The sequence below is a fragment of the Atractosteus spatula genome, chromosome 22 (assembly GCF_055471065.1).
Source record: "Atractosteus spatula isolate fAtrSpa1 chromosome 22, fAtrSpa1.hap1, whole genome shotgun sequence".
Taxonomy (NCBI): Eukaryota; Metazoa; Chordata; class Actinopteri; order Semionotiformes; family Lepisosteidae; genus Atractosteus; species Atractosteus spatula.
The window spans coordinates 3,168,184-3,279,207 of record NC_142727.1 but is presented as its reverse complement, the minus strand read 5'-3'; the positions used below and the strand labels follow the sequence as shown (position 1 = coordinate 3,279,207).

The window sequence follows — 111,024 nt, the reverse complement described above, 5'->3', positions numbered from 1 at the left end:
CAATAACATTGCTGGAAAATGTAACATTTAAATGTTTAGGGAATTATTTTTAAATAAAGATTAAATCAGAATCTGTATTCTCTCTTTATCTATTCTAGTGCTGAGAAAAATCAATATTATAATGTAATAACTAAATCAACAAACACAAATCAACAGGTAATCTCTATCTGTCTTCTAGATCTCTCATGGACACAGTATAGAGCTACAGAGGAGAGAGACTGGAGCTAAACCAGCAGGTTACTGGTTAAACTGGACCAAACAAACACCTTTTCCCAGCTCTTCAGCAGCTGCTGATCAAAAACACCTGGATCATCTGCAGCCACACTGACCCCTCCAGGACCAGGACTGGACAGCCCTGCTGCAGACACACACTGACCCCTCCAGGACTGGACACCTCTTACTTACTTTATTGTCCCAGAGGAGAAAGTGTTTTTGCAGACAGGTAAAAGACACAACACAATACACAGCAAGAGCCCATTCATAAAATGTACAATGAGAACAAATAAATAAAGTCAAATCTACCCTCAGTTCTCACAGCTTCTGTTAAAAACGAGCTCTTGTCCTGCCTACCTCCTTCCTCAGGGCTGTGGAGTGGACAGTGGACTGTCCAGCTGGTCCTCATGATCCTCACAGCTCAGGGACTCAGCCTTTGGAAAGGTCTGAGCTTCAGTCTTGTTTCTCCAGTAACAGAAGACGCGCTCTGACACACGAGGGTCTCACCATCATCGTCTTCTTCATCATCATCTTCATCTGCACGAAGGTTTACGATCACTGAGGCTCAACGTGTCTGAAGCAGAAATAAAGTTTCCACAGCAACTCGTGTGACGTAGCGCCGTGATTTCATGTGCTCAGACGAACAAAATACGAGACCATCCGCAACAGTTTACAGCTACAGCACAAAAAGCCGCATCGGATGTTTCACAAAGAAAAGCGACACCGATTAAATGTTACTTCTGGCTAAATATTAAATCCTTACGGTTTCTTAAACGCAGAGGAACAACAACACATTTAAAATTCCCTCCCCTCTCCTGAATCTCGGAGTTTATTGGGCAACTGGTCCGATACTCGTCTATAATTGGGAAAACTTACTGTCAATCAGCAATAACTCCCACTGACCAATCGCGACATCGCTGTGCTCATTCCAGTGATCTGATTGGCTGTGGATCTTCTTATTCATTAACAGAGTACAGACCCCAGTCACATGATCCGCTTGTTTAATACACACCAGACCCTCACTACTGCACTGTAAACCAGCCCTCCGTAGACTCGTGTATCACCACCGCCGCCGTGCGGACAGTTATCGGAATCGACACCCCCTGCTGTAGCCCGATCAATAGGCTTCATTTTATTTCGAATTCACTGACACTGCGGGCTTTCTTACGTTTTCACTTTAACATCCAAAGACATCTCCGAAGTCGACATATTCAAACGTAAATTGTATTTTTGAAGGACGAGTCACAATAATGACAGTTTTGACTCTTAAACACGTTAATAACATGCTTTTCAATATAATTTAGTATTATACTCGTCAAACTTTTTTTTTCTACAGGACTCCGAAACATAACTTATATCTAGTAGCCGTGAAAAAAAATGATCTAGGATACACACTTTAATGTTAAAGGATTAAGTGAACAATCAGTTCAATATACAACAAGGAAAACACAACGTTCAGCTCACACCTGAAGAAGGCTTGACAGCCGAAACGTTGTGTTTTCTTTCTTCTCTTTTCAGCAGGGAATAAGCCTATTACTTGTTCCTTTGCAACCTACACATGCTGACGCGGCTACCCAACTGAACTACTCCAATCAGTTCAAATGTCGACATTTAAAGTTGCAGTAACACTGTGAAAAGCAATGTCAGAAGGTGACATTTCACAGTGTGGCCGCCAGGCGGAGACAATGCTACACGTGTCTATGGAGGCTGTTTTAATGAAGTACTTTTCAGTTTCCAGCTGTGCTCCACTGACCGCGATGTCATCTGTATCCAGTCCAGCTCCTGGCCCTGATACTCAGTGAGACAACAGACACCAGCTCCAGTCTTTTACACTTGAACACTGTGATACTATCTGTCTGCTGCACTGTAACACTGTGAAAGTGTCAGCAACACTGTGTTACTGTCTGGATGGTGCACTGTACACTATGATACTGTCTACTGCACTGTAACACTGTGATACTGTCTGTCTCTTGCACTGGAACACTCTGATTCTGTGTCTGCTACACTGGAGAATTGTGATACTGTCTTTTACACTTGAACACTGTGATACTATCTGTCTGCTGCACTGTAACACTGTGATACTGTCTCTTGCACTGGAACACTGTGATACTGTCTGCTGCACCGTAAAACAGTGATACTGTCTGATTTACTGTAACACTAATAATGTCTGTCTTCTATACTGGGGCACTGTGATAATGTCTTCTGCATAGGAACACTGTGATACTGTCTGCTGCACTGGAACGCTGTGATGCTGTATATCTGCTGCATTGGAACACTGTGATTCTGTCTGCTGCATTGCAACAATGTGACACTATCTGTGGCACTGTACACTGTGATACTATCTGTCTGCTGCACTGTAAAACTGTGATACTGTCTGTCTCCTGCACTATAACACTGTGATACTGTCTATCTGCTCCACTGGAGCACTGTGACACTGTCTGGCTGCTGCACTGGAACTGTGATACTGACTGTCTGCTGCACTGGAACACTGTGATACTGTCTGTCTCCTGCACTATAACACTGTGATACTGTCTATCTGCTCCACTGGAGCACTGTGACACTGTCTGGCTGCTGCACTGGAACTGTGATACTGACTGTCTGCTGCACTGGAACACTGTGATACTGTCAGTCTGCTGCACGGGAACTCCGTGATACTGTCTGCTACACTGGAAAACTGTGATACTGTCTGCTGCACTGGAACACTGTTATGCTGTATATCTGCTGCACTGGAACACTGTGGCACATTCTGTCTGCTGCACTGGAACACTGTGACACTGTCTGTTGCACTATACACTGTGATACTATCTGTCTGCTGCACTCTAACACTGTGATACTGTCTGCTGCATTGTAACACTGTGACACTGTCTGTTGCACTATACACTGTGATACTATCTGTCTGCTGCACTCTAACACTGTGATACTGTCTGTCTGCTGCACTGGAACATTGTGATACTGTCTGCTGCTCTGTTCACTGTCATACTGTCTGCTGCACTGGAGCACTGTGATACCGTATGTTGCACTGTAACACTGTGATACTGTATATCTGCTGCACTGGAACACTGTGATACTGCCTGTGTCCTGAACTTGAACAATATGATACTGTCTGCTGCACTGTAACACTGTGATACTGTATATCTGATGCACTGGAAAACTGTGATACTGACTGTCTGCTGCACTGGAACACTGTGATGCTGTGTGTATGCTACACTAGAGCACTGTGATACTGTCTGTTGCACTGTAACACTGTGATTCTGTCTGTTGCACTGGAACACTGTGATACTGCCTGTCTGCTGCACTTTAGCATTGTGATACTGTCTGGCTACTTCACTGTAACACGTTGATACTTTCTGGCTGCTTCACTGGAACACTGTGACACTGTCAGTCTTCTACACTGGAACACTGTGATAATGTATATCTGCTACACTGGAACACTGTGATACTTTATATCTGCTGCATTGTAACACTGTAATGCTGTCTGTCTGCTTCACTGGAACACTGTGATACTGTCTTCTGTAATATAACACCGTGTAACTGTCTGTCTGCTGCACTGGAGCACTGTGACACTGTCTATCTGCTGCACTGTAACACTTTGATACTGTCTGTCTGCTGCACTGTAACACTGTGATACTGTCTGCTGTACTGTAACACTGTGATACTGTCTGTCTGCTGCACTGTAACACTCAAATACTTTATATCTGCTGCACTGTAACACTGTAATGCTGTCTGTCTGTTTCACCGGAACACTGTGATACTGTCTTCCGTAATATAACACTGTGTAACTGTCTGTCTGCTGCACTGGAGCACTGTGACACTGTCTATCTGCTGCACTGTAACACTGTGATACTGTCTGTCTGCTGCACTGTAACACTGTGATTCTATCTGCTGCACTGGAGCTCTGTGACACTGTCTATCTGCTGCACTGTAATACTGTGATACTGTCTGTCTGCTGCACTGTAACACTATGATTCTATCTGCTGCACTGGAGCTCTGTGACACTGTCTATCTGCTGCACTGTAACACTGTGATACTGTCTGTCTGTTGCACTGTAACACTGTGATACTTTATATCTGCTGCACTGTAACACTGTAATGCCGTCTGTCTGTTTCACCGGAACACTGTGATACTGTCTTCCGTAATATAACACTGTGTAACTGTCTGTCTGCTGCACTGGAGCACTGTGACACTGTCTATCTGCTGCACTGTAACACTGTGATACTGTCTGTCTGCTGCACTGTAACACTGTGATTCTATCTGCTGCACTGGAGCTCTGTGACACTGTCTATCTGCTGCACTGTAATACTGTGATACTGTCTGTCTGCTGCACTGTAACACTGTGATACTGTCTGCTGTACTGTAACACTGTGATACTGTCTGGCTGCTTCACTGTAACACTGAAATACTGTCTGTCTGCTGCACTGTAACACTGTGATACTGTCTGCTGTACTGTAACACTGTGATACTGTCTGGTTGCTTCACTGTAACACTGAAATACTGTCTGGCTGCTTCACTGGAACACTGTGATACTGAACATCTGCTGCAATGGAGCACTGTGATACTGTATATATGCTGCATTGGAATAGTGTGATTCTTTATTTCTGCTGCACTGGAACACTGTGATACTGTATATCTGCTACACTGGTACACTGTGATACTGTTTATCTGCTGCACTGGAGCAATGTGATAGTGGCTGCTCTACTGTAACAATGTAATACTGTCTGTCTGTTGCACTGTTAGACTGTGATACTGGCTGCCGTACTGTAACATTGTGATACTGTCTGTCTGCTGCACTGGAACTCTGTGATACTGCATATCTGCTGCACTGGAGCACTGTGATACTGTCTGTCTGCTACACTGGAGCACACCTCACACAGCTCACACTGTAAGAAGGCTCCTCGGCCGAAACATTGTGTTTTCTCTCTTTTCTTTTCAGCAGGGAATAAGCCTATTACTTGTTCCTTTGCAGTTTACGCATGCTACCCACCTGACACGGCTACCCACCTGAACTACTCCAATCAGTTCAAATGTCGATATTTAAATGTCGACGTTTAAAGTTGCAGTAACACTGTGAAAAGCGATGTCAGAAGGTGACATTTCACAGTGTGGCGGCCAGGAGGAGACATTACTACACGTGTCTATGAAGGGCTGTTTTAATGAAGCCATTTTCAGTTTCCAGCTGTGCTCCACTGACAAGTGATGTCATCTGTATCCAGTCCAGCTCCTGGCCCTGAGCCTCAGAGACACAACAGACACCAGCTCCAGGCCAAGAGTCTCAGACTGACACTCTCACCAGCTCTGAATGAGCCTCAGTGGGATGCGTTGTGCTGAAGGTGCCTGAATACTTGTTTCCCTCTCTCTGATCTTCCTGAACACGTTTTCATCAAGCTAACAGGTTCAGTGTAGTGTGCTGACTGAAATCATGTTCTCATCACAAATTTTTTACTCTAGTGTCAGTTTTTGTGTTCTTCTCTTTGTCTTCAGATCAGTTTTATTTCTTCCTCCATCACCTGCTGGTTCTGACACACTGGCTCTGTGGCTGGAAATGAACTTGTTTTCCACAGCAGTTTGCCTGCAGATTTTTCAGCCACTATTCTGTTAACTGTGCTTCTCTGCCACAGTCCAGAACAGTTTGTCTGACTTATTTCACACCGTCCTGGAGAAATCTGTCCCTGCCTGTCACACGTGTGTCTATTGATCTGTCTGGATCAGTGATCTGTCACTTTCCAGCTATGATTTTAAATCCCTTATGTTTTACAGATCGGGGTAAAAGATGGAGGTCTGTGGCCTCTCTTACACTCACTTTCATTGTACAGTTTGCTGAAAGCTGTATTGATCCTTTTGTATTTGATCCTGTATTGATTATTATGTCTAAACCCCTCTGTATATCTGTCAACACCCTATGTCTCATTTCAGCTGTAATAGGATACAGCTCCTGTCGGAAAACACACAGTAAAATCATTGTGTAACGAATCCCTTGTCTGTCTTTGCCTCCTTGAGTCCCTGCAGATCTCCCTCTGTGAGAATATGACAATATTCCTCCCGCAGTCCCTCTCTGTCAGGCTGCCCTGAGACAGGACTGACCACAGTGTGGCGCCACTGCAGGCTTGCAGAACAGGACTCAGACCCTCCACTGTCAAGAGCTGCACCTGCAGACGCTGATTGTCTGAAGGGCTGATTGGACTAGTAGGATTTTCACATGGGATTGAGGTGTATAAAAGCTGTGTCAGAGGCTCAGGAATGATTAGTAGTGAGATTTGGGTAGACTGGTCATGGTTAGAAGGAACAGTTGTTGGTCTTATGCTCTTTAGTTAAAGCCTTTTGGTGTTATTTGTGTTTCTCTTGTTTAAGCTTGTAAATGTCTCTTTTATTGTCCTTTTGGTTTTACAGGTTTGTCTTTTTTCTGGAGCCATAATCTTCTGTTTGTGATGGTGGCAGTGGGACAGTGCCTCTAGTGTTCATGTGAAGTGCTGCAGCCTGGAGTCCTGTGGCTGGACAGCTGACCCACAGGGGCTCAGGAGAGGGAGTCGAGCCAGCAGTGTGCTGGAGCACAGCCTGTCTAAGAGGGAGGTTACAGGAGCCCTGCAGGTGAGTGTGGGGCTGTGGCCCAGTCTACCAGCTGATTGGGGGGGGGGTCTTTCTAAACCAGGAGCCCAGCTGGTGTGGCAGCTGCTGGTGCTCTGGACAGGACTGGCTCCACCCTGCAGGACCCTGAGCTCAACACTGCCCAGAGCAGGAGGGGCTGGACTGTCCCAGGTCAGGATCAGCAGGGGGAGAGGAAGGAGTCTGCTGTGAGCCCAGGATCTCCAGTGCAGTGGGGATCTCGGAGCCCACTGTCTAGAAGTGGTGTGGGAGTATCTCTGTGTTCCAGAGAGGAGGGGAAGGATTGTTTGCAATGGCTAGAGCTGCCAGCCCAGCAGAGGGTGTCCCAGAGGCTTCTCCTGGCCAAGCAGAGGGGGCTCAGCCTCCCCAGGGAAGAGCTGCTGCCAGGGATTCTAGCTGGGGGAGGAACTGTTGACCTTCCTGCTGCTTCTCCACTCGTCCCCAGGGCAGTTGTCCTGGCTGGAGCTGTTTCCTGACCAAAACCTGCTACTTCACTGCAGACAGAACTCCTACAGTTGGCAGGTTGAGTACAGAATCAGCAATTGGAATGTACTGTTGATCAATATGATGAATGAATGTAGTTCAGCACTGTATGACAGTGGCTGCTTACAGCCCTCACGTCCCTTTTCTTAAAGCCCTCAGGTCTGGCAGTAGGAGTGTCTGAGCTCTGGATCAGAGAGAGCTTTGACCCCCCCCCCATCCCTCTGCCAGTGGGGAGAGGAGCTGATCGTCCCTTCTCCCAGCCTGAACCCCTGGAGAGCTGAGCCTCCTTGAGGACAGGAGCAGAAAAGTCCAGAGTCTCTCCTGGAGCTTCCTAAGAGGAGACTGGAGTCCCAGATGCAGGAGCTGGAGGACTGGGGCTGTGTCTATCTCAACCTGCAGGAAATACCCCAGCAGCGCAGTCTCCCCTCTGCTTCCTGCAGAGCTGCGATCCACAGGAGAACTGAGTCTCTTCTCCTTCTTGGAACTTGGAAAAGCAAAACCAGTGTTGAGTAAATAAAGAGCTAAAAATGAAACCCCAGTTCACTTATTCCCACACTTCCGGCCTTGTGTGCGATGTCAGCTGGTGCTCTGTTGGCACTGTGACTCTTCCTTCACCCAGATAAACCAATAAAACTGCCACAACGCGCAGGGGCAGCAGTTCAGCTGAGAGGGTGGGTCAGCAGGCCCTGTGAGAGGAGAGGGCATCACACAGGGAGGTAAGGCTGGACCACAGAGAGAGGAGCTGGGGACTTTAATTCCAGCAGCGGGAGCCCACCCTCCTGGGGAAAGTGGTCTGAGAGGAGGGAAGGGCTTCATCAGGACCCTCTCCGGGGGGGGGGGGCTGCAGGTGTTGGGGTAGTGAGGACAGGCGGCGCTCTGATTCTCAGACAGTGGTCAGCACAGTAACACGCGATCAGCCGGAGGGGCGTTGGGTCAGGGAGAAGAGGGTCAGGCGACCTGCAAGTGCAGCCAGAATGAACTATCCAGGCAACAGGCTCCCCCAGTGAGAGGAGGGGCGACAGCTGACTGCTCCCCCAGGCCTGAGCTCAGGGCCTGACCCCCTGAAGACAGACCCCAGAACAGGACCCTGCTCTCTTCCAGCTCTGAGCCTCCTCCCTCAGGCGCACAGGGAGCTGGAGAGAGCCCCGGGCTATTGACCTCTGACCCCTGGCATACTCGGGCCTCACTGCAGCAGAACACAGCCTGTGTGGCGACTGGGGGTCCCAGCTGCACCCCTAGACAGCCTCTGTGCTCTGACTGTGAGCTGGGAAATCGGTGGAGTCACAGGCGAGATATTTAAAGAGCGACTTGCAGAATTCAATTCAATGCAATTTATTATTAAATAGCGCCTTTCGCAACAAGGTTGCCCCAAGGTGCTTAAAAAAGCAATTGACCATACAGGTTGTGAATACAGAACAGGAAAAACCAGAAGACAATGGAGGAGAGGAACCAAAAACTCCTCAGTAAGGAGAAAAGAAACCTCTAGGGGTCCAAGGTCAACTGGCTGCCCAACCCTTTGGGAATGCTAACATTATATAATTAAAAAAAGGAATAAAGGGTATTAGTCCATCCATCATGTCTTCTGTATGTCAGTACTCCATGCAGATCTCTGTAGACCAGCAAAATCCTCCTAAGTGATAGCTACATTCACGATGTCCCTCTTGGATCCATGGCAGTGATGCAGCATCCAACTCAGATAGTGCCCAGTTCGGGCAGCATCAGGACATGTGGGGAGGAGAATAGGATAGTCTGGTCAGAACAGATGTAGCTACCTGGTGGGCCAAGATAGAGACACACATGGCATGTACAGCAGCACCAGCAGCCATGGTTGCAGCAGGCTATAATGTAAGGTGTGAGCAGGCTAGGCTGAAGTAATAGGTCTTTAGTCTGGATTTGAATACTGAGATCGACTCAGCATCCTGAATATGGGGTGGGAGACAGTTTCGTAAGCTAGGGGCCCTGTAACTAAAGGTTTTACCGCCAACTGTCTTTTTATTAATGCGTGGAATATGAAGAAAACCTGCATTCTGTAATCTAAGCAGGTGACGTGGATGGTATACATTAATAAGTTCCATTAGATAGACGGGTGCCTGACCTCTGGGAGCCTTTTAAGTAGAAGGATTCTGAAGTCCGCCCTGTACCTGACAGGAAGCCAATGAAGAGAGCTAAGTATGGGGGCTATATGGTCGTATTTTCTGCTCCTAGTAAAAATTCTAGCTGCTGCATTCTGTAAGTATTCAAACTCTTTGCAGTGACAAATCTAAAATACTTTAGGCACTGATCTGCAAAAATTGTTTTACCATTTTCTTTAAACATATTCTGCTGAATCTTCTCATCACACAATCAACATTATGCTCCAGTGTTGATATTAAGCCTCTTGATGAGCAGCTATAAAGCTGTCAAGCAGTGTCTTACCTGGGCCTGTAAGTGGCTGTTTCATGAGATCTTCAGATGAGAGGGGTCGCTGCTCTCTGTCAGCACACCTGTCACACAGCACTGGGTCACGACGCTGCACAGAGCCAGAGACAGGGCTTCACCTGGGAGGAACTTGAAGTCTTACCGAAGGCAGTCAGAGCTGTGACTTCAAAAGTCAGGGTGAAGAAAAAGAAAGGATTATGAGCTGATAGTGAGGGCAGCATGCTGGTAGAGTGGCTAGCACTGCAACCTCACAGCACTGGGGCTCTGTGTTCAATTAATCCACCTGGCAACATCGGTGCTCTGTGCAGTAATGTATACCCCAGCGGACTGGTACCTGCTGGCGCTCTGTGCAGTATTGTATACCCAGGGGGGACGACACTACAGAGGGACACATTGTGCTCTCAGTGCCTGTACCGTACACAAATGGACACACCTCCTCGCACGCTTCCCCAAACTGTTGTAAGACAAACAACAGCAAAAAAACAATCACAACTGGACTCTCAATCCCTCAGCCCATCCAAACACATCGTAGACAAACGACAGCTCAGGAATCACAGTTCTCACCCCCAACTCACCCTACCCAAACAGAAATCACAGCTGGACCCTCACCTCTCTCAACCTCTCCATACTCTAGTGTGAAAATCTACAGCACAGAAATCATAACTGGACTCAAATATCTTACCCTCTGCAAACTCTTCTAAGCCAAACGACAGCACAGAAATCACTGGGGGACACATACCCCCATCTCACCCACCGCAAACCACTCAGAGACAAACTACAGTAAAGAAATCACAGCCGGACTCTCACTCCTCCCCAAGCTCTTCTGAGACAAACTACAGCAGTGGACTCACCTCTCTCACTCCTCACCAATCTCACGGGTAGATTTGCGTATGAGGGTGTTTGACAGGGGAAAAAAGCCGAGTTGGCTGAGTGTTTGGGTTATTTTAGATTGAGCTGTCTCTTACAAAAGTGAGAAGAAACACATGGATAATACATGAAAACAAAATCTCATGTGCAAAGTCCACAGGGCACACCACCCCAGACAGGGATCTTCAACACTGCGCTGGGGCAAAGCCCTCAGAACTCTAGCAGAGAAGAGTGCAGATGAATGGGTTTGACGCAGTGATTTAAGATCTGGGGCAGAGCCCTCTGACCTCTAATACCCACAAGGAACAGTGAGCTGGAATACCCTGGATAATCACTGTTCTCACTGTAATACCCTGGAACTGTGCTGCAGGACAAGAGCTAATCATCCTCATGAGGAACATATTTACCAGTGAAAACAGCCTGGGGAATACATTTTATATGACTGGAGAAAGGTTCCGAATGTTTTGGATATTATTAAATCTGTGCTTTTTAGAAACTTTGTAGCGTTCTGACAGGGAATTGTTTGTTTTAAGTCAAAATTGAATAGTTTCGGACTAAAATCTCACCTTTCTGGGTTTTACGAGCCCCCAGGACGTAAGAGCAAGGAAAGTCTTCACATGCAAGTCTGTGAGCAAACCCTTGAAACATCTTTCTTTTTAAAACGTTTACAGTCGATATAAAGACGCCGCTCCTTTCTCGAATATCTGAACTGCATTTCGAGTTCGTCTCTTCCTCCGTCCTCTGCACCATTTCATACAGATTTTAAAATCAGCAAGGCGCACAGTAAATTAAATGACCAAATTAAATTCACTCCTTTAACCTGCGTTCCGTTTACTACTTATTAATGACCCGACACTAAAACCGCTATCAAACAGCAAGAAGAAATAATTTAACTCACCAGAGATCCACAGCTGAAATCGTTCATTTTTGTGGACTGCGGTTCTCATTTTAAAGACATTTGCTTCGTTTTCCAGACTTTTTTTCCCCTTAGCGCGTCCCGATCCACTCTCTCGTGCTCCCTCTGCTGGACAGTCGTGGTCTCTGCACCCAGGAGCTCCGCCCTGGTTCAGCTGTAACCTTACAAACAGGGAGATACTTTTCTATCGGTCCTGTAACAGTTTCCCAGTCAAAGCGACTGCTTTTTCTCTCAAAAAGAATTTGGGTATTTAATTCTTTCGAAATAATATTTAAATGTTTTGCAGAGCCTTCACAGAATAGGGTCAGTTTGACATTTTTACTGTTATTCATCTGTTTTCTATAGTAAAGACTGGTATAATAGTAATCCCTAAAATCCACAATTTCAATATCCTGTATTTTCAAAATATACTCCATCTCAAGATAAACAGAAACTTAAATGGAGGATATTTTTGTGCAAGATCGGCCTAAAAACATGCAGACATATCATAACACGGTTTAGACGGAGCTGTAAACTTCTAATCGTTAAAACAAAAACTAAAAATTAAAAGAAGAAAACATGCAAGCGGACCTGGTTGAGACACGGGGGATTCGGCCAGAACCCTCTGATTCGTGCAGTAGCATTAACCCCTTGCCTGCCTGCGAGCTCAAAAGCACAAACGGCATTACTGCTCACGTTATTTGACGTGAGCTCCCTATTACTTAGCCATAAATTATACCTCCTAAAAATGCATTTTCATATTATGAAAACAATACGTCTTCACATAGCCTGAAATTAAATATTTCACCTAAACGGACCGAGCCGGGATAAAAATACACACAACACGAAATCTGTCGAAAGCAGATTTCCGTTTAATAAGCGCAACTCAAAAGCGTTACAGTACTACGGGAAAAACAATGACAATAACATACGCGCACACACACACAAAATAAATGAGTGCTCCTTCTCGAGTCTGTGGGTGGCTCTTAAAAGAGCCTTTGGGTTCGTTGATCGGAGACGGGCGGGCCGGGTTTACTTGGAGCTGGTGTACTTGGTGACGGCCTTGGTGCCCTCGGACACGGCGTGCTTGGCCAGCTCTCCGGGAAGCAGCAGGCGCACGGCGGTCTGGATCTCCCGGGAGGTGATGGTGGAGCGCTTGTTGTAGTGCGCCAGGCGGGAGGCCTCGCCGGCGATGCGCTCGAAGATGTCGCTGACGAACGAGTTCATGATGCCCATGGCCTTCGACGAGATGCCGGTGTCCGGGTGCACCTGCTTCAGCACCTTGTACACGTAGATGGCGTAACTCTCCTTCCTGGTCTTTCTGCGCTTCTTGCCGCCTTTCCCGGCATTCTTAGTCACGGCTTTCTTGGAGCCCTTCTTGGGAGCGGATTTCGCTGGTTCAGGCATCTTCTGATAGCGCACTAACAGTAATGATGCTCACGCCTCCTGCAGCCCCCTATTTATAGCGATCGCATGCAAATCAGCTCGCTCAGCACAGAAGCCGGCTCATTGGTCAGCGAGAGAGCTGCTCTCCTATTGGCTGCGCTCTCCGCCAATGAAATTCAAACGGCTGAGCGCCCGAGCCGCTCGCTCTGACTCCAGGCGCCTCTCTCTCCCCTCCAACCGCGCACACAGGAACAAAGGGCCGTGTGATCCGTTTAGCACTACGTGCAGATTTTCTGAAATCCGACTCTCATTCCGTTTATATCTCCTACTCTAGAAAACAGTGTGCTCGCTGTAAACTGCGATTTGTGCAAACTTGGAGTCAAAAGAACTCTAGGCAATTTTAAAATCAATTCTGAACCAACAGCATTTTACCACCACACTTTTGAGCTTCAGCACCGGTTTCAAATTAGTCTGAGCACAAGAAAACATCACACTAAACCTTTCTACAAAGTGAACGTAAGCAGAACGGCTCTTTGCAAATGGATTTCAAGCGCTTCGAGCGTCTTTGTCTCAACCTCCCGCCGAGTCTGAGCGAACAAAGAGCCGAGCAGCTTCCTGGCGGGGCGGGAGGGTTAGAAACGGCCCGATATCACAAAAGCGCTTTCTTGAAAGACAAACCAAGGATGAAGAAGAAAAAAACACATTTAGAAGCTGAAGCCCATTCTGCCCCATGATCTAATAGCAATTTTCTACCATCTCGAACGCATTTTTTAAGGAAGGCTCATCAGAAGAAATAGTTTAAATGCAAAAACGCAAAGCACGCTGTACGAGTGAGGGGAATGAGAACTACCACACCAACACTTCTGGGCAGCATAACGTGTTTCACCAAGAAACGTTACCCCATTAGCAGCCACATCCATATACAGGTCGCTCTGTATTGTACAGAGCACTAGTGTGTAATAAAGCGACTCTGTGATTACTTTATTTCTTGCTATCAAACATGATTTTCAAAATAAAACCTCAATCCCTAAACAGATTAGAGCTCTCTTATGAGAAAGTGGGTGGCTCTTAAAAGAGCCGTTGGGTTGATACGTCGGGGTCCAGTCCGGCAGTGAAGCTCCGCTCCTGTTCAGCCTCCGAAGCCGTACAGGGTGCGGCCCTGGCGCTTCAGCGCGTACACCACGTCCATGGCGGTGACGGTCTTCCTCTTGGCGTGCTCGGTGTAGGTGACGGCGTCGCGGATGACGTTCTCTAGGAACACCTTCAGCACCCCGCGGGTCTCCTCGTAGATCAGCCCAGAAATCCGCTTCACTCCCCCACGTCGAGCCAAGCGGCGGATAGCGGGCTTAGTGATTCCCTGGATGTTGTCGCGGAGAACCTTGCGGTGACGCTTAGCGCCTCCTTTCCCGAGTCCCTTTCCGCCTTTGCCTCTTCCAGACATCTTCTATCTATCAGCTGTGAACACAACACACACTGCTGGGCTGCAGCCGCGGCGCTTCTCTTTTCAAGCCTGAGAGCGGACCTGCTTGAGACCGGAGGCGCACTGACACACGAGCCTGCCTCCTCTCCGACTGCAGCAGCAGCCCAGACTGCACATGAACCCCTTCCCTGCCGTGAGCTCTCCCACAGCAGCGCTGCAGAGGACAGACCTCGAGTATTCAATGTTTATGTTTATACGAGCCGAGGTGCTGTAATATTCTCGTGTAGATTTAGACCTAATTCGGCGCACAACACAAAAACACAGAATTCGGAATGGAAAATGTAGTGTACTACTGTGTATGAGGGTCATGAATAACTGACATTAAGCATTCATCGTTGAAGAAGTACATATTTCGTTCTCCACCCCTTTTGTAGCATTGAATAAACAATCCAGCTGTTAAAAAGTCCAAAAATGTTTTATATAAAGACGTCTTTTAAAACGTTTAAAAAGGAATGTTCCACCTAAAGTAACTATATAAACGTTCTTAAATCATGTCTCCATCACATGGACTGTCTTGAGGTTGATGGCTAGTTAGCAGACAGTGGTCCTCACAGATCTGGGGTGAGTTTCCCGAAAGCATCGTAACGCTAAGAACATCGTAAACTCGATCTTAAGATCGATCGTTAATTTACGAGTGTTTCCCAAAACCCTTCGTAATCTACGTGCTCCCCGACCCACTCGTTAATCACTAAGTGCTTCTTAAACTGGCTACCTCTTGCGCCAACCTTAGCGACAGAGATCGCCAGACAGAGCACATTAAATTCAAGTCATGGGAATTCTCTGGAAATATAAAATACTAAGATTTTATATTAAGGATTTTGATATTTTGTTGTACTATGTAAGAGGAAATTTGAAAAAAGAACTTGTATTTATACAGTAATGAATTTATTACGCTTAAAAGGAAATGCTCCACCCAAACTGTCTGTATAAACGTTCTTAAACCATTTCATTGAAATCTCGATCACATGGGTTGTCTGAGGTTCATGGCTAGTTAGCACAGTGGCCCTCACAGATCTGTACTGTAGTATAAATGCTTCTTTTGGATTGAAATGAAGAGCGGTGGAGGGACCAGTAAACTGTTGCTTAATTGTGAACAGACACCGAATTCGGAAACGTATAGTAGTGTAAGGGGTTTTAATGCCAGTCGTTCTTGTATCATTAAAATAATCTCATGCATTTAAACACTTTCAAATTTAGATATGAAGGCTGAAAAATAGATGAAGAGCAAAAAGGGGACGTGTGTCGGTGGGTAACTGCAGCAGTGTAGTCGTGCGCGAATGGGCTTTTACACGAGGGGGTAGAAAACCGCTTCTCAGTACGGATTTTACTTCTCAGCTAACCAAACGAGAATTGTGGCTCGTACAGGCTATAGTGGAATATATGAACCCTCTCGAGTGTTGTGGTGGCTCTGAAAAGAGCCTTTGTGTTCAAGGAGAAAGATCCTGCAGCGGGCGGTCCGTGTCTAAGCGCGCTCCCCGCGGATGCGGCGGGCCAGCTGGATGTCTTTGGGCATGATGGTCACCCTCTTGGCGTGGATGGCGCACAGGTTGGTGTCCTCGAAGAGCCCCACCAGGTAAGCCTCGCTGGCCTCCTGCAGAGCCATGACGGCGGAGCTCTGGAAGCGCAGGTCGGTCTTGAAGTCCTGGGCGATCTCTCTCACCAGGCGCTGGAAAGGCAGCTTGCGGATCAGCAGCTCGGTGGACTTCTGGTAGCGGCGGATCTCCCGCAGAGCCACGGTGCCGGGCCTGTAGCGGTGGGGCTTCTTCACGCCGCCGGTGGCGGGGGCGCTCTTGCGGGCAGCCTTGGTGGCCAGCTGCTTCCTGGGCGCCTTGCCGCCGGTGGACTTGCGAGCGGTCTGCTTGGTTCTCGCCATCTTCCTCGCTACTATTCGCAATCAGCACTGTAGTAAGAGCTGTAGCCCGCACTCGGGTTTATATGCGCAGGCAGCCCCGTCCTGATTGGTTGAAAGGTACAGGGGAAGGAGGGTGTAACTCGCTGATTGGACGGTTTAAATCCGAGCGCGCAGCTCTTACACTCCTCGCGTCAAGTCTCCAGTTCTCTTGGTTTAATAAGAGACAAAGAAAGATCCACTTCAGGCGTTTCCACCCATATATATATCAATAAGGGGCAGAATGTTTGAAGAATGCAAAATGTAATATTGTACGACAATAGTATAATTCCAAGACATCATTAAATAGTATAACAGTACAAGTATAATGTTGACTTTTAGTGTAAAAGAGCAGTCCTGTGACTGAGAGGTGAGGGTTGTGCAGAGGGACCCAGATCTGTTTTAGTCTACAGTTCGAGATGAAAACCTTATAAACCAAAGGACGGATATCGCTGTTTTGGTTTCCAATCAAAAGATGAATATCTAGTTGAACGAACTGAATAAACAGCATTATGGTATAAACTATATTACGAGCGCAACAGAAATCGCTCTTCCACACAGCTGCTGTACGATTCTGAGCAACAGTACATCATTACTAAATATCGGTAAGAAACGGGCTCTGATATATTTATAAATTATACTAATAAAACAACAGAATCGCTCTTTTTCAAGTGGTTGTGGGTGGCTCTTAAAAGAGCCTTTGTGCTCGGGATCAGTCGGGGGATAGTTTGAGAAGGAGCGCGCAGTTCATACACCCTCTCCAATCTTCTTTGTTTGACCAAGTCAAAGTATAAAGGCGTTTTTATACCTAGAAATCAATAACCTGCAAGAACCTTGATTTCTTTTAACTATAATAAAGTAGGACAAGAATATACTTCCATTAAATCATGAAATAGTATAATTCTACCATAATGAAGTTAAATCAAACATATGTTACAGTGTAAAAGCGCATCCTGTGACTCAGGGGAGGAGTGCTGTGCTGATGGACCCCGATTTCTGTTTAACTTTACAGCTCGGGGTTAAAAAATCGTTATATAATATAATATAATGATTATAATATAATAATGTGAATGAAGAGAACAATATCCTAAACCCCATTACAAGTACAATAAGGAACCCAGTTTGCTCTTCTATCTATAAATAACACGTGCTCCGACTTTTTTATAAATATCGAAATTATGTGAACAAAAACAGAAATCGCTCTTTTCAAGAGGCTGTGGGTGGCTCTTAAAAGAGCCTTTGTGTTCGGGGTCAGTCGGGGTCTCTGCCGGGCTGTTTACTTGCTCTTGACCGGCTTCTCGGTCTTCTTGGGCAGCAGCACCGCCTGGATGTTGGGCAGCACGCCGCCCTGCGCGATGGTCACGCCGCCCAGCAGCTTGTTCAGCTCCTCGTCGTTGCGGACGGCGAGCTGCAGGTGCCGGGGGATGATACGGGTCTTCTTGTTGTCCCGGGCGGCGTTGCCAGCCAGCTCCAGGATCTCGGCGGTCAGGTACTCCAGCACCGCGGCCAGATACACCGGGGCTCCGGCGCCAACCCGCTCGGCATAGTTTCCCTTGCGCAGCAGCCGGTGGACACGGCCCACAGGAAACTGCAGTCCGGCCCTGGAAGAGCGAGTCTTGGCCTTGGCTCTGGCCTTACCGCCGGTCTTTCCTCTGCCGCTCATCTTGTTCTGTCAAAGTTCTATGAAAAAATTTTCTAACAATGATCACAAATTGTCTGCCGCCCGGCTTTTGAATAGTCGCGGCTGAATTTGATTGGTTGGACCCGAACAAGCTCTACACCCAATCAGAGATCAGTGTTGCCACCCAGCGCTCTCGGTCTCGACCAATCAAAAGGCAGGAGGGAAATTCGGACTCTGAACACAGTTCGCGGCTCTGCTGCCGAGCGTAGATAAATATTTGTTTTTCTATTTCAAGCTTATTATCATTATTCTCGTACACAGGTATATGGAATAGCGAAATGCTATTTAGCTAGCTCTCAAACGGTAAGCCGTAAAAAACAACAACACAATTGCATAAGAAAAGAAAGAAAGAGACAACAGGCCATGTGCAGAACAACAGGCGATTAGGAAAACTACAGCAGATAATGTGCAAAACACTTTGCTTAATCCGTCATTTTCATGCTTTAGAAAATGTATATTTTAGTGAATTTCACCACCGTCTGACTCTCAGTAACCATGTCTTAACACGCTACCTTGAGTGGAATTAAGCTCAAGTCCCATAAGAATCTGGATCACCCGCCTGCGAGGGCTCAGTATTGAAGTCACCATTGTCGCTATGATAGTGATCAAGTTGGCACGTTGCGCCTTTTCACAGGTCCGCTATAGCTGCGAGACTAGCAGTCACGAATTGCAAGTCACACACTAACGAAAACCTACGGGCAAGGTAACAGTGTAACATTTCGCCTCAACTAAAATCATTGTTGGTGATGAGATACAAGGAGTCGCTGCGCTGTTCAGTGACGATTAAAAAGTTTCATTCTTAACGAAAAGGCCCCCTTATAATTCTACAAAACCTTCCCTATGCACCCATCATTTGCAATAGTATTTACTTTTGTACAATATTTTATCGCAATATCGCATTTCAGTTTCAATTTCAAGAAAGAAGATACTTTAATCGCAAAAACTCAATACCCCTCATTGTGTAAATTAACTATTTCCCCCCCTATCGAGCGAACCGGCGCTTTCAGGCGGTGAAAAGGGAAAGTCTGCGCTCTCTCTCGGAAGGGCTGGTGGCTCTTAGAAGAGCCTTTGGGTTTGGAGGAAATTAACTCGGGGGTCGATCGCTCACTTCTTCTTGGGAGCCGCTTTCTTAGCTTTGGCCGTCTTGGGTTTGGCCACCTTGGGCTTCGCTGCCTTGGCTTTCTTCGGGCTCTTTGCCTTCTTAGGCGCCGCGGGCTTCTTGGCCTTCTTGGCCGCTGCGGGCTTCGCGGCTTTCTTGGGCGACTTCTTGGCGGCCGCCGGCTTCTTGGGCGCCGCCTTCTTGGGCTTCTTGGCGGCCGCTGGCTTCTTAGCCGCTGCGGGTTTCTTGGCCGCCGGCTTCTTGGCTTTGGCGGCGGCGGCGGCTTTCTTCACGGGCTTGGTCTTGGTCTCCGCCTGCTTCTTGTTGAGCTTGAAGGAGCCCGAGGCGCCGGTGCCCTTGGTCTGCACCAGGGTGCCCTTGGTCACCAGGCTCTTGATGGCCAGCTTGACGCGGGAGTTGTTCTTCTCCACGTCGTAGCCGCCGGCCGCCAGGGACTTCTTCAGGGCGGCCAGGGACACGCCGCTGCGCTCCTTGGAGGCGGACACGGCCTTCAGGATGAGCTCTCCCACGCTGGGGCCCGCTTTCTTGGGCTTGGCGGCGCTCTTCTTCTTGGGCGCCTTGGCCGGCGCGGCGGCGGGGGCCGGAGCGACTTCTTCTGCCATCGCTGCGTCTCTGTCTGCTGTCGGACTGTCTGCGGCTCCGAGCGCAGGCGGGACTTCAAGGCCGCATGAGAACCGTGGAGACTCAACCGCTGCTGCTGCAGCTCCGCTCCGCACAGCCCGCTCGCACTTGTGTTTTCTCCCCGCACAAAACTGCCCCGTAATCCTCACAGATACACAGAAACCCGAACAAAAGACGTCAAGTACAGAGAAAACCCTCCGATCTTCCAAACGCGCTTGAACTTCAGCAGAGTCTGTGCGGTAGTTTCGACAGAAATGCCCCAAATCCGACAACAGAGCACTCGAAAGGTGGTGCTCATCCGGGACTTTGTCGTGTATTCCAAACATATATAAATTTAAAACACCGCTAAAAATAAGAATCGTGCGCAAGAAATACTGTCAAGACTGATGGTGAGCTTTCCCGATAAAAAGGACGTCTGCGATATTAAAATAAATAGGATTTATTCTGCTATTTGGGCAGCGTCAGTAACACACTCCAGGAAGCGATGCTTCTAACAAAGGACTAGAACAGTTTCGTAAAACTACCACTTTTTATTTCTTGTCAAATGTCCAAATCGCCTAATAGAATATAGTGGAATTGCTGGAATGCATTTATTAAAGGTTTTATAAGCCTGTTGAGATTTTTAACCGAGGCAAAATGGAAAATCAGCACACACCGGCGAACCCGTTTGAATGAAATTGTCCTGACATGAAAAAACAGCCCAGGCAGAGAAGTGGAGCCTGAAATGGTACTCAGACTTTTTTTTGTCATTCGGACAATGAAAACGACCGGTGAATTATACTACAAAGGCTGTAACCAAGGCGTGGTACAGCTTAATAATCTGCCAGGCGCTTGATCAGAACAAAGGACGTTGTAATGACATTTTTTAGAATGTATTGTAACGCAACGGGGGCTCAGGCGGGCGCCCTTGCCGCATCAGGTCGGCCCAAAGTATAGGTGGCTCGAACCCGGGACTTCCGCGTCTCTCTGCAGCGACCTAGCCCCGTGAGCTAAAGAGAGATCTCTCCACAGCCCAGTAGCTGTAGTCCTGCTATCACAGGGAAGGGCGGTGACGTCACCTGCTCTGGTACGCCGGCTCTTACACAGTACCTGTCGGCCGTAAGCGTTACACTCTCCCCCGCTTAAATCGCCGTCCCCGGCGAAGGGCTATCCCACCCCGCTTCTGACACCAATGTAACGCAACGGGGGCTCAGGCGGGCGCCCTTGCCGCATCAGGTCGGCCCAAAGTATAGGTGGCTCGAACCCGGGACTTCCGCGTCTCTCTGCAGCGACCTAGCCCCGTGAGCTAAAGAGAGATCTCTCCACAGCCCAGTAGCTGTAGTCCTGCTATCACAGGGAAGGGCGGTGACGTCACCTGCTCTGGTACGCCGGCTCTTACACAGTACCTGTCGGCCGTAAGCGTTACAGTATGAAAAGCAATATCTGATAATAAAAGCTGAAGGTTGTTCTAAAGACTCCTTTAGAAAGAGAGTGAGAAGGAGCTGTGTGTGACTTAACTCAAGGAGCATTTGCATCAAGCAAAGGAAACATTTCCTTACCCAAAGAGTTGCGGGAGAATGGAGCAACTTGCACAGCCTTGCTCCTACCCTGGCTTCTTTCCAGGAACAGTATAGTAAACACTCGGCAACAGCCACAGGCTCTGTTCTGGGAATGGGTCCGATTCCTAAATACAAGTTCTATCCATGATCATGTGTGAAACAAATAAAGCTCATGTAAATCTAGTTTCATTGTTTTGAGACTGAAATGCCTTGTAAGAAATGTTGTGTAACCGATTCCTTACAGTCGCCGATTAGAAGCATCAAAGGCAGAGACCTCACTGTGGAACAGAAGTCATAAATGTCTAAAGTCACACTAGATTGCGTATATAGTCCCCCACTTGTCCTTAAATAACCGTCTGTACTTACAAAATGCTACGCGTAGCGCTCAGTGACAAGTAGACGTTTGTACAACTTACACATACACGTCTACACAGAAAAGTCCAATTCAAGCAAGGTTTGAGTGTTACTGCATACTTGGGGCCATAAAAGCGTCGCAAACCGGGGTTTGAATAAATAAGGAAAAAATCATGATTGCTCTTTTACGGACTCTGTGGGTGGCTCTTAAAAGAGCCTTTGGGTTCGTAGATCCGGGACGGGCGGGCCGGGTTTACTTGGAGCTGGTGTACTTGGTGACGGCCTTGGTGCCCTCGGACACGGCATGCTTGGCCAGCTCTCCGGGCAGCAGTAGGCGCACAGCGGTCTGGATCTCCCGGGAGGTGATGGTGGAGCGCTTGTTGTAGTGCGCCAGGCGGGAGGCCTCGCCGGCGATGCGCTCGAAGATGTCGCTGACGAACGAGTTCATGATGCCCATGGCCTTCGACGAGATGCCGGTGTCCGGGTGCACCTGCTTCAGCACCTTGTACACGTAGATGGCGTAGCTCTCCTTCCTGGACCTCTTGCGCTTCTTGGTGCCCTTGCCGGCCGTCTTGGTCACGGCTTTCTTGGAGCCCTTCTTGGGAGCGGATTTCGCTGGTTCAGGCATCTTCACAAACTGCACTCTGTGAAAACAAGCATGAGATCGCTGGACTCCTACAGCCCCCTATTTATAGCGGCCGCACACGAACCAGCTCGCTCAGCTGAGAAGGCGGCTCATTGGTCAGCGAGAGAGCTGCTCTCCTATTGGCTGCGCTCTCCGCCAATGAAATTCAAACGGCTGAGCGCCCGGTCCGCTCGCTCTGACTTCAGGCGCCTCTCTCTCCCCTCCGCCCGCGCACACAGGAACAAAGGGCCGTGTGATCCGTTTAACACAACGTGCAGATTTATTGAAATCCCGCTCTCATTACGCTGATGTCCCCTACCCTAGAAAAAATGTGATCGGCGTAAAACATGCGATTTGAGCAAACTTGGAGTCAAAGGGACTCTTGGTGATATTCTAGGCAACCTTAAAATCGCACTTGATCAACCAACAGCTCTGTATAGCAGCGCCTTTGAGCTTTGGCACTGCTTTCAAATGAGTCCGAGCTCACGAACCCTTTCTACAGAATGAGTGTAACGAGAAGGGCTCTTGGCGAATGAAGTGGAACTCAAGCGCTCCGTGCGCCTTCCTCTCGTCCTCCCGCTGAGCAGCCCGCTTCCTTTCTTAAAACCCATAAAGCGTGCGTGAGAAACAAAACGTTTAGAAGCTGAACCCCATTCGGTTCCCATGACCTCATTGCAATTTTCTACCATTTTGTACACGTCAGCGCGCTGTAAATGTCTTATTGAAAGAAACGCAAAGCAGGTAGCACTGCGAGTGATGGGGATGAAAACTATGGGCAGAGAAACGCGTTTCATCACGTAACGTTATGAAGCAGATTCACATACAGCTCGCTCTGTACTGCGCATTAAGGTAGGATAATCACCCCGGTCTGTGATTGCGTTGGGTTCGTAACTTCAGGGCAGCATAATATGTTTCACCAAGAAACGTTACACCATTAGTAGCTACATTCACATACAAGTTGCTCTGTCATGTACAAAGCACCAGTGTGTAATAAAGCGACTCTGTGATTACTTTATTTCTTACTATCAAACATGATTTTCAAAATAAAACCTCAATCCCTAAGCAGATTAGAGCTCTCTTATGAGAAGGTGGGTGGCTCTTAAAAGAGCCTTTGGGTTGATACGTCGGGGTCCGGTCCGGCAGTGCAGCTCCGCTCCTGTTCAGCCTCCGAAGCCGTACAGGGTGCGGCCCTGGCGCTTCAGCGCGTACACCACGTCCATGGCGGTGACGGTCTTCCTCTTGGCGTGCTCGGTGTAGGTGACGGCGTCGCGGATGACGTTCTCCAGGAACACCTTCAGCACCCCGCGGGTCTCCTCGTAGATCAGCCCGGAGATCCGCTTCACTCCCCCACGGCGAGCCAAGCGGCGGATGGCGGGCTTGGTGATTCCCTGGATATTGTCGCGGAGAACCTTGCGGTGACGCTTAGCGCCTCCTTTACCAAGTCCCTTTCCGCCTTTGCCTCTTCCAGACATCTTCTATTTATCAGCTGTGAACACGACACACTGCTGGGCTGCAGCCGCGGCGCTTCTCTTTTCAAGCCTGAGAGCGGACCTGCTTGAGACCGGAGGCGCACTGACACACGAGCCCGCCTCCTCTCCGACTGCAGCAGCAGCCCAGACTGCACATGAACCCCTTCCCTGCCGTGAGCTCTCCCACAGCAGCGCTGCAGAGGACAGACCTCGAGTATTCAATGTTTATGTTGATGCGACCCGAGGTGCTGTAATATTCTCGTGTAGATTTAGACCTAATTCCGCGCACAACACAAAAACACAGAATTCGGAATGGAAAATGTAGTGTACTACTGTGTATGAGGGTCATGAATAGCTGACATAAAGCATTCATCGTTGAAGTAGTACATATCTCGTTCTCCACCCCTTATGTAGCATTGAATAAACAATCCAGCTGTTAAAAAGTCCAAAATGTAAGGACGTCTTTTAAAACGCTTAAAAGGAAATGCTTCACCCAAACTAACTGTCTTTATAAACGTTCTTAAACCATTTCATTGAAATCTCGATCAAATGGATTGTCTGAGGTTCATGGCTAGTTAGCACAGTGGTCCTCACAGATCTGTACTGCAGTATAAATGCTTCTTTTGGATTGAAATGAAGAGCGATGGAGGGACCAGTAAGCTGTTGCTTAATTGTGAACAGACACCGAATTCGGAAAATAAATAGCAGTGTAAGGGGTTTTAATGCCAGTCGTTCTTGTATCATTAAAATAATCTCATGCATTTAAACACTTTCAAATTTAGATATGAATGCTTTAAAATAGATGTAGAGGAAAAGGGGGACGTGTGTCGGTGGGTAACTGCAGCAGTGTAGTCGTGCGCGAATGGGCTTTTACACGAGGGGGTAGAAAACCGCTTCTCAGTACGGATTTTACTTCTCAGCTAACCAAACGAGAATTGTGCCTCGTACAGACTATAGTGGAATATATGAACCCTCTCGAGTGTTGTGGTGGCTCTGAAAAGAGCCTTTGTGTTCAAGGGGAAAGATCCTGCAGCGGGCGGTCCGTGTCTAAGCGCGCTCCCCGCGGATGCGGCGGGCCAGCTGGATGTCTTTGGGCATGATGGTCACCCTCTTGGCGTGGATGGCGCACAGGTTGGTGTCCTCGAAGAGCCCCACCAGGTAAGCCTCGCTGGCCTCCTGCAGAGCCATGACGGCGGAGCTCTGGAAGCGCAGGTCGGTCTTGAAGTCCTGGGCGATCTCTCTCACCAGGCGCTGGAAAGGCAGCTTGCGGATCAGCAGCTCGGTGGACTTCTGGTAGCGGCGGATCTCCCGCAGGGCCACGGTGCCGGGCCTGTAGCGGTGGGGCTTCTTCACGCCGCCGGTGGCGGGGGCGCTCTTGCGGGCAGCCTTGGTGGCCAGCTGCTTCCTGGGCGCCTTACCGCCGGTGGACTTGCGAGCGGTCTGTTTGGTTCTCGCCATCTTCCTCGCTACTCTTCACAATCAGCACTGTAGTAAGAGCTATAGCCCGCACTCGGGTTTATATGGGCAGGCAGCCCCGTCCTGATTGGTTGAAAGGTACAGTGGAAGGAGGGTGTAACTCGCTGATTGGACGGTTTAAATCCAAGCGCGCAGCTCTTGCACTCCTCGCGTCACGTCTCCAGTTCTCTTGGTTTAATAAGAGACAAAGAAAGATCCACTTCAGGCGTTTCCACACATATATATATCAATAAGGGGCAGAATGTTTGAAGAGTGCAAAATATAATAGTATACGACAATAATATAATTCCAAGACATCATTAAATAGTATAACAGTACTAGTATACTGTTGACTTTTAGTGTAAAAGAGCAGTCCTGTGACTGAGAGGTGAGGGTTGTGCAGAGGGACCCAGATCTGTTTTAGTCTACAGTTCAAGGAGAAAACCTTATAAACCAAAGGACGGATATCGCGGTTTTGGTTTCCAATTAAAAGATGAATATCTAGTTGAACGAACTGAATAAACAGCATTATGGTATAAACTATATTACGAGCGCAACAGAAATCGCTCTTCCACACAGCTGCTGTACGATTCTGAGCAACAGTACATCATTACTAAATATCGGTAAGAAACGGGCTCTGATATATTTATAAATTATACTAATAAAACAACAGAATCCCTCTTTTTCAAGTGGTTGTGGGTGGCTCTTAAAAGAGCCTTTGTGCTCGGGATCAGTCGGGGGATAGTTTGAGAAGGAGCGCGCAGTTCATACACCCTCTCCAATCTTCTTGGTTTGATCAAGTCAAAGTATAAAGACGTTTTTATACCTAGAAATCAATAACCTGCAAGAACCTTGATTTCTTTTAACTATGATGAAGTAGGGCAATAATATACTTCCATTAAATCATATAATTCTGCTATAATGAAGTTAAATCAAACATATATTATAGTGTAGAAGCGCATCATGTGACTCAGGGGAGGAGTGCTGTGCTGAGGGACCCCGATTTCTGTTCAACTTTACAGCTCGGGGTTAAAAGCTCGTTATACAATAATATAAATATAATTAATAATGTGAATGAAGAGAACAATATCCTAAACCCCATTACAAGTACAATAAGGAAACAAGTTTGCGCTGCTCGGTTTTTAATTAAAAGGCGAAAAACTACTTGAATGAACTGAACAAAGAAGATTGTATGAACTGTATTGCGAGCGCAACAGAAATCGCTCGTCCACACAGCGGCTGTGATTCGGAGCCACGGTACATCACTGCTAAAACTTCAGTGAAAAAAACACGTGCTCCGACCTATTTATAAATATTGCAATTATTCTACTAAAAAACAACAGAAATCGCTCTTTTCAAGAGGCTGTGGGTGGCTCTTAAAAGAGCCTTTGTGTTCGGGGTCAGTCGGGGTCTCTGCCGGGCTGTTTACTTGCTCTTGACCGGCTTCTCGGTCTTCTTGGGCAGCAGCACCGCCTGGATGTTGGGCAGCACGCCGCCCTGCGCGATGGTCACGCCGCCCAGCAGCTTGTTCAGCTCCTCGTCGTTGCGGACGGCGAGCTGCAGGTGCCGGGGGATGATGCGGGTCTTCTTGTTGTCCCGGGCGGCGTTGCCAGCCAGCTCCAGGATCTCGGCGGTCAGGTACTCCAGCACCGCGGCCAAATACACCGGGGCTCCGGCGCCAACCCGCTCGGCATAGTTTCCCTTGCGCAGCAGCCGGTGGACACGGCCCACAGGGAACTGCAGTCCGGCCCTGGAAGAGCGAGTCTTGGCCTTGGCTCTGGCTTTACCGCCGGTCTTTCCTCTGCCGCTCATCTTGCAGTATCAAGCTTGTTTGAAGAAATGTGACAACAATAATCACAAGTTGTCTGCCGCTCCGCTTTTGAATAGTCGCGGCTGAATTTGATTGGTTGGACCGGAACAAGCTCTACACCCAATCAGAGATCAGTGTTGCCACCCAGCGCTCTCGGTCTCGACCAATCAAAAGGCAGGAGGGAAATTCGGACTCTGAACACAGTTCGCGGCTCTGCTGCCGAGCGTAGATAAATATTTGTTTTTCTATTTCAAGCTTATTATCATTATTCTCGTACACAGGTATATGGAATAGCGAAATGCTATTTAGCTAGCTCTCAAACGGTAAGCCGTAAAAAACAACAACACAATTGCATAAGAAAAGAAAGAAAGAGACAACAGGCCATGTGCAGAACAACAGGCGATTAGGAAAACTACAGCAGATAATGTGCAAAACACTTTGCTTAATCCGTCATTTTCATGCTTTAGAAAATGTATATTTTAGTGAATTTCACCACCGTCTGACTCTCAGTAACCATGTCTTAACACGCTACCTTGAGTGGAATTAAGCTCAAGTCCCATAAGAATCTGGATCACCCGCCTGCGAGGGCTCAGTATTGAAGTCACCATTGTCGCTATGATAGTGATCAAGTTGGCACGTTGCGCCTTTTCACAGGTCCGCTATAGCTGCGAGACTAGCAGTCACGAAGTGCAAGTCACACACTAATGAAAACCTACGGGCAATGTAACAGTGTAACATTTCGCCTAAACTAAAATCATTATTGGTGATGAGATACAAGGAGTCGCTGCGCTGTTCAGTGACGATTAGAAAGTTTAATTCTTAACGAAAAGGCCCCTTATAATTCTACAAAACCTTCCCTATGCACCCATTATTTGCAATAGTATTTACTTTTGTACAATATTTTATCGCAATATCGCATTTGTTTCAATTTCAAGAAAAAAGATACTTTAATCGCTAAAACTCAATACCCCCCCATTGTGTAAATTAACTATTTCCCCCCCATCGAGCGAACCGGCGCTTTCAAGCAGTGAAAAGGGAAAGTCTGCGCTCTCTCGGAAGGGCTGGTGGCTCTTAGAAGAGCCTTTGGGTTTGGAGGAAATTAACTCGGGGGTCGATCGCTCACTTCTTCTTGGGAGCCGCTTTCTTAGCTTTGGCCGTCTTGGGTTTGGCCACCTTGGGCTTCGCTGCCTTGGCTTTCTTCGGGCTCTTTGCCTTCTTAGGCGCAGCGGGTTTCTTGGCCTTCTTGGGGCTCTTGGTCGCCTTCTTGGCCGCTGCGGGCTTCGCGGCTTTCTTGGGCGACTTCTTGGCGGCCGCCGGCTTCTTGGGCGCCGCCTTCTTGGGCTTCTTGGCGGCCGCTGGCTTCTTAGCCGCTGCGGGTTTCTTGGCCGCCGGCTTCTTGGCTTTGGCGGCGGCGGCGGCTTTCTTCACGGGCTTGGTCTTGGTCTCCGCCTGCTTCTTGTTGAGCTTGAAGGAGCCCGAGGCGCCGGTGCCCTTGGTCTGCACCAGGGTGCCCTTGGTCACCAGGCTCTTGATGGCCAGCTTGACGCGGGAGTTGTTCTTCTCCACGTCGTAGCCGCCGGCCGCCAGGGACTTCTTCAGGGCGGCCAGGGACACGCCGCTGCGCTCCTTGGAGGCGGACACGGCCTTCAGGATGAGCTCTCCCACGCTGGGGCCCGCTTTCTTGGGCTTGGCGGCGCTCTTCTTCTTGGGCGCCTTGGCCGGCGCGGCGGCGGGGGCCGGAGCGACTTCTTCTGCCATCGCTGCGTCTCTGTCTGCTGTCGGACTGTCTGCGGCTCCGCGCGCAGGCGGGACTTCAAGGCCGCATGAGAACCGTGGAGACTCAACCGCTGCTGCTGCAGCTCCGCTCCGCACAGCCCGCTCGCACTTGTGTTTTCTCCCCGCACAAAACTGCCCCGTAATCCTCACAACTACACCGAAACGAGTACAAAAGATGCAAAATGCAGAGGAGACCCCCTGGTCTTTAATATGCAGTTGAGTTACAGATTTTTCTGTACGGTAATTCTGACAGAATTGCCCAAACTCCAACAACAGCGCAAACGAAAGGCGGTGCTCGCCCGGCACTTTGTCGTCTATTTCTAAAATAAATGTACTTAAACCGTCAGTAAAGACAAAAACAAGGTGTAAATAATACAGTCGAGACCGACTGTCATGTAGCACAATACGAATGAATTCTGAATTATTTAAAACTGATGACTTATTTTGCTCTATGTTCAGTGTCATTAACACACACCCGGACTCGCTGTTTTTAAGAAAGAGAGGGACAAGTTTTGTCAAACAAGACAGTTGTATCCCCGTGAAATTGGGAGTATTTCGAGTTTTTCCACCGATACGCTTTTATAAAATGCTGAATAAGCGTATTCTGTTGCTTTGTTTATCTCATAAATTTCCAAATCCGTTATTTCAATGGCGGTTCTTCAATGGGGCTTTAGTAAAGACCGCGACTCTCTACCGTCAATACCAACATCCAGATAAGAGCTGCGAGGCAGCCGTTTTAGAAGCAACACTAGAATTGCTTTATTTCAAAACGATTATTTCTTGATAATATTAATTAAACAGAAGACCTTTACCAATACTGAATTATCCACACAGACTGTAGAAACATCCTGAGTTTATGTATTCAGCTGCTCTGAAGAAACCAGCTGTTCCGTCTCTTCTTTCAGTATGTTATGCGAGAGGCAAATGGGAACATCTGCACCCCAGGAACCCCCAAAATCCGTACAACAGGACAGATTACGGAAAAAAAGATTAAATTGCAGGACAGAAATGCTGAACTGGAGACGTCCAGAAGTGAATCAGATACCCCTTTTTAATGTTAGTGCACGTTACCTCCGATCAATATTTTAAGGCCAGAATAAAAGGACTCCAAAAGCTGGAACAGGGCACTTTCATATTTTCACATTAAGTGCAGCATGGAACACTCAAGCAATCAGAATCACCTGAGAGCCATTTGCCTCAAAACGTAATTCTCCCCCAAAACAGGAGGACTGATCACAGTTGATTACACTGCCTTAACACAGCTAAGCATGAAAGCAAAATAATACCCTGACCAAATCCAACATTTTCTACTGTCGTTTCGTTTTAAACTGTTCATCTAAAACGTAAATGTCATGTGCACGTAGACAAATGTCCCCTTTTGTACCAGTATATACCACTAACGTATATAGAAACATTTTGTAATTGAACTGATACATCAATCCAGATCAGCTCACTGGTTGCCTGGTCTTCACGCCTCAGTCTTGCCACAGTGTCATTTTGTTCCAGACTCTTGCTCATAACAAACTGAACTGCTTCAGCTGGCATCCATATTCCCGAAGAGTTTTCAACAGGAGCGGCACGCGCTAGCTCCCCGAACATCACTGGAGTGGTACGTTAGCTAAAGTCTTGAAAACTTGGCTTGTCAATGTGCCCAGTGTCCAGGTTTTATATTTTAGTGCACCTAATAAGCATTTCACAGAGAACAGGAGACACTTCTTTACCCAAAGAGGTGTGGGAGAATGGAGCAATTTGTCCAGCCATGCTGATCCCCTGGCTGCTCTCTAGAAACAACAGGGTGAGATCTGTGTCCACTACCTAACGATCATGTTTCTGTCCTCTTTGTAAAGACACTGATATGATATAAATCGATTGCAAAGACTACATTCCTTTAACCCCAGTGATCAACAGTCAAAAGCACAGATTATGCACTTAAGTAACTGACTTGGTGTTGTAAGGTAAACGTTTGTTTAAAAAAAAGTGTGTAAAAAATGTCAGATTGTCATGGTTTCTTAATTTTACTGGGAGATAATGATATTGCTTTCATGTACAGTTATACTACACTATACTATACTACTGACCTGCTTTCAGTTACGACATAAATCAATTGCAATAAATTCCTCGCTACAAAAAAAAAACACATTGTTAGCTCTATAAGTATCTTTATAAGTCAGGTTATAGAAACACAATACACTCGCATCGCCAACAAGCAGTAACAACTCGACTCACCGGAGATCCACGGCTTAATTACCTGTGGACGTTTATACTTAAAGAGAAGTGCGTTTTTTTGTTATTTTGTTTCCCTCGGCGCCGCTCTGGAGTGTCCCGTGAGGATCATCCACACATATTCATCATTTATGTGTTTTTAACCCATCACTGTTTAACATAACATCACTTTATTGGCCCTGAATTTGTCCAGCTTGCTCTCCATGAGACAATCTCAGTATGAAGTGAGTAACGTTTCCTTACAAGTCAAAAGTGCGTTAAAAGGGATCGTGTAAAGGGAGAAATCATGATTGCTCTTTTACGGACTCTGTGGGTGGCTCTTAAAAGAGCCTTTGGGTTCGTAAATCCATGGCGGGCGGGCCGGGTTTACTTGGAGCTGGTGTACTTGGTGACGGCCTTGGTGCCCTCGGACACGGCGTGCTTGGCCAGCTCTCCGGGCAGCAGCAGGCGCACGGCGGTCTGGATCTCCCGGGAGGTGATGGTGGAGCGCTTGTTGTAGTGCGCCAGGCGGGAGGCCTCGCCGGCGATGCGCTCGAAGATGTCGCTGACGAACGAGTTCATGATGCCCATGGCCTTCGACGAGATGCCGGTGTCCGGGTGCACCTGCTTCAGCACCTTGTACACGTAGATGGCGTAGCTCTCCTTCCTGGACCTCTTGCGCTTCTTGGTGCCCTTGCCGGCCGTCTTGGTCACGGCTTTCTTGGAGCCCTTCTTGGGAGCGGATTTCGCTGGTTCAGGCATCTTCACAAACTGCACTCTGTAAAAACAAGCATGAGATCTCCGGACTCCTACAGCCCCCTATTTATAGCGGCTGCACGCAAATCAGCTCGCTCAGCTGTGAAGGCGGCTCATTGGTCAGCGAGAGAGCTGCTCTCCTATTGGCTGCGCTCTGCGCCAATGAAATTCAAACGGCTGAGCGCCCGAGCCGCACACAGGAACAAAGGGCCGTGTGATCCGTTTAGCACTACGTGCAGATTTTCTGAAATCCGACTCTCATTCCGTTTATATCTCCTACTCTAGAAAACAGTGTGCTCGGTGTAAACTGCGATTTGTGCAAACTTGGAGTCAAAAGAACTCTAGGCAATTTTAAAATCAATTCTGAACCAACAGCATTTTACCACCACACTTTTGAGCTTCAGCACCGGTTTCAAATTAGTCTGAGCACAAGAAAACATCACACTAAACCTTCTACAAAGTGAACGTAAGCAGAATGGCTCTTTGCAAATGGATTTCAAGCGCTTCGAGCGTCTTTGTCTCGACCTCCCGCCGAGTCCGAGCGAACAAAGAGCCGAGCAGCTTCCTGGCGGGGCGGGAGGGTTAGAAACGGCCCGATATCACAAAAGCTCTTTCTTGAAAGACAAACCAAGCATGAAGAAAAAAAAACACATTTAGAAGCTGAACCCCATTCTGCCCCATGATCTACTAGCAATTTTCTACCATTTTGAACGCATTTTTTAAGGAAGGCTCATCAGAAGAAAATTGTTTAAATGCAAAAACGCAAAGCACGCTGTACGAGTGAGGGGAATGAGAACTACCACACCAACACTTCTGGGCAGCATAACGTGTTTCACCAAGAAACGTTACACTATTAGTAGCCACATCCATATACAGGTCGCTCTGTATTGTACAGAGCATTTGTGTGTAAATAAAGCGACTCTGTGATTACTTTATTTCTTACTATCAAACATGATTTTCAAAATAAAACATCAATCCCTAAACAGATCAGAACTCTCTTATGAGAAGGTGGGTGGCTCTTAAAAGAGCCTTTGGGTTTAAAGTCGGGGTCCAGTCCGGCAGTGAAGCTCCGCTCCTGTTCAGCCTCCGAAGCCGTACAGGGTGCGGCCCTGGCGCTTCAGCGCGTACACCACGTCCATGGCGGTGACGGTCTTCCTCTTGGCGTGCTCGGTGTAGGTGACGGCGTCGCGGATGACGTTCTCCAGGAACACCTTCAGCACCCCGCGGGTCTCCTCGTAGATCAGCCCGGAGATCCGCTTCACTCCCCCACGGCGAGCCAGGCGGCGGATAGCGGGCTTGGTGATTCCCTGGATGTTGTCACGGAGAACCTTGCGGTGACGCTTAGCGCCTCCTTTCCCGAGTCCCTTTCCGCCTTTGCCTCTTCCAGACATCTTCAAGTTATCAGCTATGAACACGACACACACTGCTGGGCTGCAGCCGCGGCGCTTCTCTTTTCAAGCCTGAGAGCGGACCTGCTTGAGACCGGAGGCGGACTGACACACGAGCCCGCCTCCTCTCCGACTGCAGCAGCAGCCCAGACTGCACATGAACCCCTTCCCTGCCGTGAGCTCTCTCCCACAGCAGCGCTGCAGAGGACAGACCTCGAGTATTCAATGTTTATGTTGATGCGACCCGAGGTGCTGTAATATTCTCGTGTAGATTTAGACCTAATTCCGCGCACAACACAAAAACACAGAATTCGGAATGGAAAATGTAGTGTACTACTGTGTATGAGGGTCATGAATAGCTGACAAAGCATTCATCGTTGAAGAAGTACATATTTCGTTCTCCACCCCTTTTGTAGCATTGAATAAACAATCCAGCTGTTAAAAAGTCCAAAAATGTTTTATATAAAGACGTCTTTTAAAACGTTTAAAAAGAAATGTTCCACCTAAAGTAACTATATAAACGTTCTTAAATCATGTCTCCATCACATGGACTGTCTTAAGGTTGATGGCTAGTTAGCAGACAGTGGTCCTCACAGATCTGGGGTGAGTTTCCCGAAAGCATCGTAACGCTAAGAACATCGTAAACTCGATCTTAAGATCGATCGTTAATTTACGAGTGTTTCCCAAAACCCTTCGTAATCTACGTGCTCCCCGACCCACTCGTTAATCACTAAGTGCTTCTTAAACTGGCTACCTCTTGCGCCAACCTTAGCGACAGAGATCGCCAGACAGAGCACATTAAATTCAAGTCATGGGAATTCTCTGGAAATATAATATACTAAGATTTTATATTAAGGATTTTGATATTTTGTTGTACTATGTAAGAGGAAATTTGAAAAAAGAACTTGTATTTATACAGTAATGAATTTATTACGCTTAAAAGGAAATGCTCCACCCAAACTGTCTGTATAAACGTTCTTAAACCATTTCATTGAAATCTCGATCACATGGGTTGTCTGAGGTTCATGGCTAGTTAGCACAGTGGTCCTCACAGATCTGTACTGTAGTATAAATGCTTCTTTTGGATTGAAATGAAGAGCGGTGGAGGGACCAGTAAACTGTTGCTTAATTGTGAACAGACACCGAATTCGGAAACGTATAGTAGTGTAAGGGGTTTTAATGCCAGTCGTTCTTGTATCATTAAAATAATCTCATGCATTTAAACACTTTCAAATTTAGATATGAAGGCTGAAAAATAGATGAAGAGCAAAAAGGGGGACGTGTGTCGGTGGTTAACTGCAGCAGTGTAGTCGTGCGCGAATGGGCTTTTACACGAGGGGGTAGAAAACCGCTTCTCAGTACGGATTTTACTTCTCAGCTAACCAAACGAGAATTGTGGCTCGTACAGGCTATAGTGGAATATATGAACCCTCTCGAGTGTTGTGGTGGCTCTTAAAAGAGCCTTTGTGTTCAAGGAGAAAGATCCTGCAGCGGGCGGTCCGTGTCTAAGCGCGCTCCCCGCGGATGCGGCGGGCCAGCTGGATGTCTTTGGGCATGATGGTCACCCTCTTGGCGTGGATGGCGCACAGGTTGGTGTCCTCGAAGAGCCCCACCAGGTAAGCCTCGCTGGCCTCCTGCAGAGCCATGACGGCGGAGCTCTGGAAGCGCAGGTCGGTCTTGAAGTCCTGGGCGATCTCTCTCACCAGGCGCTGGAAAGGCAGCTTGCGGATCAGCAGCTCGGTGGACTTCTGGTAGCGGCGGATCTCCCGCAGAGCCACGGTGCCGGGCCTGTAGCGGTGGGGCTTCTTCACGCCGCCGGTGGCGGGGGCGCTCTTGCGGGCAGCCTTGGTGGCCAGCTGCTTCCTGGGCGCCTTGCCGCCGGTGGACTTGCGAGCGGTCTGCTTGGTTCTCGCCATCTTCCTCGCTACTATTCGCAATCAGCACTGTAGTAAGAACTGTAGCCCGCACTCGGGTTTATATGCGCAGGCAGCCCCGTCCTGATTGGTTGAAAGGTACAGGGGGGAGGGGGCTGTAACTCTCTGATTGGACAGTTTGAAACCGAGCGCGCAGCTCTGACACTCCTCGTGGGTTTCAGGCCTCAAATTTTCTTTGTTTTATAAAGTAAAAGAGTTGAGGCGTTTTTACACCTAGATGTCAATAAGGCGGCAAGGTGTTTGATTAGTGTTTTAGCTATAATAATGCAGGACAAGAATATAATACCATAAAATGATTAGTAGAATACTACTATAATCAAGGACACTAATATAATTTAGTGTCTAAAGGCAGTCCTGTGACTCGGGAGGTTAATATTGTGCTGAGGGACCCAGATTCTACAGTTCGGGGTTAAAATCTAGTTGAAAGACTAATATGAATGAACAGAACAGTCTTATTTTGATTATAAATTTGGTCTATAATTAAAACGTGAAAATCTGCTTGAACGAACTGAATTCAGAGAATTGTTGTATGAAATATATTACGTCTCCAGTTCTCTTGGTTTAATAAAAGAATCTAAAGGCAGTCCTGTGACTCGGGAGGCGAGTGTTGTGCTGAGGGACTCAGATTTTACAGTTCGGGGTTAAAATCTAGTTGAAAGACTTAAATGAATTAACAGAAATCTTATAAGCCCCATTACAAGTACCATAAGGAGCCCCGATCGCAGTTTGGTTGAAAATTGACTTGAATGAACCGAGTTTAGAGAATTGTATGAAATGTATTGAGAGCGCAACAGAACTCGCCCGTCCATATTGCGGCTGTGCGTGATTCTAGGCCACAGTGCATCACTACTATAATGTCACTAAAAAAAAAAAACGTGTGAAGGCACAGTTGTACATGCTGCAATTAAATCAATAAACAACAGAAATCGCTCTTTTTCAAGAAGCTGTGGGTGGCTCTTAAAAGAGCCTTTGTGTTCGGGGTCAGTCGGGGTCTCTGCCGGGCTGTTTACTTGCTCTTGACCGGCTTCTCGGTCTTCTTGGGCAGCAGCACCGCCTGGATGTTGGGCAGCACGCCGCCCTGCGCGATGGTCACGCCGCCCAGCAGCTTGTTCAGCTCCTCGTCGTTGCGGACGGCGAGCTGCAGGTGCCGGGGGATGATGCGGGTCTTCTTGTTGTCCCGGGCGGCGTTGCCAGCCAGCTCCAGGATCTCGGCGGTCAGATACTCCAGTACGGCAGCCAGATACACCGGGGCTCCGGCGCCGACCCGCTCGGCATAGTTTCCCTTGCGCAGCAGCCGGTGGACACGGCCCACAGGAAACTGCAGTCCGGCCCTGGAAGAGCGAGTCTTGGCCTTGGCTCTGGCCTTACCGCCGGTCTTTCCTCTGCCGCTCATCTTGTGTTTTTCCGCTGCTTAACAAGAACCGCCAACAATAAAAACTAATGCGCTGCAGCCGCGCTTTTCAAGAGTCACGGCTCGATTTGATTGGTGCAGCCGGAACAAGTTTTCTAGCCAATCGCGAAGCAGTGTCTCAGCTTTCCTGCTTTCCAGTCTCACCAATCAGCAGGCAGCAGCGAAATTCGGAAATTTGTAGAGAGCGGAGCTGCAGCAGAGAGAACATTCGTGATTTTTTTTCTTTGTTTAATCAGTTTTGTTTATTCTTTAAGTGAATAAACTTTTCAGGGGATTTCAGCATCCCTACCTGGACTCGCCACGCTTTAATATAAATATTCATAAATGACCTGTAACTAGAGGGTATGAAGACACGAAATTGCATAGTCAAACCCCCCAATGTAAATGAAGAGCCAGGGGCAATGTGACTATGCACTTTCTGGGTCAGACAATCTGGGTCATCGAGACACAAGAGCAGATCTGTAGAAGCCTTTTCAAAAATTCACACAGGAACAGAGATTCCACCATTGCCTCTGCTTTGGTCTCCTATCCTTCAGGATGCACTTGGGTCAAAGCTAGAGCTGGGTTTTCAAGAGGAAGATACCGACTCGACGCCACTTCCCAATCAGGAAGTTCTGACTCCAGTTGGGCCAACTCCTTCAGCACCAGCCGTGCTCGTCCGGAGGAGACACCGACCCTAGTGGCTGTACAAGAGTGGTTCATGACCCAGAGAACCAGTTTCAATCCAGTTTACTTGTTTCTTCTATTTTCTCCTATATCAGGAAAAGAAAACACCTATCCATTTACATGCATTACCCTCTGATAATTAATTATAGAAATTATTACCAGTGTGTAATTCATGTAAATTACAATTCACCTCTAGGTGGGGAGCAAAATCTAACCCAGCAGGCACGGACTTAATACAGAATAAAACATACAAATAGTTTAAAAGCAGTTATAGCTCTCAAACCTGAATCCCAGAATAGAAAGGCTATGGAATGACTTTGAATAAAGGCTAATTCCACTTTCATAAGCTTCAAAGACATCAACAAACTCTCCACACGAGAGAATCGTCAGAAACGGAAAATGGAGATCTCCACAACGAAGCACGACGCAGAGGGCATTTAAAACAGAAAATAGTTGTCTTCTTTACACAAAGGGCTGCAGGAGTGTGGAACAGGCTGCATAGGAATGGCCTTGAGGTTTGTGTCTTGGCTCCTCCCACGATGGTTATTTCACTAATAACAACTGAAAGGGCTTGACCAGCCGAAGAGCCTCCTCTCAGTTGTAACGCCTTTTAAATTTTACATTCTTCTGGGCTGCAGAAGCGTCCATTTCTGCACAAGAGCGTGCAACAGGACGGTCAACAATACAACATCACTCCAAAGAAGAAAAAAAGAGAGAGATTTTTAGAATGAAACGAACTCTGAATTTATCGTTGACCCCAGAAGAAGGCTTAACGACCGAAACGTGTATTTCTTTGTACTTTTCAGCATGGCATTAACCTTTATCGGCATTATTTCATGAAGTCATTATTTAAATTAAATGACCACTAGATGGAGACGTTTAGTCATGTGCCTGAGGAGGTCTGATTTAACTTGAACCCGGGTTGTTGGGCCAGAGCATGCTGCTTTGGGGCATCAGCAGTGCCAGACTGAGGTGAAACAGACTCTGTGTGTTCTTGAAATGGTCAATTAAAAAAAATAATAATAAATGTCATATTGATTTGACAAGAATGTGCAGTGGAGCGGACCTGTGCTCGGTTGTGAAGCAATACTATAGAGAACTCAGTCCTATGTTGCCACTTCAATTGCTCTCATTAATCCTGACAATTGTTATACAGTACATCTTGCTGGGAACCAATGCCTACAGAGATCAATAATGTGAACATGATTGACAGAACATAGTAATTTGTGGAAAAATATTCTGTGTGCCCATAACGTATATGCTGTGGGACAGATCTCATGTGTAAAGTGGTCGCATATCAATTTCAGAAATTATTATTCTGTAGTGTTCAGTCAGTCAGTCAGGGTCACTGAGCTGTAGTGTCCAGTCAGTCAGTGTCACTGTGCTGTAGTGTCCAGTCAGACAGTGTCACTGTGCTGTAGTGTCCAGTCAGTCAGTGTTACTGTGCTGTAGTGTCCAGTCAGTCAGTCAGTGTCACTGTGCTGTAGTGTCCAGTCAGTCAGTGTCTCTGTGCTGTAGTGCCCAGTCAGTCAGTGATAATTTAATGCAACTGCCCCTCCTGATTCCTCTTTTTTTATCTCATCACACAGTGTGGAATGTGCTACTACATACCATCTTTCATTTTGTTTTCTAAAAATACAGCGACTGGACACACCTGCACCCCCTAGAAACACATACCTCACAAGACACAGCACATCCCTCGATCCACAGGGAGAAAGAGAGTGTGTGTGTGTGTGTAGGGTGGGATGGGCAAGGTTAAAGGGATCGAAAAGGACGAGGAAAAAAATCAAAATAATTCAGCAATTAAAAAAAACAACAAAAACGGGATTTCTGCTTTACCCTCTCTCTCTCTTTCCTGAATTCTCTGCCTCTCTTCTCCTTCCCTCTTTCATCTCCCTGTGTCTCCATCTCTCCCCGTTTCCTCCTCTCCTTCCCTCTCTCCCTGTTTTTCACTCTCTCTCCCTCTCACTCCTCCTCTTTTCCTCCTGTCTCAGTCTCCTCCTCTTCTTCCATCTCTCCCCCCCCCCCATCTGTCCATCTCTCCCGCCAAGCCCTCCTCCCTGCCCCTCTCTCCCTCTCTCCCTCCCTCCTGCTCTGTGCGTGGAGAGTCAGAGGGCTGTGCACAGTGCCCCGTGCACTGAGCGCAGTGATGAGACACTCGGCCAGGCTGTGGGTGTGCCGTCTCACCACTTTGCTTGTCAGCGGTGTCTTGGCCTCTGCGATAGCCAACACTGAGCACACAGGTAAGACCGGCTTCTCACCTTAGTCGTGCTGTTCTCTAACGGAAGAGTGCTTAAATAGTCATGTCTAATACAGTGCAATACAGCACAAGAACGTATGGTGTAGTACAAATACAGTACAGTGCAGCCTAACTGGACATTACAGTACATATATAAATCAGAACACTACACTGCAGAGTGCTCAATCATATTAAACGGTATAAGCACAATCTACCATGATGCTGTATATATAACAGTCTAAAATGTCTACTAATCTGTAACAAATGCTAATGATACGATTATCATTCCAATTAATAATAGTGGTAGTAGTAGAAATACCAGTACTATATTGTTGTATGGTGCTGCTGCTGCTACCAGAGCTCTAAGAAATAAAAGCATGGAGACTGCTGGACGGCTACAGATGGAAACAGCAGTACAGTATATGTACAAATTGTTCCGCAGTGACACCTAGTCGAGCTGACAGAGAGAGCGCGAGCACGCGCCGGAGAGTTTATTGCGGTTTAACTCGATCCAGATGCTCTCTGGCTGAGGGGATTAGGCTGTGTGGGTTATGTAACGAGCAGCCTGACAGATGTTTGGAGTGACAAAGCGGGGCTGAAGGATCACCTGCAGGCGAAAGATCTGCTCTGCCTGCCTGCCTGCCTGCCTGGATGGCTGGAATGTCTCCTGCAGCCGAGGACCCAGGGGGGGGTTGGTGAAGAATAAATTCCCCCGCGTCTCGGCCCCATGTCCACAGGGCTGCGCCGGGCGGGGTTAGAGAAACTGAGCCGGCGAGGCGAGGCAGAGAGGGAGTGTGGGGAGGAGAGAACGGTGAGCAGCTCGCTTTAGCTGAGGGCTTGGTGACATTAATCATGAGAGAAAGAAAACCTTTACAAACTCTTAACTCTGGGATTACCGGAGTCCACACCGATTTGACAGATACTTACAAGGACAGAGCCATAGACAGATAGAAAGAAAGACAGATAGACACCAACAGAAAGACAGAAACATCCTTAGACAGATATATAAACACAGATCAATCCATAGACAGCTACATTCATAGACAGGCAGACAAGGGTGCCGGTTCAAATCCCCCAGCCGGCAGAGTAGGAATCCTACACCGTTGGGCCCCTGAGCAAGGCCTTGAACCCCAGCTGCTCCAGGGGCGCTGTATAAATGGCCGACCCTGCGCTCTGACCCCAAGCTTCTCTCCCTGTCTGTGTGTCTCATGGAGAGCAAGCTGGGGTCTGCGAAAAGACACATTCCTAATGCAAGAGATTGTATAGGGCCGATAAAGTGATCTTATCTTAATCTTAGACAAGTCGATAGATCCATTCACAGATAGATACATAGGCAGAGGGATACATTGATAAAGACAGATACAAAAACAGACAGATGCGCAGATAGAAACGTTCACAGATAGATACATATTCATATAGTGTCTTTCGCTCTACTGAGGTAACTACCATAAAAACCAGAGTGTTTGGGGCAAACAGCGTGAGCTATAGCTCTTGGGGGCGTGTCCTGAGAGCCATACCTACCGGACTTTTCTCTTCCCATTTGAGGGAAAAGTAGCTGGTGATTCCCAGCTGGGCAGGGGTACAAAACTAAACTGACCCCCCCAAAGAAAACACCAGACCGATCGGAGCTCTAAAAGCACAGAATATTAAAGCAACGAGAAGGAATTTTCACTCCCACAGCTGTGTCTCGGGATCGAGCTGGTCCTCGCCAGCCCCACTCGCCAACGCTGTGAAAATAATCAGCTTGTTCAGTTCATGTACTCTAATGTCCAGTCTGTGCATCTGTATTCCCACTCTCCCTCAGAATCTTTCTCTCCCTCTCTCTCCTGTGAGAACTCCCCACTCCGGATCTCTCTCCTGGTCCTGCTGGACAGCTCAGGCAGCGTCACGCCCTGGGAGTATCGTTACTTCCTGCTCCTTCTGTCCCGGCTGTCCGGGCGACTGAACTGGGGCCTGACTCAGGCGGCGCTCGTCTCGGTTAGTGAGGATCCACAGCTGGTGTGGCCCTTTGGGCAGCACAGGGCTACCTGGGAAAGTTTACCAGGGCAGCTACAGCAGCGCTTTGGAGACAGCAATGCTGGGCAGGCTTTCCGGTGAGAGACAGAAAAGGACAGTGCAGTGACCCTGACTGACTGGACACTACAGCACAGTGACCCTGACTGACTGAACACTACAGCACAGCCACACTGACTGACTGGACACTACAGCACAGCGACAGTGACTGACTGGACACTACAGCACAGGGACACTGACTGACTGGACACTACAGCACAGCCACACTGACTGACTGACTGGACACTACAGCACAGGGACACTGACTGACTGACTGGACACTACAGCACAGTGACACTGGCTGACTGGACACTACAGCACAGTGACACTGACTGACTGACTGGACAATACAGCACAGGGACACTGACTGACTGGACACTACAGCACAGTGACCCTGACTGACTGGACACATTGCAGATTATATTACTTTGTTGATAGTGAGATCAGTATTATAATGGCTATGCCTCTCACTCTCAGGTGGGCCCAGACAGTATTCCGCCAGGCGGACAGACAGACCGACAGTCAGGTCCTTCTCTGGCTGACGGATGGCCACTCCACCGATGATGTCATCAGCCCCGCCCAAGCCCTGAAGAAGGAGCTGGGGGTCAGAGTCCTAATGGTGATCTCGGGGATGGGAGGTCGTGGGGTCTCAGAGGTCTCCAGCGAGGGGGGGTCCATCTTTGCAGATCCCCAGGACATCCCAGAGCTGGCCGGGCAACTGTGTCACATTATCACTGGTAAGGAAGTGATGGCTGCATTAATATATTAAACATCTTGCATTATTGTTGTTTATTGCAGTAAACAGCATCAATAATTAACGTATTGTAGAATTGTATATTAGTATAACCCTTTATACTGTACTAGAAAGTAGCCTACTGCAGCACATTGCTTCATATTGTAATGTACAATAAAGCAATGACTCACATTAGTGCTGAGCATGCATTTCAGAGAAAAGATTGATTGCAGTTAGATCCTGGGTTGAGGGGCTGTGGTCCCAGGAGCAATAATTCTTACATCTGTGACGATCTGTATGACGGTTTCAACTAAACTTTGGTAACGACATTACTGACATTTTCGACCACAGAATATCAATCCGTTAACTGGAACTCCATTTGGTATTGAAAGGAGTTTGTTTTTAAAGTAGTTGCGGGAGTATGACATACAATTCGGCAACGCAGTAAACAGTTTGTCAGATTGTGCTTTCAGAGAGAAACCTTTCTTTTCTCAATTTAACTAAGGACACTCTCTTCAGACTAAAGAGACTCTGTTCCTTCAGCCTGTCAATGTGGGACACTCCCTTCTGACTACAGAGACTTAGTTCCATCAGCCTGTCAGTGTGGGGCACTCCCTTCAGACTAAAGAGACTCAGTTCCCTCAGCCTGTCAGTGTGGGACACTCCCTTCAGACTAGAGACTCAGTTCCTTCAAATTCTGAACTTCTAAATAGATATCCTGACATTTTGTTTAATGGGCTCCCCTCATGGATATAAAGATCTACGTGACTAGTCAACAGAAACACCTGAGTCTTCTCTGAATTGGGTAACTTGCTCTTTAGGCTTCACATTTCTCCATCTAGGTGTTTTGTTAACAGTGTTCAGACACAAATGGGAATGAGTCCCACCCAAAGAGCAACTGTTCTGCAGAGTCATTTACATTCCACATGGATAAATAAAACCAGTCTCCTTTCTTTGTCAGGATCAGTGCCTTCCATCTCTCCCTCTCTCGCCATCTCCCACCCTCAGCCCACCTCCCTGTCTGTCTCCTGGCCCCCTGTTGTCCTCGCTCCCTTGAAGCACCCCTTCCTGATGGTGCAGGCGAACCACAAGTGGAGAGAGCGAGCTCTCTGGAGACAACAGCTGGGGAGAGAGACCCACAGCGCCACCTTGTGGAATTTGACCACCTCCCGCAGGCAAAAGTCACTGTTTGTTAACATCACCACCTCAGCCTACTCTCTGAAAGGTTAAATTAGCCTTTTAAAGATATATTTTTTAGATGTCTGTTTTTAGATGTTTGCTTAGGGTCCTATATTAGTATCTGTATTAATCTCTGTGTGTGTGAGGAGTGTCTCTGGGGTCTATATTAGGGTCTGTATTAATCTCTGTGTGTGAAAAGTGTCTCTAGGGTCAATATTGGAGTCTGTATTAATCTCTCTGTGTGTGAGGAGTGTCTCTGGGGTCTATATTAGTGTATTTATTAACCTCTCCTATAGATGACTCTCAAGTCTTATGTTGTGTCTCAAGAATTAAATTCTCTTTGTCTTAGGTGTGTTACTAGGGTCTGTATTAATTTCACTGTTAGGTGTACCTCTAGGGTCCATAATAATACAGTCAAGGCCATACTAATCTCTGTCTTCCTATTTTGTTTTTCTTTTTTATTTGCTTTATCACTGTTCAATTCCTTCTAAATACAATTCAGCTTCTGTTCCCTTTTCCCACTCTCTCTCTTAGTCAATTGTTCATTCTTTTGTAGCGTCCAGTTAGTCAGTCAGACCCCTTCCATCTCTGCCTCTCTGACGTCTCCACTGTTGTCTCCATCTGTCTCAGGGATCTCAGCAATCAAAAGAGGCTCGCGTTCGCTGTACCTCTCCCTCCCCCCTTCAACTCCCTCACTTTCCCACTATCACCTCATCTATGGAGCGCCTGGGTCAGGGCTCAAGCCAGGGTCTCTGAAGGTTTCGGGGTCTCGGAGAGGTGTGTGGCTGACCTCTCTGACCCCCGACACCGATTACCTCATCACTGTCACCGCCCACTACCATGAAGGAAGGACAGCTCCCATTTCCCTGAGAGCCAAGACACTGACCGGTAATAAAGAATGAAAAGATAATCTAGCAATTAGGAAAGAAATAGAATGTTAAATGACATAAATTGAGTAACAAATTGACTTGCTCATATCTCTATGCCTCTTTCATTCTTTATCTATTAACAGTAGCAAAAATATAAATGATGAACTGTAACCACAGAACCATTAATTCCCTCAACATTTTTTTCCTTCCCAATTAACCAAATAAGAGAGATTTTCTCCACCTACACACCTCATGCTGACCGACATCACCTCCTCCTCCATGACGGCTTCATGGGCGGAGCCTCCCGGCAGACAGGAAGTGACGCAGTACCGGGTGCGCCACCTGACGGGGAGCGGACAGGAAGTGACCTCGCTGAGGCTGCCCAGCCACACGCGGACAGTCTTCCTGCGCGGCCTGCGGGAGGGGGCGCGGCACAGAGTGTGCGTGTCCGCAGAGTACCGCCCGGGGCGCAGCCGGGAGACCTGTGCAGAAGAGACCACCCGGAGAGGTACAGCGAGAGAAGTCGAGAGGGAGAAAGAAAGAAACAGAGAGGAGGGCGAAGAGGGGGAGTGGAGATAAAGTGGTAGGAAGAGAGATGGGGACAGGGGAGGACAAGATGGAGAGATAACTAGAGAGGGGTGGGGGTATAAAGTAGAAAGGGACAGAAAAAGACAGAGAGAGACTGAGGGAGAGAGAAAGTCCGTAGCATCTCAGTAAAGTTACTGCATGTATCTTTAATAACCTTCCTCTTCACCTCTGTTCCAGCTCTGGTGATGCAGTGCTGCCCCTTGCCCTACTGGTGTCAAGTTCGATGCAGGAAGTAAAAACAGTCACAGTCATACTGAGCCTCAGGTCTGTGACATCAAGCGGCGCTTGACCCGGACAAGATACAACCGGGCTACAGCCCCAGGCACACAGTGGAGTAAGCACAAACACTGAAGGATTGTGTCTATTATAGACTGGGGCTTGTGATCATTATTCAGGGCCTGAAGCAGTAGGTGGATATTACTTACTCTGGGGTGCTAGAGTGATGTGCTTAGATTTGCCAGTTATCACTCTCTTAGGGTGGAAATGGGAGGTACTATTTGGACATGGAAAGCTCTGAAGTATTAGTCATAAACACGCCTTTCAGAGATTTAAAAAAAATAAACTTTGATACCCACAATCCCTTCAGCAGATGTTTCCCCACAGTGACAATCTGGGAATTGTAGATTACAATCTATTCTGCTGGTGGTGCGTAACAGCGTACAAACGGACAGATTTATATTTTTTAAACAGATAAATCAATAAACATACAAGCACATATGGTATGTCTACTGTGAGTAACTATAAACCACCAGGCTTTTAAAACCAGATCCGGAAGGATTACTAAAAGTATTATTTTTTGGGGGAAAAAATGGCAATTAAAGAGAGCTGGGAGATTTGTGTCCAGGCTATATAGGTAATTCACCTCTGCAGCACCTAGTGCTTGCTTTTCTCCAGGAAACACACTTCTTTAGACTTTTGTTACAAAGGCCCTCAAGAGCTCAAATCCCAGCGTTTGGGTTCATTGACCTTTTAAAAAGCATCATGTGGCTTTTTTCGATCCCTGTTAAGAGAAAGTGACTGAATTGTTGTTTTTTTTTGCAGTTGGCTTTGGGTTTGGGGGCAGATCCTGAGGATTACAGCTAGGACGAGTTACAAAGTAGGGGACGGGAAATGTTATACAAGTCTTGAGACCCGCAGGACAAAAAAATGAATATCGACAGAAATAAATGCTTTCCTCGTTTCTCCCCAGATAGGAAAAATGATCTTGAATGTCGTCTAATGTGTGAGGGGTTTTAGATCACCCATATTAAAACAATCTTTGATTTGCAAATTCAATAACACACAAAGCCTGTGACCGCGTGGTATATAGACTGTGGGTTCACTATATTAGTAATTATAGTAGTAATTAAATGGGGGATATACAGTATTTTTATGTGTTGTACATAAACTCTGGAATAAAAGGTGATACGAATAATTTTCTGATGGAAGTGTTTTCTTTGGCAGTGTCTTTCTTTCTCCCTCTAAAACTGTCAAGCTGCTGAGGCCCAAAAGCTAATGCGCAAACCTCTGGATTTCTGTGTGTGCCTGTCTCTCGATTTGTCCTCGTCTGTCTCTCTGCCTGTCTGCTCTCCTGCCTGTGTCTTGGCCTCTCACTCTGTTTCATTCGGGCTCTTTCTGCCTCCCAGGCTGTGGCCCTAACTCGCCCCAGGAATGTCTCGCTGTCTGCTTCTCAGTCTGTCCCTCATTCTGTCTCACAGTCTGCCAATGTCTCAGTCTCCCAACCCATCTCTGCTGCTTTCTGTCTGCCTGAGTCTTCAGTCTTTCAATCTCTTCGGTCACCTATGAAGTGCATACTTCACTCAGTCTGTTTTCATGTTGATTACCAAGTCCAGAAACAATAAAACCCACAATACTGAACAACCACAATAGACCAGGAGACATAGGGAGAGGAGATCACAGAGAATCCCTCAGAAATAAATATACAGAAGAGGACAGGAGACACAGTAAGGGGAGATCACAGAGAATCCCTCAGTAATAAACACACACAACCGGACAGGAGACACAGTGAGTGAAGGTAACAGAATCCCCAAGCAATAAACACGACAGAACAGTAAAAGCAATAAGTATAGTAATTTAAACTTGGTTTATCTAATTGGTTCATCTGTATTTTGTAAAACATACCTCAATCATAGAGAGATTAACACAAATTTTGAAAAAAAACTGTAGTTACTATATACAGTTAATTCTGGCATAATCCTATGGTTTTTCCTTTATGTTTTAACCATATAAAGATGTTTTAAGACGTAAGACACAGTAAGAGGAGAGGAGATCACAGAGAATCCCTCAGTAATAAATACACACAGTTACACACAGTAGGAGAGGAGAGGCAGAACAACACAAAGGGAGCAGAGAGTTTTTCTCCAGTCTTTAACAACAATGTTTTTGATTGAATCCAAATCTTTCCATTTCGGTCATTCTCTGAATATTTTGGCAGACAACTGAGTCGCTGGAGTGAATCACAGACATCATGTGTTTCCCCGACTGCCTCTCCCCACCCCTCTTCTCCTGACTGACAGAGGGGAGAGGGACAGAGCAACAGACAGCTTTAAATTGAAAACAGAGAGAGGCAGGTCAACAGGCTAGGCAGCTCAAATTAGATTACAATGTGCAAGACAGATACTTACAGACCCCGACGGACAGACAAATCGAAACGCAGCTCAATTAAGTAATTTACAGAACTGTTTATTTGAATATCTTTACACCCAAATCTGTACAAGCTGTACAAATGAAATTTCTTTTTGTTTATCTTCATCATTTGTTCTTTTCTTCCCATCATGGTCCTGCAATGCAGGAGCAAAACAACACACTTAACAAGGACGAACAGTTTCCAGGATGCCTGGAATATTATGTTGGAAACAATTAAGATACACATCAACAGAAATTCATAGCCCTGTTGCGAATGTGTGCTGAGCTATTCTGCACTGCGTGGGTATGCATCTCAGACACAGGGATAGAGACAAAGCCTGATAGCCCGTCAGACTGACAGGGGGACACAGAGACGGACACGTACTCAGACTGAGACAGAGGCAGACAAGAGTAACACTGACACAGAGACAGGTTATTGAACTGACAAGGGGAGACAGGCAACAGGTTCTCAGATTGCCACAGAAACGGACAGATCAGATGTCACACAGACAGAAACCAGTGGACAGACAGTCAGGGTGATCTCAGACAGAGCCAGATGGAGAGGTACCGTACACAGTCTGTCTATCTCAGCAGCACGAACAGTCCGAACAGGAACAGCACAAACGACAGGACTCCTCCAACCATGCTCCACAGCCGGGACTCCTCTGGAATGTAAAATACAAAAATCCCTGCGATTACAGTGGCTCTCCAGAGGCTTGGTCAGGAAATGAGCTTCTTTAGATTGCAGGCTGACCCTTATGGGCCAGAATTCACCAAATCAGGACTGGACTATGTCATTGATCAACTATTAACTGGGAAATTGGAGAAAGAAAAAAAACTTTCAGATTCTAATATATTTTTTAAAAATAAAAGCAGTCATATCTATAAAAATGTGCATCAACCCAAAAGATTAAATTATTTACATTTTATTATAGAATTAGCTTAGGCTGACAGATGAAGGCACAGAGACCGACACAGACAGGCACATATATAGCCAGAGAAATGATCAGAAAGACATACACGAAGATCAAGTTACACACTGAAACACAGTGACACAAAGGCAGACAGCCATGTAGACTGACCGGGGGCGGAAACGGTGATACTGGCTGTGATTGGCTCAGAGAGAGAGTGGTGTGACACGATGCAGGAAAATGTAGCTCCAGTCAAATCTTCAGAGGGGGACACGGAGATGTAGGCAGAGAGAGAGTAGGTCCCATCACTGTGCTGGCGGTGACTGGAGAAATAGACCCCATTTGAGATAGGGACAGGCTCAGAGGCAGATGGGGAGAGTGAGAACCACTCCACCTAAAAGAAAGAGAAGAAGATATATTAATGCAGTCTCTAATATACACCCTTGAGACACTCCTCACACACAGAGATAAATACAGACTCTAATATAGACCCTAGAGACACACCTCACCCACAGAGATTAATACAGACCCTAATGTAGATCCTAAAGACACTCCTCACACACAGAGACTAACGCAGACACTAATATAGACCCTAGAGACACACCTAACATAGAAAAATGTAGGTTCTTAAATACAGTAGATCTCAGAGACATACTTCAGGTGAATGGATATATGTCCTAAGATATACAGACTTAATCAATAAGACCTATAGAAGGGGAGAGTGTGAACTGGAACTACACAGAGAGAAAGAAGGAGCAAGTTCAACTGACCTGAACATCCAAAGGGTAATAGTGGTCACAGTGACAGATCACCCTCTGAGGCGTCTCATCCTGGAACACTAGCTGGTTTGGAGTGAGAGTGACTGAGGGGGTCTCTGGAAGATGGAGAGAGAAGGAAAGGACAAGGGCCCTTGTCACACATTAAAGGGGAACTGCAGTCCCAATTTCTCAGACTGGTAATTAAGTGTCTGCAAGAAAATAAATTCATTGGTGGCATCCCAAAATTCTACAAATTCCGAATTAAGCAGAAAATCAGGAACTTTGTGAAAGGACTGTATTGGCGCCATGCTGTCAAGAGTTTGAGAGAATTGCGACATGAAGCAGCCCTTCCTGCTCACTAGTCTCTGATGTAATGACATGTACGAGCGGATAAGTACAGGCTGTGCAGCTGGCGTTTCACCACGGAAATGTTCCAGCGCGATCTGCATGCAGCGTCAACAAGTATTTGTCGTATTTGTCATATTTGTCAGCAAAATCATCTCAAAAGCGAGCGCAACATTTCTACTGGACTTAAAAGAGACGGATTCACAAGCCTGCTTGTCTACAATCTAATAGGGCTGCTTTTACAGGGCTGTCTCAGACCCCTTGACTCCGGACACACTTGGGACTGAAAACACAGTTTCTAATTCCAGCAGCAATGCAGAGGGGATGTGCGTCCCATCCGCAGCAACGGAACATTTACTGTTTCATACCATTAATGCAGGCAATGGGCGGCAGAGAAATGATTCAATCAAGCAAATGCATTTGAGACAGAGCCTACCTTTCACACTAATGGGGAGCGCTCAAGGAGCGAGAGACTTACTGGGAAGACGTGACAGTCACACACCACATGGAGAGAGCGATGGGAGGAGACAGAATTAGGTGAGAATGCCAGTGTGAGAGGCAGCAGAGTGTGAAAGAGAAGGAATGGAAGAAGTGAGAATGGGTGAGGGGGCAGAGAGGGGCAGAATGATTCTAGCTTCCATCTGGTTAGCGAGCCGGCTTCCCACCCCCCGCCCCCGGAGGAGCATGCAGGGACTGCAATGTCGTGAAGACCACAAACACCACTGAGAGAGAGAGACGAAGGAAAAGAGAGCCTGGTGGCCTGGGTGGGACAAACAGGAAGTCCCACACACAGCTGGACAGATGGGAACTCACGAGTGATGTGCAGTTGGATGACTTGCTGCGCCTGGTACAGCCCGGAGCCCACGGTACAGATATAGGTGCCCTCGTCTGCCACCTTCACATTGGTCAAAGTCAGGGATACATTTCCTTCTTCTAGCACGAGCCCTGGCTCCACACTCGCTCCCTCTCTCTCTGGATGGACTGTGGGCAAGGAATCGAACAAGCAGTCAGTGCCAGGGTAACAATTTCAAACTACATTTCCCATGAGTGTGCAAGCCAAGCTCCACTGCAGAATCCCATCATGTGACAGCTTTCCAAACTACAACACCCACAATGCATTAGGCCAGACCGGCAAGAGAAACTGCAGGACCTTGTGGGGAGTGTACTCTAGTACTGGATTGTACGGCCTGTTACTGAATATAGATATGCAGCTAAGGCTGTAACAAAATGTGCAATAAGCAGCAGCTTGCAAAGTGGGGCTGATGCTCTTTTACATGAGTTCCCGCATTGTTCAACCCTTTAAACATGTCAACAACTGTCACCTACCAGTTAACATGGCAAAAAATTATATAAAATGTCATTAACTGGAAGAAGACTTAATCTGACTTCCTTAGAAACCTGAATTGGATAAAGCAGTAAGAAAATGGATGGATGTGATCAATAAAGTCTTATCTCTATCTCTCAGTCTTGAACTTGACAACTATCATTCAGATTGAACAACGCTCAGCATTTTGTTCTTGTTACTATTATATCCACAGTGTGGTTCAGTGTGGTGCCATGAAACATGCTAGACAGCCTTGACACTAGGCTATAAGATTAAGGAAGAGTGCCTGATCACAGAGATTGTCAAAGCAATTGGAAGAAAAAGACACACACAAGACAGGAAGGTCCAATAGGAGGGGGGATGATGTCATCCTCACCTGTTGGCTCCTCCCCTTCCCTCCCTGCTCTCAGCTGCAGGATTCTCCGCCCATGTCCCTTGTGCTGCAGTCGCCACTCCAGAGCCAATTCCTGCGAGGGAGTGGCCTCCTTGTAGCCACAGTCAATGAGCGCACTGCCCCCCAGAGGAGCAGTGAGGGACTGCAATCTCGTGAAGACCACAAACACCACTGAGAAAGAGAAAGGAGGAGAGAGAAGCTAATATTAGCACATTCTTTGAATGGACAATAACATTAACACTGTGAAGGGAGGGGGATTGAAACACAGCAATACAGCTACATAAAAGAAAAGAATTACGTAAAATTCCTGTGAGTCTACAAGAGAAAGGTGAAGATATCTATGGGAAGCAATTATTTTGGCTCTAACCCTGCCCATGATGCGGCCTTGAGCCAAGATGGCTACTGAATACGGATGAACTGGAAGCCAGCCACACCTGAGCTTTGAATATAGGTGCAGTGAAACTGGAAGGAATTGAGGGAAAAGAGCTGCCGAGATAGATTCCAGTGGCATTAGTCAGGCCCTGAGCAGGCCAGTTGTGTGGTTGCTGGCTCGCCTTGCCAGGCACAAGGAGAAGAAGCAAGTCACTGAGGAAGAGGAGGAGCAGCTTCCTAGATCCGTACTGGAGGAGGAAGGTGCATGGTGGGTGAAAAATTAGTCTTTAGGCATAGTGGAGGAAACCATGTCATGACCACTGTTGGTGGTAAGAACATAAAGGTCACAAACAAGACAGCATTCAGTCCTTCTGGCCCATCTGACAGTTAGTCCAAGGATCCAGGGTATCAGCTTCAACAACATGGCTGGGGAGCTTGTTCCAGACTCCAACCACTCTTTGGGGCTCTCCAAACTCCTTTGGATGTGGGTTGGTGGGCATCCTTGGATACTGTGGGAATCAGGTGAGCTAGACCTCGCAGAGTAGGTGTGGCAACAACAGTCTTTGTCTAGAAATCTGTGTTCCATGAGAAAAGTTGGAAAGGAAGATCTGAAGGTTTGAGGAGTTGATGATTGAGATCTAGCAAGACCGAACGCCTGGATCTACGCAGGCTTGGCCGGAAGGTGACCAACACCTGATTTTAGATCTCAGTTGGGGGTCAAAAAGTATCACCACGGATAGTTCTGTTCACAAATTGTGGCCGTAGAGACAGTAAGGAGGATTAAACATTCTGGGATTACTCACCTTCATTCAGGATGGTTCCGGATGGGCTCAGAGGCAGGTCCAGCTTGCTCTGCCTGAGGGCCCTGCCTCCATCCTCTTCCTGCTCTGCTGGGATTGGCTGAGTCCTCAGCACCAAAGTGAGGCTGACCCCACCTCCCTCCAGCTGCAGTGAACCAATGAAAAACGCATCCTCTGGAGACAGCTCCGCCCCTTCTGGACCTCGAGGGAAGTAGCGGCTAATCTCACAGGTCACTTCCTGTTCGTTGCAGTCAGCATGCAGGAGTGAATCAGCTTCTGGGATCTCCAGTGATGTCACTGCAAGAGCCGAAAACTCAGTTTTAGGATCCCACATAAAATCTTTTTGCAATAGACCTGTCCTCCCTCAGGACGATTTGAAAATGGTTCCATGTGTTTTAAGTCACTAACTTCAGATAATAGCCATTGTACATTAAATCATAGTCCTGAGGTATGTTCGTGGTTTTGTAATTTATCATTGAATATGGAGGAAGGGAGAGGAAGCTCAACAGAGCTGCAGCCCAGTGTGTGATCACTTGTCACAGGACAGGAAAGCCAGGTCTGCCTGTGTTCAGTATTTGTGACCAGGCTGTGGTCACTGAGCCTGTCCTCTCTGGACAGCCAGGTCTGCCTGTCCAGTTTCTATGTCCAGGCTGTGGTCACCGAGTCTGTCCTCTCTGGAAATTGGAATTCCTTGGAAAGGTGTTATCATTAATCCTGTAATACTCCTGATGTGCCCTGCAGTTCAAATAGGTCCAGGCTTCTTACAGCATACAGACCTGTGTGGCTCCTTGTGGCTCCTGGTGTCCCCCCCCCCCCCCAGTGCCCTGCTGATTACTGATCGACTCTCCCACTGACCTGTGGCCTCGAAGATCAGGTTCTCGGGATCGGGAGCCGGGGGAGCGAAGGGAGTGACGGTGTCGAGCGACTCGTCGGCTGTCACGGGCAGGTCACGGAGAACTAGAGTGGCGTCGTCTCTGGTGAAGAGCCCCCCAGCCCCAGCCAGCCTTCCCCCCATACCCCCTCCCTCCTCCACGAGAGAGCACGCCAGCACCACATCCGCCACGGAGCCTGAGGGAGAAGGAATAGTAATAATAATAATAGTCATTTTGCCAAACTGCTTTATACCATATGGTGTCGTGGGAAGCCAGAGCCTACCCAGCAAGCATCAACCGCAAGGCAGGGTACACCCTGGACAGGACGCCCGTCCATCATAGGGCAAGTGCAAGCCAGTCATACATGGGGACAATCTGGAGGCCACGGTAAAGGCCGAGGGGGGAAATTTGGCCAGGACACCAGGATAACTCCCTACTCTTCTCGAGAAACACCCGGGGATCTTTAACGACCACGGAGAGTCAGGACCTCGGTTTATCATCTCGTCCGAAAGACGGTGCCCACTACAGCATAGTGTCCCCACCACTATACCAGGGCATTAGGACCCACACAGACCGCAGGGTAACCCCCCCCCAGTTGGTCCCAGTAACACCTCTTCCAGCAGCAACCTTAGCTTCCCAGGAGGTCTCCCATCCAGGTACTGACCAGGCTCACACCTGCTGAGCTTCAGTGGGTAGTCAGTTGAGAGCTGCAGGGTGACATGGCTGCTGTAATAATAATAATAATAATAATAATAATAATAATAATTTCTTGCACTATATAGTGCATTTCTGAACACTGCACTCAAAGCGCTTTACAGGTCATGGGGATCCCCTCCACAACCAGTGTTCAGCCCCACCTGGATGATGCACCAGTACGCTCCCCACAACACTAGCTCTCAGTGGGGAGGAGAACAGGGTGATGAAGCCAATTTGTTACTGATTAGCCAATTGATCTAAGGATCTCATCCAGCTGTTTCTGAAAAGAAACCAGGATACCAGCTTCGACAAGACTGACTGAGCTCTGTGAAGCTGCCCCCCCTACAAGCAGCACAATGAAACCCACTGCATTCGTTTGTGCTCCATCTGTGCCATTTCCTGCTGTTGGAGGTAGATTCTTAGGTGCTTTCGTTCCCAAGATATACTGCCTTCATTTAGCTGCAAATAATAATAATTGCTAACACTTACATAGCGCTTTTCTGGACACTCCACTCAAAGCGCTTTACAGGTCATGGGGATCCCCTCCTCCACCACCACCAATGGAGTTGCACGACTCCCCCAAAAAATAATCTGCTGTATCTTGGGAATGAAAACGCTTAGGGAGCTATCTTCAAAGGCACAAATCAGCACTGATTGAGTACAGACGAATGCAGTGGGTGTCACTGTGCAGCTTGCTAGTGGACCACATGTCCTTAGAGCTCACGGACTGCATTCCCTGCTGGATGTTGATGGACCAGGAGATGGCGCCCATCAACAACGTTCACACCAATGTCCCACGATGATGACGGGGGAACACTGTGCTGTTGCAGATTGATTAAAAAAAAAGCCAAGAAGGGAATTTAGGCTCGGCACTCCTACAGTCTGTCCTCCCTAAAGCTCCGTCTTAATTCAAATGGTGCGACTGTGTCGCTCTCTTCCTCCCGACTTGCACTTCACTGGAAGGCTGTAGCCAGCCCCCTCCTACACGTCTACTGCACTTGGAGATCCCCGAGACATGAAAAGCGCTTGAAAGAAATTCAAGGAGCGATTACACACGATGTGCATTAACATAAAGAAACGTGAGAATGGGATAAAGTGAACCGTGTAGCGCAGCTACGCCAGGAGGGAGAAAGCGAGAGGCGGTCACCGAGCCACAGACAGAGAGAAGGCATGTACTTTTATCATTATACTATATGTTCATAAAAGTCTCTCTTACCAGACACCGAAGACATCAGATGAGAAGCGAGGACCAATACCCCAAACGCCAGCCGCATCGCGCACTTGACAATAAAAACTAGCAGTAACGAACAGAACCCGTGAACCTGTTATCCTATAAAGTTATCAATAAGGCGATTTGAAAACCAATATGCATTGCAGCAGCTTAGAAGTATATTAAAAACGGAGTACGAGAGAAACGGATTCGTTAAAGCTAACAAAATATGCTGTCATATTATGCGTTCTAACGCGAACACGATTACTTTCGGTTTTGCTTCGATTTCGGAGCAGTTTGTTGACGCATTGGATTGTTATTATTTTGAAAAAGCTCTCTTAAGGTGTCACAGAACCCGCCACAAGGCAACGGTGATCACAATATCGATTACTCGTCGAGCATGATGGCTATCGATGTGTTTTCCGGTGATCAGGTGGAGAGGTTGACATCGGGGCAGCAGCCGCACAAATTTCCCGTCCAAATCGAAAGTTGTGGCTGCTGGCGCCTCGTCCTATCAGAAATTTCAGCAGCCTGGGGCTCGTCACCAGTCACTTAGTGCTGTTCGATGGCTCATTTTATTTAAACGGAGCTGGTCGTTGTTACTCCCGAGCAGCAGAAATAAACTTGACATTCTACGCAGCTATGCTTTTTTAAAAAAAATAACGTAACTAGTTTTTGGATATTTTGATTGATCTATGATTCTTGACCAGGATACCCTTGAGTGATACACTGTTACATAAGTACTACAGCGCCTCATCAGGGAGCGAATTGGTCACGGGCGATGAAGTGCTTCAACCAGTCGCATATCAAATGGCAAGGCATGTCTCTACACAACTAACTACCCTGCCATGTGGTTGAAGCTGATATCCTGGAGTATTAGGATCAATTAGTTAATAACTGTTAAATGGGACAGATGAGGGTTAAACGGTCTTCTCTTATTTGCAACTTTTTTAATGCCAACGGGTGTCATCTTGGGCTCGGAGATGAGTGAACATGCACATTTTCCAAGCTCTACAAGAGGAAGGAGACAGGACCCTACAAACCTAGCGGAGAGCACGAGTCACAGATGTACAGGTTGTATCCCATCCTACAATGATTAGCCCAAATCTTCAGAAGGAAGTAACCTGTCATATGGACTCAGTAAAATGCCAGAGCGCCCGCTGCAAGAAGCCATTTGCCTGAAAACAGCTGGGCATGTTTTGAAGTTCTAAGTGTTAAGTTTCTTTAAGGCGCCGTTTGAATAAACTAGATGTTTTCCCAGATGGTTTATATGGAGATGAAAGACATATGTTGTTTTCAGGCGGCACCTCTTACCTGGAATTCCCATCTCGTCTCAGGAGGCTCAGGAGCTGAGCAAGGAAATCGAGGCTGCGGCTGTAAGTTGTGTCAGTAAGAGGCGCTCTTTCCTCCGGACCAGAATTTCTGAACCCCAGAATGGTGACTGGAGACACTGTGCTGTCCTTCGCATAGACACGAAGCCAAAGTTCTGATGACTTATTCATTAAAGATCACCTGCTTCTCTTAATAATAAAACAATCCTGAATAATAATAATAATAATAATAATAATAATAATAATAATAATTCCTTACACTTATATAGCGCTTTTCTGGACACTCCACTCAAAGGGCTTCACAGGTAATGCGGATCCCCTCCACCCCCACCAGTGTGCAGCCCCACCTGGATGATGCAACAGCAGCCAAACTACGCCCGTCCACTTACCTCATGCCAGCTCTCAGTGGGGAGGAGAGCAGAGTGATGAAGCCAGTTCAGAGATGGGGATTATTAGGAGGCCACGATTGGTAAGGACAGTGGGGTAACACCCCTACTCTTTTCGAGAAACGCCCTGGGATTTTTAATGACCACAGAGAGTCAGCACCTCAGTTTTAAGTCTCATCTGAAGGACGGCGCCTTTTTTACAGTGTAGTGTCCCCGTCACTGTACTGGGGCATTAGGATCCCACACTGAACGCAGGGTGAGCGTCTCTACTGGCCCAATGTTAAGTGCACGTTAACCCTGGTTTTACAGTTAAACTCCACTCAGGATATGTACAGGCTTTTGTTAGACGACCTACCTGAAGTTCAGTTCCTCTAACAGCTACAGTCTACTCATAAAAGAACACACACACAACAGAAGATCCACAAGGGACACACCTACACTCACAATAGCAAACAAATTACCTTCACAATCGGTCCCCTGTAACCCAAAACAAAAGTCCCACAAGGAAAAAAAAAAGTCCAAACATCCAACAGCACCATTCTTAGGGATAAATTCTGTCCTGTAGCCTGGGGCTGCTTCTTTTCCCAGACCGATGAAACAGGAAACTCTGCACACGCATAGTCTGTCAGTATTATACAGCATGCGCAGTGTTCCCTCCAGAACCAATAGTCTCAAACAATATGTTTCCTTATTCTGCCACTACCTTGTCTCTCTGCAACAAATACAGGGCGGGAGGGTGGGAGGAAGACCATGCTGGAGCCTTCCTCTGCTACTCCATGTTAAACCCTACTCTGTCCAAATCTGTCCTCCCTGACATCCTCCTTTCTTAAGTTTTGACAAGCAATGTCTCACTCCTCCCAGATAGAAGGGGAATGTACCAGGGGAAACTCAGAGCTGTGGTGGGTGAAGTGAGTCTTCAGCTATACCTAAAGCTATTTGGGATCCTTTTAGATGTGAGGCACTATATTCCTATGAATTAATTATTAATATAGTTGAAAATATGAGACCTTATTCCAGTGACCCAAGACATATGGCAAGGGAGGTTGAACCACAAAGCATGCTGGGAAATATGTCAATGTGCTTTTCTTTAGGCTTGCGGGACAGGCTTGGATATTTGTAGTTGTGTTTTCTTTCTCGTTCACTTACAGACCGAAGAGCTGTGAGGCCATAGCACCGACTGCCACATCACGAAGCGCCTATTTTTGAGGACGTGTGGCTGGGACAGCGGGCGTTATGATCGGAGAGCAGTTCGGATTGTCGCACAGCACACCGCCCCAAGAATGGCTAGAGGAAATGTTCTTTACATTGCCCCTGTGGGTGCGAGTAAGACAGATCGCATCCCATCCAGGGTGTAGACTCGCCTTCAGTGGTAGGTTCTGGGTTGCAATACGAATGTGTCTTTCTGTTCACATTTAGCTGCTCAAAAAATGTGAAAAAGATTTTACCGGAACATATGATTCTGAAACCACAGTTCAGGGGCAATGCAGATCACTGAAAAGGATTTAAAAGGAAACCTTTTAACTATCAACCTTTAACTATCATATGCATCTTATAACAAACGTTCAAGAGGGACTCAGCTGTCAGTAATTTGCAATCACTTCTGATGTCATTTCCTCTCCTAAAACACTATAAATCCTTTTCTTGTTCATCTTCTCTCCCTCACATGTCTTTTTGCATTTGACCTCCACCCCATCTCCCCCTCTGCAGCTGCCCCTAGGTCACCCCTCACTTTGCAGGGGGGTCCCAGCCTCCTCGTCCTCTGGCCAGGAGGTCAGCCCTCAGCCAAGCAGGTTAAGCCAGATTTTGACACTTAATTCTTGGGTTTGTTAGTCCTAGTGAACTCATAATAAGAAGTTAAAGCTATTTACAATAGGCCTGGATCTATGGTGTTGTAGGAGTAGACTGTCTAGTGCTGCGCTTGGTGATCCCCTTCAACAGTCATGTGGGAAATTGCAACATCTTGCCAGTGAGCAAAGTGTGCAATTGGAGATGAGTTTGGGGAACAGGAAAGAGACCCCCCTATCTTCTCCCCCATCAAATGACTTTTGGCCACCCCCACCCAATACTCTCTGTTCTTTGTTGCTGATGCAGACGGCCAGAGGTGTAAGATAAGTGCCTTACTGATCAAAAAGTAAGGGCTTCGAAATTCCATCATGACAGACGGACACATTGAGATGCGAGATCTCTCAGCCCAATGGTAAGGGTACGAGGGTGGTCCTTTCCTGTGTGAGGAGAGAGCTCCACTGTGACCTCCTGGACAGCACTGATGGCCCTAGATCACACAACACCAGAGCAATAACATGGCATCCGACACTGGCACACGAATGAGGGAGAACAGCACTCACAAAGCATAAGGCTTGGTCGTCCCTGCCACCCATCCACACCAGTGTCCACACCATTTCTCCCAGTGATGATTAATACTACATTTATTATATTAGATCTGCAATCGTGCTGTGCAGTGTCTCTGACAACACGCATGAACTCACACGAAACACACCTCCACAACATCTTCCACTAAGGCTCACAAAAATGTGCCAAATAAAATTACAGTTGTCAAAGTACATCATATTAATGTTTACAATGTATATACTATACATGTATAGGAATATTTGGAAGGAATAAGGAACACCACAAATTTATATTTCTCATCTCCCTCTCATTCTCTCTTGATTTCTGAGCGAGGAAATTGGGTCTTTTAGGATCTGTTTCAGTTAGATGTGCTTCAAGCGTCCTTATTGGACTCTGTACAAGTCTCTGACTTTGAGGTGTGTCCCTAGGGTGTATATTAGGGTCTAGGACCTGTCTTCCCCTGTCTTGCTATACTTCAGTGCTGTATCCATCCAGGCTTCTGATTTTCTGTAGCTCCATTAACGTCATTCTTCTCCCCTTCCTGGCCTGGTCTCCTCCCCTGTTGCCATCAGCAACCAGCTTCCCGATGGCCTCATCGCATACCGGCAAATCCAAGTCTCTCTCCGCTGTCTGTGTCTCCGCAGGAAAATAGTGACTGAGAAGGGAGGAAGGAGGAATCGAGTTAATATGAGAGGGGTGACTGGACAGTGCAGCACACCAGGCGTGTGAGAGAGAGAGAGCAATAAAATCATCCTGAGGAAACTACCTTAAATCATTACAGAGAGAAAGAGGGGAGCTAATGCAGACTTTGAGGGCAGAGACTACACCTTGACACATCAAGAGGCAGGAAGACCGAGTAGTGCAGATACATTGACTGGATTGTACAGTATAGATATACTCACCCGTACCTCTTCTCCACCTGCTGCTGCTCCGCCCTCATCCCTCTCTCTCTTTTTCTCACTCCCGAGCCTCCTCTTCCAACACTGCCCCCCTCACTCCCCTCTTCCTTCTCATGTCCCCTTGCGGGGTCCCCTCCACAAGGGGACCCCTGGACAAACACCAGCTCATCTCCCTCCGTCTCCTCCCCGTCCACTCTCTCTCCATCGCTGGGGGAGAGGGAGGAGGATGGGGAGGATGGGGGAGAAGGAGAGGCAGAGAGGGGGCGGTCCCAGTCTCCCGGCTCCCCCCCTTCCCGCTGGCCATCCTTCCTCCCTCTCTCTCTCCCGTCTTCTCCCTTTCCTCCTTCCCGCTCCCTCTCTCGAGTTCTTGCTCGTTCCAGGATGTCCTCCAGGGAAAGGGTCCGTTTTGGCTTTGCACTCCCAAAATCCAAGGGGTCACTGATGGAGAGTTCCTTGACTGAGAAAGAGATTTCATCGTCTGATGTCCAAGATAAATTAAAGAAAGGACCAGGCACTGCCTGGACAGGTATATTGGAGCTAGAGGCACTCCTCTGGGTCTTGAAACAGGGCGTTTGCTGGGATGGTGCGTATATCTGATTATTCTGTTTATCAGGATCCCCTTTCTCTCCTCCAGGAACAACTTTGGATATCCTGACAGGCCCATTCCCAGACACCTCCGTTTCGTTTTCAGTCCCTTCCTTCTCTATTTGGCTGAAGGTCTCCATTCTAGGGAGGATTTGTCTTTGGGTGTTTGGGACAGGCTTTTTTGTGGACAGCCCTGGGCTGCCTCCCCATGGGGACATGGAGTCGGAATCGGAGTTTGAGTCAGGCACGCCGAGGGCAGCTCTTGGAAACAAGTACTCTGTCTTTCTGGAAGCCGTACGTCGCTGTACGTCAGACGTTTGGATTGTAGGACGGGAGGGTCTACGCTGAGAAATCAAAGGTCGTCTCCTCCTCAGCTGGGGTGAAACAAGCTTCCTGGAAAATGTCCAGCTCTCTGTGATTTTACTCTGTGCCCCAAGATCTTCATCTCCCAGTTGACTGCCTGGTGTGTCCCCTGTGAAATTGCTAGTTTCTGATTGGCTAACAGAGGTCACTGTGACTGAAATTCTGTCAAGCAACTGGTTGTCCCCAGATCCTGATTGGAGGGATGAATTGTCCATAGTTCTGCCTAGCAACAAGGGATCATTGCCTATTGATTGGTTTGAAGCTTCCTCAGTATTCAACTTAGAGAATGGTGACAAGTCATGTTTTGTTTCCGAGTGTTTCCAAGTCACTCTTCTCTCTTTTCCATACGGAAACACAATTTCTGTGTCTTCCCACAGGTTTCTTTCACTGCCTGTCCTTGTTATACCTCTTGACATCAGTAGGCTATTGTGTTCCCACTGGCTCCTTTCTAAACTCAAAGGCTTATTAGGCAACAAGACATTTCTTGCCTCCAACGAAATGCTGTTATTCCCTGTTTTTGTGTGCATATCTGTCGACAAGACTTTCTCAGACCCCAGTTGACTCCCTGGGGTCATTTCTACTCTTTTGCTGGGCAAGAATGTCCTCCCATTTTCTAATTGGCTCCCGCCATTGTCCATTTTCTGATTTCTGCCCGACGATGCAAAATCCCTGGTTTCTGACTGGCCAGCGGGCTCCCCTCTGCGTTTCTTTGCCTCGATCTCCTCTTCCTTTTCATCCTCGGAGGATTGCACTGCATTGCTGTGGGTTACCAGGTCTTCCTGTTGGTCCGGTTTTTTAGCTGTGTGATCCTGTAGCCACCTGAAGGTCTCCCTCTTTCTCATCTCTGCTAGAGAGAGCTGGCATGAGTAGAAAGGAGAAGGAGAGAGGGGAACATTGATTTACAGGAGTGTTATATACAGTGTGTAACATGCAGTGTTATATACGGTGTCCACAGTATGATATAAACAGTACAAACTCTCAGAGATTCAGAAAGCATATGATATATTAAAAGGTGTAGTGTTTTATAGATAGTTTTTAATGTAACTGTGCAGTTATATACAAAGTATGCTGTACACATTGCTCACTGTTCAGTGTTATAATAAGTGCACATTTTGTGATATGTACAGCACAGGGTGAGGTGTGTATCATAGACTGGGAATCTTCTACAGTACATGATGTATGAAGGCAGTGCATACCTGTGCCGACTCAATTGCAGAGATCCACCGAGCACAGCTGTCAGCAGTGGGGGTGTAGACTGTATAGACAGCAACAGCACAGCCCAGATCACACAACTCTAACAACAGGAACGAGTCTGACAGAGAGAATCAGGGTTAGTACTGTAGGATTTTTCTATGTGTAGGATTTCTCTGCATGTTAGATTTGCTCACTGTGTGAGACTGTCTTGTGTGAAGCACCTGCTGTACAAATACTTGTTGCTGCCCGTTGTTCACAGCTAGGCTGAACAAGCATACTGTTGACTCAGATATATAGACATCTGTAGGAGGAATCAGAGGTTAACTCCTCAATTGATCCAAATATTTGTTCTTCTACCATGTAGGGTGCATAGAGGAGATGTTTCAAAAGTATAAAAGGTGCTTGTGCACTATAGTACTGCAGTGTACAAACATGGAGAGACTGGGCACTGCAGTGCACGAACACTGAGAGTGTTAAATGCAGTACATTAAATTTGATAGTATGCACACTACACTCCAAGAACATAGTGAAATATGACCCTACTAATGGTATAATAGAGGACATTAACATTAAGAGCTGGACACAACACATTAACTAGTGCACAGTTTTGACAATAAGAGGAACTGTAAATCACGAGTTACTGGTGTCACGGAGCGGACTGCAGTGAGCATGCTCAATGGCGAGAGGGGGGCGGGTCACACGCAGGCGATTCGACTTCCTTTGCCGCTTAGTCAGCAGGAGGGCATCTGAGAAGAGCAGGGCGACAACCTCCACCTGCACACACGGAGACACAACACAGTAACACAACCTCCACTGACACACACAAAGACACAACACAGTAACACAACCTCAACCTGCAGACACAAAGACACGCACAGTAACACAACATCCACCTACACATACAAACACAATCACACAACAGTCACGTAAAATATACATCACAGTAACACAGTACAGACACAGCACAGTAAAACCAAATACAATCACAAGACAATATCACAACAATAGAAAAACTACACAGCACACAATGACAACACCGAACAGCAGCATAATCTTAAAATAGCACAATCAAATGAGTTTCAAACTGCATAATGACATTACAAATTTTACACACAACGTATACATTGGACGGTAAGGTAAAACACTGCACAGTAAACAAATACACGCACAACACACACAGACCTATTGCACTTAATAAATTAGCTCCTGAACATGCACAGACACAAATCATGCTGTGAACTCATGCATGCTTCTATACCTGACAGATGGGAGACAACTTGTTTGTCAACCTACCTTGCTGTCCTTCTTCTCTTTGATTTTCAGAGTCTCTTCCAATAGGAGCTTCCGGATGTGTGTAGGTCCCACCCCCTTCATTGGGCGGGTCAGATCGATCTGGCAGAATTCTCTGACTTGCTGTGTGAAATGGAAAAAAATGCAAGGTATGTATACAAGATATGGACAAAGCGAAATAGTGATCTGGATCCCAGGAGACCAAAAGCAACCAAGAAAGAAGACATCCACTATGATGGGACAATGCATTTTCTTAGGAGGATTTGGCTCTTGGATAACAAAAGTCCAGAACAGTTCAGAAATGTGAAAATCCTGGTGAAGGCATCAAGTAGCGTCAATGCAGGCTGAAGATGGCAGAAGTGATGATGAGGATGATATATGTCCAGTATACTGTACACACTTTCATGTAAATTTAAGCAGAAGGAGAGGACAATTTTATCTTCTTTTGTAATATACTGGAGACGCTGATCTCGGAATACTTTGCGAATCGCCTCAGCAACCCAGAATCTGTCCCAGAACTAGAGGGTGAAAGATGGGACTACACAGTGGACAGAGTGAGAGACAGGACATACACAAAGGGACGATCAACAGTTATCAATAGGTACTAGATGGACAAGCCAGCATGTCTTTGGGAAGTGGGATGATACAAGAGAAAACCAACACAAACACAAAAGGTGCCTCCATCCAGAATCAGAACTAGGACCTGCTTTCTTCTCATCTGATCGCTGGGGGTATTTTCTCACACACCACATGCAGACACGAACTGTGTCACGATGCGTAGTTTAAGACCCTGTGCAGACGGTATCATCTGGAAGTGACTGGAAAAGGGACTACGGGGAAAACACGGTTAGAAGAGGAATGGAAGGGATGGCGGACAGGGGGAGGTGCCGACAGGGAACGCTGGCAAACAAGTCCGAGGAAGTCCAAAAGGGAAACCGGGCCGCGGTCCATAATCCAAAGCCAGGAGGTCCATCCAAGACGAAGACAAGAATAAAAACAAGGAACGGGGACATGGAACCAGTAACTAGGAAGTTAAAAACAGAGTGACGAGGCTAGGCTCTCCGAGCCCCGGACTCAGCTGGTCAGAACGCCGTTTCGGGGCCCGCGGACGTGGGGCGACTTGATGCTAGGGGGGCCTCTGGGCGTCTGTCTCCCAGTGCAGAGCCCTGAGCTTCCGGAGCGCCGGGTTTAAATAATACGGTGGATCCAGAGACAGGTGAATGTGATGATGAAACAAAACACAAAAAGGGTCGAAGTGCCCTCTAGAGGAGGGATGACGATCGTGACACACTGTCTCGCGCACACTTACTCTCTCCACGTCCTCGCTGATCCTTTCCAGCAAGTCGTATCCCTCTATCCTGCTCGCCGTCTCATACAGACTACTCTGCTCGTCCATTGACTGCAGATAGCAGTTAACACTGTCCAGGAAGGAGCTGACACTGTCCAGCTGGGAGACACAGAGACACAGGGCACTGGTCAGTCGAGGAGCACTGGCAGAGAGACAGACAGAGTCTCGGTACTGTGCATCAGTAAGCGCTATATCCGCCAATCCTCATATAAGGCTGTAAACAGACAGATGCACAGATTGATACAAGCACACACAGACACACAGGAGCTCTCCCAGGCAGACAGAGGGCCAGTCAGTACCATGCGCTGGACAGCCAGGCGAGTGTGAGCATGCTCTGTCCTCTTTAGGATGGCTTGTAGTAGCAGGGGGTACTTGGTAATGCGCTGGTGTGGTTTCGCCTGCATGTCTCCGAGACGCATCCGCACAGCAAGCCTGTGGGACTCCACCCACTGAAAGACAAAGAGGGAGAAGGTTTCATGCAGGATACAGCCCACTGAAAGAGAGGGGTTCATACAGCACACAGCCCACTGAGAGGGAGAAAAAGTGATCACTATGCACACCTTGTGTTCATAATGACAGCAGCTGTGGTGTTTCAGACATTGACACACAGCAAGCAGAGGAAAGCCCAGTCTGAGGCTGGGTGGTGAATAATAATAATAATAATAATAATAATAATTGCTTACACTTATATAGCACTTTTCTGGACACCCCACTCAAAGCACTTTACAGGTAATGGGGATCCCCTCCACCACCACCAGTGTGCAGCCCCACCTGGATGATGCGACAGCAGCCATAGTGCACCAGAACACTCACCACACACCAGCTCTCAGTGGGGAGGAGAGCAGAGTAATGAAGCCAATTCATAGAGGGGGATTATTAGGAGGGCATGATTGGTAAGGGCCAATGGGAAATTTGGCCAGGACGCCGGGGTTACACCCCTACTCTTTTCGAGAAACGCCTTGAGATTTTTTAATGACCACAGAGAGTCAGGACCTCGGTTTTACGTCTCATCTGAAGGGGAGGGAAAAGGGTGAAGGGAGCGAGTGAGCAAGAGACGTACAGCCATGAACATGTGGAAGCGAGGGTTGCTCTCAATCTGTCTCCTGCCAAACTCGGTCATGTTCTCCTCCTCCAAACAGTACTTCAGGTAGGGATGAAACCTTTCAGAGAACTGACGCAGAGGAGAAAGAGGACAGAGGGTGAATGAGAGCTCAGAGAGAGAGAGGAGCTGTCTGACTGCATGCTGCAAAAGGAAGGGCTTAAATGTCTCAAAATGAGCTCTTTCCTTTTTTAGTGAGCTGACATCACATCTTATACAGTATATAACCCACTCTGCACTTTAAACCTGCAAAGTAATGCTATGGTTTTGCTACAGAGGGATGTTGAAGCCTGAATAATAGAGGAATGCTCATTTTTATTTTCCAACACATGTGATTCAGATTCCTGGAGTCCTGGATTGCTTAATAAAATCAGGTTGGAGTCAGCTACGAAGGGGTCACAGTTAATTGGCTCTTTGACTAATTAAGGAGTCATTACCGTCAGGAAGCCGTGCTGGAGCCACATGGGGTCAAAGGGCTTTCCCGTCAGCCGGACTTCCTGCAGCATGGGTGACATCACTTCCTGCCAGAAGGCACGGTGGGAGCGAATGATGTCAGGAATGTTGGAGAAGAGGAGCTCGGGCCTGACCTGAGACAGAGAGAGGAGTCAGCACTGAATTCAACAGATCCATGCAGACATTCTTATTGAGGACAAGATTAATTCCCACTGCATTGCACTAAAGTCAGACACGTACACGTCCAGAAATTCTCAGGTCAAGACTTAGTGAAACAACACTATCAGTCCTAAATGGGGAGGGTTAAAAGTATAGGTGGCAGTACTGACTTGTTCAGCCTCCTCTACTGCAGAAGTCTCCTCACAGAGCCCCCAGTCCACCAGATTGTGTTGGTCACCATTCACTCATCAATTTCTACAAGATCCCGAACAATTCTATTTTGATCAGTTAGGGAGGTGGCCTGCTAAATTTAATATTAAAGACCATTTTGGACCAGAGTCCAAAGAAGACAGTGTTCTCTTAATTGGGCACATTAAAGATCTTGATTCAGTCTACAAGTGTTGCCAAACCTTAGAAATAGGTGATCTATAAGAGCAACTGGATTGAGGATTTCCTGGGCCAGATCGCTGCTATACCAAGTCAAAGAACACACTGGTACAATCTGGTACAATCGCAGTGTGGTTTCTGTTGTCACGTTGGCGATGCCTTCACCTAACGTGTGTGATTGGGTCCTGCCGGGAAATTTCTTCGGGAACTCTGACCCGTGAGTGAGTGAGACAGACAGATGGACGGACAAACAAAGACAGAGGCAGGGAGCGAAAGCTGGACACTGACCTCCAGGAGGTGTCCACTCAGTTGCAGGTTCAGCAGACCGGCGATCACCAGCTGGACAATAATCGATAGGTATTTAATGGATTCCATTAACACTATTACTTAGACAGAGAAGAATAGCAATAATAGTCATAACAATCTCTCACATCGGTGATGACTCGGAGTCTCTTCATGTAGCTCAGTTCTGTGTGGATCAGCTCCCACAGCGCCTCCTGCTGGTGTCTCTCCTTCTTAGACATCATCTGCAGAGATAGCAAGTAATGAAAGATCAGTAACTCCGTTTCATGATTCCCCTGCTGAGAGGCAATATGCTAAAGACCTTCTCCCTGTCTCCCTTTCCACTTCACTGTCTCACTGGCTGAAACTCCATCCAGTACAGTTAAAGTACATTAGAAATGCGTCTCTTTCTTGCTGCGGTCTCTGTTTCTTTGAGTCTCAGGAATCTACCTTAGGTTAGAATTTTACTTGTATCAGAAGTGTGTATGAGTTTTTATGTTAAGTTCAATGTGTAAGGTGTGTCTTTAGGGTCTATATTAGGGTATGTCTTAATCTCTGTGTGTGAGGTGTGTTTCTAGGGTCTTTATTAGGGTGAGTATTAATCTTTCTGCATAAAGTGTGTCTCCAGGGATTATATTACCACAGCAAGTTTTAATTGTATCTCTAGTCTATATAATGGTCTCTGTTCATCTGTCTTAGTTAGCTTTGTGTCAATATTAGCCTCTGTACTGATCCCTTTTTGTTAAGTGTGTCTCAATAGTCTAATTACTATGATATGTAAAATGTGTACGTCTGTAATGTGGTAAGTATTACCATGTGATTGCTGACGATGTTAGTCCAGCTCTCCTCCAGTTTGATGGTTGTTTCATCTCCCACCTTAATTTCCCAGTGATCCCTCACCTCACCAGGCAGCTGTGGCAGGCCTTGAATACTAAAGGAGCTGAGCCTGTTCTGAAGGACCGCCAGCTGAGAACGCTCCTGTAGAAGATTCAGCCAGTAACCAACTGGACACTCAGGTATACTAACCCTGACTGACTGGACACTACAGCACAGTGACCCTGACTGACTAGACACTACGGCAAAGTACTGTTTGCTACTGGAGAGACAAATGCAATAGTCACAAAGCAGTTCTTTGATGGACAGAGGCAAAATGAGAGAGCGTGTCTTCCCTTACCTCCGGAGACTGTGGTTTTTCATACTGAACCTGGCCGAAGAACCCACTGCGTAATGCTGTTCTGCTCTTGACCTTGAACACTCCCTTGTGCTGTGTGGCATACTCTGGTATTCTCTTGTGCTTTCTCTTTTTCTAATAATAAGAAGAAGAAGAGGAAGAGGAGGAAGAAGATGAAGAAAAATATACAAATGGACTCCCCCAAACTCTTCACAGGTATAGAGTGGAAAACCATCTCACAGTGATTACAGTAAAAAAAGAGTGCCCCTGATTAATTATAGGTGTAGCAGAGAACTGCAGTTTCTAGCAGTAGTAGTACTAATCAGTTATAATAGCAAACGCATGAAAAACAAGAATACCAGAAGCAGTAACACGTCAGTGAGAAACAGCTTGCCTAGTCCCTGTGCAGTGGGAGTTTTGCGCATCACACAAACACACTATTTTGCAAAAGTGTTGGACTGTAGTTAGGTCTCCTCTTTTCACTCAGTCTTTCCTTCTTCATACAGGAACACAATTCCATCAAGAATTTTCCAATGAAATTGTAGCTGTTTTTTTTTTCTGAAACCCCACAGTTAATTCTGATGGATTTCTTTGTTGTAGCACAAAAAATAGCCCTTTTTGGGCTTTGAAGATGTGTGGAGAGGAACGGATGACATTAATGACAAGGAAGACCTGACATCAAGTCCATTAGCTCCGCTTTGATCAGTGAGATTAGATGACGTGAGATCAGTGCTCTTCTACACCAATTCATATTGGCTGCTCTTGTGCGGGGGACCAGGAGATGTAGTGATCACGGTTTTTAAAACTGTAATTAATGTGAGAAGAGAAATAGGAAAACAACAACAATGGTTTCTTCAAACCGAATCTCAGCTGTATCCACCATCAAGTTCTCATAACAGTAGAAAATTAATGGAGACTCGGAGTGTTTTGTTGTTTACATATACACATATATTGTAACTGTAGCTTGTTTCTAAGGTGAATCAGCAGACATTTACACGAAAGAACACTATCAATAGTAAGAACAGGAATGAGAACAAGTAAAAGAATACATCATCAGACTCACCTGGTGTCCCGAAGTATTAATTTGGTTCTTCTCTCCTGATTTCTTCTTACTCAAGTGTGCAACTGCAGCCAGTCCCAAATCCACCTGATCCGGCTGTCTCTCTCCATCTGACTCTGCCTGAACCTCTCCCTCTCTCTCCAAGACTCCCTCCCTGTCTCCTGACCCCGGACGTCTTTCTTCCTCCCCTTCTGTCTCCTCTCTCTGCAGGCTTCCCCCTACTTCCTGCACCTCTGGGGGCACCACTGTGACCTCACTTCCTGTCTCCAGCTTCTGTGACTTTGGTGATTGACCAATCATTGTTGTTGCCATGGCAATACTCTTCCATACAATGACAATGGCACACTAAGAGCAAGACTTCAGGTATTGGTCTGGCGAGAGAGAGCTTGCCCCCACTCTGCTCAGACAGCAGAGAGGGGGAACTGCGGCTGAAACAACGTTACTGTTTATCAGTTTGCATTGATGTTACATCCAGATAACACCTAGTGTCACTTTACAAAATCTATGTAGGAATGTCTACTGTATCTACATAGTTATATATAGCATCTAGTGGCAACATTACATACAGAATGGGGTCTAGCTACAGCGTTTGTTTACAGTGTTTTTCTGTCTTGATTTCGTGCAGCTTGCTTCTTCTGCTCCAAGCATGCTTTGTACTCAGGGCAGTGTGTGATGTCTCTTCCTGTGAAAACAATGATGACGTGTAAACACACACTCAGCTACACATCACAGTGCTCAGTAGAGCTCTAACACATTGAGTTACACAGCATCTGTGATAAATGTCCTACTGACAAGCCTCAACACGGGCAACAACTAATTGGTACTCATTCCCGTGTCTTAGTTTAAATTGTACAAGAATCAGATTGAACATTTGGACAGAAGGGCACGCAGTACTGTACCAGGATAAACCATGGAAATGCAATGGCACCTGTATTCTTCCTGGCTTAACCTGACACAGACCTCTGCTGATCGCAATGAGAAATCACAGCACTGCAAAACCGGGAAAACCGTTTAAAGTTGCAAGTTTTCTCCTGCACAGGCAATCGGAATCGTCCATTACAAGCTACTGTGGCCTGTGGAGGCCCAGACCTGGAGGAGTTTGTTATGACACATAACAGCGTTCCTAGCAGACGATACGGACATTCCGTGCAGTGGCAGCAGGTACACTGTGTCTTGATAGAGTCTGGCACAGAGCACCAAGGCCAATGTCTTTCTCTGCCTTGGTCTAAATCTGCCTCAGGTCTTTGGTAATATGGGGGTCCTTACCTATAGCGGTACAGATGTCTCTCTGGTGGCCCAATCCAGATCTTCCAATGCTGATGTGGGTTAGTCCACGGCTGTCAGTATCGTCCGTCTTCCTTCCCCTCCTTAGTTCTCCCGCCCTGTCGGTCTGTGTGCTCGACTGGTTCTGCCAGACGAACCAGATCCTTAATGGCACGTATGCGTCAGTTGTGGATTCTCCCTGCTGTTTGTCTTGCGGTTGGTGCATGTTTGTTCCCATTGTGCTGGCTGTGATTTCTGAACCAAGGCCTCCTGTGTTTCCCCGTCATGTCTCTGTCCTCATCTTGTTTCGTATCGGTGTCTCTTGGATACAGGCACTCGCATTCCCGCACGCAGGATAACTCACCCGGAAAACATAATCCCACAGAAAAAAACCCTCACACTCGCACTCAGACAAAATCACAGAAAATAAGTCTCCCTCACTCTCAGACACATATTTCCAGATAGTATAACTCACACTCAGAAACAGTCACAGAGGGCAAATCACATTGAGACCCTGGAAGAGAGAAGTGGCACTCAGACACTTGAAGAGGGAAAAAATCAACAGACAACACACAGCAAAACTCACTTCGAAAGAATCACAGATGGGGTTGGTCACTCTGAGACACACTCATGGGGTAGAACCCGCACTCAGACGCACACACCCAGGACAAGTCACACTCTAGCACAATGATAACTAGGGAAAGACACACAGATACAGCCCGGCTCGTTTAAGAATGGATCTCTTTCTTACTCAATACTGTATACCTGTCACAGACTCTAGATCCTGCCAGTAACGTGGCTATCGGAAAGGCAGAGGAGCAGCTGCCGTTCGTTAAGCAGCCGAGTTAATGAGTGTCCCAGGAATGTGGAAAGACGGCATAGCTGCCATTGCACTGAGCCACAGGGATACACCTAATTAGTCACTCTTCCCACCTCCCTCCCTTAATCCCACTCTCAACTTTCCCATACTTTCTTCCTCCCTCCTCCCTCCCGCTCTCCCTCACTCACCTCAGGTCTGCCGGTGTCCAGTTTTTACAGCCAGGTCTGTCTTTGTCCAGTTTCTCTGTCCAGGCTGTGGTCACTGAGTCTGTCCTCTCTGGACAGCCAGGTCTGCTTGTGTTTAGTTTCTCTGTCCAGGCTGTGGTCACTGAGTCTGTCCTCTCTGGACAGCCAGGTCTGCTTGTGTCCAGTTTCTCTGTCCAAGCTGTGGACATTAAGCCTGTCCTCTCTGGACAGCCCAGTCTGCCTGTGTCTAGTTTCTATATCCAGGCTGTGGTCAGTAAGCCTGTCCTCTCTGGACAGCCCAGTCTGCCTACTACAGTAAGTCTGTCTACTTCATCAAGCTTACAGTCTTGCACTTTGCCAGGTTGAAGTGTATTTAGTAGAACTAGAACCAGTAACACTCTAGTTTGTGCTGTGCATGCAGGTGAAGTTACCCGTACTGTGTTCTAATCTGATGGACTACCCTGAAGTTAGTTTTTCCCAGGAGTCTCCCATCCAGGTACTGACCAGACCCACACCTGCTGAGCTTCAGTGGTTTGCCAGCTGTGAATTGCAGAGTGATATGGCTTCATCCCCATCTTACTTAAACTCAACAAGAAAAGATTTCTCAAAATAAATTAGCCATACCATCCTTCTAAAGCTCCAATGTCTATGAGCTTCTAGCACATCTTTTTACACTACTAAAACCCATGTGAAAATCTTCAGATTCCAAACTAACGATTAGTGTCACAAGAGTACTTTTTACAGCAGCTGAGCTCTATTTACCAATGTATTGCTTCAGCTATGCTGCTGAAACCGGGACCCCGGTTTCTTTCAAGAAACACCTGGATGACATCCACAGATCAATTGACTGCTAACGATCTAATGTCTTGATGGGCCAAATGACCTCCTTTCATTTGCATTTTTTTTATGTCTGTACAGCGGCCTCTAGAGGCAACTTTACTGTCATTGCAGTTCTCCAATCAGCTAACTCCATCAATCCAGGGTCGGATCTTGGTGTTCCTAGGCCCTGGGCACTTTCACTCCAAAATGGGCAAAAAGAGGGGTGAACGCCAATTGAATAACGTCGATTGACATGATGCACTTCAAACTATTCGAATGCTAAACCACGTGATTGATGGAGTGACCATCACTGCGATACTTCTAGTTCCTAGAACAGCCGCCAGACAGCGTACGATTATTGATTTGGAGCGCCTCGAGTCGATCACAAGCGTGTTGTTTCAGCTCATTTTTCCGTGAGTCACTAGTGTTTCCCTCCTTCGTTGGCCCTAAAAATGTCGTAGGCCCTCGGCCCTGTGCCTGCAGTGCCTCATGGGAAATCCAGCACTGGATCAATCTGTGCATTTTCTGACCACTTCTTCCCATTCGGCGTCAAGAGGGAATCAGAGCCTATCCTGGCAAACAACGGGCACAAAGCAGGATCCATCCTAGATGGGTTGCCAGTCCATCACAGACCAGACACAGATATAATACACACACACTCACACCAGGGCCAATTTTACCAGAAGCCAGTTAACCTACCAGTATGTCTTTGGACTGTGGCGGGTGGGGGAAAGAGGGAGCAACTGTTAATGCCCAGGACCAAATTGAGGAATTTGAGCAGGGCTTCAGCATCTCATTCCAGATCACGGCGACCGGGGGTCCGCTGGCGTTTCTGGTCAGCTAGGCCTAGAGCTTCTCTTCCCGCTCCTGCCTCATCATCGGATCGCCTCGGGGGTTCAGATGACCAATTCAAATTTGAGAAGGCCGTTTTATTTTCCCCCAATACAGCTTTCAGGCCGGTTGGAGTTTTTACCTATTCTTTTGACCTAAGGAGGCCGTCAACAAGCGGTAACTTAACCTTTCAGCCACGCTTTCAGATTGCTAGTTCTTCTGCAAAACGATAAGATTATCTTACTGGTGCCAAGAATAACTTTGACATAGAGACTCCTCCATATCCATTGTTTCTGTGTCAACACTTTTTGTCAATAATAATAATACTTATTTAAGGCATGTTTGATCTGTTTTAAGGCATCTCAGGTGTCAATCCCCTGGAGGTTGTCCGTCATCAATGAACCATCATGGAACCACCTGTGGCAGCGAGGGTTGATGGATCTATTGATCTTCCCCTGATCAGGTCTGGGTGCTGCTTTGGTTCTGTGTAGCCCGAGGTGCTCTCGCTGCTCCAGAGCTGGCGTGATGTGTGTGGGGAATGCGTCTGGAAAAGTCAGGATCTCTTGTAGACTCGGTGCTTCCTGTTAGGACCCTGCTCAGTCTGGGACACAGATGTACAAAGTGTCCTAATGCATACAGTCCGTGTGCACCTGCTCTTTCCGTGAACATTCTTTCCCATCTCACGTTTGGTTGCGGTGCGGTGGTTCTGTGGCTCAGGATCTGCGCCCGGGGCTGGAAGGTTGCCGGTTCGTATCCCGCGGCCGGCAGAGGAATCCTACTCCGTTGGGCCCCTGAGCAAGACCCTTCACCCCAACTTCTCCAGGGGAGCCGTGTAAATGGCTGATCCTGTGCTCTGACCCCCAGCTTCTCTCTCCCTGTCTGTGTGTCTCATGGAGAGCAAGCTGGGGTATGCGAAAACACAAATTCCTAATGCAAGAAATTGGATATGGCCAATAAAGTGATCTGATCTTAATCTTTTCCTCGTCCGTTCACAGCTTCTACAAGCAGCAGCAAGCTAACAGAATGACTGACAGAACAATTAACAGAACGATCCCACGGGCACCGGCACCGCCTATCGCTCACCGCGGCCAATCACGGAAAAAGAAACCTCGCCTTTTCGAAGGAAGTTTTTATTTTCCCAGAAGAACAAATGAAAAAATAAATTTCTCTCAAAAAAAAAAAGATTACAAATGAAGTGAAACTGCTCCCCCACTGGGATCACATACCAACACGAAGCGACTGGACGGCTGCCAGGGGAAAGAATTTAGCCGGATACAGCGCCGCTGATGCAAGCCGAACACCCAGGCAGAAACCCCTGACCCTGTCATCGTGGACATAACCTCCCGAAAGCCAGGGACAGGAGTCACCTGTTCTCAGCCTGGAGTTCTGGGCTGTGTTCTGAATTGCACGGCTCCTGCAGATTAGACATCTCGGCCATCGGGCCTCCTGGAGCGCCGCCAATCCGCCAGCCCGCGGCCTTGTCATCTGTACAGTCTAAAAACTGATGGGACACAATTCTTTGCGCCAAAACCGCCGCCAATCACTCCTTTAACACCACACACTAAAGACACTGTAGGAGCACCAAAGAATTCCTAATGCTGGTTAGAATGATTTCGTTTAAAAAGATCATTTAGAATTGTTAATCATTTGGATGCACTTGCCCATAGAGGAAAGAACAGATTTTATGACTATGAAAAAGCCATTTAGAGTGTCAATATGTTACCAAAGGGCCCCATAGCATGTAGAACACACAGAAGATTGGACCCTGAAATAAAGGATGTCTAGATGGTGAAACTTTCCCCACATAGAAATAGCATTTGGCGCCACTGACACAGCAGCCACTAGGGGGCACTGTGATGTTAAAATTGATTACTGCACTGGTCAGACTTCATGTAGAACATGGCGTACAATTTCAGTCACCACTGTGCCCAAAAGATCTTGCTGCTTCGAGATGAGCAACCAGGCCCAACATGTTCCTGGGAGTTTGTAGAAAAGTGCTGCTCAGACGGGCTAAAGCAACTCTGTCTTTTTCCATCGTGAACAAAGAAGACTACAAAGGGGACCCAATTCAATTTTTCACAATCCTCAAACAGCACCGATGAAGTCCTGCCAGGAACACAAGTGGAAACTAGGGGGAGTGCATGAAGATTGGAAAGCAGGAAGCTCTAGTTTACGCAAAGAGTAGTAGCTGTCCGGACCATGCCACCCAATAGTGATGCGTGGGTTGACCCGCACCCGTGGGCGGATGTGGGTTCACCCACGGGTGGGGCAGGTTCGGGTTCAAGCTATGTTGAACCTAGGGCAGGAAACACACATGGGGGGTCCTGGTGCTGCGAGTCACTTCATCACCCTTAAAACAGCAGCAAAAACTTTTGAGCAGCCTGATCCACCGACACCACTGACAGGCCCAGCCAGTCACACTGCCCGACTTCAGCTCCAAAGTGAGGTCTGGGCTACAATCATATTCAGGAATAATGCTAAGTGACAAAAAAAAAAGAACTAATGGCTTTTGACATGTAATGCATACTTTCGTATACAACCTGCTCTCCGAGAACCAAATCATTTAAAACATAATTCTAGACCAGTGTCTCTCAACCTGATCTGTCTCACAGCACATAAATCTCAAACTTTCACTGCACAGTGCCCTTGTCCCAAGTGTCAGTGGCCTGAGCACTTTATTATTAATGTTATAAACCAGACTATTTACAGGGCTTAATGTGAGCTGGTCTCAAAGTGCACAGTCCCTTATCCTAGCAGAATGGAGGACAGAGACACCAGAAGCTCTGGCTCAGTTTCTCTGGTCTTGGTTTCTGTGTTGGTCCGACTTGAAGAGCTTGATATGGTCTTAGAGCGCGGGCCCCCCCATCTCCTGTAAACCCCCCGAATGTGCCGCCCGACACAACCGGACAAAAAGAAACGACAAAGCAGGATGCCCCCTGGAGGGGACGCCCGCACGTTTGGAAGGACATTTAAAACGGAAGGGCAGGCGGCACGACTTTGCACAAAGGGTGGTGGGAGTCTGGGACAGGCTGCCCAGTCCTGTGTTGAAACCACTGCCCTGACACAACTTAATGAGTTCCCCGGCTCAATTAACTACCATCTACCAAACAGGCAAGGTGGGTAGATTGGTAACCCTCCTTTGTTCCTATGTGACTGCATCCATTCGTGTCTGGAGAAACACATTGGTTGAGAAACACTGTTCGAGGTCATTAATCTCACTGGACAGCTCTGAAAGAGAGTGTTTAAGGAGACCCAATTGCAGCGGAAGATGTGGATCTCTAATACGCAGATAAGTGCTTGAAGAACCTCCACTAATACTGGAATATCCATATTTTTTTCGGGGAGGGGGGGGGGAGAAAAGCAGGTTGTAAGTTTTACAGGCTTAAAGTCTCAACCCCCCACCCCACCCCCCACCAAAAGCACCACCAACACCTTAACCCTTCACCCCATTTTCCCAGTGCACCCCCCCCACTCCCCCTACCCCGCCCAGATCAACCTTCATCTCCTCCATCAGGCGTGCCGCGTGGGTGCACAGAATGTCCGAGCCACGGCCACTGCCATGCTGTGGTGTTTGAGCCTGGTCCGTTTCGTGCCTGGTGATGTGCCGCTGCCCTCCTCTCGCCATGCTAGAGACAGACAGCCGCTCGAAATGTGGCGGGGTGAGGGGGACTCTCCATTGTTCCAAAGGACCCGCCCGCACGAGAGACGTTCGCAGCCTCGGCTGGTTCCAATGCGTGGCTGGCAACGCGTGCCCTGCCCCAACAGGATCACCACCCTTTCCCGATTCCGACGAATGACATCAAGCGATCCGACTGGATGTCCTGACATTAAGTAAGTCCACGCGTGAGAAAGCAATAAAGATAAAAAAATAATCCCTGGGACTTTCAAAAAGTTTCTCTGTTCAGTGCTCAGAGATGTTGAGAGGACAGGTCACATATTGATATGTAGGTTCTATCTACACATTACATATACATGTAGTAGAAGAATACTCTGCATGTTGTAAATTAAGCATGACTTGCAATATAAACTGAAGATGTGCTTATGCTCATGACCTTCAATTTGCTTCCCTCTCCTCCTCTGTTTCTCCCTAGCTGAGCTCCCCTGTCCCCTGCTCCTCCATGCTCTAACTCTGTTGGCCCTTACTCAAGGCTGATGTTATACCGCTGGTCCAGCTGCTCAGCACAGCCCCCCAGGCCCATCTCGCGCAGGGTCTGCAGGAGGGAGAGCGCGAGGGGGCGTGGCAGCGGGAGGGAGGGAGACAGGCCGCCCCCCCCTCCCCCTGCCCCGCTCCACAGCTGGATCATGTGGTACTGGGCCTCGCTGTACACGCGGTTGTCCCGCTCCGCCCTCTCGATCTCCCGCTCCGAGACGCCCAGCCGGCGAATGAGCTCCTTCCATCGGGAGACAGGCACCACTTCCATCACAGAGTACAGGAACTGAGAGACTGGGAGAGAGAAATCGAGAAGTGAGATTACTGATATACACATAGAAAACATGATTAACACAAAAGAGGTAATATACACATAGACCCTAAAGACACTCCTCACACACAGAGATTAATACAGACCCTAATATAGACCCTAGAGACACACCTCACACACAGAGATTAATACAGACCCTAATACAGACCCTAGAGACTCTCCTCACACACAAAGATTAATACAGACCCTAATACAGATCCTAAAGACACACCTCACACACAGAGATTAATACAGACCCTAATATAGACCCTAGAGACACTCCTCACACACAGAGATTAATTGTCGATTAATTGCCCTATTATTATATATATGGGCCCTATCTATTAATATAGACCTCTATGAGTATAGATTCTAATGTAGACCCTAAAGATGAACCTGCCACAGACTATTACAAACCCTACTATAGATCCAAAGAGATAATAGAGAAACCTACTGTTAATTGTACGTGGAACACAATCTGGCAGCTCAGGCCGTTTGTGCTGCGGTGGGAATGGACCGAACACAGGATCACAATTTCTCAGGGAGGCGGTTGGTGAAGGGAGAAGCTAGAGAATACAGAGATCAGCAAAACAAATTATTATTGGTTTATTGTAAATTAAAACCACTGGATCGCTTTATAGGTGCTGTACGTAAACATATTTTTAAGGCGCAATGATTTGAAAGGAAAGGATACATATTAATACTATACCTACCTCCGAGTTCTGAGATGTAGTGCTCTGAATGCATGTATTTCCTGAAAAATTGAAAACTGATATTAATAATATTAAGGCAAGAACTATACAGAATTTCATTGAAAGGCACACATACACATACAGGAGCACCTTGGATAATTACATAATCACAGTGGTACAGGGAGCTCACAGGAAGGGGTCACCTTTTTGCCTGGCCATAGCAGACCAGTGGCACAGACACAAGAAAGGCAGACAAGTGTTACCTGTGTAGTATGAACTCGCTCTGCTCCTCCTGATCCTTTTATGGATTCTTCTACCACCAACAACAACTATGGCACAAGCCATAGCTACCGCCAGACTGATTGCAATGGTTTGCCACCAGTTGTTAGGGATCTCTAGAACTGGAAGAGAGAGAACAGGTCATTAAAAATCCCAGGGTGTTTCTCGAACAGAGTAGGGGTTTTACCCCAGTGTCCTGTCCAAATTTCCCCCTGGCCTTTCCCAGTCATGGCCTCCTAATAATCCCCATCTCTGAACTGGCTTCATCACTCTGCTCTCCTCCCCACTGAGAGCTGGTGTGTGGGGAGAGGACTGGCGCGTTATGGCTGCCATCGCATCAACCAGGCATATTCTGCACATTGGTGGTGGTAGTGGGATTCCCAATTACCTGTAAAGCTCTTTGAGCGGAGTGTCCAGAAAAGCACTATGTAAGTGTAAGGAATTATTATTATTATTATTATTATTATTATTATTATTATTATTATTAAGAACAGAGATAGAACAGAGAACAGAGAAGGAAAGAGGGAAAGAGAGACTTCAGCAGCTCCAGAGGAGTGGGTGTGAGAAATGAACTAGGGAAGGAGATCTTCAGTAATCTGAATCTCAGGAGCATTCTCTACCTGGCATAACTTCCAGATCGTTGAATGGTTGATCACATGTAAACTCTTATTATCATTATCATCATCATTATTAACAGAGACACACACCAACAGCTTGAATGATAAAAGACTCAATGCACTACAGAAACACAGGTCCAGAGAGGAAGTGCAGCTCACACAGTCTCACCTGGTGCAGTTGCAACCTCCATGGGTTCTCCAGGGGTAGTGGATGTAGGGCACAGGTGGCTGCACTCCTTGCGACTGTTACACCTTAACAAATAACATGAAGATCACTGCATGTTGCCAGCCCAAAATCTCTTTTTGTTCATCTACCTGCTTTCGGCCCCATCATAAACAGTCATCAAGCCCCTGCTCTCCTCTTCCAAACAATTGGAATCTGTTTATAGCAAAAGGAGCCAAAAGGATTCATGGGACACAGCTAAAGTAAGATTAATACAGATCAGTGCTCAGTCAGATCAGTGTGTTTTGATCTCTGTTGACAGGCACGTCAATACCACTGGAGTTATGACACGCCTTCTTTCACAACACTATTATGTGCTCGTACGATTTCTGCATCTGCACCTTTCGTGGAGTTTTAAACACTAAAGATGACCAAGAGTCACATTTCATGCAAAACAAAAATGAAAGATCATTAAAGATTTGGGGGCTTGGAGGAGGTTGCAGTGTCACACTGTAGTGTGGTGTTGCAGTGTGTAACCCTATCCAGTGTGTGATGGTGTTGCAGTGTGTAACCCTATCCAGTGTGTGATGGTGTTGCAGTGTGTAACCCTATCCAGTGTGAGATGGTGTTGCAGTGTGTAACCCTATCCAGTGTGAGATGGTGTTGCAGTGTGTAATCCTACCCAGTTTGTGATGGTGTTGCAGTGTGTAATCCTACCCAGTTTGTGATGGTATTGCAGTGTGTAACCCTATCCAGTGTGTGATGGTGTTGCAGTGTGTAATCCTACCCAGTTTGTGATGGTGTTGCAGTGTGTAATCCTACCCAGTTTGTGATGGTATTGCAGTGTGTAACCCTATCCAGTGTGTGATGGTGTTGCAGTGTGTAATCCTACCCAGTGTGTGATGGTGTTGCAGTGTGTAACCCTACCCAGTGTGAGATGGTGTTGCAGTGTGTAACCCTACCCAGTGTGTGATGGTGTTGCAGTGTGTAATCCTACCCAGTGTGTGATGGTGTTGCAGTGTGTAATCCTACCCAGTGTGTGATGGTGTTGCAGTGTGTAATCCTACCCAGTGTGTGATGGTGTTGCAGTGTGTAATCCTGCAGTGTTTAAGCCTGCAATGCCGTTTTACTCACTCAACACAAGGTACACAGCTCCCATTGCTGGCGAGGTAATAAGACTCCAGACACTCACACACTGCGTTAGCATCATGGGTGCCTGAAAAACACATACACTTTTACTAAAAAGCTGTTACACATGTACAACTGCCACAGTATTATAGCACTGACACTATGCTAGGTAGCGGTGCACTGATTACACTGCAACTATGCTATTGCTACACATGCATTGTGCACCATACACAGCTCATTCGAACCTAACAGGCGCACACGCACAAGCCGTTCTCTAGTTCTCACTCTCTCCGTCTCTTACAGGGTGTTTTCTCTCGGAGTCCAGGACCACACCCTGCGCAGGGCTTGCATATCCTTGTGTAGGGCGAGATGTGATCCACGTACAATCCCGGCCGGCAGCGGCACTCCCGGTTCTTCTCGGCCCGACAGGGCGACGCCTCCATCTCATCTAACAACACACAACAGGCGTTTGTGCTGAGGAAGGAAGCAGCGACTTTCCTCAGGCTGAGGAGCGACACAGCTCTCAAAAAAACAGTTGTGGAATCAATGCATCTCCAGGGCTTGGGGGCTCCCGACCAATTACAGGGAAAAGAGGATGGGGATTTTTTTGTTATTCTAAACCATTCTATCTTTCATCAGGTGCTCAGGACACCTCCTGCAGACAGCTAGTAATTGGAAAATTGCTGGGATTTTAACTTTCATCCACAAAAGGGTGACAAAACAATTATTTACTATGTGTAGCAGAGTAGGTTTAGGGAGCCAACGATTAGAAACAGAGGATCAATACGGGGCCCCTGTTTTTAACCTTTCAGATTCCAAGAACTATTTTTGAGAACCGAAAAACTAGATCGGCACTTATCTACGTGCGCCTGATGCCCTATCGCATACATTTCAGCGATCTTGAGCCCCGATCGTGTCAGTGACAGTCGTGAGCTCGGTTAGTATCGTAACACTTCACACCTGCTCGGTCGAAAACCATACTGTCAGGGAGTCCCATTCGGCCACTGGCCAAGCTATATGAGCAGGGATAACCTGGTCATCAACAGCCATCGTGCCCCGTGTGACTAAATCCTTGTAGAGGTCTTAATGCACATGCCATGATCACATCTAAACCTTCATTCATTACTAGAGAGGGCCAGGGCTTGTACTCCGATTACAAAAACTTCCTGAAGATCACCGAATATAGAGCATTACAGCAATATGCACTCTGTGTGTCTTCTCATGGGCGCTCTGGAAAATGGCCCTTGAATTAAAGCTCATTTCGAACCTCTGACCCACTGGCACCCTCTGGCACTGCGCCGCCACCTCTTGCACCCCCTACCCAGGCAAGCTTTCTCGAGCCATGAATCCAGAGCAGAACCAATAAGGAGACGGGTGAGAAACCGCGATCCAGGAACACAAAGGACAATCAAGCGCATGAGAGTTTCGCACGGACAATCGGGGACACCATTTTTGATTGACCAAGGAATAGAGCGCTTCGGCCCGAAAAAAGGTGCATGCTGAGCCGGGCTCCCCGGGCGGAGACTCACCTGATTCACACTTTCGACATCTGATGCACGTCGTGGCAGCGTTGCTCAGCTCCAGATAGGTGCCGTTGCTGCAGGGCTCGCACGTCGTCCTCAAGCCCGCCCCCGCGCAAGCCTTCGTCATCCGGAACCCTGAGAGACCAGGGAAGAGGAGGAGGGCTTAACAGATACCGCCGACAGACTCGGCTCACCGGCGCCACGAATAAGACAGGTGCCACAGAGAGACTTGCAGACGGATACAGTGAACAGAACAGGCGACCCAAAGGGGTGTGAGGGTTGGGAAAGAGCTGCCCGGCCGTTCATTAAAGCTAATCCCCCATCTATGACCTGAAAGAAGGTGATGAGCAAGAAACAGCCCCAACTAACAAAACAGACTGAATGGTCTCCTCTCCCTTGTAACTCTTATACGATCGTATAGCGAGTTGCAAGAAGATAGGATTTAGAATTGTACTCGGCAAAACTTTTAAGTTGATTTTTTTTTACTAGACTCCGACAGATAACCTAAAAATAACCTAGGATACAAATTTTAATGTTAAAAGACGAAGCGAACAATCAGGTCAATGTAGAAGAAAGAAAACACAACGTTCAGCTCACACCTGAAGAAGGCTCCACGGCCGAAACGTTGTGTTTTCTCCGTAGCCTCCGCATGCTGACGCAGCTCCCCCCACCGGAGCTACTGCTCTTACGATGCTGGGAATCAAGGAGAGCGATACCGTAGAGAGGCCTCACAGTTACCTGGGTGGCACCGGTTGCAACAGTAGCCCTGGTGTGCAAACTCATCGGCGCTGCAGGTCACGGACTGGTTGGCAGGAGCGTCCCTCCCACCCGTCGGAATGCCCCAGGTCAGCGAGCAGGAGAGCAAACAGCTCTACGAAAGCAACGGCCGCCATCACGTTAAAAAAACAGGAAGGCGGAAATGCCCCCCCCCAAAATGAGCTTTTCCCATGGGGATTTATTTTAGAGAAGAAGTATAGCATGCGTAACAGTAGTGTAATATGGGCAGGGAGAAATGTGTGTGTGTGTGTACTGTTGCATGTCTAGAACTACTGATTGTTTTTGATGTGGATTTATTTTATGTTGAGTGTCACTTTTCGTAGTTTCGTATGGTGATGCCAAAGACACATTTTCACCCTCCTGGACGGCCGATAAGGTTATATCTTCACTCTTATGTTAATATGGCAACACAGATAGACTGACTGCACACTGACATACGTTGGCTGTCTTGTGTTTTAATTATCCTCCACCTCTCAGGAGCCCCCCCCGATGCCTCTCTGAACTGTGTACATCAGGGGCTGCCCTTGCTTAGTTCCCTCCCTGCCTGTCTGACCCACTGCACCCTGATATTATGATGTGACCCCTCTCACTTTTCCCCCTGCCAACTCCCCACCGGTGTCCCCCAAGGACCAGTGCTAGGATCTCATCTGTTTTCTACCAGTTCCCATTCTCCCGGTGCTCCAAGCTCACCGCTTGGCTTCTCCTAGCACTCCCGCGCTGATGAAATGCTCGGGGCTCTTTTCCCTTTGCATGCCCACGGCATGGACATTTCGCCACAGATACCAAACTGCACATCAGCCATCTCCTCCCGGGTAATAATCATGAACGATTCATTGCATTGATATAGCGCTTTTCATTCCAAAAGATCACAAAGCGCTTGGCATGCACAAAGACTGTAGAGGAGGGGGACCTACTTCATCAACCCCTAAGGTGTGGTCCCACCTGAGTGACACCCAGCAGCCATTCTGCACCAGAAGATCACGGGGAGGAGTGAGAAATTGCTTTAGCACAGGGATTAAAGAGGCTCATTAGATTGCATTGATTTCCCAGAGTGCATCATAGCCAGGACACTGGGTTTAAACCCCCTACGCTTACTGTAGGAAACTGCTGAGGAATTCTTGGATTAACAGCACCTCCTACAGCACAGTGACCCTAATGACCCAAATGGGGAGGGGAAGGTCTGTTTCACGGGGAAGAGCACCACCTGCAGGTCTACCAACACTACTTGTAACAGCAGGTGGTTGCCCTTGGAGGTCTCCTATAACCAATACTGACCAGGCCCAGCCTTGCTTAGACCCCGAGATCTAACGGGGGTTGTAGGCCGATCTGAAGCGCTCTACCCCTGTGCCCAGTGTTGTCGCAGTGTTTTGAATTGAGTCGCTGTGGGTGAGGGTGTCGTCAGCTAAGGCAATACGAATGTACTGAGAAAGAAAGGTGGTCTTTTACACATACAAGCGCAGGCAACCCCCGACGCCACAACCCCTTTGTCCTCACCAGGATCAGAAACGCCCAGCCTCCTGTTCTCCCCGGCGATCGCTCCATCGCCCCCCACCACCCACTCCGCATCCTCCTGCGCTGCCCGGCCTCACTCCGCCGGGACAGCCATCGAGATCTCCAACGTGGGGGCCCTGAGGGGAGAAAGACATCACACACTCGTATGCATGCGATTCCTCGCCGACCAGGGCACTCCTCTCTACCCATCTAGGCACTGATCCATTCGTCCATTCCGTGGCTCACCCGGGTCTTCAATCCATCCGTCCCTGAGGCTTTTCCACAGCAAGTGTCGAACCTGAGCTGCTCTAGATTTGCTCTTTGCAGAGAGGCAGACATTCGTTTATAGGTGACATTTCAGGAACAACTGAAAGGCAGCAATAACCTTCTCACATTGTCAAGGCGTCCCGTTCGGCCACTGGCCAAGCTAAAAGAGCAGGGATAACCTGGTCATCAACAGCCACCGTGCCCCGTGTGACTAAATCCTTGTAGAGGTCTTAATGCACATGCCACGATCACATCTAAACCTTCATTCGTTACTAGAGAGGGCCAGGGCTTGTACTCCGATTACAAAAACTTCCTGAAGATCACCGAATATAGAGCATTACAGCAAGAAGCACCTCTTATGGGCGCTCTGGAAAATGGCCCTTGAATTAAAGCTCACTTGGAACCTCTGACGCACTGCGCTGCCACCTCTTGCACCCCCTACCCAGACCAACTTTCTCGAGCCATGAATCCAGAGCAGAACCAATAAGGAAGACCGGTGAGCAACCGCGATCCAGGAACACAAAGGGCATGGACAATCAGGGCTTGGCTGGGATGTGGACGCGGAGCCTGGAACAAAACGCACGGCGGTGTTGGCTGAAATCCAATGGCTGCACTCTTTCCAGAACGGGCTGGATGCGATTCCTGGAAGCAATGGGCAGCTGCACAAACAAAGGAGAGAGCTGGGTTTGGGCAGAGCTGTTCTTGACTGGAGCCACTCCTGAAAGGCTGATGCTTCCGCTTATACAGGTAAAGGAATCGGACTCCCGTTACACCGGCATCTGATCCGCTCCAGGTTTGACAGAGCTGTCAGATCACTGGCGCCAGCTTTCTGGGTGAACTCACGGAAGCTCAATTTCAAAGCACAGATTGCTGCATCAGGAGTGAAGGCACTTTTATTTCATACGTGTTTGGGAGATTACCATAGGACTGCACATACATAGTGTTCATAAACAATTATAGCTGCGCCCAGATCAGCTTATTTCGGCTAATGCGTCCTTTAACAACTTTCCAGGAAGAAATTCTAACCATAGAATTTGACCACTGGGTCAGAGACAGCGTCTGCTTAGCACAACCGCCAACGAGCCGCTTTCAAAGGAGATATACCGGTAACTGTATCCCAGAAATGGATGTAGGATTCAGAAATTATATTTTGAGACGAGACTTGATTTATTCGAAAAGCTGGCGCCCCCGAATCACACTCCCACTGCAGAGAAGCCCGAGAGTTGTTCGCTTCTCATGAAAAAGAAACTGTTGGTTTTTTTTTCCCAAGATAATCCTCAGGGGCTGTTTTCTGCCAAACGTTTTCACACATCCGCTTACCACCTTAAAACCCACTCGTACAGTGGCATAGCCGCTGTGCCACCTTAAAACTGGTGTTTTCAAAACAGCGAGAATAACATTGCCTTCACACGGAGACTGCCTCCTCGTCCCCAGCAGGACACAGGAATGGCAGCTCTTGGAATGCTTGTTTTTGGGGGGGATAACATTCTCCATTCGCCTTTTCCGGCTTTTCTGTGCGATTACTGTAAGAGCACTTCGACAGGTCACAGCCAGAGCGTGGAAGCACAGACCCACATAAAAAGTAATATGCCCGACCTATCAAGTGTTAATTTTTTTGACAATACTTTTTTTAAAACACTCTTCCCCGTTTTTTTTCTAACCTGCTTCCGCAAAACTGGAGCCAAGTTATTTCACAACTAATGGCAGCTCACTCCCTCGCATACCGTACATACTCCCTCAGAAAGCCAAGTCATTACTTTTTTAAGTTGAAATAAATTGAACCATGTATCGCGAAAGAATTGACAAATACAACCGAAATAATAAGAAATCCCACTTAAGGAGAAACATTTTAAAGTCATTACTATGGGGGGGGGGGACAACTCGTTACTGTAATTTCGACAACGTCCACACTGTTATGTATTTGTAAAAAAAAAAAAGTGAATTTTAAATATTTGCGTCTTGCGTCTTTTACCTTTTTCCGAAGTCTTGAAATCGTTGTCCTTCTGCTGTGATCACGGCAATATGTTCCCCTTCAGGCGTTCCTCGCACCAATCCTTCGCGGAAAAGCTGTATTTCCGCTTCATATAGTTATTAAAAATCAAACCAAACCGAATAAACGCATCGGGGACTACATCTTCGCGGGATCAGAACACCTTGGAGGTGGTTAGGAAGTATCTGCGGGAGCGCAGGTGACGCTCTTAGCCCAGAAATTGCTCATAATTGATAGTTCTCTGCCTTTTCGGCTTTTAGTTCCTTTAAACGGAGCCCCGAGGCGCCTCTTTTCAGGAAATAGCCAGCCTTGCGTCACAGCTGCAAAAGAAATCTCGCCACCCAACCCGAGCGAAACCTTGTGGCAGCTGGTATCGGTGCAAGAGGGAGCTGCTCAGGCAGGCTTTGTGTGGGCGACAGTAAAATAGGGGCAACTGTTCTCATCATGAGAAATCGGGCGACTTAAACCCCTCCCTCTGGGTCTCGGCAAGGCACAAGACGCGCTAGCAAGCCGCAAAGAGACTGCGCCGTCGAAAGACCGCGGAATACAGCAAATGGGCGCACTCGCAGGTTACAGCACAGCAGCTACCTGGGGACCCGAGTCAAGCAGTCAGAATGCTCAAAGGCCCCGATGTCGTCAGAACCAACAGTGCAACACGAGCCAGAGGGCACGAGGGGAAACAACGTGAAAGTGCATTTAAGGCTGAGGACAGGAGACACGTCTTTACCCAAAGGGTGGTGGGGGAGTGGCGCAAGCGATATTGTTGGAGCCCATTTTACTCGCTACCTTCAGGGATCGGCTGGGTGAGATCCTCTGATCGATTAGGAGCCAAATGAGCCAGAGGAGAAGGAGAATAGGCCCTTCCTGTGCACTGACACCTTTCTTATGGTCTCATTTCCAAAACACACCAGATACAATTCGCCGCCGCTCCTCTTCAACGGGTATTCAACGGAACTCCTTTTGTATTTCCAGCGGCCAACGCGTTTCCCTGGAGCTGATTTCCCTTCCACCGGCTTTGCATAACGCGTTACACCGACCGGAACAGGCACTGTGAGAAATGTTACGCATCGTATTCAGCAACGCGATTTTCTCGTCGCAATTCATACCGGCCAGACGACTAACGTGAAACAAAAGTTCAGATGCCGAAGTTAAGAGCCGGTAACTCCTTTTGCATTAAAATAAAAAGGCACAAGCCTCACCTTCGAGCTGAAAAGCATCGGTATATGGAGGCCGCTCGGAAGCATCCCTGCGCTGGTACCGGCGCTCGTACGGTTAAGAATGGCTTCGCACCTCTCGCAGAAATCGCCAGCTCAAGGACGGGCCAAGGGCTTTCAGGATCAGAGAACCCAGCGATATCAAAGCTCGAACCCGTCAGCACAGCCTCGCCGCCTGTACTAGAGACGGAAACCGACCGACCTCCAGCTCAACGACAGATAGGCTTGACACCGACACGATAAATATACGTGACGATAATGCAAGCGTCGAGGGGCGCTCAAAGGTTTCAATGCGACAAAAAAAAAAAGCCCAGTTCTCCCGGATCTTCCCTGAGATCGACCCAGCTGTCCCCGCTCGACCTCCCGTCTCCCGAACGCGTGGGGGGGGGGGAGTCGCGCTGCGTTCAGCACCTGTCCGAAAGAGACCAGCTGCGACGCGTCGGAAAACCGGCCCCGCCCCGCTCTGCGGCTTGAACTTCAATTATCCGAAGCGACAAGGCAGACGAAGCGATTTTCCTATCTCGGATACCAACACATCTATATTAAGTCCAGTGGCATGACCTTAAATCCCTCTGGAAAGATGCACGGCCAAGTGGCACTGTGCTGATAGAAATGATGTTAACGGCTTGATCTTTTTTTTCTTAATCTCCAAAACTTGTTTATATAAAAAAAAAAACCATGCGGGGAGCCTTCTCGTGTGCCAGCAACACGTTTGTGCACCTCGCACAGCAGTCCCATTCCAGACTGCGCGATGCCAAAAACTCGTGTCCAAATCAAATTCTAGCTTTTAACCTAAAACTCGGTTTTACTCTTGGTTATCCATCTCTTTCAGGACGAGACATGCTTCTTCTATGGACCATGCGTGGTGTTATTCTGTAGTGAACATCATGCTGTACTATCCAGTGAATCAAGAATAATGACTTAATCTGAACTCCATGTATCCATTTTCCCATTACTTTATCCAGGAGAGCGGTATACGTGGTCGAGTTGGAGCCTATCCCAGCTAGCAATGGGCACGAAGCAGGGTACACAAAGACATACACACTCACACTGGGGGTAATGTCTCCAGAAGCTGAATAACTAACCCACAGGCATGTCTTCGTACTGTGGGACGATACCAGAGCACCAGGAGGAAACCCACACGAACACAGAGAGAACATACAAACTCCACACAGACAGCACCCCAGAAACAGGGCCTCAGCAATGGTCATCTCTGTGCCCAGCCTTGGCTAATAATAATAATAATAATAATAATAATAATAATAATAGCTTACACTTATATAGACTTATCTGGACACTCCACTCAAAGCGCTTTACAGGTAATGGGGATCCCCTCCACCCCCACCAATAACAGGGCTCATCACTGTTCTCTTCATTTGTGCTGTGCCTGTTATGCATATCATATTATCCAACACGTTGTTGTTTTTTTAAATAAACAATTAAAAATAGAGTTACCTTTATTTTATGTGTTGTGCAGTGAGGCGTTTCCCTATTGCTTTAAAAAGAATAGCACAGAAAGAATCCCCAAGCTGGTGGGCACTGCAATGAAACTAAAGGCCTAAGAACGTGCAGCAGTGAGGGCGATCCCCCCTCCTGGCGCACGAGATACTCTCAGGGCCCAAGAGACAAGAGCACTCTGGCAGAGGAAGTGAGAAGGCAGCCCACTGTAACACTGCAAGCCTGCGGTGATCTATGCAAATCAGGTTGAGAAACAAGCAGATTGAGAAAAGGCAGTAGCCACAGTAGTACTCACGATGCAGGGTGCAGAGCCAGTCCCTCGGTCTTTACAGGCCGAAAGGGTGATCGGGCAGAGAAGCTTGTACAGTCTCACCGGGACACAATACGAATACGAAGTAACTGAAGTTAGAACTGAATTACTAGGCTTCAGTTCATGAGTACAAAGGTCAGTTCGCTGTCTGCATACGATAAGCAAATTCAACAGGTCACAGCGCAGGAAAAAGGGAACTGAGACACCTAAATAAATACACACGATAAGACTCGAGACGGCGAGAGATCACAGGGGAGCCCTTCAGCCAGCAATTAACCCGCACGCTAGAAACAGGAGACACAGTGGGAGAGCGGAGATCACAGAGAATCCCTCAGTGATCATTCCCACACCCTAGAGAAAGGAGGCACAGTCACAGTGAGCTCATTGCATCTGAATGGCGGGGGGGGCGGTAACGGAGAATGCCTGGGTCGTAAACCAAACAGAGCAGGAAATGAGGAGTAAAACAGAGAGCAGGGATGAGAGAATTCCTCGGAAATTTAAACAATAGGACAAGAAACACAGAGGCTTTTTTGTTTCGCTTTTCGCCCGTCAGGCTGCTCAGAGGACACAGTAGCTGCTGCAGGGCCTTTGAAGCTGTTCTTCATCTTCTGCCAGCTGGAGCACCACATCCTGATCATAATAAGATAAGATCACTTTATTGGCCCTATACAATTTCTTGCATTAGGAATGTGTCTTTTCACATACCCCAGCTTGCTCTCCATGAGACACACAGACAGGGAGAGAAGCTTGGGGTCAGAGACTAGGGTCGGACATTTATACAGCACCCCTGGAGCAGCTGGGGTGAAGGGCCTTGCTCAGGGGCCCAAGGGAGTAGGATTCCTCTGCCGGCTGTGGGATACGAGCCGGCAACCTTCCAGCCACAGGCGCAGATCCTGAGCCACCGCACCTCCTCCTTAAAAAGCACAAGGCTTTTGGGGGCGTCAGGGGGAGACTAAGATCACGATTCCCCAGGTACCAGTGTGTAACTGGTTGTGAGGTGCCGGGGTAGGGATGGCGTGAGCCAGTCAGGAACGTACCTGAGACTTCTGGGAAACGGTGACTCTTCGGGGTTTGCAGCCGGATGGCCGAATCTCGCGGCAGTTAGCAATTCCGCACTGGAAGAATATGTCCATCCATTCCTTTTCTAACTGCTTTAACCAATACAGGGTCATGGAGGAGCCGGAGCCTATCCAAGCCAATCAGGGCAGGGTACATCCTGGATGGGACGCCAGTCCATCAAAGGACACAGACACAGATTAACCCACCAGCCTGTCTTTGACCTGTGGGAGGAAACCAGAGCACCCAGAGGAAACCCACCCAAGCACAAGGAGAACACGCAAACTCCTCACTCCTCATTCCACCCCAGGTCTGGAATGGAGCCCAGAGTCCCGGCACTGCAAGGCAGCAATGATAACCGATTTCGCCTGCCTACCCCTTTCCTCTCGGTCTTACTCTTTTTCAGAAGAGCAAAGCCCAGTCCTATCAACATTACCCAGACCACAGTGAAGGCTACCAGACCACACAGGGCCTTGCTGACGAAGCCAAATTTCAAAAGAGGTTCCTCAGAGGCGTACAAGTCACGGAAAGTTACAACACTACATTGCACAGCTGGGAGCTAGCTGGTTTATCTTCTTGAAAAAGCTGCACTGAGAATCAGAGAAAATTGAAGTCTTTTGAAACGGTCTGCCGATGTGTTTCATCTTTTTTAACCAGAGTTAAAGGAGTTTTAAAGCAGTTTTAACCAGAAACCTGTCCGTGTCGCTGGAAGATCAATACTGTGCTCCGTTCTGCTGGACCATCAGTTAGGGATCTGTAGCACAGACGCAGAAATGAAACTGTTCTGTTCTGCAATGGGCAATGTAAAAGCTCAGGGAAAATGAATTGAAGGAAACTATCCTGAAAGTTTATATTTGGCTCAACCCTGCTTCCTTTTAAACTTCCTGTAGACTAGCTTTACCCCAGAGACTCGTGACTGAACTAAAACAAAAAATGCTGTACTGTTCCAGTTACAAACCAGTGCACTAAAGTTCCTGCATTCGTTTAAGATCATTAGTTTGGAATTACTGTACTGTGTTGCTGCACTGGTTTAACATCACTGGACTGGAATGTATGTTTCGATGTGTTTGATAAACATATCCCTTGATTTTAGAACCACAACGTCTGAATTTAAGAACGCCGAATCCCACAGACTTTACTGGGATTTGCTCTTTCCTGCTTAATTCCCTGATCTGGTAGGGATTTACCCAAGCCAGCCCTTGTGGTCAACACAAATTCAACTGAATAATGACAATATTATTAGGAAACTCTAACAATGCAAACAGACTTGTCTGGGGTACCGATTAAGAGCTGTTGTCCAGACATCACCAGACTAAACTCCATTTTGGACCACATGGAAACACACATCAGAAGATACATCTCAGTGACATCTTCTCTTTTATTAATTTCATTTTCCATCCGTTTTTACAGCGGTCTGTTTGTTGTGTGTTGGCTCTTCCATTGTTTCTCCTAAAAAAAGACAAAAAAAAGGCGATAAGGGCCTTTAACTCCATGTTAGAGATTTTGGGCTGCACACACGCTATTCATTTTCTCTGTCTGATCAGTTCTTGTTTCGTCCTGTTCGGTCACTTGTCAACCTCTCTATCTGGAAAGCGCATGGATGAGTGAGACAGGTGGACTTTATTTTCATACCTGCTTTCATTCCTGCGACCTCCTCCTCTTCTCCTTCTGTCTCTTCTCTATTCTCTCTCCCTGTGTCCTGAAAAAGAGCGCAGAGCAGTCTGAGACTCTGCAGGCTGGACTAGACTGGGAGCTGGATGAGTTCTTCACTGGGATTATAATCAGAATCCACTGACACTGACAGAGCAGTCTGAGACTCTCCAGGCTGGACTGGACTGACTGGACTGGGAGCTGGATGAGTTCTTCACTGGGATTATAATCAGACTCCACTAACACTGACAGAGCAGTTTGAGACTCTCCAGGCTGGACTGGACTGACTTTACTGGGAGATGGGTTAGTTATTCACTGGGATTATAATCGGATTCTCACTCGCACTGACAGAGCAGTCTGGAGCAGTGCAGGCTGTACTGGATTGGTCTGACTTTACTATGATCCAGATTACTTATGAACTGAGATTATAAGCAGACTCCACCGACACTGACAGACCAGTCTGAGACTCTCCCGGCTGGACTGGACAGGACTGACCTTACTGTAAAATGGATTAAGTAACTGAGATTATCATCAGACACTCCCGGTGAGACTGGACTCAGGGAAACACTCCTTCACTCGCTGATGACCTGCAAAGCTGACACATTACAAGGTGAGCCTGGCAATACCCAAGAAGACCAGCTGTTATGACCAGAGCTTCCACCTGGAAAGATTTTACCTTTTGTCTAAGGGAGACACCCAATCTGCTATCCAGCGCGCGTCGTTTTTATTTCTCCAGACTTGTGAATGTGAATGGCTGACTGGTTGTAGCGGAGATAACAGCAGCTACAGTAAAGAAGGGAACTTCAATGTCAAAAAACATTTTTCACTTGAACCAATGACTATGTGTTGGACTTTCTCTTTCACTCACCGATTTTTTTTAAGTATTAATCCTATTCCTATTTTTCATGCTGATGTGGCCACTAGGATATTTGCACCATTATTGATGTTTTTCTCTTCTTGTACGTGTTTTCAGACAGCAGGAAGTAAGGGGGGGAGCACTTAGCTGTTTCTACAGGAAACAAGATAGGCAGCGCCGAATCCGTCTGATCTCCAGCGGGCTGGAAATAATAAGTGGGTCTGGGAGCCCACGGCAGATATCCAGAATTAATCCGCGTCATCTGGAATGTCTGCGCTCCGCCCCGGCTGTCTGGGCCGCTCGACGGGTCCACTCTGTTTCTCGTTAAACACGGAGCTGGGCTGATTTCTAATAGGCGCACGCGGCGAGCGAGCCCCAGGGGCGCCGCTTCCTGGACATTGAGTGTGTCTATATATATATGCAGGCCACATGGGAACACAGCAGCGCCACCCTGTGGACAGTCGGGCACAGTGCCTTGCGGGCTCCAGCGTGCACGCAGGGACTAACTAGGGACTGTGCAATAATAATAATAATAATAATAATAATTCATCATTGCTTACACTTATATACCGCTTTTCTGGACACTCCACTCAAAGCGCTTTACAGGTAATAGTACCAGTGTGTAACCCCACCTGGATGATGTTCCAGTCCTCTCCCCACACACCAGCTCTCAGTGGGGAGGAGAGCAGAGTGATGAAGCCAATTCAGAGATGGGGGTTATTAGGAGGCCATGATTGGTAAAGGCCAGGGGGGAATTTGGCCAGGATACTGAGGTAACACCCCTACTCTTTTCGAGAAACGCCCTGGGATTTTTAATGACCACAGAGAGTCAGGACCTCTGTTTTAAGTCTCATCCAAAGGACAGCGCCTTTTTACAGTCTACTGTCCCCGTCACTATACTGGGGCATTAAGACCCACACAGACCGCAGGGTGAGTGCCCCCTGCTGGCCCCACTAACACCTCTTCCAGCAGCAACCATAGCTGCAAGGAGTGAGCTGGCCACAGGATAACAGGACAGAGGACTGTTCTGTGTGCAGCTGCCCTCCTGCTCATGTGTTCTCAGTTGCTACAGGCTGTGCCTCTGTCGTGTGTGTGTATCTGAACTGAGCCACACTGGCCTCCTCCATGGCTAGATGTTAGAACCCTGGCCAGCCTTTCTGAGCCCAACACAACACACCTATCTGGGGTTTCTTCTTCAGTACCTTTTCAGAAGAAGGCATTGCCACTTTCAAACAAGGACTGTTAAAACAGTGAAGAAAAAGAAGAGACACCATCAGCCCCTAAACTGATCTTGACTATCCCTTGTCCAAAGATAACACCCCCAAACTGCAGAGATCCCCAAATTTCGGTTCCTTTTCCCAGGTGAAGAATGAGAGGAGAGCTAGAAAAATCCCTCATGGTGAAACTTGGGAGTCATGGTAACACATGCAAGCAATCGTGCAAAAAGAGATTTGAACCGGGCAGTACGGTGGCACAGCGGTCAGCATTGCTGCCTCGCAGTGCTCTGGCCCTGGGAGTAATTCCACTCCTGGGGTACAGTCTGTGTGGAGTTTGCATGTTCTCCCTGTGCCTGTGTGGGTTTCCTCTGGCGGCTCCAGATTCTTCCCACAGTTCAAAGATCGGTGCCTCAGAAATCTGGTGTGTGTCTGTGTGGTCTGTGATGAACTGGCGTCCTGTCCGGGGTGTACCCTGCCTTGCACCCATGGCTTGCTGGGATAGGCTCTGACTCCCCTATGACTCAAACTAGAAAAAGTGGTGAAAATATGGATGGATGGATGGATTTCCTTGATACAGACTTTAAATACAGGTCTCCTTTTGTTATTCCCTATTGTATGTGCTTATAGCTGGTTTTGAATGTTAATTAGAACCTAATATTTGTTTTAAATGTTGTCTATTGGACTTTTCATACAAGTCAGAATTAATAAAGGTGTCTTGGTAAACGTTTTTCAGTGGTATCTACACTCTACAACTTAATTGACTGTCGGGACCTAAAAGTAATAATTAAAGACAAAGACATTAAACTACAAGATGGAGGGCTCACGAGCGAGAGTTTGTCTGCGATGTGAAGCGTGAGTCACCAACTACAAAACGTTTCGACAGTTCCATACGCGCACGATACCAGACGTTCTTTGCCTGAATGAGAAACAGAACTGCCGTAGTGCGTTTCACCTCGCACAAATTACCTTGTTTTTTTTCTTTTACCGAACTCGAATGAGTAATGATTCTATGAAATTATCTCTCACCAATGCCTGTAACTATTTCTGCCCATCAAATCGACTTTTTTTTTTCCTGTCAAAGAACGCACTTCTCCAGGCTGAGCCCTTCGGACTAGCAGCACATAAACAGAAAGAAAACCAGGCCGTGGGAAGAGTTAAGAGACTCGGTGTTCAGCCGACTATAGAGTGACCTCTCAGGTCCACTTATTTTCACCCCGTGGGCTGGCGTATTCCTTTACCGATCGCGTCACATAACAAGAATTAACAGATTGTCTCTCGCAGGATTATGTGCTCTAAATCGTGTGTTTAATCGCCCTCCTCCACCAAAAAAACGGGGAAAAATTGTTGCGCTGTAAACTTTGTTGATGTCACACGAGTGCGCAAATCTATCGATCAACTGTGCCATGTCACACATAGAACACACACGCCTTCACTCTCTGTAAAGAGCTGTTTTGTAACACTAAATATCTAGCATTGGGAGATATTAGGGTGTTTTGTTTTCCCATTGTAAAAGTACTGTACGCCCCCGTGTTATGCAACACGACTGCTGTCTTTTCTCCAACCTTCCGTGACGTGAATATTCAGCTGCTGTTACGACTACTTGTGCGAACTTGCACTTCAGTAATGGCGTGCATGTAAAACACACATTTCTTACGTGTGTGTGTGTGTGCTCTGAAAACTCTTCGTATTTCAAAACAATAGGATTGTGCGACCGGGGTAATACGCACTGGGAGATCCGAGGGCTCGCCGTCGATGCGCCTCTGGTACGGGACGAGGGAGACCCGGCTGGTGTGGAAGTTGAGGCGCCGCAGCTCCCGGCGGACGGTGCGGGCCGAGACCGCCTTGTCCTGCGCCTGGGCGGCGTTGAGGGAGTCGGTGATGGACGAGATGGTGAGGGAGGGCCGCTCGCACTCGCTCTCCACCAGCCGCGCCAGCCAGCGCCGGGCCTCTTCCGAGACCAGCCGCTTTCTCCCGCACCGCGACCGGTCCGTGCTCCTCTTCTGCGCCGTGCGCCAGTCCTTGAACACCCGGCAGACCGTGGTGCGGGACTTCAGGACCTTGCGGGCCGTTTGAGCTAAACTAGCCCCGCATAGCCTGGCTCCGACTATCATCCCTCTCTCGAATTCGGTCAGGTCCTTGTTCCGACCCATTGCACGGGCAGAGTTCCGTCTACCTGTGCACAAAATGCACCCTCTGCTGCCAACACACCAACCGGCCAAAATATTAGGAACCCCACCCCTCCGCAAACCGGCTCCCGCTTCTGCCTGCAGCAAGCGCGATTCCTGCAGGACGTGGCATGTTTATCACAAGCTTCAGAAATCTGTGCAGTCCTGCTGCTCTTGTGAGGAGAGGAAGGGTCGTGGAAGGTAATGGCGCGTCGGATTGAAGTGCACGTCGCACCGGTTCCACCGGTTTCCCTGGAAGAGGAGTGAAAAGGCGGGGATGGGTCTGGCCAGGGACGGTCCCCCAGATCGAATGACCTCGCACGGCCCGAGACAGACTCCCATCGCCTTCCCCGGCCGAAAAAAAAAAACCCCAGATCTCAAATCCTATTGAAAACCAACGGGACGTGCAATCCAATCTCACGCCCCATTACCCGCAGACTCGCATTGCATTTCTCACACGCTCGCCTGAAGGTGGCGTAGTGAAAGGAAGAGACCCTGCGGCAGTAGGGATACTGCGCTCCTGCTACTCGCGGAGGGACACGCTGCGTCGTTCGGCTGGAAGGGGGGTGAATCTGGTACTATAGTCCCCGGTCCTAACGCCTTGGTCGGTCCGCCCCAGTCTCATTGCCGAAAATGACCCCTTACCTCTAACACATCGCACTTAAAGGAGCAGCGCCAGAGATGAACTGAAACATCACACGCGGGCAGAGACTTGACGCAACGTGTGTCTCTGCCCGCCTGCGCTGCTTCAGTTCATCTCTGGCGCTGCTCGTTTAAACCGAATGCCGACAGATCAGCTTGAAGGTGGCATAGCGGGCAGGCGAGCGCAAAAAAAGACACTAAGGCGCCGCTTTATGAGGGCGAAGACGCTCTGTCCCCGCCCCCTGCCTCTCTTAGTGCAATGTCAATGTAGTGCGGCGTTTCGTTAGTGTCTGAACGAACTCCCTCCCGCCCCTCCTGGATAAATCAGGGAATGAGCCACTTCAGTGACTCCACCTGGGAGGGTTTGGATAACAGATCTGAAAGAGTTCGTCAAATCTGAAAAAAAATATTTATGTACTAGACTATGAGAGGTGCTAATAAGCGACATCTATCGCGGTATGGTGACGTGATGGGCGCTGCTGGGTCCTGAATTTAATTAGATAAGATCAGATCACTTTATTGGCCATATACAATTTCTTGTATTCGAAATTTGTCTTTTCGCAGACCCCAGCTTGCTCTCCATGAGCTCTTATTTCTGTAAACTCCCGACGTGTGAAAATTGGCGGGCAGTGCTTTTTTTTCTGAAAGATTTCAAATAAGCGTCACGAACAGCAGAAGGGACGGACATTCCGCCTGCAATACCACGTTCGCCCGCTAAGAGAGAACCGTTCGATCCACTGCCGCTGCTCTTCGGGAGAGCTCTGCAGGACACCCAGTTTATGTGTGCCTTGCTCCCTGAAATCCATTTTTCAGCCAGTTCATTTGACTTTTTTGTTTGTTTCGTAATAACAATGACCTGAATTCGACGTAATATTAAGTCATATTTGTTATCAAAACTCCCTCTCTCTCTTCTCTCTCTCCCCTTCCCATTCTCTTGCATTTCAGTATAAGGCAGATGCTTTGACAGGGCAATGCTTTCCAGAGCAGCCATAATAATAATAATAATAATAATAATAATAATAATAATGGCCTCCTCTTGCCTGTAAGCTGTCTTCTATGTTCTTCCATTACACTTCACCTATTTCCTCTGTCCTGCCCACCCTCCCTCATCTCTTACACAGACATCAAAGCGCCACTTCTTGAAGTCTGTCACTAACGTGAGTTTCACCCTCGGTCGCGGTGACTGTGGGTGATACCCTTGTCTCAGCTCATCTTCCTTGTGCTTCTTCTCGGCAAAGGGTCACAGAGATAACAGCCAGCAGCCGTATCACTCTGCAACTCACAACTGGCAGCCCCACTGGAGCCCAGCAGGTGTGAGCCTGAATGGGAGACTCCTGGGAAAAACTAAGGCTGCTGCTGGAAGAGGTGTTAGTGGGACCAGCAGGGGGCGCTCACCCTGTGGTCCATGTGGATCCTAATGCCCCAGTACAGTGACGGGGACACTATACTGTAAACAGGTGCCGTCCTTCGGATGGGACGTAAAACCGAGGTCCTGACTCTCTGTGGTCATTAAAAATCCCAGGGCGTTTCTCGAAAAGAGTAGGGGTGTTACCCTGGTGTCCTGGCCAAATTTCCCATTGGCCCTTACCAATCATGGCCTCCTAATAATCCCCATCTCTGAACTGGCTTCATCACTCTGCTCTCCTCCCCACTGAGAGCTGATGTGTGGGGAGCGGATTGGTGCACTATGGCTGCCGTTGCATCATCCAGGTGGGGGTGGAAGGGATCCCCATGACCTGTAAAGAGCTTTGACTGGAGTGTCCAGAAAAGCGCTATATAAGTGTCAGCGATTATTATAATTAACAACCTGAGCAAATCAGACATGCCTGTCCTGCTCCCCAACTGGTCTCCAGCAGGACTCCCACCACATGCCCCAGGCCAGCTGAAAGATCCAATCCCTCCAGCAGGTCCTGGGACACGGACCACAACCGGGCACACCATATGATAGCATCGTGTGGAATAACAAAGCTGCAGCTGTAAGTCACATTTCGATCACCTCATTTTGACTGGTCAGCTCCTGATCAGTCGCCTTACCTATCAATCAATCAAAGTCGATTTAGCAAATGCACAACAATACAGTGTGCGGCAGCAGTTGCTGGCAATGAAATGTCTTTTCTGCGAGCTCACCAGGGGGGTAAAAATCACTAAATTAAAGTTACAAAATAAGGTTACATAATAATAGATACTAGTGCAATAGAAATGGAATAAGATCAACTCAGACAGAGCTCAATATAAATAGAGCTGCGATGGACATAATGTCTTGCATACACCCTGGACACAAGCAGTGCAGTGTGCTGAGTACAGTGAAAACTGTGTGTCCATGTAGCCATTTTGGGTGATTTGCTGAAGGAGCTGCAGCTTGGCTATTTAGCAGGCTTATTGCCTGGGGGTAGAAGCTGTTCAGTAAACTGTTAGTCTCTGACCGAATGCTGCAGTACCGTTTATTGGACAGTACCTTATGTAACACAAGCTGCAATGGTGTAAATCTGACAGAGCACCTTTACCCAACAGCATTCCTTTATTTCACTGGCTGGGCCGAGAGACGACATGGAGTCGCACTTGTACAGCAAGAGATTTACAGAGTGAAGCACCGTGGTCGAGGGTGTGACGGTAGCATCTCACTTAGGTTCAACTCTTAACCATGGCCAGCAGCCATATCGCCCTGCAGATCACCACTGGCAGCCCCACTGGAGCTCAGCAGGTGTGAGCCTGGTCAGTACCTGGAGGGGAGACTCCTGGGAAAGCTAAGGCTGCTGCTGGAAGAGGTGTTAGTGGGGCCAGCAGGGGGTGCTCACCCTGCGGTCTGTGTGGGTCTTAATGCCCCAGTATAGTGATGGGGACAGTAGACTGTAAAAAGGCGCCGTCCTTCGGATGAGACTTAAAACAGAGGTCCTGACTCTCTGCGGTCATTAAAAATTCCAGGGAGTTTCTTGAAAAGAGTAGGGGTGTTACCCCGGTGTCCTGGTCAAATTTTCCTCTGGCCTTCACCAATCATGGCCTCCTAATAATCCCCATCTCTGAACTGGCTTCATCACTCTGCTCTCCTCCCCACTGAGAGCTGGTGTGTGGGGAGAGGACTGGAGCATCATCCAGGTGGGGCTGCTCACTGGTGGGGGTGGAGGGGATCCCAATGACCTGTAAAGCGCTTTGAGTGGAGTGTCCAGAAAAGCGCTATATAAGTGTAAAGAATTATTATTAACCTCCTAATCCAGAACCCAGGGTCCTCATCTCCACTTGCGTTGATGCTGGTTCTTCATCATGACCCTGCTGTCAGTCTGCCATGTTCACTGCTCTTGAGTCCCACTGCACAGCAGCCTGATCCACTCCAGGTTTTATCATTCTGACGATCAGGATCCCACTGGACAGACATCAGGCCCACCCAAAGTATTAGTGTTGTCAGCCACACTCTCGTTGTACAGTGGTCTGACCCACTCCAGGTTTTACCACCTGCAGCTTCTTGTGATGGGAGCCGAGCCAATAACAGGTGCTGGAAGTGTCCAGTGTGCAAGCTGATCAGAGTCCATTTACAAATAAAGTTACTGACAGAAGACAAAAAAAAAAGATAGTCCGATAAAAGTCAAGCCAACAGTCTACAGCGAGGACTTATTTTCTCTTAAGCTTTATATTTGACCACTTTTTTTAGAGTTTCCTGGTTGCTGTCTCTTGACTCTGCCCGACCTACAAAAATAAAAAAAATATTGGACGATGTACGGTCACTTGCATTGTTAAGCGCCTTGGGGCAACCTTGTTGTGAAAGGCGCTATATAAAAATAAATTGAATTGAACTGACAGATTAAATCGGACATTTTCTCTCTCTGCTGCAATGCCCTCCTCTCGTTTCTGTCCTGCAGTCCCCTACTACACCTGTAGAGACAGCAGCGGCGCTATTTCTCCCATGGACTTGAATAGCATTTACACCAGCAATGACAACAGCCAGGAATTAGGCATATGAAGGTTTATTAAGTATGCATAGTTACAATAATTTGGCTTAACCCATCTGGCTGAGGGCAGACCTCCTGACCAGAGGACGAGGAGGCTGGGACCCCCCTGCAGAGTGAGGGGTGACCCAGGTGCAGCTGCAGAGGGGGAGATGGGGTAAAGGAGGGATGCAGGAGATGAATGCGAGGGAGAGGAGAAGACCATGTACAGTATTTATGACGTTTCAGTGAGGACATTACATCATCTACAGGCCCCTGAGGGTGATTGAACCTGGTTGTTGTCATTCCTCCTGGGCTTTAGCTATAAACCCCCAGTAAATTATTCGTTTACCCAATCTGCTTATTTCCATTTATTTTCTCTCACTCGATCTCCTACTTTTCAACCTCTCCATCTGGAAAGTGTGTCCTACTAGAATTCCGGGACAGGTGGCTTACCTTCCTTCATTCTTGTGACCTCCTCCTCTTCTCCTTCTGTCTCTTCTCTAGTCTCTCTCCCTGTGTCCTGAAAAAGAGCGCAGAGCAGTCTGAGACTCTGCAGGCTGGACTAGACTGGGAGCTGGATGAGTTCTTCACTGGGATTATAATCAGACTCTACTGACAGAGCAGTCTGAGACTCTCCAGGCTGGAGTGGACTGACTGGACTGGGAGCTGGATGAGTTCTTCACTGGGATTATAATCAGACTCCACTGACACTGACAGAGCAGTCTGAGACTCTCCAGGCTGGACTGGACTGACTGGACTGGGAGCTGGATTAGTTCATCACTGGGATTATAATCAGACTCACACTGACAGAGCAGTCTGAGACTCTCCAGGCTGGACTGGACTGACTGGACTGGGAGCTGGATTAGTTCATCACTGGGATTATAATCAATCTCCCACCGACACTGACTTCAGATACTGCAGGCTGTACAGCCTTTACATCCCTTTTACTGCAATGCATATTTTACAGCATTAAGTAAGGAATTACTGTTGAAATTATTGGCTCCTTCTGCTCCTCCAAAAAAAAAATCATGATCATAATTGTCATTATCATCATCGTCATGAGTAGTACGCGGAGCAATTTAGAATAAATCTATATTCTCTAGTATTGTTACTCAATAAACATTAATATCAATCTCACGCACCCTGACATCCGAGGGCTCGCCGTCGCTCTGCCTCTGGTACGGGACGAGGGAGACCCGGCTGGTGTGGAAGTTGAGGCGCCGCAGCTCCCGGCGGACGGTGCGGGCCGAGACCGCCTTGTCCTGCGCCTGGGCGGCGTTGAGGGAGTCGGTGATGGACGAGATGGTGAGGGAGGGCCGCTCGCACTCGCTCTCCACCAGCCGCGCCAGCCAGCGCCGGGCCTCTTCCGAGACCAGCCGCTTTCTCCCGCACCGCGACCGGTCCGTGCTCCTCTTCTGCGCCGTGCGCCAGTCCTTGAACACCCGGCAGACCGTGGTGCGGGACTTCAGGACCTTGCGGGCCGTTTGAGCTAAACTAGCCCCGCATAGCCTGGCTCCGACTATCATCCCTCTCTCGAATTCGGTCAGGTCCTTGTTCCGACCCATTGCACGGGCAGAGTTCCGTCTACCCGCGGAAAAGAAAAAACAAACTGAAATTGCAACGATGAATTTGCAAAAAGGGTGAATCCTTCAACAGATAAAACCCCGTGGCGGTATTTTTCGTTCATTTAAAGGAGGTGGGGAAGACTATACTTTAAAAACATAAGCGTATTTCTCTTTTTTTTCCCCTTCCCCCACGCAATCTGAACACGGGGAGCGAGAGGCTGTTCCTAATATTGTGGCCACACCTCCGCGTTGCTGCACGCCGGCCAGGACGGAGCGAGGGAGCCGAACCCGCTCCGCTCTCATGTCACCCCGAACCCGGACACGTTCCGTTGTCATGCTAACAACAGGTCTGCATTTCAGTGGGACGGGCTGACCGGAACGCACTGTAGGAAGCCCTGCTTGCAGGGACCCTCCCAGCGGACGTGCTGCACAAACAGTACACTGGCACTCACTGTGGGCCACGGCGTAGCTACAGGAAGAATCTGACCTCCTCTAAATTTATATGGAGCTGTTTTCTGCAAATCATTTGCAGCAATGATAAAAAAAAACTAACACAAATGTAAAGAAACAACGCGTTAAACAGAGCCTCTAGTCTTTCACTAAGATAGTGACAGAATAACAAAGAAATATAACATCAAAGCAGAGATTATATAGAATCGATAGAAATATTTTAAATCTTTACATATATAATACAATCATTTAAATCAATCTAAATGTTAAAATGTTAGGGCACAGTCTGGAACTAATCCTTGAAAACAGAGGCAGGGAAGAAAGAGCGGTATTTTAAAAGATATTTAAGAGCATGAGAAAGATTTAAGCAAGACGAGATCATTCAGCCCATCTAGTCTGTTTACTGATCCCAGCCTCTCACCCAGCTTCTGCTTGAAGGACACCAGGGCAGCTTGTTCCACGCTCCCACAAACCTTTGTGTAAAGAAGTGCCTCCTTTTCTTAAGAGTTAAACGCACTTCCACATAGTTTCCACTTGGGTCCCCTGCTCTGAAGAAAAATGTGCTGTATTTTGATGTGTGTGTCAGTTCTCAGTTGATAGAAACTGCTCAATTCTAACGCCTTGCATTTACCTTGCTTGTCCCCCAGTTGAATTAAGAATTGGTTTCCAACCTTCAGGGCAGCGCAGTGGTACAGAGGTCGGCACTGCAACTGGGGGCCTAGGTTCAATTCTGGACCTGGGGTGTTTTCTGTGTGGAGTTTGCATGCCCTGCCCATGTTCGTGTGGGTTTCCACCCACAGTCCAAAGGCATGCTGCTAAGTTATGTGGCTTCTGGGAAAATTGGCCCTGGTGGGTGTGTGTGTGTGTGTCTGGTCTGTGATGGACTGGCGTCCTGTCCGGGGTGTACCCTGCCTCGTGCCCATTGCTTGCAGAGGATAGGCAACTGCTCCTACACAACCTTAAATTGAAAGAAGCAGTTAGAATATAGATGAATGGGTGGGTTGTCTACAGTGCCTCCTGCTGGTGTTCCAACAGCATTCCTTGCAGCAGCTGCCTGGTTTGCCCTGAAGGTCTCCTATCCCGTAAGCGACCAGGGTCTATGTCCAGTCGTCTGCAGCTTCTGAGATCTGACCAGATCAGGCTACAGGGTGCTTAAACTGTGGCCCTAAAGAAAAGTGAACTAAAAGGTGACCGTCACTAAATTAACTACACTTGATGTGCACTGCTTTTCTTATTTTATTTTTTTTGTAATAGAATAATAGAGAATGTCTTCTCTTCTCGTTTTTTTGTTTTGTTTGCATTCGATTCAAATGTACAGGAGTGCTGTGTGTCCACAAAAAAACTCCCTCAGGGGATGATAAAGATCTTATTTTATAGCTAAGGAAAAGTCCTTTTTTGTTCCTGCCCCGCAGCCCTGAACTTAAGCCCCACATATTTCTGCAGCAGCGAGGCACCTTCGCAGTTGTGTTTGACGTCTGTTCCATGCACCAGTGTGGGCTGTGGAAAATCGCCTGAAGCAAGCGGTAAGTTTGAACAAGAACAAGAGCGCTGTGACGTGCTGGAGGTGAAGCCAAATTTAGCACTCAGACCCCCCTGATCGGTATCTGCTGATAAAATAAAATGTCAAATAATTTCTCCTGCGTCTGAAGAGCTGGGTGGCGGCTCGGGCTTTACAGAGTTCAGCTCTGTGCAAGCACGCAGGAGGTCAGGCCGTAGAGCTGTTTCAAGTGACCCTGGTGCCCCGCTGTCCAACCCTGTGGAATGTCCTGAAGTTTTAACATCTACTGAAGAAAAAAAAAAAGATATCATATGAGCATTATATTGTGTTGGTGATCCTCCACTATTCTGAATGTTGCATGGCATGATTAACGATATTTCGTTTAATGGAGGTGCGTCACTTAATTCCTACATTGATTTCAGCAAGAGCTGCATTTTCCAGACCCTTTGCTGTGAAAAAACTCTTATTGCAATATGCAGATTTGAAAGGTAATGGCTGGCACTGAAGTTGCATTTTAAGCTTTGATTTTTTTCAGCCTTCGGGCAGTGTAACAATTTAGCAGCGATCCACTGACTACGGTATCTGCTGTTCATTTATGACAGCGGGTGGGCATGGTGGCACAGTGCCTAGCCTTACTGCCATGCTGTCCCGGAGCCCCGGGTTCAATTCTGGACCGATGCTGCTGTCCGTGTGGAGTTTGCATGTTCTCCCCCGTTTGCGTGGGTTTCCCAAAATCCCAAAAGACATGCTAATAGGTTATTTGGCTTCTGGGAAACAGGGCTGTGGTGCGAGTGAGTGTGTGTGTATTTCTCTGCCTTGCAACGAACTGTCCGGGGTGTAGCCTGTATTGGTTACTTACACCTGTTGCTTGCCAGGACAGAACTAGATAAAGTGGTTTTTCCACCACAAATGGAAGAGATATCAAGTGACACGAGAACTGCTAATCTCACACCCACCACTATAGAACAGAGGAAGCCACCCCAGGTATCTGAACTCTAATTATCTGATATTCCATCTCGTGCTCTCCAGCTCCCCATACTCTGTCTCAGGGTAGACCCCACACACCCCAGCTACAGACTGTTTGACCCTCTACCATCTGGAAAACGGTACTGGAGCATCCGGGCCCGGACTACCAGACTCGGAGACAGTGTTTACCCCCGCACTATCAAACTGTTCAACTCCCAGCCTCTCTCACCTGCGATCTGAACTCTCACAGTGCCTTCTTTCTTACCAAACACTCGAACACACATTGAAATCTACCTCTACCCTACATGTCAAAAAGCTCACTCCCCATAATTTCTATCCCTTTATTTCATTCTGTTGATGAATAATGGCACTATGAATAATGATGAATAATGGCACTAAACCTGAATTTGAGTCTCTGTCCAAGTAACTAAAGATCGATAAGTCTGTGGACCTCTGTTGACATCCAAAGTTGTGAACTCATCTTGAGGATCTCCTGTGCGGTAACAGGATTCTAAGGGATAATTAACATGGGATTAAAAAAGAGCTAGACATTGCTTAATAAACATCTTGAGCCCTTTGAATGAGTTGCAGCAGTAGTGGATGCAGAGGAACTGCTTTATTTAGATTTCTCAGACGACCTGTGATGAGGGGTCTTGTGAGTTCTTAAATTAATTCTGGGATCAAAGGAGAGTCCTACAGTGTGCTGCAAGGCTAAATAAACCGAGCCTTTTCCGTCCCGGACATGCAGACAGAACCCGATTCAGGCATTACGAAAACCCCCAAGGGCCCTGACAAAGTCACCCCAAAGGACCAGAATTGACAGTGAAACACAAAAACCAGTTGACACAAGTGGGACCTTCAGGCGAGTGCTTTCAACACTGAAAGCAGGAGGCAGGCACAGATCAGAGCTGCACGATCAAGAAAATCTATGTATATACATATATCCCGATGATTACACGAGTGAAGAGCAGTAAACATTGAAGGAACTAATTTTGTCATAGTTGTCATACTACACGTGTCCACTAGTGGGCTATTAACACTTTATCAATTGATCAATTGATCTTATTGTTAAGCATGGTATAGCAGGTGGAGCACCTCTTAATTATAATATTGAGAAGAACACCATCTGGTTTTTGAACTCACGACTTTCTAATATTCTATTTCTGTGTCTCTATATTAGTTGTTTTTTTCCTCCGAGAAGTCGCCAACTTCCCCTGCCCCGTCCCAGTTCTGTTCATTTAAATGAGATGTGTTTGGAGAAGGGCACTTTCTTGCCAGACCATGATGGCGCAGCAGAACATCTGTAGCTCCCTCTGTCTCATTCAGTCTCCTCTCTGTTTCGGCTGAAGTCAGTTCAGCCGTGCCAGCATGCAATATCCTGTGACAAACACTTCCTGTGCCACATCCTGCACAACACAATTAGCACACAAACACGTGATGAAAATCAGAATCACTTTGCTGTGGGGCAAGAATGAATTAATATTACTGTGGAGTACAGTGCAGAGTTCCTGCACTGAGTAACTGTACTATCTGAAGATCACTGGACTAGAGTTCCTGCACTCCACAACTGTATTATCTTAAGATCACTGGACTGGACTAGAGTTTAGCTCTGAGTTACTGTACTAACTTAAGATCACTGGACTGGACTAGAGTTTAGCTCTGAGTTACTGTACTAACTTAAGATCACTGGACTGGACTAGAGTTTAGCTCTGAGTTACTGTACTAACGTAAGATCACCAGACCAGACTAGAGTTTAGCTCTGAGTTACTGTACTAACGTAAGATCACTGGACCAGACTACAGTTTAGCACTGAGTTACTGTACTAACGTAAGATCACTGGACCAGACTACAGTTTAGCACTGAGTTACTGTACTTACGTAAGATCACTGGACCAGACTAGAGTTTAGCACTGAGTTACTGTACTAACGTAAGATCACTGGACTGGACTAGAGTTTAGCTCTGAGTTACTGTACTAACTTAAGATCACTGGACTGGAGAAATCACTGTCCTGTGTATCTACTGGGGCAGAGCGGTAGCTCTGTGGTTAAGGATCTGTGCCTGTGGCTGGAAGGTTGCCGGCTCAAATACCAACGGCCAGCAGAGGAACCTACTCCTTTGGACCCCAGGCTTCTCTCTCCCTGTCTGTGTGTCTCATGGAGAGCAAGCTGGGGTCTGTGAAAAGACACATTTCTAATGTAAGAAATTGTATAGGGCGAATAAAGTGATCTCTCTCTCTCTCTCTCTTTAAAGATAACTGCATTAAAATTACTCTACTGTAAAGAGAGAGATATAAAAAGGAATCATGACTTTTGCCTCTGCGTTACTAATTTCAGAAATGCACATGTTGCGCTATCTGAAAGTAACGCGCGCTAGGGGCCGTGCATAATTAATGCAGATACCATTCTGAGTCACCTGTACGATCCCCGCAATGCAGTTTTAACACTCAGCAAAATTCTTTGACAGTCCAACCACAGGTGTGGCTACTGTTAGCACCCAGCTTTCAAAGTGCATGAAAAACAGAGCTGCGTCTGTGGTTATTATTAAAGACTCCTACAAAAACATGCCCAGGAGCACAAAAATACTGTATCGATGTTTAACAGCTTCTCGACGCCCTGGGATTCTTAACGACTATTCAGGACCTCGGTTTTATGTCTCACCCAAAGGACAGCACATATTTAAAGTATAGTGTTCCATCACCATACTGGGGCATTAGGACCCACATGGACCACACAGTGAGCACCCCCTGCTGGCCCCACTAACACATCTTCCAGCAGCAGCCTTAGCTTTCCCAGGAGTCTCCCATCCAGGTACTGTCCAGCCTCACACCTGCTGAGCTCCAGTGGGCTGCTAGTGGTAAGCTACAGGGTGATATGGCTGCTGTTTTTTTTTCTTGGTTTTACCTTGCGAACTTGTGATAACCTTCTCATAAGTAAGAGGTCACTCTGATGTAAAGCAACTCTGCAGCTGTCGTGGTCTCTGGGATGAGTCAGCAGGCTGGAACTGGTCTTGAATTTGCCCAGAACCCAAGGTGATTCCCGAGCCTGTCCCATGCTCACATGCATTTCCTGGGGTGAAAGGTCAGCATGACTTGGTGACAAATCCATCCTGTGACTTTTAATACAATAGCAGCCTCTTCCTGACTGTTTGAAATGAGAGAATGACAGGCTGACGCATGTACTGAAAAGAACAATATAGAAATAGCTTTCAAAAGAAAACTTCGACCTATGAAACTGTTGTTCAGCGCTGGAGCTGTGAAACAAGTCCTTAACCTGAGGCAGAACCTGGGCCATTCAAAAATGTTAAAGTCACCAACCAAACCACAGACTGAGTCCAGCACTTCATTGGAAACCAGTGAAAAGATGCCAGGACTGGAATTGTGTGTCATGGTGTAACATGTTAAGCAAAATTTCGATTGGATTTTAACAAGCAAAATGACATATTTGTTGTTTGCTTGTTAAAATCCAACCTACAGATAAATGAAAGTATTTTAAATCGTAGTCACATTGAAAGAAGGCATCTACTGAACACCACTATTTAATTTTAAGGTTTCCTCATTAATACTACTCCTTTTTTTTCAGTTGGGTTTAGTGCAATTTACTGTAAAAGGTGCCTTGTTCACTAGAACTGCTCGTTAGTAGTGTTAACGAGAAAAGCAGAGTAGTAGAGTTTGTGAGTCAGGGCAGTTTAGTGCCGTAACTAATGACTAATGAGTTTCTTGTCTCTCTCGGTAACCAGTTTTGTCAGACATTCGTTCGCTGTGGTTTCCTTAACTTCACTTGTACTGCTAACCACATCACTCCTGATGCTCATCACGCTGTGTAAAATGACTGGGTCTCACTAATTTACACACAGTGAGCAGTTCAAATCAGCCCTCCGAAACTGTTGTACCAAAATGCACTTCTACGTACATTGAAAAGTTTCATATTGATTGGCTGCACTGACATTGTGTGGTACCAGTTTTGGCATAATCACAGCAATCCCATTCTGTCAGAAAGATGGTCCTCAGTTTAAGGACAAAGAACAGATTCAGTGACCACAGCCTGGACATAGAAACTGGACACAGGCAGACCTGGCTGTCCAGAGAGGACAAGCTCAGTGACCACAGCCTGGACACAGAAACTGGACACAGGCAGACCTGGTTGTCCAGAGAGGACAGGCTCAGTGACCACAGCCTGGACACAGAAACTGGACACAGGCAGACCTGGTTGTCCAGAGAGGACAAGCTCAGTGACCACAGCCTGGACATACAAAACTGAACACAGGCAGACTTGGCTGCCCAGAGAGGACAGGCTGTGGTCTAGCTGCCAGCAGGAAGAAACAGGGACAGAGATGCACTTTCTGATTCACAACAAGGAATACAGTATTCCCAGATGAGACAAAAATCCCTCTCTAAAATAAATTATCTAAACTAATCTCAAAATTTCCACTCTTGCCAGAATGAAAACAGCTTCCAACCCTACTGTGGGAGGAGACTCCGTATAACTGCAGCACAGTTTGCGATCTCCTGTCCCAGTTTGAGAGACAGGCTGTGAGCCTGTCTCTCAACAATAATAATAATACAGTGTGTGATCTCCTGTCCCAGCCTGAGGAACAGACAGTGAGCCCGTCTCTCAATAATAATAATACAGTGTGTGATCTCCTGTCCCAGCCTGAGGAACAGAAAGTGGAGCCTCTCAAATGTAAATATCTGTAAATAGTTGGTTTTAATGCAAATGTCTGTACAAGCTATTAATTGTTTCCTCTCTGGTAACACGGTAATTGATTGACGATGCCAATATAGCTGCTTGAATTTGAATTAATTACTCATTGCCCTGAATATCCTTCACATGTTCACTGAAGGTTATTTCCTTTAGTCACACACAATAACACTCTTTGAATATTGAGGGAGTAAAGGGTTAACAGCTTTATGGGGATCACGTTGATCTTTGATATTTTTTGTCATTTACTCACATAGCTGTGCCAAGAAGACGCACGCACTGAGTCTGATCTGAGGAGAGAGAGGAGGGACCAGGGGGTTAATTCAAAGCTCACAATTTTTTTTTTGAATGACTTCCCCAGCCCATTATCATCAGTTTACATCAGACCCTACGTGAAAGAGAGAGGGGGTGGCAGGGGGACGCAGATTGAGACAGAGACGCGGGAGAGGTACTGAGAGAGAAAGAGAGCTTCAGATTTTGGGTGGTCTTGTTCTGAATTTGACAGTTAAAAAGTTGAGTTTTCAGATGACTCACTGCCTTAGTGATCAGCCTGACAGTCTTTTGAGTGTCAGCACAACCCGGTGTCACTTCAGTCACACGCTCTGGGCAACACGGACTCCTCTGTGTGTCTCTCTCTGTCGACGGTAAGGAAAGGCAGGTGTCCCTGCGCCTGTCCGGCTGTCCTCCTCCAGGTGTGGT

General features: G+C 47.5%; 16 protein-coding genes and 2 pseudogenes across 20 annotated transcripts; 1 reads left to right on the top strand and 17 right to left on the bottom strand.

The window, feature by feature from the left end:
- Positions 1 to 11,393: 11,393 nt before the first annotated feature.
- Positions 11,394 to 17,890, bottom strand: LOC148816613 (histone H2B 1/2-like). 3 transcript variants are annotated; one of them, XM_088939645.1, is made up of 2 exons: positions 12,510 to 12,886; positions 11,394 to 11,655 (listed from the first exon to the last, which is right to left on the bottom strand). In XM_088939645.1, exons 1-2 carry the CDS (start codon positions 12,878 to 12,880, stop codon positions 11,394 to 11,396), a joined length of 633 nt encoding a protein of 210 aa, XP_088795771.1. In that variant the 5' UTR covers positions 12,881 to 12,886. The 3 variants fall into 3 exon arrangements, with proteins under 3 accessions (XP_088795771.1, XP_088795769.1, XP_088795770.1); XM_088939643.1 differs by lacking the exon at positions 11,394 to 11,655 and adding an exon at positions 17,519 to 17,890 and having other exon boundaries at positions 12,359 to 12,823; XM_088939644.1 differs by lacking the exon at positions 11,394 to 11,655 and adding an exon at positions 17,523 to 17,890 and having other exon boundaries at positions 12,359 to 12,785.
- LOC148816615 (histone H4) lies at positions 13,989 to 14,300 on the bottom strand. Its single transcript, XM_088939896.1, has one exon. The coding sequence runs from the start codon at positions 14,298 to 14,300 to the stop codon at positions 13,989 to 13,991; it is 312 nt and encodes a 103-aa protein (XP_088796022.1).
- Positions 15,802 to 16,212, bottom strand: LOC148816614 (histone H3). The gene has a single exon (XM_088939648.1). The coding sequence runs from the start codon at positions 16,210 to 16,212 to the stop codon at positions 15,802 to 15,804; it is 411 nt and encodes a 136-aa protein (XP_088795774.1).
- A 999-nt stretch (positions 17,891 to 18,889) lies between the features above and the next one.
- Positions 18,890 to 19,644, bottom strand: LOC148816612 (histone H1 pseudogene; annotated as a pseudogene).
- Positions 19,645 to 21,794: 2,150 nt separating this feature from the next.
- LOC148816611 (histone H2B-like) lies at positions 21,795 to 22,169 on the bottom strand. Its single transcript, XM_088939650.1, has one exon. The coding sequence runs from the start codon at positions 22,167 to 22,169 to the stop codon at positions 21,795 to 21,797; it is 375 nt and encodes a 124-aa protein (XP_088795776.1).
- A 1,157-nt stretch (positions 22,170 to 23,326) lies between these two features.
- LOC148816610 (histone H4) lies at positions 23,327 to 23,638 on the bottom strand. Its single transcript, XM_088939651.1, has one exon. It carries the CDS (start codon positions 23,636 to 23,638, stop codon positions 23,327 to 23,329), a length of 312 nt encoding a protein of 103 aa, XP_088795777.1.
- Positions 23,639 to 24,682: 1,044 nt separating this feature from the next.
- LOC148816609 (histone H3) lies at positions 24,683 to 25,093 on the bottom strand. The gene has a single exon (XM_088939647.1). The coding sequence runs from the start codon at positions 25,091 to 25,093 to the stop codon at positions 24,683 to 24,685; it is 411 nt and encodes a 136-aa protein (XP_088795773.1).
- A 1,422-nt stretch (positions 25,094 to 26,515) lies between these two features.
- Positions 26,516 to 26,902, bottom strand: LOC148816608 (histone H2A). Its single transcript, XM_088939649.1, has one exon. It carries the CDS (start codon positions 26,900 to 26,902, stop codon positions 26,516 to 26,518), a length of 387 nt encoding a protein of 128 aa, XP_088795775.1.
- A 1,111-nt stretch (positions 26,903 to 28,013) lies between these two features.
- On the bottom strand, positions 28,014 to 28,672 carry LOC148816607 (histone H1 pseudogene; annotated as a pseudogene).
- A 2,531-nt stretch (positions 28,673 to 31,203) lies between these two features.
- LOC148816606 (histone H2B-like) lies at positions 31,204 to 31,640 on the bottom strand. Its single transcript, XM_088939969.1, has one exon. The coding sequence runs from the start codon at positions 31,638 to 31,640 to the stop codon at positions 31,266 to 31,268; it is 375 nt and encodes a 124-aa protein (XP_088796095.1). The 3' UTR covers positions 31,204 to 31,265.
- Positions 31,641 to 32,713: 1,073 nt separating this feature from the next.
- LOC148816605 (histone H4) lies at positions 32,714 to 33,025 on the bottom strand. The gene has a single exon (XM_088939895.1). The coding sequence runs from the start codon at positions 33,023 to 33,025 to the stop codon at positions 32,714 to 32,716; it is 312 nt and encodes a 103-aa protein (XP_088796021.1).
- A 1,502-nt stretch (positions 33,026 to 34,527) lies between these two features.
- On the bottom strand, positions 34,528 to 34,938 carry LOC148816604 (histone H3). Its single transcript, XM_088939885.1, has one exon. It carries the CDS (start codon positions 34,936 to 34,938, stop codon positions 34,528 to 34,530), a length of 411 nt encoding a protein of 136 aa, XP_088796011.1.
- A 1,024-nt stretch (positions 34,939 to 35,962) lies between these two features.
- LOC148816603 (histone H2A) lies at positions 35,963 to 36,349 on the bottom strand. The gene has a single exon (XM_088939966.1). The coding sequence runs from the start codon at positions 36,347 to 36,349 to the stop codon at positions 35,963 to 35,965; it is 387 nt and encodes a 128-aa protein (XP_088796092.1).
- Positions 36,350 to 39,182: 2,833 nt separating this feature from the next.
- LOC148816602 (von Willebrand factor A domain-containing protein 1-like) lies at positions 39,183 to 45,175 on the top strand. The gene is made up of 7 exons (XM_088940010.1): positions 39,183 to 39,276; positions 41,077 to 41,365; positions 41,802 to 42,061; positions 43,019 to 43,282; positions 43,867 to 44,124; positions 44,332 to 44,613; positions 44,871 to 45,175. The coding sequence occupies exons 1-7, from the start codon at positions 39,183 to 39,185 to the stop codon at positions 44,927 to 44,929; spliced, it is 1,506 nt and encodes a 501-aa protein (XP_088796136.1). The 3' UTR covers positions 44,930 to 45,175.
- A 2,187-nt stretch (positions 45,176 to 47,362) lies between these two features.
- On the bottom strand, positions 47,363 to 55,531 carry tapbpl (TAP binding protein like). The gene is made up of 9 exons (XM_088940009.1): positions 55,007 to 55,531; positions 53,078 to 53,290; positions 52,226 to 52,519; positions 51,033 to 51,221; positions 50,146 to 50,313; positions 49,000 to 49,103; positions 48,401 to 48,623; positions 47,892 to 47,983; positions 47,363 to 47,473 (listed from the first exon to the last, which is right to left on the bottom strand). Exons 1-8 carry the CDS (start codon positions 55,062 to 55,064, stop codon positions 47,901 to 47,903), a joined length of 1,332 nt encoding a protein of 443 aa, XP_088796135.1. The 5' UTR covers positions 55,065 to 55,531; the 3' UTR covers positions 47,363 to 47,473; positions 47,892 to 47,900.
- Positions 55,532 to 59,128: 3,597 nt separating this feature from the next.
- Positions 59,129 to 71,075, bottom strand: plekhg6 (pleckstrin homology and RhoGEF domain containing G6). Of its 2 annotated transcripts, none has more exons than XM_088939866.1 (15): positions 70,623 to 71,075; positions 69,360 to 70,038; positions 68,300 to 68,431; positions 67,939 to 68,103; positions 67,275 to 67,370; positions 67,132 to 67,182; positions 66,282 to 66,431; positions 65,806 to 65,916; positions 65,045 to 65,194; positions 64,707 to 64,844; positions 63,401 to 63,520; positions 62,749 to 62,881; positions 62,110 to 62,225; positions 59,969 to 61,770; positions 59,129 to 59,721 (listed from the first exon to the last, which is right to left on the bottom strand). In XM_088939866.1, exons 2-15 carry the CDS (start codon positions 69,666 to 69,668, stop codon positions 59,535 to 59,537), a joined length of 3,660 nt encoding a protein of 1,219 aa, XP_088795992.1. In that variant the 5' UTR covers positions 69,669 to 70,038; positions 70,623 to 71,075; the 3' UTR covers positions 59,129 to 59,534. The 2 variants fall into 2 exon arrangements, with proteins under 2 accessions (XP_088795992.1, XP_088795993.1); XM_088939867.1 differs by having other exon boundaries at positions 59,975 to 61,770.
- A 3,313-nt stretch (positions 71,076 to 74,388) lies between these two features.
- Positions 74,389 to 97,039, bottom strand: tnfrsf1a (tumor necrosis factor receptor superfamily, member 1a). Its single transcript, XM_088939971.1, has 12 exons — positions 96,150 to 97,039; positions 92,332 to 92,398; positions 84,408 to 84,541; positions 82,875 to 83,007; positions 82,143 to 82,271; positions 80,915 to 81,061; positions 80,620 to 80,701; positions 79,492 to 79,574; positions 78,690 to 78,827; positions 78,448 to 78,488; positions 78,189 to 78,300; positions 74,389 to 77,718 (listed from the first exon to the last, which is right to left on the bottom strand). The coding sequence occupies exons 1-12, from the start codon at positions 96,570 to 96,572 to the stop codon at positions 77,414 to 77,416; spliced, it is 1,794 nt and encodes a 597-aa protein (XP_088796097.1). The 5' UTR covers positions 96,573 to 97,039; the 3' UTR covers positions 74,389 to 77,413.
- A 2,689-nt stretch (positions 97,040 to 99,728) lies between these two features.
- Positions 99,729 to 108,622, bottom strand: LOC148816598 (uncharacterized). 2 transcript variants are annotated; one of them, XM_088939897.1, is made up of 4 exons: positions 108,529 to 108,622; positions 102,292 to 102,733; positions 101,603 to 101,669; positions 99,729 to 100,907 (listed from the first exon to the last, which is right to left on the bottom strand). In XM_088939897.1, the coding sequence occupies exons 2-4, from the start codon at positions 102,712 to 102,714 to the stop codon at positions 100,843 to 100,845; spliced, it is 555 nt and encodes a 184-aa protein (XP_088796023.1). In that variant the 5' UTR covers positions 102,715 to 102,733; positions 108,529 to 108,622; the 3' UTR covers positions 99,729 to 100,842. The 2 variants fall into 2 exon arrangements, with proteins under 2 accessions (XP_088796023.1, XP_088796024.1); XM_088939898.1 differs by lacking the exon at positions 108,529 to 108,622 and having other exon boundaries at positions 99,729 to 100,768; positions 102,292 to 103,058.
- Between the last annotated feature and the right edge of the window lie 2,402 nt (positions 108,623 to 111,024).

Coding starts and splice junctions, on each gene's coding strand:
- LOC148816615 (XM_088939896.1), bottom strand. CDS start 14,300: ATGTCTGGAAGAGGCAAAGGCGGAAAGGGACTCGGGAAAGGAGGCGCT.
- LOC148816614 (XM_088939648.1), bottom strand. CDS start 16,212: ATGGCGAGAACCAAGCAGACCGCTCGCAAGTCCACCGGCGGCAAGGCG.
- LOC148816613 (XM_088939643.1), bottom strand. CDS start 17,890: ATGAGCGGCAGAGGAAAGACCGGCGGTAAGGCCAGAGCCAAGGCCAAG. Junction 12,824..17,518: donor CCAAGAAGACCGAGAAGCCG/GTCAAGAGCAAG, acceptor GCCGTGACTAAG/AATGCCGGGAAAGGCGGCAA.
- LOC148816611 (XM_088939650.1), bottom strand. CDS start 22,169: ATGCCTGAACCAGCGAAATCCGCTCCCAAGAAGGGCTCCAAGAAAGCC.
- LOC148816610 (XM_088939651.1), bottom strand. CDS start 23,638: ATGTCTGGAAGAGGCAAAGGCGGAAAGGGACTTGGTAAAGGAGGCGCT.
- LOC148816609 (XM_088939647.1), bottom strand. CDS start 25,093: ATGGCGAGAACCAAACAGACCGCTCGCAAGTCCACCGGCGGTAAGGCG.
- LOC148816608 (XM_088939649.1), bottom strand. CDS start 26,902: ATGAGCGGCAGAGGAAAGACCGGCGGTAAAGCCAGAGCCAAGGCCAAG.
- LOC148816606 (XM_088939969.1), bottom strand. CDS start 31,640: ATGCCTGAACCAGCGAAATCCGCTCCCAAGAAGGGCTCCAAGAAAGCC.
- LOC148816605 (XM_088939895.1), bottom strand. CDS start 33,025: ATGTCTGGAAGAGGCAAAGGCGGAAAGGGACTCGGGAAAGGAGGCGCT.
- LOC148816604 (XM_088939885.1), bottom strand. CDS start 34,938: ATGGCGAGAACCAAGCAGACCGCTCGCAAGTCCACCGGCGGCAAGGCG.
- LOC148816603 (XM_088939966.1), bottom strand. CDS start 36,349: ATGAGCGGCAGAGGAAAGACCGGCGGTAAGGCCAGAGCCAAGGCCAAG.
- LOC148816602 (XM_088940010.1), top strand. CDS start 39,183: ATGAGACACTCGGCCAGGCTGTGGGTGTGCCGTCTCACCACTTTGCTT. Junction 41,366..41,801: donor AATGCTGGGCAGGCTTTCCG/GTGAGAGACAGA, acceptor TCTCACTCTCAG/GTGGGCCCAGACAGTATTCC. Junction 44,614..44,870: donor AGAAGAGACCACCCGGAGAG/GTACAGCGAGAG, acceptor CCTCTGTTCCAG/CTCTGGTGATGCAGTGCTGC.
- tapbpl (XM_088940009.1), bottom strand. CDS start 55,064: ATGCGGCTGGCGTTTGGGGTATTGGTCCTCGCTTCTCATCTGATGTCT. Junction 50,314..51,032: donor GGAAGGGGAGGAGCCAACAG/GTGAGGATGACA, acceptor CCTTGCCCACAG/TCCATCCAGAGAGAGAGGGA. Junction 48,624..48,999: donor ATTACCCTTTGGATGTTCAG/GTCAGTTGAACT, acceptor TCTTTCTTTTAG/GTGGAGTGGTTCTCACTCTC.
- plekhg6 (XM_088939866.1), bottom strand. CDS start 69,668: ATGGCAACAACAATGATTGGTCAATCACCAAAGTCACAGAAGCTGGAG. Junction 67,371..67,938: donor ACATCGTCAGCAATCACATG/GTAATACTTACC, acceptor CTATCTCTGCAG/ATGATGTCTAAGAAGGAGAG. Junction 59,722..59,968: donor CAGGTGGAGAAGAGGTACGG/GTGAGTATATCT, acceptor CTCCCTTCTCAG/TCACTATTTTCCTGCGGAGA.
- tnfrsf1a (XM_088939971.1), bottom strand. CDS start 96,572: ATGGGTCGGAACAAGGACCTGACCGAATTCGAGAGAGGGATGATAGTC. Junction 92,399..96,149: donor GCGAGCCCTCGGATCTCCCA/GTGCGTATTACC, acceptor GCTCTTTTTCAG/GACACAGGGAGAGAGAATAG. Junction 82,272..82,874: donor TTGCAACCGGTGCCACCCAG/GTAACTGTGAGG, acceptor CTGGTCTCTCAG/GGTTCCGGATGACGAAGGCT.
- LOC148816598 (XM_088939897.1), bottom strand. CDS start 102,714: ATGGGTCGGAACAAGGACCTGACCGAATTCGAGAGAGGGATGATAGTC. Junction 101,670..102,291: donor GCGAGCCCTCGGATGTCAGG/GTGCGTGAGATT, acceptor GCTCTTTTTCAG/GACACAGGGAGAGAGACTAG. Junction 100,908..101,602: donor GGTCACAAGAATGAAGGAAG/GTAAGCCACCTG, acceptor TTATTTTTGTAG/GTCGGGCAGAGTCAAGAGAC.